Raw genomic sequence first — 106708 nt, 5'->3', positions numbered from 1 at the left:
TATATATATATATATATATATATATATATATATATATATATCCATCCATCCATCCATCCATCCATTTTCAATACCGCTTATCCTCATTAGGGTCGCGGGGGCGCTGGAGCCTATCATACACGCACACACACACACATTGGGTACCAAATAAATAAATATTATATATATATATATATATATATATATATATATATACACACACACACACACACACATTGGGTACCAAATAATAATAATATATATATATATATATAACATCAGATGTGTAAATCGTTTACATCTTCGATTCTTTCAAACAATTTTCTGTCAATTCTGTGGATCTCAACTGCGACTTATCAGCCATATTTTCAACATAATTATCCTCTCACTTAGAGATAAAGTTTTAGTTAAGTTAATTTTGTACATCGTAGTCATCCTCTCTCTTCCTACATTTTAAGTCAGCCGCTGACATACAGCATGTTTCCCATCTGTATTTTATTGTTTACATATATATATATATATATATATATATATATATATATATATATATATATATATATATTACACATACATATATATATTTCTTTTTTTATTGTTATGGTTATTTTATAGTTATTTCTTTCTTTTTTCTTTTAATTCCCTTTTAATTCCTAATTTTAGTCATTATTGTATCCTTCTTTTAATCATTAAATGTTATATTTATGTTTTAACCAACATAAACTAGTATTGCTTAATATTTTTGCTAAAACTGTTGATGTTTTACATCTGCTGATGTAAATCTAGCTTATTTGTCTGTCCAGTAAGTATGACATTTACTCTGATGAGACTATTCAGTCATGACAGGATGCTGCCCTCCAGTGGTAAATTGGTTCACAAACAGAGTTTTCTGTGGTCAGAATAAACATTGTGAAATAAATCATTTGTATTGGAATAGGAGTAATAGTACAGTCTCATTTCCAGATATTTCATATTTATTTTAATTTTACTGCATCAAAGATGATTCATATAAATTTTAAATTGTTCCCAATTTTTATCTTAGGAGGTAGGTTAGGTAATGTTTGTGTAATGTTGTGTTTTTTGGACGATCAACCATTAATGTCATTTTGTCATGCAAAATAAACAGTAAAATGCAAGATACATGCATCAGTATCAACAATATAATATGATATACAATAATATACAGAGACTGTAAATAGGGGGAGAAAGAGTGGTCCTTCCGCTACTTATTCCAAGTGGGATTTATTGCTGAATCAGCTCTATTTTTGCAACAAGTAATAATAATAATACATTTATTTATATAGCACCTTTAAAAACAGAGTTTACAAAGTGCTCTACATATAAGCAAGGTAAAAACAAAACATCAATACAAGTAAACATTTCAGAAAATACATGAGGCAATGAACACAATAGAGGAATAGAAAATTACAAATACAAAATAAAGCAGAACAGACAAACTAAAATAGGGGAAACAAGGGGAAACTGCATAAAAGGACGACATCACTTAAAAGCAGTTCTATAAAAATGGGTTTTAACAAGTGCAGTCAAGACCAAAACCTATATTAACCTGTAAAGCAGGGGTCAAGATAGTTTGGTTCTGGGAAAACCTTTTTTCCGAGCCAGTAGATGACAACATAATCAATGTCTAATTTAAGAAATTGATTTTTTTAAATGCAACCGGAAACTGAACAGTTCCAGAGTGTCTCATTGTACCTGCTCAATCAACTGCTCCCCCAGTGGTGGCATTGTGTAGGACACAGTCAGAAACAACAGTTGTGCTGCATTAAAGAATACCAGTAGTGACACAATCTCTTTGTCTCAGTTCTCAGTCCAAAAATCAGACACTTTATTTGAAAACCTTAACATAAGCTTGGAATGTAAAAACAAATCACATTTGGTACCTTGTGACTTTGGTCTACTTTTGAGCCACGTTGTATGTGTATTGGGTTAGGATCCCAGTTTAGGTCAAACTAAACATATGCCATTAATAAATCTATTTATTCATTCATTCTGCATATTTCACAAAAGATATTTTGACTGTTGATAATATCATCGGCTTCTTATGAAAAAGTCCTCGCGGGCCACATTTTATTGCAGCTTTAATGATCACTGCTTTAGAGTTATTTTTGAATGTCATGCCCCCGGGTTGCACCACCAGATGGAGCATGAGGAGTATGTGAAACTGCCCTCCCCCCCCCTTGGTGCAAACGTCAGCATAATTTGAGAACTCTAAAGTGACAACAGACAGTAGAGATAAGATGTCCTTTACTCCTGTGCCGAAGTAATAAATTGTCTCGCAGTACACGGTAATATAACGTATTACAGCTGATTTATACATAGTAATGAATATTATACATAACAATGAGTTAAACAAACCGTACATGCTTTGAAGAGGAAGACTAGTCCCTCATTTATGTGATATGTAGAATATCTTTAATATGTGATGACTGATGCTCTTTTCATTTGAGACTGGAAAGTGGAACCTGATAAGGACATGTGCCTCATGGTAGAATATAAGTGCGACAAAAATGCCTGGTATGTTTGGTTAAAAAAAAGAGGAAGAGTCTCAAGGAGGCCTAGTCATATCTTCGTCATTGGTAAAGCAGCTTCTTCAAATATGTGGATTTCATGGTCTGTAAATTCTAGTTTGCAACATATTCCATATTGTGATATAGAAGTAGAGTAGAGAAGAAAAGTGCACCCAGTAGAGTGCAGATCTTCGCCAGGTGTGTCTGCAACACCCACTGCTATAATCTGATACGCTCTCATTTGATTAAATGCAGCTGTCTGTGTCGGCTTCTTTATTGAGTTTACTTTGTTAATTTATCCTAATTTGTTTGAGGAAAACTAGATTTTAAAAAGTGGGAATCACAGCAACCATATGAGGTCCTTGGGGTGTGAGATTAGACCCATCTGGCAACCCAAGGGTGTGTAAAGTGAAGCCAATGCCGAAGTGCCTATAAACTTGCATTCTCTCTAATAGCCAGCAGGGGGCGACTCCTCTGGACGTAAAAAAAATGTCAGATTTCTCTGAGAAAATACCTACTTCACACATGATATATTACCACAGTAAACATTGTAAACATGAGTTTATGGTGCAAATCACTAGTTTCAAGTATCCTTGAAACTAGTTGCTACCACAGCGTTATCCGGTCTCTGTGTTTCCGTCTTAGAACTTGAACCCTTTTACAGCGTTTTTTCAGTTCATGGAAGTTAATTGTAACCGTTTTGAATGTCTAAAAAATTATTTTTCAGCATTTGGTTTTACTTTGCTCCACTTTCAAAAAGCAAAGATTGCAATGACCAAAACGTCGAACTCAAGGCTTTAAAATGGCAGTCCACAAACCAGTGGGTGACTTGACAGGGACTATGCCCACTTCTTCTATACAATCTATGAATTAGCCTGGGAGAGAGAGATGCACACACACACTTAGTCACACACGGACACAGTCACTCATGCACACACGACTGATCTCATTAGCTCCTGGCAGAGAACATTTAATGATCAGTGGAGAAATATAACGAATGCAGAAACTTTCACTAACACTACACATCATCATTACTTATGATTAGATTCCTTCAGAAATATTTTTTTGTTTTATCGTGTGACACTATTTTCAACTTTTAAATAAAATAAATGTAATCAGAAATTCATGATACATTGTCATGTTCCCGGTTATTCACTCAGTCCTGTTACCCTGACAGATTATCCCCCTTTAACAGGAAGTAGTATTAGTCTCCTGTGGTCCATGAGAAGAGTAAGTTTTCTCACTCTATTATCTTGTTGTTGTTTTTTTTATCATAGTGTAAGTATGACTGAGAATGTCAATTTCATTTTACAGTCCTGCAACCCAAATAATCCAAAGATGTTATTTTGTTGTTTTTTAAAGATCATTTTGGTTTACCATTTGAAGGTAGTGTTCAGCTTTGATGTTATTCTTTACTAGAAACTCCTGTTCCTTGTTATGGAAAAACAGTCCTTTAAATGCTACCGTTGTAAAGCTTGTCAGTTTTAGCTATTTTATGTGTTTATCTGTTCAACTTTATGGTAATTGTGGAGCCTGTAGTTTGTCATATTGCTGTTTCGTCTCAATCACATGCCAATGTCATGCCAATGTCATGCCAATGTCATGCCAATGTCATGTCAATGTAAATGACATTGGCAAAATATTAGAAATACCTCTCAATCTAATTATGTCTAATAAAACACCACCAAAAAAATACAGCTTCCAAATACACCGGTTTCACTAAAATCAAACTTTTTAAGCATTTAACAAGGCTTTTGCATGTCATTGCATCAGGCAGGTGTTTCTATATCAATGTATAAGAACAACTGATTATTAGATCAAGTGCACATGTAAATAAAACACACAGGGGAATATATACAGATTCACACACATACACAAACATGACTTCATATCATGTGGCAAGGCTACAAATAATCCCCACCCAGCACACCCAATAAAACATCTATATGTGACAGCTTAGCATGAAGAAACCAGTGTCTACAAAGGCATGTTTGAACCCGATCACCTTGTGCTGGAGTTTCCTATTCTACCCGCTGGAGAAGCTGATATTTTGGGTGCAGAATATGAGCTGAGTCAGACACCAACCTATATGTAAGTCCTGAAACAGACATAGATGGAGTAAAGGATCAGGTGTTGCATTCATACAGTGTGTTTCAAGTCGGTGAAAAGCTGATCGATTGCCTTACATCAGATATATCTGCATATCTAATAGCAAAATGATCAGTTTATGCCATGACACTCGGAATTATACAATAATGTATGAAAATAACGAAAGATGCCACTAAGAAACTAACCATAGTCTCTGTTAATTTACTAATCTTTGAATGAGGCTAAAATCAACAATTAATAACTGTGCACAAGCAGTGCAACGCATCACTAATAGCATCACCACATTTACATATGTATGCAAACCAGGAATCTAATAGACAAAATTACTTTAACAACTGTAACTATACTTTCTGGCCTTAACAGTTAGAGCGGCGGAGTCGGCCTATCTAAAATCCCTTTGATCCCCCTCACAGTTCTCCTGGTGGTTGCTTGCAGATTTAAAATGAGCTGGTGAAATATCATCAGAAACAAGCACAGACTTGTTTTCAGGGTTTGACAAGGTTGACCTGAAGAACTAGAGGATTTCTCCACAATGACAAACATCTTCTCAACTCAAAAATAGCACTCTGGAGGAGCAACAGGTGGTGGGTTGAGCTCTGGTTATGCTCATGTGATAATACATAACAAGTACAGTGTGTGTGCATGTGTGGGAGAACAGTGGCACATAAAGGCCACATTTCTTGCACATCACAGAACGTTGAAACTCTCACATCAGACTTTACTTAAACACAGACAGATACACAGTCAAATCTATATCATAACTGACCAACAATTAACCTTTACTATAGTGACAACTCTAACAAATAACTGCCCGAAACTGCAACCCAAAGTATGTTGCTGTCACAAAATGTGCCCTGTATCTGTTAACCCAGATCAGATAACCAGTGAAATCAGTTTGTGTACAGCAGGGAGGATCATCCAATGCTGGCATGACATTGCAGATGCCGAGTCATTCCAATGGTGATTAGTTTCCACTGCAGGGCTCACAAGCCAAAAATGTGTAGCCACATAACTCTTGATCTTCTTGTCACTACGACTGTGAACAGACATAAGAACGAGGATCACAATGTCCCTTTAATAAAATATTCTGAATTTCTTAGCAATTTCATTTGATGTGTGTGCGGCCTTCTTTCTCTGTTGCACAATGTTGCGAAAAGCTTTTCCACCCTCTACACAATTATGGGAATACCATAATTCATTCTTTAGAACATGGCTTTAGTACATAACTGGATAAAGTAATCTGTTCCTGCTCCTTTTAAACCCTTCCCACTTCCTGTGCAATGTGTACAGTTTTCCTATGCACAAATACTACCCGCTGTGTGATAATTTGATTAAACATGAATACATGTAGAAATATGCAAAACAGAAAACAACCAACTTTTGACAACTCTTCGAGAGAGGCCTTCACAGCAGGACCCACAGGATGTCAGAGGATATTGTGCTTTTTTGCATATTTCCAAATACATTTTCAATTAAATTAGCACATACCAGCTCACACATAGCAAACCTGGAGCCCCTTGCACCCTTTGGCCCTTTGACTTATTTTTCAACTGCTCTGTATAGTACATGTCGAGGAAAAGCTGACTTTGACTTTGACTATGCGTCTGATTCTGTGACTTCCTGTTCATAAATCAAAAAATCATGTTTCAGTTAATCAGCAAGAACTGTATTAAAGAGACACTGATGCAAACTGGCGGTTTGTCAAATTCCTCGTGCACCAAGTATGAAGTTATATTGAGTTTTATTGAGTTGTTTAACTGTGTGTCTTCCTCTGCGTGTGTGTATTTTAGGAGAACAGTGCTGCGGTTCTTCGGCACACGCGCGTCAACGGAATCCCGAAGTGCGTCATCCAGAGTCTATTCTCTCGAACGCGCGCTGTGATTGGACGGAGGCTGGAAATCTCCCCGCCCACCGCCCAGCCTTGTGTGGAAACCTCGCTAGCGTCATGGGTAGAATAGCGGATAGTATAAATGTGTTGCGGAGGGACTTGCTCGTCAGCTGGGAAACACTGAAGATGACTGACGGCTGTTTGTGGAGTACAGACAGTTCAAAACACTACTAGACGGTCCTAACAGGTAGGAAATGTGTTAATTTAAAAAAAAAATACATTATACATGAATGCGGAAACTCCTAATTTATTTTACATTTTACAAGTGACACATGGGCATTACAATTAGTATAAATCGAAGAGAAAGTAGCCGCCCCTTCTCCATGTTTTTCAGAAGAAAGCAAAGTGAAGTATTTACAGCTCACAGTGTTACACCCATTTGTCACAGTCCGCATCTACTTTGTACAAATATATTGGATTAACTTATGTCAATGTTTAGCACGCCCCTGCACAAAACCGTGCAGGTCTTTATTTCAAAACTTTTATTGTGCACATGTGTATAGTATGACATTGTACTGTGAATGTTATTTAAGTACTTTCTTTTTATTTTCTCACACTATTTTGTATTGCTATGGACACACCAAAACACCAAGGCAAATTCATGATATGTGAAAACTTCTTTGCAATAGACCAAGAAGTATCATATTCAAATTGGATCAACTTTATAGTCATTGCACACAGTACTGAGACAACTAAATGCAGTACGGCATCTAAACAGAAGTGGGAAAGCAGTAAAGTGCAGAGTGATATTTAGAATTAACAGTGAGGTATAGAATAACTACGGTATAAACAGTAAGAATAGAAATTAAAGAAATTAAAGTAAAGATATACAGTATGAACAGTGTAAAATCAATATGCAAATTCTAAGTTATACAAATTTGGAAACTAAACTGTTTTCCATGCATGTATCTAACAGTGAACCCCATTCTGAAAGTCAAACCCCCACTTTATGTATCTTGTAGTCATGTGCTGACTATATGATACAATGATTTACGACGGATGCTTTTTTAGACCAGAATACCCTCTTGGTTTTCTCTGCAACTCCACCAGGGTCCACACAAACCCAGGAGACCCCCACAGTCTCTGGTTGGAAATTGGATTATAGTAACCTAACTTAGCTTAAAGTAACATTTTAATAACATTTTTAAATTAAACTAAAATGGATAGAGCCTCTGTCTGTATGTATGCATGCATGTCTGTCCTTTGATTTTCTCGACAACTGTTCGTCCAATTGACTTCACTCTTTGTGGGTTTATTGCTCTGGACCCAAAGAGGGGCAGACTTGAGTGTGAGCTGTGACACATTTATTAGTAGTGGAAAATGAACACACTGTGTAGTGTATTGAGGGACCCCTATTAACTGTTACACACATACATAATGCACAAACTCTAGCATTGCTAGTGGTTTCCCAGTTAAAGATAAAGTTAAAAATCGGAAACAGTTTGTCTCTAACAGTTTTGATTACGTCTTTTTCAGTCATGCAACCATGACCTGCATACACCCCCAGCATGGATCTCAGCTTTATGAGAACAGCCTTGGCAGCTCGGAGCTTCAGAGCACAGACTTTATCTCCAGGCTGACTGTGAATATGAGCAGCCCACGAGACCGCCTCTCTGCTCCATCCCTGCCAAGCATCAGCTCCCTGGTGGACACTCAAAGGGGCGACTTTGATGCATATTCATGTCAGTTTACTGCAACCCCTGCCCATGTAACCCCATTGTCTGGCCAGGAGACCCCCTTGAAGCTGGATGACCTCCAGGTTTACGGTTGCTACCCTGGAGCGCTCACACTGAGTTACCAGGATGAAGCTGTGTCCCCTTGTGGGTCCGATTATTTTGGCAGCCCTACATCGACTTCGTCTCCTTCAACCCCCCGGTTCCAGAGTCAGCATGCGTCCAACTGGGATTCAGCCTTTGGGCCATACTCACCCAGTCCAGGATACTGGGTGGCAGGGAACACCTCAGTGCCACTAGAGTCCACTTTCTTCCCTTTTGGGTCTGAGGAGGACATGTCTCATTTGGGTCAACCACACTTACAAGAGCAGGATCCTTTCACTTTGACCCACCCTCAACCGTCAGCACTGAACTTCCCTGCCTTGGCGATGGAGCAAGCATGCATTCTCAATGGCACAGACCAGCTAAATGGGAGCTTATCACCCAAATTTCAAAATCCCAGTGGAAATGAGGGCTGCTGTGCTGTGTGTGGGGACAACGCCTCCTGTCAGCACTATGGGGTTCGCACCTGTGAGGGATGCAAAGGGTTTTTCAAGGTAATAAGATCGGACTTGTCAATGCATGCAGTCACCCTATTTCTATGGAAAGATGATTGCATGTATTGTGTCAGTCTCTGAGGTTAAGAGTATTTTTTCTTTTTATTTCACAGCGTACAGTACAAAAAAATTCCAAGTATGTTTGCCTCGCCAACAAAGACTGTCCCGTAGACAAGAGGAGGCGGAATCGATGTCAGTTCTGCCGTTTCCAAAAGTGTCTCGTTGTGGGCATGGTGAGGGAAGGTGAGTTCAGTAAAAACCCAGATGAATGGCCTAGAATTAGAATGGTGAAGATGAATGTTCTAACGTAATGTTGTTCGTTTGTTTACCATATTTCTATGTAAACTTTTATATTTTCTATTATTATTATTTTTAAATACGTCTCATATTATTACACTGTGTTTATTGTTAAGCACCATTCACCGAGCCACATTCCTTATATGTGTAACTTCTTACACTTGTATGTGTAACTACGATTCTGATTCTGAACTGAAAATAACAGTTGATGTCACCAATATTTGTAGTTGTGAGAACGGACAGCCTGAAAGGACGAAGAGGTCGCCTGCCTTCAAAGCCTAAAGTTGTCCAGGATGTGACAACCACTGTGTCTCCAGTGAGCATGATTGCTTCACTTGTGAGGGCCCACATCGACTCAAACCCTGGCATTGGGAAACTGGATTATTCCAAGGTAAAAAAATTAAAAAACAATAAACAATAAAAAACAAAATCCTTTTTTTATTATGCTTTGGAAATATTTATCACCCACTTAGGCATCGGTTTGAACTTCTCTGCTGTCTGCAATTTCAGTTTGGTGAGACCCAAATCAGTCTGGACCAGAAAGTTGACGTAAGTGACATCAAACAGTTTTACGACTTACTCACGTCCTCCATTGAGACCATAAGGAAGTGGGCGAAGAGCATCCCAGGGTTCTCTGAGTTCTGCTCAGAAGACCAGGAACTGCTGTTGGAATCTGCGTTTGTTGAACTCTTCATCTTGCGTCTTGCTTATCGGTGAGTGCAGCCCCCTATAAAAATGCCATCATGTTTATTATACAGCTTACGTGTAATTTATCTGATGCCTTGGATAAAAATCATGAAACTGTGTTGCTTTTTCTTTTTAAAGTTCCAATGCGGAAATGAACACGCTCATCTTCTGTAATGGGGCCGTGCTTCACAAAACGCAGTGCGTCCAAGGCTTTGGCGACTGGATTGACTCCATCTTGGAGTTTTCTCAAAGTCTCCATCGCATGAAGCTCGACATTTCCTCCTGCTCCTGTCTCACAGCCCTCGTCATTATTGCTGGTAAGAGCTTCAGTCATACTTTAACACAATTTTACACATCCACCGTTAGAAGTGTAGATTATCAGGCTTTTAACACACTCTTTTTTTCTCAGATTTATAGTTTCAGTTATTTGTATTCAACAAGAACAACAGTTTGCACAGGGTTTCATTGGTGGACAATACAAGGCTGTTGCACAACACAGGATTGGCACGACAGGTGTATATGACTGAATGTAACACAACATCATGTACTCTATAGTGCAGAGGATAAGTAATATATCAGAGCACACTAAACATAACCACAATGTAAGTTTACATGTAAAGCCAAGGGATTGTTTCACAGCAGCAGCATTAACACTTCTGACAACACCAGTGTGTGCCCGCTTTAGCAGTTAGTATTCCACTTATTAGTAGGTAATGTTTTATATAAAGATTTTCCAAAATCAGCCTGGGGTTGCAGTCTGATTCAAATCAAATGAGCAAAATGGAAAATGGAAAATATTAGATTAAAACCTGATAATAATTCTATTGATCAGATTTGTCACTTGTCTCTCAGACTCAAACCTGTGTCTTATTTTCTTCTGCAGACCGACATGGTCTCAAGGAGCCAAAACGTGTGGAGGACTTGCAGAACCAGCTCGTCACTTGCCTTAAAGATCACATCTCTGGAAGCGGCTCTGACTCGTTGCGGCCAAATTATTTGTCCAGAATTCTTGGGAAGCTGCCTGAGCTCAGGACTCTATGCACTCAAGGCTACCAGCGTATATTTTACCTTAAATTGGAAGATCTTGTTCCCCCGCCACAGATTGTGGAAAAAATCTTCATAGATACGCTTTCGTTTTGAGTGTGAGATGGGAGCTGTGATATAAATAATCTGGAGTTCATGTGAGAGCGAAAGAGAACAGACCGAGAATACGGAAGAAAAATAATCCTAAAGGATTATGCAGCTCTAGAGGAAAAGGCCTACATCTGAGTTATAAAGCGAATGAGTTGTAAAACTTGCAGAAGCAACATGTACGTGGAGCTATCACAAATTTCTCTTCTTAGTTTGTTTTTCCAGGAACTTGTCTACTCTGCAGACAGACCAGTTAATGGACCAAAATGTGACTGTTTACATATAAGAAGGTGCCCAAAAAAGCAGTTACAAACTGAATACAAACCATATATGCACCATCATTTCAAGGATAAAATCATCTTGCTTTTTTAATAAACATTTTTTGACTGTAAGTTGCACATAAAATATCGTGCAAAGCATTATTATATCTTCAGTTTACCGATTACGGTTATGATTAAATACTTCAGGTGCTCCAGGAAGTTTTCAATTTTTTTCACAGAACCACTCAAATACACTCAGCCTCCAAACTGATGTTTGGTAAGTCCACACATCAATATCGACAGCATGAGTCCCTGAGAGCTCCAGTTTGCTGTATATCTAATGCCACCATATGATTTGGTGATCGTACAGTAGGTTAAACCTACTGAATTATTTAGTGTTATAATTCATGTATCATGAATTGACATTGTGCAGCTAATAGACTGTCTATTGAACACTGGATATGTAGATTATTTTGAATCTGTTTTAAACCTGCTGGTGTTGTTGCCACATAAACTGTGGGTCAGTGGTTAACAGTGGTCCGTCTTTCAATCAGCGGATCAGCGGTTCGATCCCTGGCTCTGCTAGCCCTAGTCGATGTGTCCTTGAGCAAGACACTTAACCCTGAATTGCTCCCCGTAGCTGTGTCTCCGGTGTATGATTGTAAGTCGCTTTGGATAAAAGCGTCAGATAAATGCCATGTAATGCCATGTAATAAACTGTGTTCTGCAGTTTGGGGGGAATGTAATTTGTTTGGGGGTATTTTTACATACTTAGAAGTTATATTTTACTGCAAATAAACATGAAATAAAATTTAAGTTTGCATATTCCAACTGCTTTTGTCATCTTTAGTATCTGTCCCTATTTGCAAACAATATTTCTTACTTAATATTAAATAAGTTAGTCTCTTGTTTATTCTTCCATTGTGTGTATCAATTGTAAGTTGCTGTGCCAGCAGCTTGTAAGCCTGACTCAAGTATAAATGATTTAGTTGGCAACAGACCAGTTGCTGAACAAATTTACCCCCAGTCACCTCCCTCCTAGTTATGTGCTGGTCTCGATTTAGAATCTGGTTGAATTCCCAGTCCGGTCTCAAGTGACTCAGACTACTTCATCATTGTATAGTGTGTGTGTATGTGTGTGTATGTGTGTGTGTGTGTGTGTGTGTGTGTGTCATGAATGTGCATATTTTCTGCTCAATGTTGATACTAGATTATTTCATCACTAAAGTGCACCTGTTAATAACATGTACGATAATGGTCAAAAACAGGCAAACTTCCAACACCTGCCTTGAGTTCCTCACCCAGTGTCCGTTAGCTTTTAGTGCCTTGCCATTTTGCTACGACGTGAGGCTAAAATAGCTTACATTGTGAATCTGTTGGACTGAGATGCACCACCATAAATGTGAGGGAACACATTAACAGAGTGATTAATAAAGCCTAAAAAGGTTGCACTTATGACACCTGCTTTAACCTGTAAATATTGTACCTTTTACTTTTCAGATTAAGAATTTTCCTACAATAAAAATCAGCTGATAAAGTATAATTTGTTACTTTTTAAACAAACCGAACAATAACACAAAGCAGTAAACAATGTGCTTTCCATGTACAATCCAGTAATGTAATAATATAAAACTGACAGTTGTTGTGGTTGTTTATCATCTTCGATTTCATTGCCTTCCGTTAAAACCTTATTTTTGCATTGCCTTGTGGTTCTTTAATATGTTTTGAAGACCTTCTGTTGTAAATCCGAAAAGCATCTTCCACAATAGATTCTCAAGAGGAAATATCAGTGATAAACACCCACTGCCTTTAGAAATCGAAGAACATCTGAAGAGGTACAGTATGTATATAGCTGGCTTTTAGAAACACTTGTTACAGCTCTAATCACATTTATGTAATTTAAAATCAGTTCCTTCTCGCAGGTATGGCACATAGTTAGGTTTGGGTTCTCCAAAACACCAATTAACATTACTGATGTTTGTTCAGTGGGGAATACATGACAGAGTTCATAACTAAGACAAGCGTCCACATGTCTCAGACAGGTAACACAAATACAGTACGTCTAAGAGAAGGCAGTGCTTCCTCGATAGACGCAAGGGTGCTGTGCAGACCGAGGTCCTGCATATACTCTGCTCTGAGGAGCCATACTCATCCTTACATATAGTGACAGGGCAGCACAGAACACTTCTAATAATAGCTACAACTAAAATAGACAGTCATCACATGAAATCAATAATGCCCCTTAGATATGACAGAGTGCTCTGGCTGGCCGGCCTTGATTATCCTGACACTTGTCAGTCACACTGAGGTTACTCAGCTCTCACCTGGAAACATTTTCTCAAGACAAACTTTAATGTCAACTGCCCACTGGTGGAATGTAGGTAATCACACATGCAGTATTTAAGGACAAATGAGGTACTTTAACTTTACTTTCATGACACTTTCTCCTCCTTGATATTTCAGAGGGAGATTGTTATTTTTTGTTCTTCATTACTCTGAAAGTGTTAGTTACTTTATAAATGAAGATGTTTGCATATAAACCATGAATAGCTTATAAAGAGTCTTGCTATAAATTACCCAACAGTACAAGTAAAGTTAAAATAAATTTAGCTATTACTTTGACCATTTTTCATGCAAAAACATTGATTCCAACTTAACAAATCATTTGAAATATTTTAAAGTCGGGATGGTTCTTTCGACAAAAACAAAGCATTGTGAAGTTATCTCTTTGGGCCAAACCAAATTTCATAATGAACAAGTTAAAAAAAAAAAAATAGCCCAACCTCAAACTGCAAAAGATAAAACCCCTTTTTAAACTTATGCATGGATAGTATAACAGTCAGGGGACATTTTGCCACATTGAGTACATTTACGATTAATAGTACATTTTCCTGATACTTGCAGAATATTTTACAGTGCAGTATTAGTACTTTTACTTAAGTAGTTACCACAGGAGCAATTTATTCAAGGTGATAAACTAAAGGAATTAAGTTTCAAAAGGATAGTGACGAGCATTGCCATCCAGTGGTCATGTGACGACAGTGGTACCATGTTTACAAGGCTGCTCCCATGCTCAAAGACTAATGTAATTCATTGTGTTGAACACCAAATCAATTAGATATTTTGAAGCATGCCTATGTACGTTTTATTACCCATTTTTCTTCAGCTTTTCCCATTTTAGATTCTTTCATTTTGAAATATGGTCACAGAGACTAAATAGAATTTATCTTCCTTAATATATTGACAAACTAAGAACATTTTTAAACTGTGCAGATGCGATTGATTTAAGCAAACATTTTCATAATCAACCACACAATGATTTGAAACAAACGCCTTTAATATAAAAAGCACACGATATTCAACTAGGGCCATTTGTTACTGTAACAGCAGGGAAGGCAAACAAAGCCCAAAACAAATTAGGCGTTAGTTTTAAAGCGTGTACACTGTTACTATATTCTGTATTTAGAGTACTTGCCACACCAGGGCACTAATTAGAGTGCCGCAAATTAAAAGAAAATGCGTGTAGCATTTAGGGAGCTTTATTGACTTAAAGTTTCAATTGGTTGCAATCGGCAACCTTACCAGTAGATGCTCCAAGTTCTACACAATGCACCTTTAAAAACGTGTTGGAACAAACTTGATAAGAACAAACTTTAAAAGAAATATCTGTGCATAATTATATACACTATGGCTTATGTATCGCAGACCATGGGAGGGCATTAGGAGGTCTAAAAGTTGGACCAAAGTTGTTGGGCCTCGCCTCCAGTCTGCAGAAAAAGACAAAAGTTAAGTACAATGAAAATATGGACAAACAAGTCCTAAACAAGGGAGCAGACCACCTACTTTTGATTAAGGACCGTGTTTACACCCCACACAAATGGAGTAGCATCATCATCAGCCTCTGCAAGACAAAACTGTTACCTTAAGACAGATTCAATGTATACAAAGTATGCAGAGGGAGAAAAAGAATACCACATATTCAATAGTTCAAACAAGCACCAATTGTCCCTTTAAAAAGCATACAAATACGCTTTCTTGACGATAGTTGAAATAAGTCGAAAAATAGCCCTCATGTCTGTACGCTTAATATAAAGCAGGCAATGGTTAGCTTACAGAATTAAATAGCCTGACTCTTAGACAATCCACCTACCAGCAACTTCAAAGCTCACTAATTAAAAACACATTATAACATGTTTGTTCAGTCATACAAAAATCAAAGTTGTGGTCAATAATTATACCTGTGTCCCAATCCTCAGACATGTCCGGGTTTACCCAAGTACTGACTGGGACCTGCCATTTACAATGCCCATTTGTGCTTCCCTCTGTAAACATAAAAATAGAAATAGTGCAGTCAGGAACACTGTAAGCACATGTTGACTCTGCAGGGTAAAAGGGACAATATAGTAGTTGTATTACCAACTACAGTGTCCACGGATATCCTGTCCTCACAGGTTTCAGTGTGGTGTGCCAGCTCATGCTTGTGGACCAGGTGGCGTGCATTAAAAGGGCAGGTTTTTAGCTCACTAGCCAATTTCGGATGATTCTACATCCATGAGAGAAAAGGAGATTTAAAGTGCAACTATGCATGACAAAAATCCTTGCACTCTGTTAGTTAATCTACACTATTTGCCATACTTGCTGGTGTTGGCAATAAACAAGCACTTGACTCACCTTTCTGCACTTTATAAGATGGTAAGGGAAGCGGCAGCTCCGGATGAGGTGGTTCTTGTCAAAAGGGCACTGCAGAAGTTTTTCCGGGTCACAGTTTCCTTTTTCCTCTTAGATGTTGAAAATGTATAATGCTGCGTTTACACCAAGTAGATTACATACAAAGTCAATGTCAGTCTTGAATATTACCGGTTTCCACGACCAAGTGTGCTCTCTCGGCAGCTGCAGTGTTGCATGGAGAGCTAGTGGTTCCAAATCTGATGGTCGCCATCTCTAGCTGGGATTTACTGAAGATACACCAACTGGAAAAGTCAGATACAAAATGAAAAAAAACAATGTAGACAAAACAAACAAACACTTTTTTTTAAACTGCAGAACCTTTACAACCAATCAGATTGATTCATCTGCAGGATTATGTCCAACTCTCCAGGTGTGCCAAATAATTTCTCTCCGAAAGTGTTTTTTTTTTTTTTGCTGGTGTAGGCTTGTTTTCAATATTATACCAAAAGTCTTAAGCACATGTAGTTTTATTGCAACACAGGAATAGTAAGACAGGGTCATTGTGTAAACAGATAGTGTATTCATTAAAAAAATATATATTTAAAAAAAAACACAAAAAAACCCTAGCTACTAACTAATAGTTAGTTTCGTTCTTGCTAATCCCATTAGCCGCACGGGGAAACTGAATTTGAAGCAATTTATTCGCACCTGGAAGCCCAAATCTTTTAGTAAAAATGTAGAAGGCACTGGCTTTGATTTAACTTCCTAATGACTTTAGCACCAGATTATTTATTAGTTACTGGCTATTGGTTTTACTCTAAAAAGCGATCAATAGCGTCACAGGGCGGCTTTTTCAATCAGGCGCCTTTTAAAAATAGTTACAAATGCTGGTACATTTTAAGGACGTTTAGTTTCGTGCAACGGCGACAGATTTTCAAGAAAACATTCGCTGCACTGTAAATAGTTAGTTAATAGTAAAATATTGCCTTTTAACAGCGCATGTATGAAAACGTTGGCCAGTCACGTTCGCCAAGTTGGCTAGCAAAAACGTGGCAAGACGCCTCGTTAAAGTAGCTAGTCAAATAAACTCTAATTCAGATTCAAGTAATAAAAAAAGTGTAGTTCTTAACAGTGGGTTTGATTACAGTCTGTTGACAAATGTAATGTCCACGCATACCAGTATTATAAGGACCTTTGTTTCGCGTCTGCTTCCCTCCAGCTTGGGATCACTCGTACAGGTCGCGGCTAATTACGTCGCTCCGCCACGAACTTCTTTTAGCGAACCTCGTTAAGTCACGTGATTTCCGGTTCAGATCAAAACGGCTGTCCTGCTTAAAATCTGTCAAATAACTTAAGTGGAATTCAAAGATGTGAAATAAATGAGCAAGGACAGTTTATCTGCAGTTGCGGAAGACGTATTCAACACAGTAGCAGTACAACAATATGTAAGTAAAAGTAGAGCGGTATTAGTAAGAACATTTATTTGAAGCACCATAATACTAACTAATACATAAAAAGTACTAATAATCCGTCAGTTGTTTAGTGTTGTTATTATTCTTGATGATGTAATATGTAAGTGGTACTTTATTGTTGTCGTAGATTTGATCTGCTTCAACACTTATATGGTTAAGTAGAGTACTTGAATAATGTTAATTCCCCCCACTGGTCTTAAGTTACCATACCACTACCATATACAATAATACTACAATAGTAATTCCACAGATATATTCATATTTATTAGTAAATCCTTGAGTCCTCATGGACACAGCAGTAGTTACGGTAACTGAACTGCTTTTGGCGTTGCCATATTGGGCGTCATTACGGTGACGTACGCGGAACTTCAGTGTGTCAAACATGGCGCTGTTCAGCTCCAGCCTGTGTAGCAATTTGTCTTTGACCCGACTGTGTGGTCTCAGGACAAACACGATAACAAATGGCATTTACTTTCCGTATGTGTCAAGTCAGTCCAGGTATGTTTAAAATGCTGTATACTTAATTTGTCTACGATTTGTCACTTTGTCTTAGTCGCATATAACTTGAAGCCTTGCTAACTTAAGCTAGCTGCATATCACCACATGCTCAAACGTTTGTGTTTGATAAGACATATTTAAACGGATAAGCTAGCGTTATATGATGTAAAATGAGTTGTCCACTTTATATTTAAATCATAGTACTTTGCTGTGTCATTAGAAGCATAATAGTTACCTGTGACTGAGTGTGGAGGTTTTTTTGTGTTTCAAAAAGATGGATATAGAAAGCTTATGACTAAAATTAAATCACATTCTGACTTTTGACATTTCTTTTTTTATGGATAAATCAAGTTTGTCTATTTTGATGATTACTTTTTTTGTATAGCTACATATATTCATCGTAGCAAGTGGAGAAATAGAGCCCTCATTTATTTGGTGTATACTATAGGGTTATCCATGATTTAAAATATCTAGATTTGTCATCAAATAAAACAATGTACTGTAGTAAAATAGAAGGAACGATTTGTGGCGAAATATCTCGTTTCATATTTTTTTGGTTTATGTAAATTATTTGTGATGTCTTCCTTCCTCTTTGACATATACAATGTCATAAATTCCACTATTTTAATATTGTATTTTAATGTATTACTTTTATTTAAATAAATACAAAATATTGTTTGATATTATAATTCCTGCAAGATCTTGAATGCATGTTATTGTGTGCTCAATGAAGAAGAAAAAGAAGAGATTTATGGCATTTAATTGCTGGTCTTTTAGTATGATTTAATTGATCATGTTCACCTCTTCTTCTCGACAGGTTTCCCCTGTGCAGACACTACTCATCATCCAAAGTGAGACGCGGTATTGGTCAATATGTCGTCTCCAAGGTCCAGAGTGTAAATGCCAAATATGAAGAGTTCCTTAAAAGGCGATTTCCCCGCTTCTATCAGCTCTATCACACTTTTATGGAAGGTAGGATCATACGTTGACTCGCCTTTGGTATCTTGAATACTATATGTGTAGCTACATGTTTTTAACAGTAAGTAAAGTTCCAAAGTGGAACAAAATGAATGGAAAATTAATTGATTTAAGGTTGTTGAACACATTTTAGTTCATAAACAGGAACACAATGTCAAATTCACTTTGTGTAATCACTCTTCTTATATTTATACATTTCAAGTTTTTAACTCTTGTATAGTTGTCCTGTGTAATGCACTTCATGATTGTACCTAGTTTTGTTTGCATCTTATGTGGAGTCTGAATGTTGCATTGTTAATTCTTTTTTTGTTCACCAGGAGAAACACTGTTTTGTTTTATGTACTGTACTCTTCTAAATTCAGATAGTCCCAATCTAAATGTATATCTGTAGCACCACACGCTGAACATAAACTTAAAGTGTGTCCACATTTTTAAATGACTCTGGCGCAGCGGGGGCTTGGTGGTACAATTCTGGCCTCCACCTGTTCACATGTCTAAGTGTCCTTGAGGAAGACACGCAACTCCTTTTGTTCACAATGTCCAGGTCACCACCTTGCATAGCTTTTACACCGCCATCAGTTTCTTCCACATTTTAGTCATATACATATCATAAACATAATTTTGAATATAATATATCTTTCCACCAGGGAGGAAATGTGTCTTTGGCTTACCAAATACAAGAAACAACTACATAAATAGCAGTTAATATAAACAAAATGCACGGTCGTATTACATTAAAACAATTAATATTTGTGGATTAAATCCTCATGTCACTTTGCTGAGTTAAGAATATTATGGCACCTGGGATGAGGGATTTTTAAAATACATTGTTAGCTGCCAGAAGGACTGTATAATGCCTCCTGGTGCTCAAACTGGCTGCAGAGAGGATGGGAGCAATCTGACTGAAACTTTCTTTGTCATCCTTTCTGTAGAAAGTTGAGTCAAGGGCTTTTGGGGTTTGCCAACTATTTTGTCTGCCAATTCTTTGATCTACAGTTTAGGCGACTGTACCAGGCAGAAGGTGCAAGTTTAAACAGTCTATAGCTTTTTACAGTAGTTTCTAAAACAATAAAGTCACTGTAACGACTTCTTAAAAATATACTACGTATTTTGTAAAAGCTCACCTGGGGGTCCAGAACTGTACCAACATGATATTTTCATATCTTGTTTAGTGCACATAATTAATTTAGTTTGTCTTCGACACATTGATTTACAGCTGGCTAATGCAACATCATCTTTGAATGGCCTTAGTGTGGGCTCGCTTCAACCAGTGGTTTTGTTTTCCCTACGAAGGACATGCCATCAATATACTTAAACAATCTCTAAAATGTTTCTGATTGATTGTAAATTAGTTGGTAGAGAGGGAATGGAATAGCACTGTGGAAAGAACATGTCTGACATGCTCCCCCTGACGCAGTGCCTCGTTTATTTTTTTTTCATTGAATCATTCCAGGATTCAAGCTGCTGCTCCAAGATGCCAAAGATGTGCAGAGGATAAAAACAAAGATGTTTTCTGATGGAGTGCAGTTGAAGGATTTGCCTTACAGGGAGCTGGAGAAGCTCAGACAGGTGGGTCTCCTCCACCACCATTAATCATATCCAATTATTGTCACGTATTGTCAATGTATAAAAAGATTTTGAGTCAAACCATCGTGATACAGGGATTGTGATTTGATTGATTATTGATCATGTTTGTACACTTTTCTAAACAACTCAAGTGTCAAGTTGCAATTTAATGATACAAAAACAGCAGCATCTCCTGATGTGTGCATTGTAGTTAAATTTTACAGAAGGTCCCCTTGAGCTTTAAAAGACAGTTTCACAAGTCTTTTAAAGTAAAATGTAATTACGGAGACTGTTACTTTGGAAGATGCCAGCTGAAGATCTAAAAGAAGATTTTACAAATGGTTTTAGACAAATTATTGAAATGACAAAGTAATCAGATTAAATCTGAAGTTCAGCAGCAGTAATATAACTATGTAATATAATTATGTAATAATAATAATAATAGAATTATGTCCTGTATGTTATTTACTCACTCGTGTTGCCTTTATTGTTTAATTTCAGCTATGAAAATGTTTGTTATCTCACTGAAGTGTTACTCAATTTACATTTGTTTCACAGTTTCGCAGAGACATAATGAAGGCCATTCCGCTGGTGGCGATATCGATCCCTCCCTTTGCCAACTACCTGGTTTTTGTCTTGATGTAAGTTTAGTTTAAAATTACCATTGTTTCATTTAAATTGGCACTCTTTTGATTCATATTGAGCAAAGCAATTTGGAATTATTGATAGTGGTGTTAATTTATGTCCCTCAATATTAGTGTTGGAATTTCCTTCTCATCGTGTCCCAGTTGATCTATATTTTACCATCCTTCCATATGTCCCTCCTCTCTCTGCTACCATCCTGTCCTGTTCACTGCCAGGTACTTTTTCCCCCGGCAGCTCCTGGTCCCTTATTTCTGGACTCCGAAGCAGCAAGTAGAGTTTCGGGCATTGTACCATTCCAACAGGGTTCGGCAGCACAGGCCAGTGCTCAAAGGGCTCGAGAACACGAGCCAGCAGGTCAAAGACGGCCAGCTACAGAGTGGCCTGAAGGATCTGTGTGCTAAAGTAAGTGAACGCATCAGAGCGTTTTGGTGACAGGAATACTGTAGTGGGGTGTGGCAGTGTGCAGAAAAGATCAGATCTTCTCCTTTCACACAATTAAAGCACTCAAGGATTCCGTGTTTTTGTAAGCCTACCCTAAAAGTTCCCTCAACAAAAAGCAAATGCGATTTTTCTGTGTGATTTTGGATTACAGCCAAAAATAAGCTTTGTGGCAAGATGATCTTCACAAAGTAACACCACTTTTATGATTTTGGAACTGTAAATACAATCCCCCAGAAGTAAGAAGCACCACCATGAAGCTAAGCAGTCAGTCTTAGACGATCAGGGTGTTGATGTTTAGTCGTCTCATTAGTCACTTTTTAGCAACCATCTTTTTTTAAGACACTTAAAAGCTTTAAAAAAGGGGTTTTTGCTAGCACATTTTGCATCATGTGTTAACCCATACCCTATTTCAGGCAACAACAAAAAAACAATAAAAAATTTTAAAAAAAACACTGACTTTTAGACCAGGGAACCAGAAGTGTAAACTTACTAACTATTTCCTGGCTTAAGGACTTATTACTGCAGCACATTAGCCCATTTGCTTTCTTACCACCGGCTATAAATTACACTCTTCTGTTGAAAAAATGCCTGAGTATAATTATAGAGCATAAATTGATGCAGTAACTTTTTGTAAAAAAATTGTAAGTTACCTGACCCAGGGGTCTCATTTATCAACTAATTTATGTACTGTCTTGTGCTTAAACTATGCATACGCACCTTTTCAAGTATTATCATCTACGTGTATTTAAAGTATCAAAAGGTAAAGTGCCTCATTCCTCACCAAATGCCCCCTATAACTGATATAGTATTGTGTATTCCATTATAGGATTGTAATTTGTAGCATTTTATTGTTGTAGTGAATGAAGGTGGAACTAGTTTCCAGTTCTTTATATACAGTATATTGAATACTTTTGCATAATCTCTCGTCAAATTGTTATTTAGTATGACACCGTCTGTTAAATTTAGAGGAGAATAATTTTTTTTGTTGGAACTGGTAAAAAATGTATAGACATCTGAAATGACACAAAGGACCATAACCAGACCCTAATTATATTTTATAAACTCATCATATGTTTTAATGTTAATCTTAATCTGAAAGTAACTAATAACTTATAGCTGCCTGTAAACTGTAGTAAAGTTAAAAGAACAATATTTGCCACTGATATGCAGTGTTAGTTTAAGTATAGAATAGCATTAACCTAGAAATGCATAATAAAAGTATGCCAAAATTGTAAAGGAAAGTTTTTGAGTAAATGTACTTGCTTTCCACAAGGGCTGGGCAATATATCGATATTTAATCAAAATCGTGATATGAAACTAGTTATCGTCTTAGATTTTGGATAATCTAGCGGGGCATAGGGGTTGAATTGTCCTCGTTTTAAAAGTTACATTGCACTATCGTGATGGAATTTACTTACCCGACTCTTCTAACTGTTCTATTATTTGCCTTTACCCACCAAGTCGTTATATTCCACATTACTAATGTAATTATTTATACAAAATATAATCTGAGGTATTTGGTCAAAAATGTAATATATAAACAAGGTTGAACCTGTGTCCAGTATTCCACGAAAGTAGTATGAACTGACTTCTCTGCATTTTCAGGTGCAAAGAGGAGCAAATCCTAAAGTGTCTGAAATCCTCGCAGTCCGGACCCTGTTTTCTGGACCGCCTCTGGGTATAAACAGGATGAGTGTGGATCAGATGGTCAGTTACACCCCTCCACTCTTCACCAACGTCACACAACGTCTGCACAAACAAACACTCTTGCAGTTGATATGAAATGCTTGAGGCTCGATGAACCTGCACATCACTAGAATATCTCTCCTGTCTGTCTTCACGGCCCATCAGAGACACGTCAGCCCCCTGCTCTTCCTGACTCCTCGCCTCCCGGGTTTCCTGATGGGCCGGCGGCTGAACAGCCACACCATGGAGCTGCTCCTGCTGGACCGGGCCCTCAGCAGGATGGGCCCGCACCAGTTGAGCGACTCCGAACTCAGACAGGTCAGTCACTCCACACAACTTGAAACATTTCATATTGATTTACATGATGAACATTGAATATTCCTCATTTAAGCTGTGTTATAAATACACAATATGTGTCTCTCTTTCAGGCTTGTTATGTTCGGGGTCTCCATTCTAATAGTCTTGGCATTAATCAATGCCGCGAGTGGTTATCCCAATGGCTTCAGTTGTCCTCCTCACTGAAAGGTATTTTCTTTTGGATGTGCAGTATCTTTGTAATTTGGTGACATGTCTGTTGTATCTAATATTTAAAGTAAAAAGGAATTATGCTTATTGTCTTTTTTGCTGAGAATTAGATGGTTGAAACCACTCTCTGGAATCTTTAAATATGTCTGTACTTTAAATATGAATATGATGAGCTGAGCTTAACATGGAGAAACGGGAAAGCAGCTGGCCTTGTGTCCAAAGGAGGTGCAGTCACCAGCACCTCCAAAGCTCACTAATTCACATGGTATATCTTATTTGTTTAGTTGGTACAAAAAACAAGGTTTTGCAGTTTTATGTGCAAAATAATGTAGTTAGCCTCACGTTACTTATGATGGCTTGGCACAGAACTCGTTTCTCCTCTTTTGGAAAAAATGTATTGGCCAAATTTATTGAGCAATAAAAAAATACAGTAAGGGAAAAATAAGTTTGCATGATTTAACCTAATTTAAATAATTATTTTTGGTGCAATCGGCCTATATCTTTTATATATGTTTTCTGCTGCTACAAAGAAATCTATCTATCTTGCAAGTAGTTGTTTTCTGCTATGTTATTGCTCTGAATTAGAAATGTAGCATTCTTTTAAAAGAGTGTCGCAGATTTGGCATAGCACTCATTAAATTGTCAGACTCACAATGGACAGTTATGAAATCGATGCAGCAGAACCAGAGATATCGTTTTTATTCCATGCATTCTTTTTCCTTGTCAATACCTGACTCCTGCATTACCCACAATGTACTTGTAGTCTTCAGACCTGTCCAATGCTGACTTAATTGCCATCACTTGGGGCAATTTATCGACTTTTATGTGGAGTTCTCATGTAATTCATAGATATAAAATTGGTATTGATCTTCTCATCTAATTCTCGCTATGCCTAACTGGCGTACGTTTCCTTAAACCCTTCCTATAAACATGTGTCTATTCTAAAAGCTAATACTGTTTTTTATGTGTCTTGTTTTATTTTCTGCAGACTCCGAGGTGTCACTCCTCTTGCACTGCATTGTATTTCTCTCTGCCAACTACCCGAACGGGGCCAGCCGACACTGACAGGAAGCCAGCAACAATCTGCTTTTGTGATTAGGTTCTCTTTTGTGCACAGCTTCCTAAGAGTTGTCAACATCTCTCTTTTGCCCTGGAAGAAACATTCTTTTCTTGTTTTTGGCAAAAAGATTTGAGGTTGAATAAAAATATATATGTAAGCCCAAAACTTAAGGAACCTGGAAATTCTAGAAGGCTTTGCCAAATATATTCCCAGTAAACAGGATTTATTTGGGAGAACTATGATTAATCTATTGTCTTCATCAGGTGAGTGGTATGGGATTCTACTAAATGAGCACAAGACTCAAAAATGTAAAAATAAATCTTGCTTAGTGGTTCTTGTGTAATTCAGACCCTCAAAAGGGACTTCAAATTGATTTTGATGCACTGAACCATATTAAGTGGCGTTAAGGTGGGACCTGTCACTGTATCTCAAGCTTGTTAAGCTAAGGCTCGTCGTTTGTTTACTGCTAAGCTAACACGTTACACACCTACAGAGACAAAGAGGATATTGTTCAGTACAATTTCAGCAGCAATTTATGTGCTGTTAATATTTGACTTGTGGATCTGTAGAGTTGTTCAGTCTCATTCCTCATTATACAGGGAAAAGAAATCGCTTTTATGTGAGCATGTTAAATGTCTTCAATATACACATGTAGCTTCTCATGCATTTACCTCACTGTGCTCCACTGTTATTTCTTTACAAGTAGTAATGCTGGTCAGAGGGGAATTTAAAAACTTGCAATAGTTTTGAGGGAAGGAAATTATGTTGTCAAACACGGAACAAATGGTCGACATGAAAAATCAGTAGATTACACAAAGGCACCTTCTAAAAAGAAAAATTGTTGACGGATCCTTTATTGAGATTGAAAGAAAAGCCCAATTATTATGTTTGCAATTGCAAAAACATTTAGGCTTGTCTGTGTTTAGAAGCTGAACAACTTCTTGTAATTCTTGTAAGCTTTTCCTGGTTAAATAAAAGAAAAAAGAAAAAGAAGAAAAAATTCAAATTACTTTTTGTTGTGCAGCACAGCAGTCACAAGCTGTCTGGAAAAAAAGTAGTGATGGCACTTTCATTTAATTCAATTTATTTATACACTTCAGCACAGAATTTCAAGTGTTTGGTGTTAAGTGTAAAATAGGAAATATAATTTCCTTCCTGTGCCTTTTCGCAAGGTCTGGCACAATACATCTGAAATACGAGTTGCAAAAGTTCTTTTCTGTGTTTTTTATATATATATATATATATATATATATATATATATATATATATATATATATATATATATATAAAAATTTGCTCAACAGTTTTGAATGTTGTGTTGCTGTGCCAATTATATACATTGTGATGGAACTGAGTCTGAAATAAATAACTTTCATGATGCATTTATTTTCTACGTTTGTATTTACGCTTCAATTAATACAGAAATAATTTAAAAGTCTTTAAAGAAAACTGGAAAACAGCAAACCATAAAAACAGATCTTAAGTCTTCTCAACAGAACCAGTAAAAGTGTTAATATGCCTCACAATCAACAGAAACATAAAACGTATACACAGTATCAAAGTAGAGATATTGTTAACCTATAAAAATATGATCGAAAATCTATTGTTTTGTGCAATATATCTGAAATATAGGATGAACATATTAAAAGTTTCCAAATGAAGATCCCAATAAGCATAACTCGAACAGACAACTCCTACTCGGGTGTGAAGCTGAATCACATGACTTCGTAGCCGCTGCGGATGCCTCTTATCAACAAGCAGGAGAACACGATGCCCAAAATCTGGAATTTAAAACGATCACACACAAGAGGGAGAGGACAGATCGTTTTTTTTTCATCTGCTGGCAATAAACTTGTTTGACAGACTTAGAATAAAATCAATTCTGTAGCACTTTTAGAAGCAAAATAAAGTCCCAGCGACATTAAAAATTAATTAAATTACTACAAAAACACTAACACTATCTTTCATCTTTCATATGAAATATTAGAAGGTTAAATGTTGTAAACGTTTACTTGTTAGCATTAATGCACTACTTCCTTAGTGTCTGGACAGATTTTTTTTGTACTTCTATTGATGTTACGTACCTGCAGGCCAGCAATGACAAGAGCTACAACTATCACCCACAGGATGTTTTTCTTCAGAAAAGCCTCCAACGCATCATGACAACCCTAAAACAACAACAAACTAAAGTTAGATTCAATATGGAAATTTCCATGGTTGAGTTATTTGAGTTGCTTTATGGTAAAACGTTGACTTTGGCTTCACTTCCTCTCATAGTTCAAACACCCCCCAATGCTGTATGTGTAAAAATAACTTATTGCAAAATCAAACTATTTATTTTCCTTCAAATCTTTTTTCTTTTTTTGTGACCGTATTAACACCCTCAATAAGTATTTACCCCTCACTTTGCAAACAAAACTGGCTTTGCATATTGTATATAGGTGACAAAATATGGACATAAAAGTGTTCTTACACTAAATATTCTAGCTGTTACATGGGCGAGTCATATACCAATACATTCCTTAGTGTTTTCCAAAAAGTCAGCGAACATATTTTGAGGTCAGTTATACCACAGAGATGTCTAATTTACATGCACACAAACTTGTGTGTGTCTTTGCTATTGCTGACTAGACTGATAATGAGCTGAACGAGGATTAAAAGCAAAGTATAACTGCAATGTTGGTTGTAATTCTCTGCAGGTTTGCATAACCTTTCTCTTCTCACTTTAGCCCAACAAATAAATCAGCTGATGTGTTGAATAGCGCAGGTTTATATGTATTGGTCTGTATGTCTGCCGATAATTTCAAAGAAGAATTAAGATAGAGAGATGAAGATAGGTTTAACAGAAGCTTGAAACATGGCCACTATCGCATAGTTTATAGATAGCACTGACTAGTTTTTCATCTGTAAAAGTCTTTAAAAAATGTTTTTAAGGATTGTTATCAGAATGTTTTTAATGTAAAAAAAGAAAGTCCAACACTCAATGACCAATATTGATACAAGCAGTCATTTGTTTCTGTTATTTATAATTTGTCTGAGGCACTATATGCCTTTTATTTGATAGCAGACAGTAAACGATGTATGTGAACAGTTCACTGTCGGACAAATCACAACTGTATTAAGTTACTGCGAATACAAACCCTACATTTCCTGCTGCTTCGCATAAAGGTCTTTCAGCTGTGTGTTATACGTATTATCTGTGTAATTTTAACTATCTCATGTTCACTGACTTCAAAACAGTACATCAACTGGGGGGTTACCTTCTGGTGCACTATGGCAGCGTTCGTCATGGCATTGATTCCACAGTTGGTTGAGAGAGTCAAGCAGCATGAGTCAGGCACAGAGTTTCCATCAGCTCTAAAACTGCTCCAATCAGAGGAACTGTTTACACCACAGCATTTCAACTGCAAATGAGTCAAGCGGAAAACATTGAAATTGGACCGGCCAGCAATATACAGTAAAAGGACATAGCTTGTGTCAACAGATTGTGCAAAGAATAACAGTATCATGTCATGCAGCGCAGACCAACAGGATGCAGCAGTGTTATGTAAAGGTGTTGTCAGCAAACAGTGAATAGGAGAAGTTACAAACTCACATCCTCCTGCAGTTTATCCAAGGTGCTTCTGAATTCATCTGTGCCGTTCTTGTAACCAGAAATCATGTCAGTGAGACTATCCTGGACGATATTTGACAGCTACATGGGAGACACAACATGGAAGTTAACCTCACATTCTGCGTGTTCTTACATACACACACAAACAAAACTGTGAAATTCTACACTCACTTTGTTTCTGAAGACGTATCCAACGATTACTGCTGCAATCTCAACAACAATGATCAGGAAGAGAAGAATGGCAAACTGGGGAAAACAGAAATTAAAATGACTTACATCAACATAACTACTATTACTACTAAGCTACATAATACATGTTGTACACACATTATTCATTTGTACCGCAAAGTTAATTCAACCCTTTTTGCTGTCTGGTTTAACAGACACCACACAAGGTTAATTACCATGGTGATCATGCAGTTGCTCTCTTTCCAGGCACCACAGCAGCCAAAGAAGGCGATGAAGAAAATCACAACGCCGATTGCAATGATGACAACGGGAGCTGCTGAGGCCGACACATCGCGGATGATCAAGGTTTCGTGAAATCCCACTTGAACCAGGATTCCCACGACAATCAATGCTATGCCACATAGCTGCAGGAAAGAGAGGGTGGTTAAATTAAGTTGGAATTTCTGGGATCTCTTTTCATGTAATACAAAGGTTTTTTTAGCTGACAGATGATCTGGTAACACAATGGAAGTAAAGAGAGGCCGTAATCATTTTGAGTTTATTGGTAGCTGATTTTGAAATTGAAATGCTGCTAAATATTTAATGTAATGTTGAAATTGTATTTATAAAACTTAAATATCTGATTATGATGGACATTTGTGTGAATTCATATGCTTTGAACTCCCCTCTTGAAAATGTCTAGGAAAGATTTCTTTCCAGGTAAAAAAAAGAAAAAGAAGCCTTTTTTTGGGTGAAAAATCCCCTCAGGACCAAAAAACATTTTCCCCATTGACAACCTGTCATAGACATCTGTCAAATTTTTACTGGCATCTCCATCTATAAACACAGACAATTATTACTCTTTGTATTGTATATTTTAAGCCATGGGTTTTATTATGATATTTTAGTCTGGACCAAAGTGGGAGAATGAAAGACCAACATTGCCACTTATAAGGCCATACGGCTTAAAATACCTACCAGAAATAAAACCACACTAAATTTAGAGTGATGGTTAAGGGTCAAAGAAAAACATTTTCTAGTCTATAAGAGATATTTAAATTTCAACATTGGGAATTCAGTTGTGGCTAAATGTAAGAAAAAAATATTTACTTGCTTATAAGATTCAAACTTTGCTTCCATATGAAGACATCCCTCAAACAAAACGAGTAAGCCCTAATTCTAAAATGATGAGAGGAAGTTGCAACATTCTTCAGTTCCTGGAAGCAGACGTGAAATGATCAGATGATACATCGTGTTACTGTTTTGGGTGGGGTGAGAATAACTTATCTATATAATCTTTTACAAACAGTGAGTGGGCGAACTGTTTGACTGGGATCAGCTGGCTCTCAAACAAACCTCACGGTGAACTGACTGCGTGTTGTTTACTTTTACGGCAGGCTGTCCACTCAGGTCAGATACAAATGTGTCGTGGGATTCGATTTGAGGACAGGAAGGGATTTAACCAGTAGAGCAATGAGACAATAAATTGATCGAGTCAATCACCAGAAATATATGCATAATATCATTTATTAAATATTTTTGTAATGCCAAATGATTAATTAAGAAAGTAACAGGCTGATTAATCAATCAGGAAAATTGCAGCCCCTCAACTCTATTTATTTTATTGGACATTAAACAGACCTTCAAGTGCTAACTCAAACAGCAACTCATATGATGATAAAGCATCATCAAATTAGGGTGTCTGGAAGAGGACATCACTGGTCAAGTGATACATAAAGACAGAATAAGGAGAGGAAAAGGCTGACCGCAAGGCAAGAGGAGTGAATATATTAATCAGTTTGGAAAATCAAGTGACTGTGACTTTTGGCTCATTGTTTGTGAATTCCCTATAATGTTGCAATGAGCTTAACGAACTGAGCTCCAACTAACGTTGATGTTCACACGTGAAATGATCACATTATTTTATAATGCTTAAAAATATTACCGCATATCCCTGCTTGAAGGATTAACATTGCGGCCTATCAATATTATTTTGTTTGACTTAACAATTATTTTAGCTTGCTGATAAGTAATCAAGACATATGTATAACCTTGATAAGGCTGATGTTATCAATAATCAGACTTTTTTATGACTTGAAATATGAGTCATCACGCAAAAACAAAATCACCTCGGCAGGAAGCAGTACAGGATAAATAAATAATGCAGTTTATTGTTATTGTAGTTACTTTATTAACTGAGTCAATTCTCGATAGCAGTTTTTTCCTACCATCTTTTTAAAAGCAGCATAGTCGACTCGCTGTAAACAAATGAACAGAAACCCCAGGATCAATCAAACTCTTCCTGCTAACTAGTCTTACTACATACCTATGTCAAGAAGAAAAGTTCTTTGTTTGGTTTGTCTCTCTGTTTGTCCACAGGATTACAGAAAGAACCACTGGCCCCATTTTAATGAAACGTGGTGGAAGGGTGTAACATAGGCCAATGAAGATCCTGTTAGATTTAAAAGCGGATCCGAATCACGGGGCTTAGACACATTATTGTTCTTAAACACCACGAGATAGGGCATTTGGCCTTGGTGGAGGTCTTTGTTCGCAGAGTTCCCTTTATTATTCTTATTAGAAATGCTCTTATCAACATTATATATTTAGACTGAGAGTAGCCTTTATGTCAGATGATTTGTCTGTCAAGTTAGTTGTATGTTTTCCATGATAAGCCCTCGCTGCTGCTAAGGACCTCTCCTTAGTGCCAACACCAGTGTAAATATTTGAGCTTGAGTCAAATAAAGTGACTAATGTTTGACTTAGGAAAACATAAAAGAATAAAAAGATCAGGCAAACAGAGCAAAGACCCAATATAAAAATGAGAATACAATAGAATAGAGTGGGAAAAAAAGGTTATGTTTTTCATTAAGTTTGACTTTTATTTCTTGATGAAACATTTGTTGAATAATTGTTCAACATTTTATTGACTAATCTAATTGAGAAATAACCGCAAAATTAATCAAAGAGATAACAAGTTGCTTTAACCCCTCCTGCTTAACATTCATAAGCAGTATAAACATCTAACACATAATTTAAAAAACACACTATAATGTAGTTGTGAGTAGATCAAATATATCTTTGTATGTGTTTATTAACACAGTATTTGTCCCCAATTATAACTTATTTTATGAAATATTTCATATTATTACAATTTATATGTCGTGATTTTACAATGTCATGAACTGTTATATAATTAACTGTTGTATCATTAGCCTCCAGTATATTTGTATTCTACAAACACAGAAGTACACACTTATATCTGCTTACAACTACAATATAGTGTATTAAATTACTACTGCTGTTTTGGTTTTGTTGGTTTTTGGCATCTTCAAATGTCTTATTTTGTCTAACCAACAGTCTAAAGATACAAAAACACCACCAACAAGAAATAAGTTGTATACAACTGTTATCATCAGCAATGAAAGTATTTTTTGTTTAGACCTTATACATGTGCACAGAGTAAAGGAACTAAATAAACTGTTTGTCATTCTGTACTTCCTCCTGAGACGATTATCAAGAGTTTTGCTCAGTGCTACAGAGTTGACGATGTAACATTGCCAGTAGCAGCAAAGGAGCGGAGTAAAGTCACATGATGCCGTTCGTTCAACCTGGTCATAAGATTCACATTCCATCACCACCTCTCTCGCTGTAAAGCTCACAAACACAAAACGAGGAAACACTCAGCTTGATCCAGGATATTTGAGACAAATGCCCTCATGTTCATCTAATGTATATTAAACAATGATGTAAGCCAGTTAGTGTTCAGGTAGAATAAATCAAGAGAGGATGCCAAAGGTTGTGTGTTTGCTCATCAGCTGATTTTACAGATGAATATGTTACAGATAATTATGTCAAAGTATGGGTAACAAGACCAGAGTTCACGCTCAAAGTCACAAGGGCTGGAAAAAGGAGAAATGCCACACAACTAGTCTATATTACAGCTGAACAAAAAGATACGCTGGTGTATCTTGTTAACTCAAATCAACACCGGACATCACAAAGTGGCCATGTTTCCTGTTTGCTTCTTTGTGGCTTCAGTTTCAGCCAGCACAAGCTCCCTTCACTTCCCACTAACAATATGTTTAGGTGCCATCTGCATCCACTCTGCTGCCTTAGTTAGTAAACATTTAAAGAGGTGGTTAGCTGATACTCACCCAAAAAATGAAGTTGAAAAAGAAAAGCAGGAACTTGACACATTTCATTCCCCCCTCTACAGCCATGGCTGATACTGATCTGTTTCCTGGATGAAAACATAAACATATATTCAAACACACTTTGTCACATTCACTTTTTCCATGCAGTGTCATGAGCATTACATCTGCTGTAATATGTGCAGAAGCAGACTGGAAGATATGAGTCATTTGATTTTTCGTTGTATAGTTAATCTATAAAAGGCCTTAAATCGTGAACTTGACGGCTGTGACAAACTAGACACTTTAGTTTCTATGAAGCCAGACCAGTAGGTCAGTGAACCACACATCTTATAATTGTTTGACTGAATTTAATTACAACCAAGGCGATGGCACTCAGTAAACCAGCCCTTAAATATGGGCAGGGCTATCCTTTAATACTATTAAATGATATTGTAACCGAGCGTTCTGGGTTCGTGTGTGAGGTTCACTTATAACCGGTAATAAACGGAGTCGGGAGATCAGGCATGCCGTTCAGCCCACGGCTTCACTCTTAATTTTATTTGTCCCTCCCCAGTCCAGTTACTTTTCCTCTCTACGGCAACCCCGAAGGGGCATATCCTCTCCAATACCAAAACACATGAGACAGTCTGTTACAATATGTTCAGGCCTTTGAATGCAAGTGATTCAAAGTGCCGATTTGAGGAAGAAGCGCAGCCCCGTCGGTGCAGTCCAGCCCCGGACCGTTAATCACCGATACATGACCAACAATATCTGCTTTGTCACAGGCCAAAAACTTACATCATCCAGAGACAGTTTCTCTTATTGAATTTGTGGAGTTTGATAACTAAGTTAATCTTCCACAAACACAAACGATAGAAACGTATCATCCCCGACGGTGAAACTGAAAACGTCCTCTTTTTGACTAACGCACGTGTTTTGTTGAATAGTGTTAAAAACCGAAACGGTAACAACAGCGAATAAACCCATCTTACCTTAGAGAAGAAGTCTGTAAAACCCTGCGATGAGAGGCGAAGACGACGACCAAGTGTTGAAATGTTAACTCCTGCCGTTTATAGTCGCTCCTCCCTTGGCTCCTTCACTTCCCACCTCCTCTACTTCTCCATTTATTGACCACAACTCATTATGGTGCCTTCAAGGTCTCCTCGTTGAAGACACAACTTTCCCAAAATGTTAACTGCGTCTGCTCGCTGGTACTAGTGAAAAGAAGTCATTCGCAGTGGTGGAAGAAATATCCAGATATTTTACTAAAGTAAAAGTAACAAGCGTATTACACAGTAACTAAAAGTAAGAGTACATTTACTCAAGTAGTGTAACTCAAGTAGTATAGGCTACTTAATTTACAATTGTGAGGTATTTGCACTTAAGTAATTCACATTTCTGCTACTTTAACTACATTTCAGAGGTAAATATTGTATGATATTGTATTATTAATCAGAATCTGCAAAGGAACGATTAACTAAGGTTGTCACACAAATGGAGTGGAGTACGTATAATATTTTACACTGAAATGTATTGAAGAAAATACTGAAATTAAGTAACATTTTACTTAAGTAGGCCGACGAATAGGTTGTAACTTTCTACCACTGCGCAACACCTGTTCATTAACCTGTAAATGAAAATAAATAAATCAGTTAAGCTTATGCTCAGAACACATTTTTTTGTTGGCTGGATGTTTAGTCTTTCTCTTTAGTAATAACATAGGTATGTGTGTTTAATAGACACTATACACAACAGGAATGAAGGCATTGTGAAATATATGAATCAGGTGATCTCCCCAGTCTCTCATCTCCCAAAACAGAGACATTATTCATGGTGATTCAAATGCTGTTACAAAATTAAACAGTGTCACACTTGTCAAAGGCCTGTAAGAAACTGAGTTTTTCAAAGATTTCCTCTTCTACACATTGAGTAACATCCTCAGATTGATGAATAATGGTCTCCTTGAGTAATATACTCAAATACTTCAAATGTCACCCGACCAAATGCAGGGACCTTTCTAAAAGGGCTTTTAAATGGTCAATGTGCTCATTTTGACAAAGTAAGTATATCCTCATTTTGAATATGTTATGTTTAGACTGGACAAAGTGAACTCCACGCTCAAAGTTATGTTCATGTGGTAAAAATCAAAAGTCTTTGTGAATACTACAAAATAATTCAGTATTTAAAGCTCACATTGATATTGCTTGAATGCAACAATGTTCTATTTTAAACAAATGATCAAAAGAGAAAAGTATATATGAACTATTGAGTTACTGAATTTGCAGAGCTTTCTTTCTGATTCTTTGTGCTATGATTTATAATAGCAGTGGGGACATCTGACTCATGCTGCATTTCTTCTCACATTCATGCTGATAGGATAAATGCAGTGGACCGAATTGTTGACCAGTTGGTCTCCCTGTACCGTGTACGCTTATTGTACCACAAGTGTCAAAAACAAACACCTCAGTGGGCCACATCTCTGAGGAAACCATAATGGACCTATAATATCAGCTTACTGTAAATGTTCCCTGCATAGTTCAAGTCAAGCTCAGGAACTGAATTTTAAATAACATTTTAATTTGTCTGGTTTATGAAAAAGGACATAGCAGAAAGGTTCCGTTTAATCCTCCTGTAAGCTGTGGGACCACAATGATAACACAGCTAAAATGCAGTGTCATGTGGTTAAGCCATTAGTTCACCACGTAGGCCTGGAGCTCATGGGCAGTAGTGAAGTAACAAGAATAAGAGTCTGCAACCGGACTTGCAGCTTTGTGAGGCTGTATAGGCACAGTCGTACTTTGAGCTATAGGCTAACATGCTCACAATTACAATGATAAAATACTGATGTTGAGCATTCATTATGTTCAGCATGTTCCTCATCTTAGTTTAGCACATCAGCATCACAAAAGTTAGGGACCATAAGGAGTTTTTTTACCTGATTTTGAAGGTCAATCTATAGTTGTGGATGTTGTGGCTTTGTGTAAAGTTTATTTGCTCATCTTCATTGTTCAACCCTAGCCTTTGGCAATGTGCAGACAGTTTCGGCCTGTTTGGACATTTCAGTCACAGCACCCGAGGACACTGTATACACAGTGTATCTGGTCATGCATGGGCAATTTTTTGCTACTCTGGCAACCTTTGTGTTAGTGTGTTTGTGTGTTTGTTTCGCTTCTCTTATTTTACATTATTGTGTGTCGGTGGTGGTGGCTTCTGTGTAGGTGTTGCTTGTACATGTAGCCTATTAAAAGTTGAAAATAAAATTATATAAAACGTATGTTGGTTTGTCTCAATGTCCTCAAATTGATGGAATCTCCTCTGACTGTCCACAAGAGGGTAACACAGGGCTTATTTATGGTTGGGTGTTTTTTTACTTTGCTCTTAAATTATGTTTGGGAGAATCTGTCAAATGCAACATTTCATTATAATGCAGTAGACCCAGCTTTCGGCAATAAAATGTTTTAATTTGATTGAGTCAACATTTTGTAAATTGAAACTTGTTTTGATTGACCGTAAATCCCAGATTTTCAAATCTAACTATTTGACAAGCTCCAAACAATTCTGAACTGCATGTTATAAAGATTTATCTTGGTATGGCAGCTTTTCTTCATTATGTCGATGTGCATTTTAAACTATTTTCAACACACTTTTTCTTTATGAAATTTTGTTTTTTTACTCTGATATTGTTGGCCTTTGGTGCAGTGATGTTCATGATTCTTTTTTGATTGAGTGATTTCATTGTGTAGTGTGACCTGATTGATCTACATGGGTTCACCAACTTGTTTAAGACATGCTCTTCCACTGTTTTGTAAAGTAACCTAATGGGGGTCGATATACCAAAACATTGTCAATAAATATCTCTGAACACAAGTGTTAGTTAGGCTACGAAGCCTTGATTGGTGATGCACCATCATATCTTAAGGAGCTTGTAGTACCATATTGCCCCACTAGAGAGCTGCGCTCACTAAATGCGGGGCTACTTGTGGTTCCTAGAGTCCTAAAAAGTAGGATGGGAGCCATAGCCTTCAGTTATCAAGCTCCTCTTTTATGGAACCAGCTTCCACTTTCAGTCCGGGAGGCAGACACAGTCACCTCATTCAAGAATAGACTTAAGACGTTCCTGTTTGATAGCGCTTATAGTTAGGGCTGAATCAGGTTTGCCCTGGTCGAGCCCCTTGATATGCTGCTATAGGCTTATAGGCTGCTGGGGGATGTTTTAGGATACAATGAGCACCTATCTCCTCTTCTCTCTCTCCTTATGGATGAATTTACATCTCTCCATTGCACCTTATTAACTCCTCTCTACCTCCTTCTGTTTCATAGATTGGAGTTCCATTCATACATTGTCATATTCATGTAATGTGTTTATGTAACTTTGTAATGCTGTTCATTCTGTACACATGACATCTATTGCTTCTGTCCATCCGGGGAGAGGGATCCTCCTCTGTTGCTCTCCTGAAGGTTTCTTCCCTTTTTTCCCTGTCAAAGGTTATTTTTGGGGAGTTTTTCCTGATCCGATGTGAGGTCCTGGGACAGGGATGTCGTATGTGTACAGATTGTAAAGCCCTCTGAGGCAAATTTGTAATTTGTGATATTGGGCTATACAAAATAAACTGAATTGAATTGAATTGAATTGAAAAAGTGAAAAAGACAGTGTGCGGGACATATTTATTCTATATTGTCTGGCTTCAATTTTTAAACAAACAAAAAAATACCAACATATAAGCTAATTATACAAAATATAGTGTATAGACTGGTCTAGTCATAAGTTTATCTTGACAGTCCACTTGGAGAGACGTTGAACGCACAGCAACGATGACAGCATCTAGTGTGACTCTGTGATTGGCTCGACGGCCTGTAACTCAACCGAACGTCAGAGGCGGAAAGGGCGGGACAAAACAACGAGAAGGCTCATCATGGCGGGATGCATGAAAATGACAAACGGTTTCCCCTCCTTAAGTGCTAAATTACTGGTATTCATGGTGGTACTTCTCTGTTTACCTCAGACGTCAGGATACCAGGATACGGGTAAGAAGCAGCGATGGCAGCAATAACGGAGACCTCCATTAACGTGATACATATCTTAAACAAGTTACATCGGTCAGGCTAACTCATGTTAGCTTGTGTTGGGCTTTTTAGACGTAAGTGAAACTGTACAGAAGTGACTTAATGCTCAGCCTTTCTCTCTGATTCTGTGTCTGTGTAGGGGAGACGTTTAATCAGTTGGTATCATGTAAGTTATATGTTTTAATTTGGCTGTAAACAAATCTCTGAAACCTGAAATACTGCTGAGCCCGACCCGCTGTCACGCTAATTATAGAACCTGTGTGTCACTGAAAAGACATTCAGGTAACGTTAGTGAAAACATTGACGTATTAACAATTATATATTAACACCTGTCACGTTTGTGGTATGCGTTACTGTACTCTTTTAACCTTATAATATAGTATTGGGTGTTGATTTGACTGGATCGAGCTCGAAAAAGTATAATATCTCAGTTGACATGAAACGTTACTTATGTGCAGTTAAAAACAGACTGGCTGTTTTTAATATCTGTTTATTAGGATTGTACTAAATGTGTATATATATAACAATAATAAAAACACACAGGTGATAATGAAACCACTAGTTATACTTCACATAGTAGCTTCCCCAGTCTTGCTGCCTTTTTAAAAATGAAAGTATATATTTGTGACCCATATTTCAAAATTTAGTCTGAATTAGAATTGCAGGACATGGGGAAGACAGGGTAGGGAAGTCAGGACATATTGAGGGACAGACTTATTGACAATAACAAAAAAAATACACAACCCTTGAAAACAGTCATCTTTTAAATGTGTTGCCCATGTCACAGGTTACAGTAAACAGCCCAACTTATCAAGCAACATGTGATGCAATCTTAGTATTACATGCATGTCTCTTCTTATCAAACACAGGTAATAAACATCCCGTAACTGATCTCCAGGATGGAGAGCAGTACGTAATGTCAGGGTCCAACAGGTTCTGTTACGAAAACTTGGTGGTTCCGAGTTGGAGGCAAGCATGGACAAGAATTCAGGTAAGTTACACAAATGGGGGTTAGCCAAATTCAGAAATGTTTATTGTGTATTTAATGCACTTTCTCAATCATACAATAATTAGATAATGTTAAAACAAATGCTGTTATAAAAGTGTTCTCACCCTTAGTCTGGGTATCTTGGGGCCAAATGTTATGTGGTTTTAAAGTTAAATAATGCTGTGATCAGTGACATCAAGAAAAACGGGAAGCCTCTTCTGGGATATTGTGTAAACAGTAACCTACAAAGGTTATATCTTACAGCACTTTATATTAACAGTTAGTAATGGGGAAACTCAGTTGATTAGGTCCATAATAACTGAATATTTCTGATAGGTCAAAGTGTGGAGTTCAAACGTGTTCAAGGTGGAAACTGTGGTGGGTGAGGAGGAACTGCAGGAGTTGGATCGCTTCAGTGTCTGGGGCTGGTTTCAGAGCTTGTTACGTGAGCGGCACAATGAAACCACTATTAACATCAATCTGTTCAGCAAGAAGACGTGCTTCAAGATCGATCCTGCTGACAAAACCAAGTACACTGTCAAGCCCCTTCGTAGTAAGTGGAAAACAAATACACACTTAATTGGCTGGGTATTGACATATTAAATTTAACACAATATCCTTTTTTTCCTTTCAGAGTTTGATATCTATCTGTTTTTGGTTTTCCTCGCTGGAGCGTCTTTGTTTACCTTTGCAGGCTCACTCAGCAGGTAGTTTTCCCAACTCGTGTAACACTGTTAGGATTTTACAGCATTATATGTTTTTGACTACTTTTTCCTCGTTTTCAAATGAAGGAGTCAAGTTTTCTTCTACTCTGCTGGAATGAGCACTGGCATGATTGCCTCACTCATCATCATCTTTTTCATTTTGGCACGCTTTTTGCCAAAGGTAAGGAATTTCATTGCCCACAAATATCCATGGTTTTATGAGTTGAATAATTCTGGCCTCTTACTTAATTATTGTACTCTTTTGTGTTGGTTGTTGCTGCAGAAAAGCCCTTTTTATGTCTTGATTGTTGGTGGCTGGTCGTTTTCTTTGTACGCCATCCAACTTGTCTTCAGGAACCTCGGCGTAATTCTGCGAGAACACTGGAACGTGGCATTAGGTACCGACCCTTTTGTTCACATAAACGTTATAGATAGAAACATCAGACTAAAGCATGACTTAATATAGCATATTAAATAGCTATTTTTGGACCAGTGAGTATGTAAGATAAGCATTCACTATATTTGACACCTTGAAAATAACTTTTATAAGTCAAAGGGTTGAGACCTTTCAGTATAACTACTTTTGTTGGATGATTTATTGTCCCATAAGTAATTGTGATGAGCAATATTGTCATTTAAAGACCATTTATTGCAACGGATACAATGATAATATAATAGCATAACAATATGAGTGCAGCCTTTCAAAGAGCAATTCACTTTTAATTCTTAAGAATATAAGAATAAAAATATTAAGTAGTATATTTGTTTATCTTAATAAACAAAACTCTGGCCTCTTAAAGTGCTTTACACTACAACATTCATCCATTCACATAAGCGTTCACTGATGGCAGGTGCAAGATGTCACCTGGAGCCTGTTTTTAAAAAAGCAGGTTGCGCGTAAACTCTGAGTTAGTTAACCCTGAGATGAGGGAAATTCTGGGTTTTCAGTTTAAAAAAAGAAATGCAAGTTAAACTCTGGTTTTGTTACCTTGGTGACTGACTCTGAACCTAACCTCCCTACTGGCAGATTTTCTTTTAACAGGCCCTGAGTTTCTCTGTCTCCTCCGTCTTATTTGATTTGATTTATCTATGATGATCTGTAAAGTTTCTATATGTATATCTAATCATGTTGGGTTTGTTCTTCCTAAACACGGAAGTGTCAATATGTCTGTTTTTGTGTTTTTCTTAGGTTATGTGACAGTGGTGGGATTCATCACTTTTGCTGTGTGTTACCGTTACGGTCCTCTGGTGGATGCGAAGAGCATTAACATCTTGTCATGGACGCTGCAGCTATTTGGCCTACTTTTGATTTATTTTGGGATTCAAATTCAGCAAGTTGCATTCGCCATCATCGTGGCAGCTTTGTTCTCGAAACATCTGGAGTACCCAGTCTTTCTGACAGTTGCTGCATGGAGGTGGGTGTTCACAGTTCTGACAGAAGGTGGCATAAGAGTACCATAATATGAAACTCAAAATAAACTTTTAAAATATTGTGGTCCTGTTAGCGCATAAAGTGTAATGTAGATAATGGGTGTAAACAGAAGTATCACATTATTATAACCATTATTATATTAATAATAACACTTGTGTTTTTGATACTGTACAAAATCCCATGATAATCTACTATATTTCAAGAGTAATTTGTTGTTTATTTAAATTCTTTTTATTTTTTATTTACTGAGTTCTTGCTGTGTTGTGTAGGAAAGTCAAAGGGTATGTTCGTTGGAAGCCGGAACCACGTCGCCTGTTGACTGATGAAGAGTATCAAAAGCAGGGGGAAGAAGAGACTTTGCGTGCTCTGGAGATGCTGAGGAAGCAATGCAACAGCCCAGAGTTCAGCCCATGGAAGACAGTGTCCAGGCTTCAGTCACCGAAAAGGTGCCTATCATGATGTTCTGTTCCTAGAAGTTTATAATTTATTAAAACGCATCATATTAAGCTGCTTTAACCCAATTTGTCAACTTATGTTTGGGTCCGGCTATTACCATGAAGAGATACTGTGACTCTATACTAAGCTGATAAAAAGTATTCCCCCTGTTAAGTTAACAGGGGAAATAATTTAATTTAATTTATAGATGGCAAATTCACCTATTGGCTGAATCAATTGAAGCCCCATTACTACTACACAAAGGTTATTCAAAGGGAACATTTGCCACCTTTTATGTGAATCTCCAATCAGTGTTGATGGTAAATTTAGTAGATTAAAGCAATAGATTATCAGAGCGTGCTATATTTGACAGAGAAAGCTGAGTTTTCAGCTACACAATCTGTTCTTTCTGCATCCAGTGCTGTCACTTGACCAGGGACCCTGCAGATCCTTAAAAGGTCTTAAAACACCTTAAATTCAGTTGTGGATATTCAGGGTCTAAAATGTCTAATAGAAGAAGGCGAGGCCCACATGGGCGTGTTGTTTGGTGTCCTGGTTGTTCTCAACCCTGATAAGTTTGCACCCAAGTTGTCTCTACAGTGCAGTTGTATGTTTGATGGTGAATGCTGGGGGCATTGTTTCCTATTGAACTGGATCTACCACAATACCATTAAGTTTTGTTAATGAGAATGCAGTTATGTTAGCTATTGTACACTGAATATTTCTATCACTCAAATTCAAACTGTAGTCTAGTTTGTCGTTTGCTGCATGCCCACAGCATGGTATTTTTCTTTTTAGGTAGGTATTAAAGTCTTAAGTCATTCAATTTGTACTTTAAAAATGTGCAGAAACCCTGTTGACTGACGTTGTTGGATGGATGACAGAAAGAACTACAGGCTATTTCCACTTTTCTTCGATTTCTGTGTCGCCATTGCATTAGCTGTGCGAGAGGAAATGGACGGCAGGGACCCTCCAAGCATCAGAGTCTCTAGGGCAGTGCATCCTGGTACATGTAGGAACTGCCAGCACAGGTATTAAATGCCTCACTTCACTACTTTTACCTTCAACGCTGATTGGACATCATGTAAAAGGTTGGCAAAAGTTTCTCTTTTTGGAAGAATCTAAATTGGTTTGTATTTTGTAATTACTTAGATATCTGATTTCACCTCAAATCTATTTTGATTCAATATTGTAAACCATTAAAACTTCCAAAAGGGTTTCATATTTTGTATATGCACTATATTTTCTTGCCTAAATTGATACTTAGTCAGATATCACAATAATCTCACACAGATTTTTAAATTTGTAATTATTTTGCTTTATCATGCTTTTATATTACTTGGCAGTTTATAATGATCAGTGCAGTGAACATAGATGTATCAGCCTATTACTAATGTTGCACGTTTTCAGAAATATTTATACAAAAAATATAGTCACCGATAAGGATTAAACTGTTACTTAAACTAATTAAATTATGATGCATTGGTCAACAATTGCTGGATAAATTAAGTATTATTGCTTTGTAGGTATTGATTAATGAAGGTGAGAATTTGTGTTTTTATTGATTTAACTATCTCTATCATATCTTTTGATTAATGGTATATGAATCTATCTAAAATAACTCCTCCTTAGTCTTTCATTTAAACGTAGCCAAAAATCACCTTTTAGTTGTATGTGTAGTATGTAGGTACTCCTAAAGACCAGAACATGGTTTGTACACTAACGGATATTGTTGCTGTCCATTTACTCCACAGGTTTGCTGATTTCATTGAAGGGTCACCTCACTTGATGTCAAATGAGGTGTCTGTTCACGTGCAGGAATACGGCTTTGGAGGATCATTTTTTGAGGACGAGTTATTTGACACAGACGACGAAGACGACAATATTAAGCCAATGATGATACCAGAGTGAGACAGCGCTGTATTAAGAGATGTACAAAACAGAGACAATTATATCATTGCCTTTCGTAAAGGTGGCCGGAGAACGTCTCTCCATGGCTTCAATGCAAACGTCCAGACTAAGGGATTACTGTGGAGGCTGGATTAAGAACACTCTGGATTGTGACATCGGTCAGAAGAGCCACCTTGAGTCCAGGCTCTAAACAAAAAAACAGGCAGAACAGTGTGGTCAGATCTGTTATCAGCATAAAAAATATCAAAGTAATGTAGTTTCAAAGAATGTGCACTACAGCCAAATCTTTCTTTTTGGGGGGGGGGACAACGGCCTCTGTTAAAATCGAGGTTGCAAATATGGAGACGAGTTGCGATTAGGACCATTTTCAGAGGTCAAAAGCAATTTAACTTTTGACTGTGTTGGTAGTTTGTGTTGTCTTTATCTTAGAAAAGGATTTTAAGTTTTAGTTTTCGAAGCAAGTTGTGTTCACAGCCCTTATTCCTAAATGGATTCACCACAGCAATGAGGGCGTTCAGATTTCATGTACACCATGTGATATGTTCTCCACTTTTTGAACTGCTGCACGATACGGTGGTGGTTATTATTCTATCTTTCGGCTCAGGGAGGAAATGTTTGTTTGTATTTCAGTGTTTTCATTTTTAATGAACACAAATGAGTGTCCCCAAAGTATTTTGAATAAAAATATACTTTAACTCTGGTATGGAGGAATTAGCATATTTGTATACGATTATTAGAACTAAAAGTGGCAAGACGTTAATTGCATGAGCACATGGCTTTGGGTAAACCAATAAGCCTGGTTTTATTTTTTTATAGTGGGTGCAAAAATGATTTCTTCACTCAAGTACTGTACACTAAATTTCAGAGGGAAAAAGTTATTTTTACTCCGCTACATTTATCTGACAGCTGTAGTTACTTTGCAGATCAGGGTTTTACATACAAAATGAGATACATTTATAGAATATGATACATTTAATATTAAACTACCCAACAGTGGCTTTACTTTAATCAGCTGAAACATAAGATGCGATGCATCTACTTTATAATAATCAAAATCACTGTTGTGGGTCATTCTGCTGCTGAATTACTTTTTTTTTGTATACTGTTGCTACTTGTAAGTGCATTTTGCTGCAAGTACTACTTCTTCCACCACAAGATGTATTGATAGATTTTCATTAGAATAATTTAAGATATTTGAAGCATTACCAGATTCCTATTAACATCTATTCCATCTATACAATTTCAAAATGGTTGAAAGAGTTTTGTTCAAACAATCTTAATAAAAAGAAAGGAACCTGGACATTGGAACATCTTAGTTAAAAGAATGGCTAGTTATTCAGCGTACAATGAAATAAGAGAATCCTTGCATTTGAGAAGCTGAAAATGCACATTTGTTTGATTAATGACTTAACACATTGCCGTTACTGTTTTTGATCAATGTCCTATCATCTAATCAACCAGTCTAGATTGTACATAGCTTTAAAGAGATTGTTATTCATTCTGCTCTTGCAGATGCTTCATTTGATTAGAAATGACAGCAAACTGAATATGTGTCAGCATTATGAATGATATCTTTTGTCTTTCCGTCAGTAATCAAAAAATCCCCCCCTGATCCCATTAGTGATTTTTTTTGCATTTACCGTCTGTGTTACACATCTTCCGTTAAATATGACTGGATTTTAGGTCCCCAGAACAAAGTTAAAACTTCTGACCTTTCTCATATCTGCTGTTTATCTCTCCATGTAACTCTGTTTCCAGATGTTAAACGACAAAGTGATGACTGGCATTCACTCATAATGCATGAGTCACACTCGGAGTCCTGTGCACTAAAGTCTCTCACTTTTAAATAGACAGCATATTGAGTACCTCGAGCCAAGTTTTCTGAGTTCACATTGAATTGGAAGTGGAAGCAAAACTGGGATGACCAAGCTATGCTGTTCAAGCAAGATGGCAATATATCTTGCATCAGTTACATTTTAGTATATGTTGGCGCCAACAACTACACCACTGTATTCATAATTTTCTTTCCCACTGTCGAGTTCCAGTGAGCCATATCTAATGACATTTAGCCCAACTGCCCTCCGCATCCCACCACTGGCTTCTTTACACTAATGTGAATTTCCTCCCCGAATGTGAACACAGGGAACACCCCAATAACTGATTAGTCATGTATACAACAGCTGATTACGGATAGCACTATTTGCATGCGTTTCCCAGGATCAGATAGTCATACTCAACTGATGCTTTTCCAATGACTTCCCCAAAGAAATGCATCACCAACAGGGAAACCTCACTGCAAAGCAAACATGACCACATTGCATGCAAAAGGAGGAGGGAGAATCCCTTGGATACAAGCATATTATACATGCTGTGACAGCCCCCTCATGGTGTGGCATCATGTAAAGTGTCTGGAGTTCCCCACAGCTTACAAACTGGTCCACAATTGATGCTTACAAAAAGGAATTTGCTGTTTTTCCCTGGGGAGTAGAGATAAGACGACCACGCATTCACACCGTGTAGCTCTTACTGCTCATTTTATAAGTGCGAAACAACGTAAAGCTTTAGAAAACAGTAAATTACATGATCATGTGTGATAGCGTGTAAATGCATGCTGCATAGAAATCCTTCACAGTAAATCAAGATAAGGCATGAAAGAAAACAGAAACGTGCAAGTGTCATTCAGAACATAAACCACACTGCCGCAATGAATCCATTCACATTTATGGCAACAACCTGACAGTTTTACAGACGTGCAGCCAGTGCAGTTTGTAACAGAAATCATCTGAGACAGACGAGTAATGAATAAACATCACAATCGAAAGCGGTTCAAATTTGCGCCTTCTTGAAGCCAAAGTGTCAAATATACATCAGGAATGTCAGTAAAGAAAATAATTACTTTCATAACAGCAGCAGTGCATTTACTTTTTTTCAGGCTACAAGAGGCAGCTCAAACTGCAACTTCAATCATATATTACTCCACACAGTCTGTACAGTTGAGACAAATCCAACTGGTTCTCTTCCCCTTAACCTCTAAACATAAAAGTAGTTCAGCAGGACCAGAAAACTAGAAGTCCATTGTTGGTGGTTAACATCCAGTGTTCAGTCGGTACTGTCAGTATTTGTTGATCCCAAATATCCGTACTCCGTGAAACTGAGGCAACTTTGGGAGGAGGACACTAAGAAGGGAGCTTGTGTTGATGAGGAAATGCGTGGGATCATATTTTGTGTAGAAACTGGCGAGAATATACCTGCATAAAGAGAAGAATAGTGTGAATGTAGCATCAACATTTACATTGAAGCACCAAAAACATGCATGGCAAACAAGTCTCAAATTTGTAATAAAAATTTTTTAATCTCCAGCGTTCAAGCAACACCTTACAGGTTAATGTCTCATTCTGTATGATGGTTAAGCATAGTTTCAGTTTCTGTGACAGTTTGAAGAAGTTATTGAGTTTAAAAAGTACAGCAGAATGCAACAAACTAAAATATATGTTTACATTTTGTGTTTCTCAATTGTGTTTGGGTCAATCCTTGTCGTTAAACAAACGTGATGAATGCAACACACTTTAAAACCTGCATTGTTTACATCCTTGTTTAAAAGCTAGCACTCATCTTTCCCGCCTGTGATGGCACCGTGTTGCTATCTTTATTACTGCCACCCGTTGATCGGTAGAATAGTGTGAAACCATTGGTGTATCGTGTCACCCATGGCCAAAGGTTTTGAGAATGACAATCATTGGTTTTCACAAAGTTTGCTACGTCAGTGTTTTAAAATCTTTTTCTCCGATACTCTATGGTACACTGAAGTGTCAAAGGCTTTTATTGACAATTACATAAAGTTTATGCAAAGAGTCCATTTTTACAGTGTTGATCCTTCTTTTTCAAGACGTTTGCAATTTGCCGTGGCCTGCTGTCACTCAACTGTTGGGCCACATCCTGACAGATGGCAGCCCATTCCTGCATACTCAATGCTTGGAGTTTGTCAGAATGTGTGGGTTTTTGTTTGTGCCTCATGCCTCTTGAGGATTGACCAAAAGTTCCCAATGGGATTAAGGTCTGGGGAGTTTCCTGGTTATGGACCCAAAATGTCGATGTTTGTTCCCCGAGCCACTTCGTTATCACTTTGGCCTTATCGCAAGGTTCTCCATGATGCTGTAAAAGGCATTGTTGGTCACCAAACTGTTCTTGGATGGTTGGGAGAAGTTACTCTCAAGGATGTTTTGGTACAATTCTTTATTCGTGGCTGTGTTTTTCGGCAAAATTGTGAGTGAGACCATTCATGCTTGTACACATGAAAAAAGTCTTCGCCTCATTGTGCGTGCAGATGCACTCACACCTGTCTGCTGCCATTCCTGAGCGAGCTCTGCACTGGTGGTGCACCGATCCCGCTGCTGAATCTACTTTAGGAGACGGTCCTGGTGCTTGCTTGACTTTCTTGGGCGCCCTGAAGCCTTCTTCACAACATCTGAACCTTCTTGAAGTTCTTGATGCTCTGATAAATGGTTGATTTACTAGCAGCAATATCCTTGCCTGTGAAGCCCTTTTTGTGCAAAGCAATGATAATTGCACGTGTTTCCTTGCAGATAACACTGATTAACAGAGGAAGAACAATGATCTCAGGCACCACCCTCCTTTTAAAGCTTCCAGTCTTTTATTCTAACTCAATCAGCATGACATAATCTCCAGCCTCGTCCTCATCAACACTCTCACCTATGTTAAAAATGCAGTGGAAATGTGTTTTAGGGATTACGTTCATTTTCATTGCAAAGATGGACTTTGCAATTAATTGCAATTCATCTGATCACTCTTCATAACATTCTGGAGTATATGCAAATTGCCAACGTAAAAACTGAGGCAGCATACCTTGTGAAAATTAATATTTGTGTCACTCTCAAAACTTTTAGTCATGACTGTACATGGGTGACACGATACACCAATGGTTTCACACTATTCTATCGATCAACGGGTGGCAGTAATGCACAAAGATATCCAACACAGTGCCATCACACGCGGGAAAGAACAGTGCTAGCTTTTAAACAAGGGAGTCCACAGAAAATAAAACTGCTCCATAGTGCTACAATTATTTTTCTTGCATCAGTTTAAAGTCCCATTGAAACCAAAGTAAAAGCTATATATAAGTAAAGCTTATTGTTACAGTTTAAAATGTTTAGCTAACAGAGCAATATCAAGAGAGAGATATGAGGAGACGTGTGTTTGTATACTCATGGGCAGAAACCTGGTTTTCACTTCCAAATTAATTTGGGTTGAGGTCTAATTCAATCAAGGAAACCGTTGCAGACTTTCAACCGACATTTGACACAAAGCGACCAGCGTAGTTTTGCCAACTCGGGCACTGGTGGCGTGGAGGGAGGCCGGGCGCAATTCATCTCTATGTCCTGCCCGCACTGAAGTGACAGAGCCGGTTGAATATCTGCAACTTTTCCCTTTTCCTCCTCATAATAGAACAACAGGTGACGGAGGTGTGTGTGTCTTGTAAATGTGCAACCCTCAACTGTTTCATTTCACGGTGAAATACATCACAGTATAGAATCTGAAGACGCTCTAAATTCTGTTTCACTTGTACATTAAAAACTGCCTTTTAATCTCAAAGGTTTGAGTGATTGTTTCTGAGTTGCTTTGGTAGTGCACTGTAGGTGGAATATAAGGAGATGAAGCAAGTCTTCAGTCTGGAATGAGTCTGTACATTTAATTGTTTATACGATTACTGGCATTTATTTTATTCAGCAGTTCAACACAGTGAGACAATCAGATGTACTGCAACAAGAAGTGTTGTACAAGATGCACTAATGTTTACTCTCTGTCATCGTTATCATAATAAATTAGCTGTGTGAGAACAAAAAGCTAGACAGGTAAATTAGCTTTAAATTGTTCCCAGATAATCTCAAAACAAAGGCCAGAAGATTCCCAACAGCTTGAACAAGTGAGTGACAAAGGCTGATTTAGCAATCAGAATGGAAGAGACACCGCAGACTGTCCATCTCTGCAGAGGACCTTTCAAACATACTTACAGAACAATTGGTGAGATAGTGAGGAATTTGCGTGAAGATGTGAACTGGACACCGTAGTCCATCTGTTCCCAGTGTGTGAGGAGACGAGCTTTGCCTTGGTCTGGTGTCTCAAAGGGAGTGCCCTTCACTGTGTGAAGAAACAGGTACATCACCTGCAGAGGACCAACCACAAAGACAGACCGGTTTCCCTCCAGTTTGTAGTTTTCAAGAAGTAATGCTCAGACTGCATAGCTGATCATTTTCATTGCTTAGGGGGCAAGTATAACAAAGTGAAAGTAAATAGGGCTGTATGTAATAATAATATCATGATATATTGATATCATGATAGCCAAAACCACCAGACACAGGAACAGCTTCTTCCCTCTGGCCGTCACTCGGTTGAACAATTAATCACCTCCATCTGCACTACTTGCACTATCACCACTTTCTGCACTACATCCCCATTTCACTGCTGTTGTTTATATTGTACATACATGTTGCTATTGTTGTCTTTATATGTATCCTGTTATTTGTAATTTAAATATGTACGTACGAGGAGAGCGTACGTGAAACCGGAGTCAAATTCCATGTATGTGCACACATACATGGCCAATAAAGCTGATTATGATTATGATGGATTATAATAGCTAATTCAGAATGTTCATGACCTGATCAATCATATTGATTCAAAAATCATGTTAACATCTGAAATTAAAAGGAATAGTTTGATATTTTGGGAAATGTGCCTTCTTGCTGAGAGCTGAGTAGATCAATATCACTGCATATCTGTCCATTAAATATGAAGGTGGAGTTATGACACGGTTAGCTTAGCGAGAGAAAAGAAATATTAGTAACTGCTTCCGGCGAAGAAATAGTCAGCACATAATCCCTGTATTTAAAACTGAAATATATCTTAATAAACTTGCATTCTTTTTACAGATCAAACAAATCATATATACTGTGCTAATCAACGTGATTTTGAGGTGCTGGTTAAGTGGATATTCATGAACTCTTGGACAGATCCAGGCTAGCTCCTTACCCCTTTTCCTGTTTTGTGCTAAGCTAAGACACAAAAGTGAAGTGCTGATCAGTGTGAACTTCAATGCAAGTCCATCAAAATTAAAACTACAGCCTAATATTTAACAGCCAAATGTGAATGTTTATCGAACTTGTCTCGAAAGAAAGCGAATAACCGCATTTCCCAAAACGAAAAACTATTCCTTTAACTTATGGCAGTCGTGATCATTGCTTTTTTAAATTTTTCTAATGCCCAAAATGGTCTCACACAAACAGAGATACGACATAGAATAAATACAAAATATTTATTGTCACATATATTTCAGATGTGTAATAAATTCAATATATCTCTGTCTTTAACTGACCAGGTTGTGGATGACGTTAGTAAGAGTCCAGACGAGCGGTACAGTGAAGAAAGGAATGCTGAGCAAGACGATGTGCAACACGACGGTCAGCAGCAGGTAGGTGAGCCATATTCCTCTGCTGTTCATCACCCTCGTGTTGGGGTTCACCTCGCTGTGAGCCACGCCCACATTCATCTTAAATACAGAGGAGAGACATGTAAGAGTTCAGGATGCTAAAAACAAGCGGCACCAACAGACTTTTTAATCACCTGGGACCTTAGATACCAAACATGATGTTAGCAAGCAAGCTAAAGCTTAAACCTGATTGCCGAAAACAAATTAGTGCTAGTAGTGATGAGGTTGATCTGCTGAAATGTAGTTTATAAGTCATTCCATCACCAAACAATACAGATATAGGTATAGTTGCAATCATCCCACTCCAGTTAATTTTCATGTTTGTACTTATAATAATAATGTATGCATTTATTTATGAATATATGCAAAAGATCTATGCACTTCTTTAAAAGATGTCACATTCATTAGGACCATCAAGAGCCGCAACTAACAATTATTTATTTTGTATTGATTAATCTGACAATTGTTTTCTTGACTTCTTAAAAATCCTAGCATTGTCCAAAAAATAATAACGAAAAGATTTTTACAATGACATAAAACAATGAAAAGCTGCAAATTCTCCCATTGGAGGAATTTGCGCCAACTAAATATTATCTACATTGTAGAACAATCCACTTATTATCTTGATTCATCGTTTAGGCTATAACATTTACCAAAAATCACCCTCACAGTTTCCTAAAGCCCAAATGGATGTCATGAAATAACTCTCCAAAACCTAAAGATATTAAACGTATTATCACAAAAGAGAAAGTAAACGCAGCAAATCCTCACAGTTGTGAAGTTGGTGCTTCAAAACTGACTGCTGATTAGTAAATTACTTTGACAAAGGTAAGTCAGTTACTTAATTAAAAACTAATGTGCACTTAGACCTACTTTGCGACTGTTACTACTAACAACTGTATAACTTTTGTGGGCCAGGGGGGCTGAAACAATCAGTCGACATGCCTTCAAACAGAAAACTGAGCAATGTCTACAATAATTTAGTTATTCCAACATGTAACGTTACTAACCTAATTCAGCTTTTCAAATGCGGACATGTGTTTCCTTTATATCATTGCACATTGAATATGCTGGTGAGAGACATATTCTACTGTTTGATGGTGTAACGTCAAATGATTAAGCAAGAAACTATCGCATCTTAATTGTTACATCAACTCTGGGTGAAATACTCAAGAAGACTCCGCCCGACTGAATTATTATGTGTGACTAAACACGCGCTTCCTTCCGTTTAGGACTTCACGAACGTTACGTCACTCAGCTAGCGTTACAACTAACGTTAACCGCAGCATTCAGACAACAATCGGCACCCAAAAAAAACACTAAAAAGCGACGATAACGTTTCATTCTTAAATATTACACGAGCACATAACAGTAAATCCTTCACACAAAACTCAAATTGTAAACGTTCAGCTCAACAGTTCGCTTTAAATGACACAACGGGCTCATGCTAGCTGTTAAGCTAACAGTGTCGCTGCTGTCTACAGGGTGACGCGCTAACGTTCGATCAACGTGACGTTGGTCGGGATGTAACGGCTGCTCACCACATCACTACTGAAGGGGTTAAACGATCAACCCTGATCAATTAGCCTCTCCCATTCGGCATTTTGAGGTTTTAAACCATAACGTTTAAAAAAGAGAAAACTTTACCTTCCTGTGTTGTCGTAGCTCAACAGGAAATTCCTCGTTCTTTCTTTGACCCCGCCCTCCTCAGTTTTGGGCTGGTTCCGTTCTGCTGTGACAGCAGGACGGCTGACAAAACTCCCGCCTCTGTCCACCTGTCCTCATCGGCGTCAGGTGAGGGGACTGCGTACGTTTTTAGAAAAGAGTACTTGGTCTCCAATAAAGTCTCTGGATCCCGCAGTGAACGTGAGCAATAGCTTTGACGTCACTGTTAATTCCCAATCCCGGATAAATATTTTAGCACAACAACTCGATATAGACATGAGTGTTGATTGTGTATGTTTCTGATAAACTGAAGGATGAAGTGATCCTTTGGGTTGAGAAAATAAAGGACTTTTACTTAAGTAAATGATCTTGATACGTCCGCTGGCGATATTTGCTTTTGAGGTGCAGTTTATTAGAAAAAACCTATACAAGACAAATGACAAATGAATTACGTTTTAGAAAATAGTCTAAATGGAACCTTTAACCTTTGCAAAGCACACCATTTAACACTAGACAATAGTGCACCACAACCAATTCTAAACATGATCTCAACAGACTAGAGGTTTAGTGGTTCATGACTGATGCCATTCTGAAGTTGTTGTAGTCATGTACCATACTAATGTAATGTCAAAGCCTGCTATACATTTTCTATGTGCCAAAGAGCTCAATTGTTGTGCAGTTTATGAAATAAGATATATTTCATTACCCAACAGAACATGAAGTTAAAAAGAGCTTCACTTTGATCAGCATTAATACGTCAGTCAAAATAATATATAACATTCTGCAAAGGAGCATTCGGTACAATAAGTACTTTTACTTTTCATACTTTCAATACATTTTGCTGATATACTTTCTGCACTTTTAATTAATACAATTTTAAATGCAAGACTTGGGATTTCTACTTTTACTTAAATCTATATGAATGCTTCCACTATTGATTGTGACCTCATACAGTAATTAGTGATCGCTACTTTATTTGAATATTATCAGAGTAACTGTAAATGCAAAAGAACCAGTAAGGGAGTGTGCCATTTGTTTGTGCTCACTACTGAACATTTTAACATAATTGAATTACTTGACTGAATAGGGGTGGACGATATGGATAAAATCACTGTGAATTCATTTTATTTCATAATATTGATATAAATCTTGAGAACTTAATTGAGTAAGGAACCAGATGGGAGGGGTTGCTGTTGTTGGCGTATCTAGCAAAATAAGTACCTGACAAATCAAGATCACATTCATAAAACAATGTGATAAGTAATGCAGGGAGGTTCGCTGGGTTAACACTTCACATTCCGAGATTTAATGTTATATTTTGTGCACCAGCTTCTCACCTAAAATCTAATCAATCTACACTTTGAGCCACATGTTGCATTGAATGTCATTGTTGTGGAGCTCACAAACAAAAATGGATGCTCCATAAGCCTTTGAGCAAATATTTCCCAAAGTACCACTTGACAGGTTTGTCTTGTCTTAAAGTTGCCTTGCAATAGTTTAACTTTGCATCCAAAGAAAGAGTAGTAAAGTAAACTCTAATCATGGAAAAATTAATATTATATATATTATATATAATATTATTAATTTTAATACATGAGATATATAGCATGGAGGACTATTTTGGATGAGGGAAAATGACTAATTCAGGGGGGCAAAGGATAACAAAAACTCACAGGCTTTTACTGACACGCTGCATGAGCGGTGTGTAAAGTATATAATTAGGGAAGTGACGTCACAAATGACCCTTGGATTATAAGCGCGGGACGACCTGAGAAACTCTGGTTTGCTGAGTCGTCATATATTTAAGAATGTTTTTATATGGACATTTTATTTGTATATATAATAATGTGTGTTACAAAATTATAACCAGTTCATAATCTGCTATTCATGCTCACAACGTAATAAACTCTTCATTCTGACTTCTGGGCCACATTTACTTCATCGTGGCAATCAAAGATCAAAAACAAATGCTAGACCTCAATTGTTTGTTTTTCTTTAGGATGAGCATTACAGCTTCACACAGATGCTAGTGCGCCTTACTGTTCTTGTTATTTTATCATTTATTTTCTTTTGTCTGGGCAATTTATTTGAGCATATCATTATTCTATAAGAAAGGTACTAAATACCTAATTTGGGCTTTTACCTTCAGTTTTTACCATCAAAGACAGGATGAGAGGTTTGGTTGAATGATATTAAGTCAGTCGGAATGAAAACAAACTTCTTTGTTGAGCAATCTGGTACCTTTACGCTAAGCCCACTGCTACTTCCTCTTACCCCACCTTCCTGTTTTACCATTGAGTTACTACTAATACAGCATTACATCATACGAGTGAAGGAACTCCACTGAGCACTATAATAGAGGCACTGACTGGGAGGAAGTATGCAGGAAGCTGTGGATCTCCGGAGAGCAACAGGAGTGTTTTAGGAAAGCACAGCTTCCTCCTCGTCTCAGCATATTTGTCTGGGAGTTGTTTTGGGTATATTAGTTAACACAAAGTGCAGGAAACTTCCTTAGATTACTAAATGAGAAATTGTTTATCATAATTGTTTTCAGTGGAAGGAACAATCGGCATACACAAATACTGTGACATCATTTATGAACCACAACACATGATGAGGAAAGTCATATTGTCTGTTAGGAATATTTTATTTACTCTGCAAAAAAAGGACAACTGATTGGAATACATTTTAATAAATAAATAGAATAAATATGATTTGAATAAATATGTTAGATAATAATTCCATTGGAAATACTTTCCATGTATACATGGGAGAAACAAGAGTGGAACACTTTTGTAGATTCATCAGCCACTGAAAGGCTGTACTTGAGACTTGGATCAATGTGATCACATAAGAGATTCTTGTACATTATTATAACAGTTGCATGTCAGTAAACAATTCATGCACTACATGCATTTCTGAGCCGAGCCCTCTGTGTGATGAGCCGGATCTCCAACAGCAAAGACTCGAGCGCTGACGATGGAGAAGGAGAACAGTCTGTCCAGGATGTGGTGGCACATCAGCTCTTCTTCAAACTGTGTAATGGGGTGAGTCACTTCTTTACTGGTGTGGGACTCCTGTAGAATCAGAGAAGAAGAAAAAAAACATTAACAGTTTTGTCTGGTAGTATCTGAAAAAAGCTGCACAGATTTCTGGCTCTGATAAAAGCTGTCTCTCCCAATGAATATTGGGTTATTTTGGGAACATTTATTTATTTATTACCATAATGTGATTCATCCCGACTCTCGTCTTCACACATTTTGTCATGTCTTGGTGCAGTTTCTGCATCTTCGGCTTCACTTTGCTGGCCAACTCTGAGCAGCTTTGAAATCCAGCAACCGTCTCCACTGCAGAGATGTAGCTTGTTAGGACGTTGAGTATCTTCCCAAGACATGTCTGAGGAAGGACAGAGGAAGAAGAAGACTTAAAATCACATCACAATCAACAATTAACTTGTTGCTGTCACTGATAAACTGTTGCTTACCGCAGGCTTCACTTTGAGGTTCTCGGGGTCACACTTATCTTTCGCCTCTATCCAAAGGAGTTCAGGGGTGAAATCTGTCACATCTACGGATCCATTTTGTGCCTGTAAACCATTTCAAACAAACATGCTCAATAACAATGCTGCATTATATAAAAGTAGTAAACATGTCAATCAGTAAATGCCAGTATAAACTGCATATTTTAAGTCAACATGTTGTGTAAATGTGGTAACATTCATAGTGCTGTGTGCTGTTCAATACGTTATACTAAGTTGTATTTTGATGGTTGGATCAAGATGTTTAATTTAAAAAAAATGTATATAGTGCTGGTAACAAACATTTAAAAAAGTGTTTCCATTCATGCCTTAACATAAAACAATTTTGTTGAAAGCATTACATTCATACAAAACACATTATGAGGCTTTATCGAAATGTTATTGCCAATGTTTTGTAGCGTATTTGGCATTTTGCATTAATAATTCCAAAATATTTATTATATTATAAAAAAAAACGTACCTCTATTGAAACAGTGCGAGCAACGTGATTGAGCTCCAGAGAACTGCTCCGCACATCCCCGCATGCATCGTGCTGAGTGTGTCTGGGCGGAGCGCAAGATGCAGTCGCGAAAAGCAACACCAGAGCAGCAAAAGACGCGAAACAAAAATTCATGTTGTTTGGTGGTAGGTTTGTTTGGATGAGCTGTGTTCGGCCAGTGCCTTCTGCTGTGAGCTCGACCCTGTGGGTGATGTGATTATTGTGATGGAGTCGTGCTGCCTTTATAAGGGTGCAGTGTGGGGTTTTCTTCTCAGGTGAGTTCAAAGTCCAGTGCAAATTAACATAGCGATGATCGCACAATATGAGGTCAGCATAATTACATCATATGAGGTAATTGTCGGTTAACAGAAAAAGGGAAGAAGAGTAAAATATACAAGCCGTCGAATATCATTGTCTACTCTAAAATGACTCCATTGCAAGTAAATTCCCATGTTATCAGCTAAATATGTACTTAATATTGAAAGTAAAAGTACTCTTTATGCACAATTTATTATTTCAAGGTGTTATAGATTGTTATCCTGTTTCTATTGTACATGTTAGAGCATTTTCATATTGTAGCTCATCCATGTTTAGATACTTTGTAGCTACTACTGTATATTAGTAGTAATATACTATATGTCAGCATAGCATGTTCTTATATGTAAAAAGTAACTAAGTGTCAAATAAATGTAGTACAGTACATTTGCCTATATGAGATGGATTGGAGTCGAAGTATAAAGTAGCATAACACGGAAATACTTAGATAAAGTACAACGTTGTACAGAATTGTAAATAAACTATACTTTCCATCACTGAACAAGATGATGATTTTGTGTTGTAATCGGTAAAGTTAAATTAACGGTGGGCTATTATGAACAAAGTTATTTATATTTAAATATTCCTCTTTTTAATTGAATATATTTTCCTGATCTCAATTTAGGATTGATTTAACGACATATATTCAATATTCTTATTTGAAATTATTTACACCTGTGATACAACTCAAGTGTGTGTGATATAAAACACGAGTGTGACACACCAATTAACAGTAATCTGTCCTATAATCAGGTTTCACATCGATGTCTGTGTCGAGGAAGTGAGATTAACCTTTACAATTCAGGGCGATGATGAACTTAATTCTCCTGACAGATTGGACAAACTTTCCATCTGTGTCCACAATCTGCCCCTCTTGAGCACCAGAGAAAACCCTTTGCCTTTCAACTGAAATTTAGTTTTATAGAGAAAGGAAATTACATGGGAATGCTTAAGATATTTTTCTGCTTCCTTAATCCTCCCCATTTACGTCCTTTATTGTGGTAATATGTCTGTAACTGACTCAGTGCAATAAATGCAAACAAATTAATGAAGCATACTTTCTTGTTATTTATTTATTCATTTAAAATGTTGGTAAAGGTGGAAAGAGTACTGATAGCCTTCTAATCCTTCAATTAAAATGAACAAAGAATACATGTATGTAGCCTATGTTGCTCAATTGGTCACTTTTACGGTACAATCACCGAAATGTTGCGCATGGACTATCTTAATATTAAAGGTATTTGTAGTGTCAAGACCAGGACTGGATTCATCCGGTTTGCAACAGCAATACATCTCAGATCTCAAAGTCAGACGTCCACTCACTGCCTCAACCGCCACACATTTACTTCTTGCCTCACTACACAAAGTGAATATTTCTTCCTGTTGCGCTGAACGCATGGACATAAATTATTAGGCACAGAATCGCCCAAGATACTGAGCTGCATAACTCATATTCTTTATATTTTGCCCTGAGCCACACAAACCATCAAGCACCCGAGCACCTGAGTTTGGACTCATGGTTTAATGCACTTATTGTAAGTCGCTTTGGATAAAAGCGTCAGCTAAATGACATGTAATCTAATGTAATGTAATGTAATGCACCCCAGTGCCCCAATACCATCCTTGCTCATGTTTGTTTTGTGTCCGTTTATCTGTGGTAACAATACCAAGGTGTACAAAAATACTGCATTACAAGTAAAAGTCCCCCATTTAAAAAAAATTAATTGACAGCTAAATGTACTTATTTATTATTAATATTATTACATTTTTCGGATTAATGAAGCCGGCAAATACATTTATACATGAGATTAGCAGTTTTTAAATGATTTAATCTATTAAAAATAATGTTGTCAGATACATGTTGGGAGTAAACAGTAAACATTTAGTGCAGTGGATGTACAGATGATCAAAATGTGAAACATCACTTAATTGCACTGTACATTTAATTACCCGATTAAATGTACTTAGTTTCTGAACCCTCACAAAAACTGCGGCTGTTGAACGCACCCATGTTTGCTCCGGAAGTGTTTAGTTTTGTATTGTGTGTTGTTGTTGTGAATGAAGTGAGCATGGACTCCTGTCGTGTCACAAGGAGAGGTCGGTTTAAACTTTATATTGACCTATACAATTATTTTCGGTATTCATGAAAAATACCCTCTTCATTATTGAGTCTTGAAACGGACGAAATGTGCACGTGGCGTCAGTTTCTGTCTGGTTCGTGCTACCTTTAGCCAAGTTAGCAGCTAGCTAACTAGCGTTAGTTAACCGTCAACGCTCGCGGAGTAAATAACAGTCAGTTTATCTTTCTGTCACGTGGACACATTTAGGTAATAAATACTATCTTTGGCTTCGGGGACTGTTGTGAGCAGTTATCTATACCGATGGAAGCTAGCTACTGATAGCTAACGTTAAAACGAGCCTGAAGATGCAGATCGGTTCAATGAGAACACATAAGGAAATGAAACAGATGTAACCTATGGGATAGGGAGCTATTATTATTTATTTACACGAGTTGTTTTTCATCTGCAGGTTGATTTAACCTACTCATCATGAACTTTGACGGTCTCGACGCTGGGATGGGTGAGTACCCACCCAGCCTTCACGGGACTCTGGAGGCGGTGATGGAGCCCTCCATGGACCCCCACCTCAACCCCAGTTTATTGCAGGGGGTGGAGCTCGACCCAGAGGGACTCGCAGTGACCGTTCCCGAGGCTGTGCACCTCATGGAGGGGATGTTTTCCGAACTACACAGTGCAGTTTCAGAAGTTGGCATCCCAGTCACAGCAACACATTTTGATCTCCAGGAGGAAATGCTCTGGATGGGAAACCACAGAGTAAGATGATGTTGTGGTTATGATGGAAAATAGTGTCCAAGGACAATGTATGTGCATGTTTAAAAAATGACACAGTCTGCCTTATGATTAATGTCATTCCATCTTATTTCTTCATTCTTATTTTCAATCAATCTCTTTAGGGTCATGTAACCTCATTCTTTGGACCGACAATGGGCCGCCATTCTTCTTTCCAAGCGCATGCATCAGACGACATCCGACACATTCACAGTTTGGAAACAGGTGTCCTGTTCCTTTCGAAGTGCAACCTCAAATGCCACACTCGTGGGGGCCTTGTTATGTTTGATTACCCGTAAGTGTCACAAAGTATTGACAGGGACTACTGTTCTTGTGCTGAGAGTTTGTTGACAAACTGCAGTTGTAAAATATTGTATTTGCTCACATAATTAATTATTGTGTATGTGTACATTTCAGATTGGAGGAAGGAGCTGATATGCACAGTCTCCTCATGACTGATAACAACACCGTGCTCATGGGTGGATTGCAAAACTACGCAGTTGAACTTGACTTGAATACGGTTCAAGAAACCCAAAAGGTGAACAATTATTTTATTTAAAGTAAAATAAAGGCTGCATTTAAAACTGAAAGCTTTTGAAAAATGTAACTTAATTTTAGAGAAATTAATTTAACTGAATTGTCCTGCAGCTTTAAATTCAGTTTATTTGGGTGTCAAGCAATGTCAATCAAAAGAGCCAAGATATTATATTCTTGTCATGTAAAAAGAGAAATGTGTGTGCAGGGACTTTATCTGTGGTTATTGAACCACTTATTTTAGCTCATTTCTCCTCTACGTTGGGCAGTTAATTAATGTGTTAGGATTCTGATCATATTGGGCTCTTAGGTTTATTTCTCTGTGCCTTCATTTCGGATGCGAGTCGGAACGTTTGCTCAAAAGATCTGAGCTTTGTCCCGTAGTGGCGCTTCACATCGCTGCTTTTAATATCACTGAACATGAAACATAATGCTTTTGAACTGGTTGTGGGAATAATAAACACGAGTCTGTCCATTATTGTTTAAAGGCTCGGGTTAAGCTGTCCACATTTTTCTTTTTGGAGCGCCAAATAAAATCACTTCTTTGACTATCGGGTCTCTGTCGGTGAATATGGCACTCGAGTCGAGGGCGACATTTATCGGAATACACATATGTGATTGGCCGAGTAGGTTCACGTAAGATGATTTACAACGCGTGTTATTGGTTGGTGTGTTTCCTGGACCGCTGACCGAGAGCCGTAAAGGCTAGAACAGCTGTGTTGGTTAAATAGAACCGATCCAAGAAAATTTAATAATTCTCAATTATTTTTCGGTCTAGGGTCCAGAGACAACGGTGTCTGTGTCCGGACACGGACCGTGGTCTGCCTGTTAGTGACCCCTGCTATAGATCGAATAACATATAAGCAAGTGATTGACTGTTTATTTTCTTGTCCTGTGTTCTTGAAAGTTCACTGTTGATGTGCCCGGAGTGGCAATAATGCGCCAAACTGGTCGTTTCTTCTACTGTGGACACACTTCTGGCAAGGTAAGGACAACTTGATCAAATCTGTTTGTGAAAGATGTTTTTTTTATGACTTGCATAACACTCACATTCACTCTCCGCCTTATAAACAGATCACCCTTCGGGACTTGCGTAGCTTCAAAACGGAGCACGAGTTTGATGCATTCTCTGGCAGCCTTTCAGACTTTGACGTTCATGGAAACCTTCTGGCTGCGTGCGGATTCTCCAGTCGAGGAATGAATGGGTTGGCATGCGACCGATTCCTCATGGTGTATGACCTCCGTATGATGAGAGCAGTAACACCACTTCAGGTGCATGTGGACCCCCTGTTCTTGCGCTTCATTCCGACCTACACGTCACGCCTGGCGATCATCTCACAGACAGGTATCAGCCGGGGAATGTGGGGTCATCCTCATACAACTGTTCTGTAATCCGGTTCCCAAACTTTTTTTCTGGGAACTCACTTTTTGAATCGGGAGAAAAGCGAATTTGTGTGTAAATCCTGACCATTTTACTTGCCGTTTCTGCATCACCTTATATTATCTTGAATATGTAAATCAGCCACTTCCAAGATGTAGACATTTGATAAATTACAACTTTGTTATAATACAAAAATAATTATGAATGAGACCAAATACATTATTTTAGATTAAGTTAACATGCTCTTGTTTGTTCTTCTCACCAGTAAAACAAACAGTATGTATGCTTGCCTTGCATTTTAGATTCAGCTTTATAAGTAGGCTACAATTGTCCGAACATTACGAACATTCAGGCTCCTCCATGTGGCTCAAATGTGTACTGCAGATATAAATAATAAAAGACTAGGGAAGAAATTAGTTGGCAACTCTGATAAAATCCCCTGCACTGTGGGTCCTGACCCAGTCTTCGGGAATGACTGCTGTAGTTAATTTGTTTTTCGACCTTTTTCTCTTTGAGAGTTTGGTTAGTAAACGTGACGCATGCTCTTCATTGTGATAACATCAAGATTTGTATTTAACATCACACTCAAATAACTAAGGTACAACGGAAGTTTCCTGAATAGTGTTACCTGAGAAGGCTACATCTACCAGTATTTAGCTTTATTGAGTGAAAATGTTTCCTCAATACTGACACGCATAGCTTGAGAATAATGTTACACCTCCTGTTTCTTTGTCCAGGTCAATGCCAGTTCTGTGAGCCCACTGGTCTCGCCAATATGGCGGATATCTTTCACGTCAACACCGTGGGCCAGGTGCTCATGAGTTTTGACGTATCGTCCAGCAAACAAGCCTTGGCCTTCGGGGACTCTGGGGGATGTGTGCACCTGTGGTCTGATGCTCCAGAGGTTTCATTTAATGACTACTCCCGAGAGACAGAGTTTGCTCTGCCTTGCCTTGTTGACACGCTGCCTCAGCTGGACTGGAACCACGATCTGCTGCCCCTCTCGATTATCCCCACGCCACTGACCAGCACAGAGCATCTGCTGTCGGACTGGTCCCCAGCAAAGGCTACACCCAGCCCCAGGTAACAGTCACAAGTACTATGTCGTTACCCCAGCTGTAAAGTAATAACCACTAATGGCAACAACACTAACAGTATTCCTCTGCAGAATAGAGATCTATTGTTGTCCACAAACTTTTAAAAAACGCATACAATTTGCGGCAGAAAATTGTTCCCAGCAAATACACCATTTACTCCAAGCTGTTTTAGGAAATACATTTATTCTCTGTTAAAAAGGTTACCAATATTTGTGAGAAGTTTTTAAAGATTGATGTCTTCAGTGGGAACCCATCAACTTGGGACTGAGTGCCACAGACAAGACAGGGAAGTTGGAAAGTACTGAGAGACAGACGAAGGTACCTTGGATTGTGGTGTTTCCATGGGATTTGTCGACAATAGCAGAAATAAACAACATCACTAGTTTTATTAAAATATAAATCTAGGATGTATAATTTTACAGCGCACTGTCACCGTTAGGAACTTATTCCTTTCCCTTTTCTGCAGTCATGGTTGGCCAATTCTCCTGAAGTGATGTCAGTGTTACTTTGTCACATCTGAAACTATGTGAAACACAATGTGAGCTGCCAGACTGAGACACATCACATATAACATCAAAAAAATGATAAAATCTGACATGAAATTAGTTTTCTATGATTAAATAAAATTATTCGATTTTGGCAAATGTGCCGGAAATTGTAATGTTACGATACTAACATTGCAAATTATAACCTCTTTAAAGTGTCTTATTACTCAGCGCTGTCATATGGTACTCATTCTTTTAGTGTAACAAAAAAGCTAGGAGTGTATGTAACTTACAGCATTTACCTAGTGTCTCTTGTTTTCTGCTGAAATACTCCCATTTATTAAAGGATACTTTACTTACTTTAGTGTTATACAATAACATCAAAGTCCAATTCAAATAGATAGCCTTTGGCTATATGAATACATTTACAATTATATTAGTCTTTGATTCTAATTGCAGTGTCAAACTGTAATTTATTTTCACTTGAAACTGCTTCAAATTAACAAAGCATACAATTCATTAGTGAACTTTGGCTTGGATGACTGCAGACTAATTGCACATGACCCGTAAACTGTGTTCTCGTACCTCAGAGAAAATTGAAAAAGTAAGAAAATTGGTGAATCCATCTCCTATATCACTCATTCAAGCCACAAATTATGAACAAATCTGTTTGTTCTTTCCAACAGACGAGCTCCTCCCGTGGACCCAGAAATCCTGCGCGCCATGAAAACTGTTGGGTTCATTGGCTATGCAGCAAATCCTCGTACCCGCCCTCGGAACCAGGCATGTCAAAAACACACAATGTAGCCTTTCGTTGTTTTAAAGCAACAAAACACATGTGAACGACCTTAGTGTTGTCATTTCCATTATATTCAGGTTTAAAAAACAAAATGTTTTTCTGTGTTGAGTGTCACATTCATATATATATATATTTCAATGATCTAATATCTATATCCTGTCTTATTTCAGGTTCCCTACAAAATTAAAGATGTGGAGCTTGATTATGATAATTACAACCAGGTCCCTGAATCACCAATTGGACGTGATGAAGAGCCACACCTTTACATGGTGCCCAAAAAGTACAGAAAGGTTGGACTCTGCATATTTATCATAGTTTTCATTCAATTCAGTTTATTTTGTATAGCCCAAAATCACAAATGACAAATTTGCCTCAGAGGGCTTTATAATCTGTACACATACGACATTCCTGTCCCAGGACCTCACATCGGATCAGGAAAAACTCCCCAAAAAATAGAAAAAACCCTTTCACAGGGAAAACACCTTCAGGAGAGCAACAGAGGATGGTCAGAAGCAATAGATGTCATGTGTACAGATGAACAGCGTTTACAGAGTTACAACACATTTAATGAATATGACAGAAATGTGGGGCTGCACGGTGGTGTAGTGGCTAGCACTGTCGCCTCACAGCAAGAGGGCCGCGGGTTCAATTCCCGGTCGGAGCGGTCCTTCTGTGTGGAGTTTGCATGTTCTCCCCGTGGCAGCGTGGGTTCTCTCTCTTCCTCCCACAGTCCAAAGACATGCTGCAGGTTAATTGATCTCTAAATTGCCCATAGGTGTGAATGTGAGAGTGAATGGTTGTATGTCCCTACATGTGCCCTCGATGGACTGGCGGCCTGTCCAGGGTGTCCCCTGCCTTCGCCCTATGTCAGCTGGGATAGGCTCCAGCGCCCCCGCGACCCTAATGAGGATAAGCGGTATTGAAAATGGATGGATGGATGGATGACAGAAATGTATGAATAATTAGTAGTAGGCATGGACCACGATCCAGATTTCCACAATCCATGAAACATAAAAAGGAAGAGATGAGAAGGGGGGTGTGAAAGAGGCCAGACCAATGAGGTCAGGCCTTTTTGAGGCAGGAGGCACAGAGAAGGAAGCAGGGCCATTGGGAAGGAGGCCAGGTCTAGGCCAGAGGCTGGATGCAGGAAGCAGGGGCAAGGACCAGCTTCAGACACAGCCAGGTCCGATGGACCCTATGACACGTGAAGTCACAAAGACTCCGGGAGGAAGTAGAGTTAGTAATGTGTAATGGAGAGATGTAAATTCATCCATAAGTAGAGAGAGAAGAGGAGATAGGTGCTCAGTGTATCCTAAAACATCCCACAGCAGCCTATAGCAGCATATCTAGGGGCTGGACCAGGGCAAACCTGATTCAGCCCTAACTATAAGCGTTATTAAAGAGGAAAGTCTTAAGTATACTCTTGAATCAGGTGACTGTGTCTGCCTCCCAGACTGAAAGTGGAAGCTGGTTCCATAAAAGAGAAGCTTGATAACTGAAGGCTATGGCTCCCATCCAACTTTTTAGGACTCTAGGAACCACGAGTAGCCCCGCATTTAGTGAGTGCAGCTCTCTAGTGGGGCAATATGGTACTACAAGCTCCTTAAGATATGATGGTACATCACCAATCAAGGCTTTGTAGGTGAGGAGAAGAATTTTCTTAAATGTGATTCTTGATTTTACAGGGAGCCAGTGCAGAGCAGATAATACAGGAGTAATGTGATCTCTTTGCCATGTAAAGGGCTGTTGGAAAAAAATAATCATCTCTACTGTGTATACAAATATGTTTAATCTTTGTGCTGGATCAGGTCACAATTAAATACTCTAAACTTGGACTGGAGGACTTTGACTTCAAACATTACAACAGAACCTTGTTTGCTGGTCTGGAGCCTCACATCCCAAATGCCTACTGCAACTGCATGATCCAGGTGAGAAACTAGGAAGGTTTCTAGTGAATTTGATTTTGAGAGATTATTTAAAAGTTGTTTTTCTTTGACCAATGCTCAGTTGTTGTTCTCCTGTTTCTGTGTTGGTCCATTAGGTGCTATATTTCCTGGAGCCAATCCGGTATCTAGTGCAAAATCATTTGTGCCAGAAGGAGTTTTGTTTGGCCTGTGAGCTTGGCTTCCTCTTCCACATGTTGGATTTGTCACGAGGAGATCCATGTCAGGTAGCTGTTTGTTAACGTTTCTCTAAACATATGTGATACATTTATTGTATCATGTGTAGATTTCCTAATCCGACCTCTCCAACTCCTCAAGGCCAGTAACTTCCTCCGAGCGTTTCGTACCATCCCAGAAGCCTCAGCGCTGGGTCTAATCCTCGCAGACTCAGACGAGCAAACAGGGAAGGCCAGACTCGGTCGCTTAATCCAGAGCTGGAACCGCTTCATCCTCACCCAGCTCCACCAGGAGACGCAGGAGCAGGAGGGCCCACAGGCCTACAGGGGAGCCAGCAGCAGGTCAGAGCAGCCAACAGAAATACAAAACAGAGTCTGGCGGTATTCTAGGTACAGTTTAGAGAAGATGTGAAGATGATCACTGATGTGTCTGGCACATTTATGCAGTTCTCTGGGTTCTTCTGGTGAGTCCGCCATCGGAAAACTATTTGGATGTGAAGTTGAGAACAGCAGCCTGTGTCGCTGTGGCAAGGAGACGGTCCGCTCCTCCCTCTCGCTGCTCTTTACCATGCATTACCCTGAACAGAACTCTCAAGGTGAGTTCAACGTACTCTTTCACTGTTATAAAATAGTCTTGTGCAGCTATCATGTTCCTCAAGCTCGGCTCTGAAAGACAAGTGTATGGATAACCTGTGGCCAATTAAAACTAACAAATAATAGTTAACTGTTGACAATGTACTCATCGCACTTTGACTCGTCAGAAAAAACTATAAAAGAATACGACTTTTCTGAGATCTTGAAGAAAAGCATCTGTCTGGAGCAGAGCACTCAGGCGTGGTGTGAAAACTGTGAGAAGTATCAACCCACAGTGAGTTACATTCAGGCACATCATTAACTCACAATACTTTTGTAGTCTTATTTAAGTCTTTTCTGCATCACAATTGTTTCTGTGTGCCACTTTAGGTCCAGACACGCAACATTAGATGTCTCCCAGATGTTCTGGTCATCAACTGTGAGGTAAACAGTGCTAAAGAGGCTGAATTCTGGAAGGTTCAGGCGGAGGTAAATGACACTCATTTTGGTTTTATTTCCATCCCGACTTTTTCAAATACACGTTATTTAATTCATAACATGGTTGTCGTTATATATAAATACATTACGTAATTGTTTGTTTTTCTCCACAGTACGCCTTCAATAAGGCCATGCAGAAAGAAAAAATGGAACCTGCTAAACCTAAAGAACCCCCCCCACCTATGCCCACCGAGTGGTGCTTGGAGTAGGATCTCTTTTGATATAATATAAGAAATTGTTTTGCATCGTTAATTATTTCTGTTCAATTCATGGTTTTGATTAATGATAGAATGAACGGTTTCATCTATAAAACATCAGAAAATATATATATATTTGTTTTAATGCCCATCGCAATTTCCCCAAACGTCTTTAAAAGTCCAAAATTATATAAAAGAGAGAGAGAAGCAACACTTATATTTGATAAGCTCACATGTTTGGCAAAAATGGATTTGAACAATTAATACTTATTTAATACAATTAATACTCGTTTTCATGAATTGACTTATTGACTTTAATGTCACTGTACATCCCATGCAGCGGGGAGGGCACATGCAATATGGAGGGCATCACCTTTGACACGCGGGCGGAGGATCTGCGACACGTCTGGATCCCTCCGAGTCTCAAGATGTCCATCAGCAAAAGTCAGGGACTGGAGATCGGCAGCTGGCCGGAAGGAGAGGAGGTGAAGGAGAAAGATCTTCATTAAACAAAGATTTTTAATCTTGGATTTAGCTTGTGTGTGTGTAAAGATTGGCATGCAACTAACAACTTGTTACATGGTTTCCTATCAGTTAAGTACTGAGGAAGAGGAGGAGGGCGCTTCGGTCTACGACTTGGTGGTCACGGTGCCTCACATCCTGGATGCTCGCACAGGTGGAAACTTGGTTGCACACATCAAAGTAGGAGAGACCTACCATCAAAGAAAAGAGGTGAGAAAATACAGTCGAACAGATAACTGCTTCTGCAATGTTCAGACAAAGTGACGTTGAGGTTCTACTCTGGATCAAACCTGTGTCTGTTTCAGGGAGTCACACATCAGCAGTGGTACCTCTTCAATGATTTCTTAATTGAGCCAATTGACAAGGTAAATATTTGATTTAATTTATTCTAATGAGATGACATGTTTCCAGTCATGTTAAAGTATTATGTTTTTGTTTGTCAAAGACTGAAGCTGCCCAGTTTGATGTGAGCTGGAAAGTGCCAGGCATTCTGTATTATGCCAAGAGGAACTACCACACCAAATACGACCTCCGCAGTAAGTTTTAGGACAACAAATCTGGTTAATTTACTTGTTTGTTTTTTTTGCATTAATTAATTTGCGTGCTCATGCTTTGAGGTTTGTCTCAGTTAAAAATCCCATAGATGCCAGCGTGCTGCTGACTGAGGCCTCGTTGGCTCGGAAGCAGAGGAAGAGTCATGCCACTTTCATCCCCCTCATGGTCAGCGAGATGCCACAGGCTGGTGAATTGGTGGGGTTGGACGCTGAGTTTGTCACACTCAACCAGGTGTGTCTGCATTATGATGCCACTGTCTGTTTACCTCACTCTGTCTGTCACACAGCATGTTTACCAGAAACCAGGTTACTCAGGTTACACAGGTAGAACATGTTAAGAGGCTGTAGTAACCTGGATCCTGTAAAGCTGCGGATAATCAATGAATCATTTAGATGTCTTTGTTTGTGTTTGTCAGAAGGTGACTCAGACATGAACATACTGATAGTCCAAAAAAAGAGAAATATTGTCCTGACATTGTGAGAAAAAAAAGATAAGTCTTACGAGGTTTAGCTCAATGGAAACAATGCTTAGAGTATTATTATTTTTGTAATCTAACTATCTCTATATTGAACAGTGTGATAATGCTCGTACTGATACTGTTTGTTATTGTCAAGTAATCTTAATGTGGTAAGTAACCTTGAATAAACGTCATGTCTGTGTGTTTGCAGGAAGAGGCAGAGCTTCGCAGTGACGGCACCAAGTCGACCATCAAGCCCAGTCAGATGTCTGTGGCCAGGATCACCTGTGTGAGGGGTCAGGGCCCCAACGAGGGGGTTCCCTTCATTGATGACTACATATCGACTCAGGAGCAGGTGAGTGTAAAACAGCGGGGGAGGGGGAAACTCCATTAACGTAACCGAAGTGTTGAATGTCGTAGAAACATGATGCACCTGACAAATAAACTATTACCCAGGGATGACACTCTCGATCACGCCCTCTATCGTGTTGCCTTGATTGTCATTAAACAGTGTGTCCTTTTATAAGTAATGATAATACACTCGTACACAATGGAGGATCATCTGTTACAAGTTCATTCAAGAAGAAGATAGTTGGTCAGACTGCAGATCAAGCGATTCTGGAAAGTTTTGCTTTTCATCAACAGAGGTTGAACTGTTTCTTTTGTCTACTTTTCGATTCCTGATGCACAAGAAGTAAGCGTCACAGAAAATGTCCTGATCTTTAATTGTGCTTAGATATTGATGATTGATCACTCGTCCCTTGTTAGACAAGCAGCTATACTGAGTACTGTCTTCTAACTTGATAGGAAAGACTATTTGTTAGTTGTGATGAAAGCTGCAAAGTGAAACATTAACCCTGTGAAACAGCCACTCTTGCTATAGACCCCTAACACTTCTGAATGTCTCTTCTTCCAGGTGGTCGACTATTTGACACAATATTCCGGCATCAAACCAGGAGACCTGGATGCAAAGATTTCTTCAAAGCATTTGACCACACTGAAGTCCACTTACTTAAAGCTGCGCTTCCTCATTGACACAGGAGTTCGTTTTGTTGGTCACGGTTTACAGAAGGACTTTCGGGTTATTAATTTACTGGTATGTTATTTCACACACTTAAAGTCTGGTAGTGCATACATAAAATGACTCAACGAAACACAGGTTACTTAAGTCTGTTTCTTTGCTGTTTTTAAGGTTCTGAAAGACCAAGTCGTCGACACGGTCTACCTGTTCCATTTACCCCGCAAAAGGATGATTTCGCTGAGATTTCTCGCCTGGTACTTTCTAGGTAAGTTAAGATGGCTATGATCGGTATTCTGCCATAATTAACAGATCACACGACTACATGTAATGCGAAAGGGTTGGTAAATCAGAGAATTATCAGCCAACTACAGTTCCTTCAACTCTATGGAGCTTTGAAGCATCTTTCACCACATCGTTTAGTTTTTCTGGCCGGCAACTTCACTGTTTCGTTTAATTCTCGCCGCACTAATAGTATCGTGGGTTTGATTAAGCTGGTGAACGTAGTGGAGCATTTAGCAGCTGTAGAGTTGGTAGACCACAAACTGAGCTGAAAAGAGAGAACATTGGTTATACATTCATCAGGTGGACAGACATGTGACTCCAAATAAATGCTAATATTAGAATGTGATAGTGTTTTGTTTTCAGCTTGTTTCTGCTGTCGCAAAGTGATCAAGAAAATCTGTAGTTGTACCTTTTTTAATGGCGAAGACAAAAAAAACTGACCAACACAGATGCAGGGCCGAAGCAAGTGAGCACATGCACGACTGCTCCCAATGATTAATTTATCTGATTTTTCTGTGGACAGGCGGGTAGCTTAAACCTCAGTTGGTCAATTGCAGTTAAGATAAGAAGATACTATATTATTGTACTGCATGGTAGCTAAGTTCCAGTGCAAAGAAAGAGAGACATTAAAAAGCAAACGGACACAATAAATAATTACAACAGCACGCACACACAAAAAGAAACGTGTGAATTAAAAAATATATATTTACAGTGAAAATGTATGACATGCACGATATGAGCTTTGTAAAGTGACAGGTCATTGTTGAGATGCAGCCTGAATGTCCTTTCTCTTTGTGGCTCCTAGAACTCAACATCCAGGGGGAAACCCACGACAGCATTGAGGATGCACGCACCGCTCTGCAGCTGTACAGGAAGCACCTGGAGCTGAGTCGCGCAGGGGGGAATGACGAAGTGAGGAAGGTCCTGAAGGGACTCTACGAAAAAGGTCGCCAGCTGGACTGGAAAGTCCCGGAATCGGAAACAGGAGATGGTCAAGGTAGCCCAAAAAGTACGACGCAACATTGAATTAAATGCTGATGTTAATAATGTAATAATGAGTTCATGAGAAACTTCTGAGTGGATTGAAAGCACTCTCCTTCCTTCAACAGGTGCTGCTGTGTTTCCCTCTGTGATGGGGCTGTAAGCTGCACTGTGACATTCGTCGCTGTGGAGAGTTTTGATTGACATCTGCTAGTTCAGTTAGTGCCATATTTTGTACTTTTTTGCAATGCGTACATTGTACATGAAGGTCTTTGTTGCCTGTACAGTCCACTTCAGCGAGGTGACGAAGCAGTTTTAATCATGTCAACATTTTTACTTTTTGTCCAGGAAAAGTTTTTGGAAAAAGGACATTTGTATCCTAATGTTTTTGCCCTTTTTTAATAAAAAACTGAATGCAACTTGCTTTTTTGGTGCATGTAAATAAATAAACTTATGAGCACAAGAAGATGCATTGTTTCATAGTGGAAAATACACTTTACATTAACATGCTATTTCTGAAAAGTCTATTCAAATTGAACAGTTAATTTGATTTGTCTGCTTTGCAGTAGCGCCGTCCTCAAGCTAAGAAATTCCTAGTCACCTAACACTCAAACGATATGGCTGACTAATTAATTAGGGAAGTTCAATTAGGATCTCCTATGAACAATCGTAGTCGTCTATCCAGCCTCAAATTCCCCTCCTGGATCTTTCTGTTTGCAGCCACTCATGTGAACAGACATCCTCCTCAACACGACCTCTGTATGTCAACTTGTTGCAACTTAAATCTAAACAATTTAATGTAAAGGGAAAAGGTCAGATGCTTTGAAATAACCCTACAGCAGTGAAACTGATACAATATTGTACTTTTTACTCAACTACATTTGAGTTATAGTTACTTAGAGTAAAATGCTGCTCATGTCACTATTAGACAAGGTAATTTATGATAATTGGTTAGGCCGATGGAGACATTTTTAGTATTTTAACTTTTGATACTTTATAATTCTAAAGGAAAAAAGTATTTCAATGTAGGACTTTTACTTCCGAGTACAAATAAACATACACCATTAAATTGTATTATTGTTAGTTATTTGTGGAAGAGATCTTAACAGTTCTTCCACTACTGAGGTCGTCTTCCACCAAACCTCCCTAAAGCTGCCCTCTGCTGGCTGTGTTGGTGTTTCATGACGCACTCTGTAAAAGAATGAATGAGTGGTGTTGAAGCGTTTGCATGGTCAGAAGACTAGAAAAGCACAAGTCCTTTTACCTAAAGTCATAGTATTGCATGTCATTAAACTGACAGTCTTGTATAGTATGTCATAAAACAAACGTAAATGAACAGTAAAGTGTCAAAATCTGCCATAGTAGAATTTGCATCAATCAACACTACCAAGTCAAAGTTGTGTCTAGTATGTCAAAAAATATTGAATAATGCAATAGGTGGTCATAAAAATGTAATTCTATAGTATGTCATAGAAATTAAAGTTAGTAAAGTATGTGATAACAGTTGATGTCATGACATGGGTAATGGTATCGTCTAAATACACCATATTATGTAAAAGTGATGATGTAGGTCATGAAAAGCCATACAAAAGTTATAGTATGTCATAAAATGTCACGAGTATAGTGTAAAAATATAAAATAGAATTATAGTACCATGAAAATCATTAAAGGTCACTCCAGTATAAAAAAGTCATCGTCTTAAGTAAATATGGTATGTCTTAAATCACAACATAGTATATTATGTGTCGATAAACATTGAAAAGTCTTTATCTAGTATGTCTTAAAGAAATCTCAGAAAATGGTATACTATATAGTTTGTCATGAAAAAGTAAATGTACTTGGTGACCTCATAGTTACTTCTGCTTCAGCTCATGGGCTGCTTACCCCACTATTACATACCAGTACAGTTAGAAAACACACAGTCAGTCAGTATTGCAAACTGTTTATTCGTAGTAAATGAAAAGTGTGCAATTCATTCAGTGAGTGGGGAGAAAGAGAGGACGGGGGGGGAGGGGTCGGGACAGTCGATGTCTTTGGTCCATACTCTGGTGGAGGAGATGTCAATGAATTGGTGGGAGACAAGGAAAAGGCACTTGAGTTTACAGTTGTCTCAGAAAAGTTGTCTGGAGGAGGACACATGGTCTACTGAAAGAATGAATGAACTAGATGTTTAACCTCCATTATGCCTACGATGAATATCGTATACAAAATGCCCCATGTGAGCACAACATTATATAGCTACATAAATGTATATACGGTAAGGAATCAGAAAATAAAGTAGGGTGGGATCAAGAAGAAAGAAGAAAACGTGATTCATCCCTTTGGAATTCTTGACAGGCTGAGGGGGAAAACAAAAAAGGCAGCAACTTTAAAACAGGACATAATTATCTTTGGCGAAAACCTAATATTACTACAGTTTGGAATGTAAAACAAAAGAAAAGTGGATAAAGTGAGGCAGACTAACTCTACTCTCTGTGAGTCTTGATTGAACGAATCCAGCACCTCCAGGGCACACTGGAGATATGTGGAATAAAAGCTGATGTGTTTATCTGTCCTACAGCTTTCAATTCAAACTGCAGCCCCCAAAACACCAGTCAATAAAAGTCTTCATCACCTCTGAAAGCATATTAAGAAAAGTTTTTTTTGCTTGTCGAAGTAAGTTTTCTAGTCGAATTGGCTCACTACTAAAGGAACTGAGTGTATATCACAAAATATACTTTTGCTTTTAGTCAAAACATATGTATGTCATTACAGCACATATTTACCAAAGACCGAAAAACAAAGTTAATGCCACAACATTAACCCGCATAATTACTAAAGTAAAAAAGTAATCTCAAATATGAAGAAAAATCTCCCTTTGATCAGAAAACCACAAAGCAACTTAAAAAAAAAAGGGGGGGGGGGGAGAAACAATTTTCTTCCAAAAGACTGCTCGAAGGAAGACGACACATGAAGTAAATGCAGCAACCAGTCTTAGACTACAGCCTTGCAGCTCCACATACTGCATGTACACAACTACAAGATGATAAGAGGTGAGAGCTCACCAGGGGTCCCTGTCCCTTGAATAAGAGCCCACTGCGAGAAAAAACTAACTGAAAACAGGCCGTGTCAAAACATCAGCATTGAGGTATTCACCAGCTGTGGCCACTACGATGAGACTTCACCTCAACAAACAGCCTCAAAGCATCTTGGCAGCCATAGAAAGAAAAGAAAAAAGAAGTGAAGTCAATACAACCTTCCAATGCACTCATCAGTTTGATCAGTTTCTATGTTCACATAGGGGATAAAGTGAAAATATAAAAAAAGGGGAAGATCATCTTATTCTCACGCATATATTTATAGACCGCACGCCCGCTCTACAAGTACCATCTCTAGAAAGGCAAACGTGAAGTCTCTCTGTGACTAAAGGCAAGCGTGTCATTAATATGCCATCCAAGTGCATAGAACAAGAAGAAGAAACGGTGCGCGTGGAAGAAAATTCATCTGAAATGTCAAGGACTAAATATAGAACGGCAAGTGAACAGTTTCCTTTGTTGTGATATTCGTCATCAATAGGTAATGAGCTCTCGTTACAAAATAAGACAGCAAGCCAACAACAGCACACACAATAACCCTGTTGGCCAATGGGAGGGCGATACATTGCCATCTTAGCCAGTATTTAAAAAAGGAAAAACTATTTTTTTTGGGAAATGTGCATATTCATTTTCTTGCAGAGAGTTGGATGATAAGTTTGATCCCACCCTCATGTCAGTACGGCAACAGCTAGCTTTTCTCTGCCTGGCACATAAACCAGAACTACATTTTTACACTGAAGTTATTGTACAAAATAAGCAAATTTGGATTGTGTGACATTAGGCCTGTCGTTTCCAGCTGCTTTTGTGCTAAGCTCACTGTGCGCTGGTGACGGTTTCAAATTAGTCTTCAAATACGAAACTGCTATCCATCTTTTTAAATCAAACTCTTGGCAAGAAATCAAATGAGTCATTTCTCAAATGTCAAACTATTGCTTTCAGAGGGCCCCCTTTGTGTTCAGAGTTACTCTCAAACACATTGACGTCCTAGTGTTAACAAGTTCCCTATGGTTTATAGCAGCCATACAAAAAGCTCTGGATAGCAGTTTGATGGGTTGAATTCTTCTTCCCTTGTAAAGATTAAAAATAGTCTGTAGTGTCGATTGCATGTCTACTAGATCTGTTACTGCTAGAACTACTTTTGCACTTTCACTACACTTTCCATTGTGAAGGCATTGAAATGATTCTGGGTGACAACACAAGAAAAGAGGTGCAAATCAGTGAGCTGACATAAGCAATGCAAAAACAGAAATAGTACTACGAGTTTAACTTCAATAGTGCACAAATTGTTGCATGTAATCACGTCAGTCTCTGGCAGATAGCTTACCTGCAAAAAAGTTCTGTGACAGAGACTGACAATAGCATAGCAATGAGATCTCTCAGAGAGGGCTAAAGATAGAAAGTGTTACCATAACCAGAAAGGGAGGAATGCAAAAGGAAGTATGAATATAGAACAGTGAGAAGGATGAATGGATAGATTTTAGAGAGGTGGCATTACAGCTTAACTGACGGAAATATGTAAACTTGTATTCTATTCTTCATTGAAAGGAGTTAGTAGAGGGGAGACTGTTGAGGGTATGGGGAGGTCATGGGAAGGGGAGTGCAAGGGTTAGTAGGTGGGTTTGATTAAGCACAGGATTTCCAATGTCAAGGGCAGTGCGTCCGCGGAGGCCTTTGGGGCAGCCCGTTATTAGAGGGTCGGTCTTGGTTGTTGGAGGTGGTAGAGGAATGGTGGGGACCTCTTGAGCTGTGCGAGTGCTGGGAAGGACCAGAAGGACCACCGTCACTCTGGTAGCGGTGGTTAGCACGACCAACGTTTCTCTCATTGTAGGAACCGCCGTTATACCTCTGACCGCCCGAGTAATACCCTTGTCCCTGGAAAGTACGCCTGTTGCCCTGGAAAATCTGAGAATTGGATAATCAAAATTCAGAATTAATTACATTGCTAAAGTCAACATCTTTATTTGTCTGAATGAAAACACAACTGCTTTCTCAGCTGACCTGTTTGTTTGGTGGAGGGCGGTTTTCACTTGGCGGGCTTTGGGTCTGGGTGGGAGGAGGAGTTTCCAGCAGGCTTGGGCCGGCGACAGAAGAGGACGTGGAGCTACAACGGGACCGATTTGAGTAACTTGTACGCGGATGGTAAACTGTAAAAGAAACCACACAGTAGTCAGTACAACATGGGACCTGTCTCATGAAGGAAGATTCCTCATTTAATTTGTTGCTACCGTGAGGCACACATATTGGCCAATTATGATATATAATTGATTTATTGGCCACCGTGAGTGTACTTCCAGTCTGCTGACAAACAGCTGTAATTATGGATATGACCTTATAAAAATACTGAAACTTTGAACACAAAAGGAAAAAAATGATACCGCACCTGATCCGAACCCGGAGATGCTGGTCTTCAGCGGTTCAAGATCAAACGTAAATCTCACAGCTCTCCCGAGGTCTTCATCATATTTACGCTCGCTCACAAAGTGCTGAGGGAAAAATTAGAGACAGATTATATTCATCATCAACATGCTGCACAATGCAAAATGTATTTTGTATCATTTAAATGCATTTTTTTTTTTAATTTAAATTATTAGTTTGGACAACAAATGAGCTTTTTAAGTTTGCTTTCAACAGGAGCTCAACAATTAACTCCCATTAGACACGATGAGGCTGTGTACTAAGAAAGAGCCAAGAGAGGCCAAACTGGAGCAGCTGCATTGTTTAAGCACCTTGATGTCTGCACGCAGTTCAGTTAACTGCTCCTCAGACATGGATGCCGACTGGTCCGTCAACCTTCTGAGCTCCTCCGCTTTTTTCTGCCGGGCGTTCAAAATTGACACTGAAACAAAACCAATGTGATCTTTACCAGATATGATACATTTCTTTTGCCCAAGATAGTCCAAAACCTGAAGGTATTCACTTTTATTCAAAATCAGCAAACTGAGAAGCATTTGGTATTGTGCTTGAAAGGTGATTTAAAGGATTAAATCGATTGTCATTATAGCTGCAGATTATTAAAATTATATAATCATTATAATGTTAAAGTTCTCAAAGTCTGTTTCTATAGAACAGATATTCCCAGCAGTCCCAGTAAGTTTCAGTTTTCTATAAGAACTCAGCTGTAATTTGATATGACAAGTACAAAGTACAGCTGACTCAGCATCTAAAAGATAAACAAGGGTCAGAGATAAAGCCATTTTTAAAGCAAGATACTGTGTACACTGCTATTTAAACACCTGGAATCTCTTGGCACAAAAGCTTCATTGGGTCCAGTCAGATGTCAGAGGACTACTCTGGAGGTTTGAATGGCCTGTCATGCTTAGGTTGTAGAAAGTCCTCTTTACAAATAGATGTTATTCTGTATGAAGGGTTTGTTTTTTTACATGGAGAACAACAAACTGTGAAATGGTTCAACTAGACTGAAATGGCAGAAAGAGACAAATGTACCTCTGAGCAGCAGTTCAATAGGAATAGAATAAAACAACATTCATTGGTTACAGAAGCTGGAAGCGTGACATCAAAATGTTCGCAAATTTGAATCGGAACAGCTTCCTGTTTCAGTGTCAAATGCACAACAATCTAGTCGACAGCAAGATGGAATTATCATGTTTCTTCAGCAAAGCTCTTCTTCCAGCTTCACAGTGGAAATAAAGGGTTTGTGTACGGTTAGCACTACTGGAATATCAGCTCGACTACAGACTGACAAATCAGTTTAAACCTCACCAATGTTTTTCTGGCCTGGAAAACAAAATGAAAAGCAGAATCCAAGTTCCAACAGTATTATCACTTTAGTGTTGTTTATCTAAAATTACCAAATGTCTGGTTCCAGCTTCTTTAATTTGAGAATTTTACATTTTATATGATTGTAAACCGAATATGTTTTGGTCTGTTACTCTTACTAAAGGTCATGATAGACATTTCTTTTTTCTATGAAAGGCATTTATAGAGCAATCGATTACCTGGAGTAACAGATTCCTCGATTAGAGCTGATGATCGGTAAGTTGTTAAAATCTTTTCTTCAAAAGAAATATATATTTTGGGTCTTGAATTGTAAGCCGTACAAAAAAATGTGAAGACGTCTTCTTGCTCTTAAGTCAGTGTTGGCAGATGAACTCTGATATTTTGCTAAAGTAAACATAGCAATACTACAATGTAGAAATACTCAAAATAATGTATATATAGTGAATTATAATTATTGATGCATTACTGTGTTCACAACTTTAATGTAATGCTGGAAACGGTGGGGCTAATTTAAATAACCTACTGCTGAGTAGCTGGACAATTTCCCTGTGAATCGTTTAAGTCTTCTCTAAACCTACAATAATACAACATTTGTTTGTCGACGATATGTTGTAATATTATTAACAAGCAGATGTACTCATAAAGTTGTCAAATAAATGTCGTCAAAAGGACAATATTTGTAAGTATAAAACAGCAACAAAATAAAAGCACTGCAGTGCTTGAGTGAATGCATTACTTTTCACCACTAAAGGAAGTTGTTCTGGAAACATTTTCCCTTTTTTCTGACACTATATTGACTAAACAATTAATTGAGAAACTAATTGGGAGATTAATCGATAATTACAAGAAATCAATTTAGCTGCAGCCCTTAAAAATCTGTAGTAGCTACTGGTACTTGGTAACAAGTATTTCCACCATGGATCAATAAGGACTGAACTGTCCTCTTAAATACATATTTTGGGGGATTTAATTGTTGCCGATTGTATGACATAGATCTGAGGTTATACAGGAAAACCTATCAGTTAAACACAAGAATGAGATTATTAGAAGGCACATTGAGGAAACCTGGCTTTTGTAATGTCGAAGAAATACTAGTTTCTTTGCTTTCCTCTCAATCCCCAAATCACCTTGCACAAAGACAGCATTGAGTCTCTGGACACCTGACACTATTCACTTTTTCCAGGCTTGAAACACACAACACTGAGAGGCCAGAATAAGAGAGAATGGCCTACTTGTACAAATATGCAGTCTTGCTCTGTCAACACACACTTTTTTTTTTTTAAAGATTCTCCAGGCCCTTGAATGAGGTGATCATTATATGTGAAGAATACTAACAGCTCCCGGGTAGTATGTAAGAAGCAGGGCTTTAGTTCAGTCTACATACTTGAGAAGATATACAGTACTTACTGGCCTCTGCTTTCACTTTGTCCATTTCTCCCATTAGAGTCACTTCTCTATCCATTAAACTAGAAAAAAAAAGAGAGAATGAGGAGGGGTTAACTTTCTTTCCTTATACTTTACTAAAGAGAGGAACCAAGATTATTAATTAATTCTAATAACATTCAAAATAGAGGCAGCTGCACACTTGGAGATCAGAAATACAGCATCGTCCGAATGATAATGCAAAACAGCAAATGCAATACAATTGAGCAGTTGAGAATTAATACATGAAAGGGGGTTCTACACAGTGTCATTATCAAATGGTGCTTTTTATTATTTTTTATTGTACCACAATTTAATTTCTCCACAAAAGCTGAAGGAGAAAGTTGATTTAAATAAGGCAAAGAAACTAGTGTGGACAATTCTTGATTTTAGGATGCATCGCTATGTGGACATGAAGATTCTGCATCAATGTAAATATATAGTTTGAGTCTTGTTTTGCTGTGATTTACTGCAGCGCTCCTTACTCTCCGTTCTTCATCGAGGGCGGAGCTTACACTGTTAAACATGTCGGGTTAACTGAAACCAAGTAAGAGTAGAAGAACTAGGAGTACGTAAAGGTCCACTGGAGCAGCTCACACTGTAATAGAGGCTCATAATGTAATAATCAGCACATGTCGCATAAAGTAACAGTTTTGTGCATAAAATAATAGGTTTATACAAGATGAGAAAAAAAAAGAGTGCATAGTTTAAAACTTAAAAACAAGAAAATTACTCTTCATAGGAAGGCTTCTGGTTTTTCATGACAGAAGGAGAGTCCTTATGGGTCAAATCTTGTCAAAAAGGGAGATTTCCATGTTTTTATTATAGGGTCAAACATAACAGGTCAAAGAGCAATATAAAACACTGTGCAAGTATTACAACGTAACCCGTATTAAGATAATGTTGCCTTGAAACAAGCCGTCAGGATTTCTATACAATACTTAGACTATTTGACAGTTGTAAATGTAAACAGGATCAGCTGACAGGAAGTAAACAAGAAATGTGCTGAAATGGAGCATTTCAGACATGGGGTGAATAAAGGTATATTCAGACAGACAGTATAATGAAAATTAAGAGTTTTTGAAGATGAAAGCAAGTATTTGGGGTTTCTAGAACATGTTTACAAGTACAAACCTGAACATTAGCATAATATGTCTCCTTTAATGTCAGCAGCTGGATGACATAACAAGCTGTCACTCTACTTTCAGTACAGATTCAAACTTGTTCAGAGAGTTTTCCTTGCTATTTTTGCCTAACATTTCTATTCAAGATTCTTGAGCTGACAATTTGCAGCTTGAGCAAGACGAACACAGCTGCATGAAGTAGCTGGACGCACTTGTGGCCTTTCCCTCTACATCAAGCAGTTTTTGGCCAAGATACCATGGATGAGGGCATGGATTGTGATTGGACGCGTATCATTTAATGGTTCCAAGTAAAAGACATATTAATACTCCATTTTTTCAGTTTTTACGTTATTGTGATCCTCTTACTGAAAAGGCCTATAATCAAGGTTTGAAGAGAAGAAAAGTAGATTTAAATCATTAGTAGAATGTAACTAAGCACACTGACGCTTCTTTCTACTCCACATTTCAAAGGGAAATATTGTATTTGCAACTTCCCTACATAGAACTATCATGAGTATATGTTACACATCGTATTGTTATTAAGTCAATTAAAAAAATCTATATCATCTAAATTTTAAGATTTGTAACAGAAGGAGGCTATGACAGCAGGCTTTTCACCCCACCTTGAGTGTGGCAATCAGGAACACACAAACCACGGATGTATTATGAGAACTGGTACGGGTGCTGGTAATGCTACCCCATTCTGCTTCTACAGACCATACAAGCTGACTGAGGAAATGTTATGGATCAAATTCTGGATAATACGAATATGATAATAAACTCAGGAACTTGGAAGTCCCTTCTACGCATTTCTGTTTGCGTTTTCAGTAATCAGGACCCCCCGCGATTAAGGTTTCTGCACCATTGGAAAATACCACCCCTGAAGAAGGAACTTTTTTTAGCTACTTGATCCATCATACAATAACTAACATTCTTTAAAAAGGTTTTTGGTACCCTGGAAAAGCTCCTGCAATGGAAAATTAGCCCTCACAGGGTTTTGTTACACCTCACTTTGCAACATGCTCAAATATCCCATTACATTAAGATTCAACTACAGCCATGAACAGAGGCAGATTTTAGAAGAAACATGCTCACCAGCTCAGGAGCTCAGCAAACGTCTGCTTCATCTTCTTGATTGAGGAGTCCATCTCCTCCTTCACCACTATCCTGTAGCGAGTCAGTGATGCGGTGCATCTCTGCAGGTCCTTCACAGAGCGGTCAATGTTGGGAGCTGAGAGGGAAACGTTATCTTGATTTAGGCACACGTTGAAGAAGAGCTACAAGACATTTTGTCCCAGATTGGGTTTTACCTGTGTCTTGGTAACAGCACGCCATACCGTATTAATCCATGATGTTCAAAAATAGTACATGCAAGACAAGAACATTTAAGAGGTATTTGGTGTCTAACCCATCTTCTTGACTCCCGATGATCCTTGCTCATCAGTGGTTGGTGGAAATGAGGAAGTGGTTGGATTGGAATTTGTGTCTAGCCTGTGTCGGTTTCTGTTGCCTCTAGGACCCTGGTGATTCCTCCCTCCTTGCTTTAAGGGGGGGCTTGGCGCGCTACTTTGACTTTCTGCTTCTGCACCTGTGAGAAGACGGATGGCTTTACAACACGTAAAGTACGTATTTCCAAACTAACTTCCCCCAAAAAACCTGCTTAAGATAGAGATGAGTCAAATTAGTCCACAAGTTGGCCAGAGTAATTGGCTCTTTATAAAGAAGTGCAAGAAAAGTCACCAAAAATATTGTTGACAATTTAAAAAGAGGAGAAAGTGGTGAGATTTGATAGGATAATTTCTAGAAATAAATTGTTAATAAGAAATGATTCAGCCATTCCTATTTTTGCCTTTCTCATTTATAAGAGCTGTGATTACCGGTGGTTTCGGATGTAGCGGGTTCAGAGTCCAGCTCAGCTGCATCCAGGGAGGCAGAGTCCAACTGTTCACTTAGAGAATCAAGCGACTCTCCAATCCATGACTGATCCGTTGTTATGAAAGCCGTTCACCCTCGTCCTTGCCCTCGTCAAGTGGTGTGGCCTCAGGTGGAGCAGGCTCTGCTGAAGCCTCTGGCTGAGGCTTGGGCTTTCTTTTTCTTCTTGGGCTGAACAAGGAGATATCAATGTCAAACCTCATTGTTGAAATTCTCTTTGCTTATGATCTCTATCTTAAATCGGAGTTGTGAGTCAGAACAATTTCAGGGCACACAGGGAAAAGAAAGATAAGCTGAAAATGAATTAATGAAGAGCACTTTGAACACACAGCCATTTCTTTTAGATAGAGCGGCCATGATTACGCTCACATCAACAAAGACACGCTCAAGATGCAGCTTTCAGGTTCTCACCTTCTTTTTGCCGGTAACATTCCACTCCTTCAGGATCTCAACTGCACTGCCTGTGGTGTAAAGCAAACAACATTTATATCGACGGTGCTTGAGTGACTTATATCTGAATACACTGAGGTTGTATTAATAAGGAACAAAGCAGTGTGACAACATTCTTGTTCTGTAATTACACCTGCAAAACTAAGAGGCGTGCAAATGACGCTCAGCCTTCTGTATGCAAAGCACGGCATGCATGAAAAACTCTCAAGGTCTTGTTAAGCACAAGCAATGTGGGCGGCATGCCAGGTCTGACTTCAATTCAGTAAACCAACAAGGTAGTGGTGTAAATATACAAGTATAATTTTTATTTTTTCTTCATGTAGTATAGTTATCACGATTTTCAAGACCTAATAATTGTTTTAACTGTTGTACTGTGAAACAAATATATTTTATCCTCTGTGTGTTAGGATGCTGCACCTGATAGGTAGAGTGGTGAATAGGTATCTAATAATGTCAAGGTGTTCAGTTGCTGATGCTTTTAGTTTAGTTGTAAGTGGATCTATCGGTTTAATGGGGAAGTAATTATTTATAAAAAGGCATAGAGGCCCATAATTCACATTCTTGAGATCCAACGGTGACATCTTCATACCTTCTAAGAACGCTTGAACGGCCTTGTCAACACAGTTCTCAAAATGCTGCAAAACCAGTACAATCTCATTGTTACTTTTGTTGGGCACCACAGCCCTGACGGCACTGATCTGTAACAGAAGAAAAAGCACAAAGGTATTAAACAAACAGATTTTAATCTTAAAAAAAAAGTCAAGCAACAGCACCAACCGGAGGATGCTTACCCTCCTACTTTGAATGGGTGAGCTTGTCATCGCTCAATCTGACAGCAAGAAAGACGATTCATCGGAGTCAATACGCCTGATGATAAAACTCACCCAGAATCACAAATGGGCTTTTCGGTCTGCGTAATGATGTCGGTATGACATAATGCTCAGAATCAATAGTCACAGCCAAAACAAGCTTCCCCCTACATTTCTGACAGAGGTCACCAGTGCTTCTCTGAAAAGGTCAGAGATTTTCAACAAGGAGCAGTTGCAAACAAAAAAGGCGTAGGGCTCAGGAAAAGATGCTGGGTGCAGCACCTTTTCTCTGGGTGGCTGCATCCCTCTCTCCTCATTAAGAACAATTGAAAAAGATGCTACTGCTCAGAGAAAAAATAAACGCTTTATGGACACAGGCCGTTTGTAGTTTATGTGCATTATATTTTTGAAGCTCCCTGACAAAAGCCAGAGAACAGAGAAAAATCGTCACCGCTTAGCACTTGGGTGCCACTGGCACATTCCAGATATCTAGCAGGGTAACTATCTGGACCTATTGGTGAGTCTTTAAGAGAGTGTAAGAGCCATGTTATATTGTCTAAAATTGTAAATTTGACTTTTATTGCAAAAGTAATGCGTGTTATGCCCTTTAAATTGTTTAAATATATTTTAGTTTTCATGGAATAAACTACTTTTAATGCAACTACGAGCCTCTTCATTTGTCTAAAACTATGCATTTTTCATTTAGCGATACTATAACTGCTGCTCTTCTTCCGACAACTTCCCTCTTGGGTTTATGGTTGCCAAAACTGCTGTGCAGAGGGCAGAACTAATAAAACTAAATATCGAGGCTGAGGGGCGAATCCACCAACACAGAATGGAAATGGTTGACTTTTTGGAAGAGATTAGAATCCATTCATATTTTAATTTTGGACCAAAAAATGTACCTTTTACAAAAAAAAGTTCCAGTAATGCGCACCGTGTATACTTCTTACCTTCTCCTTCATCCTCTCAGTTGTTCCTCCCTGGGACATGGCCATGTTTGACCGAGTGTCAAATACCACACCCGATGTGTCTGGAACAAAATCACAAACTCCATTGTCTGTTCAGGCCTTGAATCCTATTTGCAATTCATTGTCGATTATAATTTACAAAACAAACAACCACCAGGAATCTTAAAAAATTTCCTGGAAAGAGTCGTCAGAGACCGTTTATTATAAATGTGTGCTTGGGGGGCTATTTGTCTTAAAAAGCAAGTAAAAAGTTGAAACTTGCAATGCCATTTTTATCTACTTGTAATTAATTAATCTATTAATTTGTAACATAAGTCAATCAATCAATCAAATTGACTTATCACATTAGTAGAACATTGATTTTTGATTTGTTTAATGTAGGCATAATTGGTCCAACTTTGGTTACCAGTAAAAGCAGCATGCACAAGTGAAAATAAAAAGAAACTCTTCTGTGCCTGAAATGTCTTTCAAGTTTCTTTCATCAAGTATAATAAGCGTAAATAATAAATAAATATATATTTCCAACAGAGGTCTGAGGACAATTTTTTTTAAACTACTAAACAAAAGCGGACAGCGGAGTATGAAAAGTCAGGGGAAAGTCCAAAGTTAATCTATGGCCATTTAAAAACGAGGGAAAAAATGCTGGCAGAGCATTCTGGGGAAAAAAAGCCACGTAAAAGTTGTTTTCCCGGTGTATGAAAGTAGGTTAATGTTACTGTAAATCTCCACAGCATTATCAGCACCCGATGCTGATATTGAGCCGATAGGAACTGAAATAGCTGGATCGGATATTGTGACAATGGGGACGATATATTCAATACAATGTTTATATACTATATAAATGATATACTGTACAAGTACTGTAGTCTGTTAGACTACACTTGTAATTTTAGGACTAAATTAATGATCAATTATGCATTAGTTTATTCATTATTTTATCTTAAACTATAATTTAAACTTAAACATTCTTCAACTAAATGCTGCAGCCATTTATACAACAAATTACATATTTCATGTGTGTGATTGTACTCTAAACATATTTAATAACATATACATTTTTATTTTGCTAATGTCTTTAAAAAAGTTAATACATACCCTTCTGGTTTTTCTTTGCCATGTTGTCTCAGGCCACACTTGGTTAGGTACTTCCTCAAGACTGTAATGACACTTCAAATATGCTTAAGATGGTGTTCAAATAAAGGCTCCAAGAGTTGTCAATATCACTTTGTTTTTCTTGTAAGACAAGACGCCAATAAGGCTCACAACTTTTCTCCACCAAGTTGATCCGAATCTGTGGGGGGAGGGGCAGAGAGAGAAACAAAACTGAAAACGATTTTTCCCCATGAACTAGAAAGTAGAAAAGAAACAAGTCCCAAAAAATTAAAAAGTAACTGTCACAATCCTGAATGAACCAGAAATGCAGATACCAAAAATCCACTTTTGTAACATCTGAACATATGAAAGCAAATGAAATCAATTTCCTCTATAAATGAAAAACAGGTTTTCAATAAGTTATTGTCTGTCTGGCAGAGCATTCTTGAAAAAAAAAATCTGTAGTTAATATTGTCCTTGGCTGAAAAGCAGCATTTAGTTTGGGGGAGGGGAGGATGTTAGCAGGACTTTAGAGAAACACATCTTTGAATGGTAGTTCCCTTTTCTCAGTTCTCTGCAGGAGTGGTGGGTGATAATGCTGTAAGGGCTACACATAGCAGGGTAAATAATATAAACCATTGCCTTTTCTGGAGACGATGATGGAAGTGAGCATTCTTATATGGGCTTGTATTGTTATTTTACCACTGTGCAGCACTTTGGTCAACTTTTGTTGATTAAAACATACACTTGAGCCATTTCGCCTCCTTGTCATCTCTGTTGAGAGTTGCACAAGCACAGTAACAATCGGTACCCACTATGTTCAGTGCAATTTGCTTAAAAATACCTCAACCAGACCTCCGACAATCTGGACTCAATTGTTGATAGGTCAGCTGTTTACCAACTGTTAGGTTTTGCTTTCTGACACAGGTTTTCTAAAAAGTGAAACTTACAAACTATACAAACCCACACCCTGCTGATTAGGACTTGGCATGTCACACAGTCCTGGTTACACAACAACCTCTACATACGTCAAACTAAGTAGAAGCACAATCAACACGACACTGCAGCAGGGGCTCATGCAAAACACTAGGATGCATTATGTGTATCAAGAGGGATGGTGCATGAGTCTTGAAGAGGGTGCCAGGTGCACTTGTGATGCAGCTCAGAAGTGCTCACTCAGCACTGAAATAAACTGGGGACTGAAAAGTTTGAGGTTGGCAAATAAGGTGGATGTGTGAAAACCTAGAGGGTCTTCTGTCCAGTTGGAGACGCAACAATTAGTTGACCAACTGTCTGAAAAATATTCCTCAATTATTATTACAATCGATTAATCATTATAGTCAATTAATGCCAAAATGACAGAAAATGCTGTTTTTCTGCTTTCCGCTGTTTTACATAATATTAATGTGAAGATCTTTGGGTTTTGGACTGACAAAACAGGAAATTTAAAAAGACATCAGCTTGGACTTTGAAACTGGGATGGACATTGTTCTTAATTGTCTGACATTTTATAGACCAAACAATTCATCCGGAAAATAGTCTCTAGTCATAGTAACATAAGTCAATCTCAAATAAGTCTTCAGTTTTCATTGAAGGTCCAATATGCATATATATATATATATATATATATATATATATATATATATATATATATATATATATATATATATATATATATATATATATATATATATATATATATATATATATATATATATTTTTTTTTTTTTTTTTAAATCACCAGAGCCAAATCATTTCTTCTGACAAACAGGAATAAACCAGGTACATCTGTATCCAAAGTCGTAGTACTTAAAAATGGAGCACTTCTTAATCCAGGCCATTAAACTAACATTAAACATCCTAATTAAAACAGTTAACGTTAAAGTTAAAGCTAATCAGATTGTGATCCCTGTCATTACTCGTCGCAGTTAAGCTACCATCTTAAAAAATATAACGTAACGTTAATTCAAAGTCCGTGCAATTCGTCAAAGCCTCAGGGTGGCTGTAAAAAACATTTCAGATATCCATGGTTTCCTGCAATCACAGCAACAACACACACACAATCCAACCAATAGCCAACTTAATGTTAACGTTAACTAATAATGTTACACATCCTTGTGAAACAGGACTTATTCAAACAGCACATATTTCGCAGCCTTCCAGCTGAGCGTCGCACGAGAGGGTTCACGTAACGTTATTAGGCTGAAGTCCGGAGGTTACGTTCACGTTAGCTTGCTAACATCCCCTCACGTCTGTGTGATTAGCTGGTGTCTGCGCTACTAACCTCAGTGATGTCCCATTACATCCTCAACACCAACAATGACTAAATGAACCGTAAACGTCTATTCTATGCACGCAGCCGTAGCTAGCACGCAGCTAGCGGACAGCTTTTATTTGTCAACGCTCTGTTGTCACTCACATTGAAGCTAACCAAACCTCAACGTTAGCTGCTCAACTTTAACGTTAAACAGCGACGCTACGAATAAAGCTGCGCGCATTAGATCCGTGATTAGCTCAATGTGTTATGTATATACATATTACTGAATACGTACGTGGTGTTGTCAAGAAAACTGAACAGTCAATTCTGCAAACAGGCTCCCACTGACTCCACCGCCAGCCGTCTATAATGCCAAGTAGTCTGCTGTGGGCAATGGTTTACTCGACTAGACTCCATCGGGGTTGCCAGGTTAGGTTCAAACAACCTCCCTTTTTAACAAGCAGTTTTGAAAACTCGAGGGTTTCCCAGTCCATTGATATACAAAAGCTCTGCATATGAAAACACCAAGACAATAATTGATCAAATGTAGATACAAATAACTAATTAATTGGTGTGTTGTCTGTATTAATGGTGACCTTGCAACATATGGCCCATCTAGGATAGTAGACGTTACTTTACCCTCCAGTACAATAGTCTTACTTAATTGCACAAAGGGTACACGTCTTTCTTTGTGTATGACTCGTGAAAAACTTGGTGACAAACAACTATGTTGTGGCGTTATTTAAGTGGCGTTAGTTGTTCCCTGATTTTAGAACTAGGACAGAGAAACTGGGTTCACAGATTGATACTTCTGTGTCTCAGGTCTCAGACATAGTTTCCAGCACGATCATTATCAGGCTTATTTGGTAAAGTTGCAGAAAATGATGTGTGGTCACAAGTTTATATCCCCAGTGCAGCCGGAAGCTCACGTTTAAATGGCCAGTGCAATAGTTTAGTATTGTACATATAACCCCATGCAAGAAATGTTCCTGAACATTTCAGGGATAAACTGCATGTGTTATAGGGACTTAAGAGATGAAGAACAATAAGAATGGTCTAAATCAATACAGCAGACACCAGAATATTCTGGGTGACTTTCAATCCACATAATGGGTCAGTAGACAAATATAGGTTTGTATATAAAGGTACATATGCTATCATATATTATATCATTAGATTATTATTACTCATGTGTTAATGTAAACGCATAATTCTACTTGTGTAATTGGCTAGAGTGGAGTTTAATTATAATTTTTTAATATAAGATTTCAACAAATTCATTATTTTCATTGATTGATTGTTCTGTTTGTAAAACATACTTAAAATGGCGAGAAGAACAATCAACATTATCCAAAGCCCCAAGTGACACCTCTACAAGGTTGTTTTTTTGCGTGTCCGCTGAATAATCGATTGTGCCAGCAGTACTTTTATATTCTTGCTGGGTAGTTTAATTAATTAAAGCATCATGTTTTTGAAGCTCTTTGTGTCTAATTGCAAAATAACTAAAACTAAGATGCACGATATTCTCCTGCGAAATATAGTAGAAAATACGTCACATTAAAGTACATTCCAGGGCGATGCCCGCTTCAACAAGCATTGTGCACAAACCTGGCAACCCATCCATGTCGTCATTTCCGAAGTTGAAGAAAAGGGTTCGCACGTTTTGCTTCCTCTTAGCGCCCGATTACACTTACACACACAGTGACACGCACACACAGTTGTTTAGGCGCCTCTTTAGCTGCTCATCGTTTACATTGTGATATACGTCAGTTGAAGCTGCAAATGACACATTTGACCTCGAGGGAAGCACGAGTTGATACATTTGCGTTGATTCGCAGTCATTAGGGATCAAAGTGAGCGAGGGGCTACGTTTGGTGGACACCGTCACCAGCCGACCGACTGGAAGAGCGGGGCAACACGTTAACGTTACACCAAAATGGCAACCCCCTATGTCACAGATAAATCCGGTAAGGGCTGATGCATGTGTCCGACCGTTTGACTGACTGAAACAGAGCCCACTTCGTTAAACAAAGCGACTACAATCACGCCTTTATGTCTATTTGCGGCTTTTTGAAGCACCGGCATGCTTTACGGTGTTTTCCTTTCGGACGTTTTGTTTAGCCGCTAGCGTACGCTAGCTGAGACGGTTAGCTAGCTAGCGCACTTCATCAGCTAACGTTAGATGTACTTACTGTGATATATATATATATATATATATATATATATATAATATTATGCGGGGGGAAAGTTTAATGTGTTACTTATGTGTTACTTGTTAATATTTAGAGCTCCAGGGGATACAATCTGCCGCGTTATCTTGTGTATCACAACCTGACACACGAGCTAGCTAACCTGAGCTACTTGGTCCTTTCTGCTGTAATAGTCAGTGGCCAGTGAGTTTATGTTGCGATCACGATGTGTCATTCACAGCACCAGTATTAACGCGCAACTTTTTTAGATGTGTGAGAAAACAATTCTATATATTATACATATTATTGTAACGTTAGGTCTATTGAGAAGAATGGTAAAACAAGTATTTACAAGCTAGAACAGTAATATGTGTTCAGAATACTGTAACAGACAACTATTACTGACTGCATTAATTTAGACCGAACACTAGTACATACGTTTTTAGATCATACTATTGATATTCATCGATTGAGAAGCATTTAATGTTTTATGTCATTTATCAAAGCAGGATAACCCCATTCACATTAAAGATCTCCTGCACAAGGCGCCATGCTGAAGATTGCAGTGTACATTGAAAACGCATACACATTTCACTTAAAAGATAACATAATTAATACAAACTATAAAATCCATTCCATGTTAGGACAAGTACATTCAGACCTCAAATCGTAATTATACATCTTAATAATACAAGGAATAAAAGGAAAATCTAATAAAGTTTTGACAAACTTCCAAATTAATCAGTTGAGCACTGAGATACTTTGTCATAACAGTCAAAGCTAGCCCCCAGCTGACAGGATGAATTAATGGTCTGCTGGCTTAAAATATTCATTTTTTCCATGCAACTATATTGGCACTCTCTAAAAGTGATTCCCAAAGACTGGGTTGGGAGCTTTAGCATGAACTTCTTCCATAGTCTTATATCTAACATTTATATCTGCAGTACACAGTTGAGTCACATGAGGGAGCCTGAATGTCTTTAATGTCTGTTTAACTGTATTCTACTTATAACATTGAATCTAATATTAAAGGCTACCGTACATTCTGTTTGTTTTACCGATGAGAGTAAATTAAAAGGCTGTGATGGACCGTTAACTCCGCCTAAATGCATTTATTTTGTTTCATTTATGATGTATGTAAATAACGTATGTCTTCGAAATGGCTGATTGATCTTTTCAAGATGGTGTGTAAATTGCTGAAGAGATGGTCAAGAATGTTCATTAACCCAAAATTTGCTCTTCTCACAATTTATAGATGAGGCCTTTTGTGAATTAGGTAACGATGGTTTTTCATTTAAAAAAAAAAAAAAAGAATCTCAGAAAAAAAGGTGTGGGGAAACACTGTTCTAAAATGTTGTACCTGTTGCTCTTCAGGGAAATACATTGCTGCTACTCAGCGAGCTGATGGAACATGGAGGAAGCCGAGGCGGGTGAAGGATGGTTATACTCCACAGGAAGAAGTACCAGTGTAAGTGTAGCTCTTCCTTCCCTACACATGTACATTTAGATCAGAATCTCATTGTGACAGTAGTAAGGGGTGGAACAAACAGGGATGCTGTAGGGATGTAAAAAAAAATTGAGTAAATTGTACTTGTCAGAGTAGTTTTAATGCAGCATATTTTTACTCTTACTTGAAGTTATTTTGATGCCTACTTTGCCTCTACATAAGTACTTGTTTGTACAAAAGTACTGTTACTTTTACTTGAGTAGTAGTATTTTTTTGGCTACCTCCATCACGGACCCTAATAGACTTTGTATGTGTGGATATTCGTAAGAAATGGCAAAGTGAAGACATTTTTAATTCTTTCAACTAATTTTTTTTAAGCTTGTTTCTTGCCGTTTCAGCTATGAAAACAAATTTGTGAAGTTTTTCAAGAGCAAATCAGACCTGCCACCTGGGATGAATCCGTCCGACGGGGCTCCGACAAAGCAGCAGCAAGAGATTCTCGGTTCCGGGGACAATGATGGGGCTGGTCCTCTCAAAGTCTGCCAACGCAACATGAAACGTAAAGAAAAACGAAAACATCAACAGCACGAGGACGGGGATGTGGACTCGGTGAGCAACGCCGTAGAGAAAGTGTCTATTTCACAGAGCGCAAGTCTTTCAACCAAGACGGCGGTGCCGGTTTCTGTCTCGTCTCCCGATGATTCCTCAGCAGAAAGCAGACGAAAAGGCCAAGAAGATAAAAAACCTAAAAAAGAAGCTGCGGCAAGTTGAGGAATTGCAGGCAGAAAATGGACTCAGGGGAAATAACAGAGCCAACAAAGGATCAGTTGGAAAAGCTGCTTCGGGTTAAGGCCTTACAGGATGAGTTACAGCAGCTTGAGCGTGATTCTTGAAGCAATAAAGGGAAGCAGAAGAGTCGGACAGACTAAACGTACAAACTACATACTGAGAGACAGGGAAGGGACCGTTGCAGCTTTGTGATCATGGCTTCCATTAAACATTATTCTACCGATTTGATATTCATCATGAACTCTGGAAGTGAACACAGTCCCAGCGCCTTTCAAGTCGAGAAGGGACAGGAAGTCCTCGTAGTAGGCACCACATCTTCAATACTGATGAGCCTGTTTTCGAATTTCAGATCTCCATAACAATATCACTCCTGCTCATACATTTATTAATATCTTTTTAAGACTTCATTGTAAATAGCTTTGTGCGTCTGTCCTTTTCCTTTTTGTACCTTCATAGCGTCAGTTATTACTGACGCATACAATATCTTTTGTGAAAGAGAATATAGTTGTTTGTTTTTTCTTGTCTGATTGGATGGCCTCTTGTAGTGGCACTAATGTTGAGCCACTCTACACAGTCATTACATTAAAACTTCAAGCTGTTTTGAATGTTTATCTCTTATTGTTTTTAGTGGTGGCGTGAACAGCAACTCTTATTTTGGAAGGCAGGATGTAAAACAAATCTATATTTTGGTGTCAATGATACACTTAAAGGATAATGCTGGTAATATTGTATATTTTTGTTCTATTCTCAACAAATCCCATAAAATGAGTTGATTAATGAATTGATCCAACAAGTATTGTCTCTGGCCAAAGCCTGATGGAGTTTATTCCTCTGTGCCATAGAGCTCCATTGTTAAAAATGCAATAAAATACATCAATGAGCCACACTGTTGCACTTGGTGACATGTTCCTTTATTATGATGAACATGGACACTAGTTACTTTGTGTTGATCCCGCATATACCAATGTGCTTCCGTATATACTTTAAGCACCAAATTTGTATTAATCTGCGTCTGAAAATAATCTCCAATAAATACACTATTAACTGAGGTGAAAGCTAAAGCTACAGTTCCCAGCTGTTTTAGAAAATGAGTGACGTGACCAGATCTTTCTTTTAAATAAAAATGATAACCACCTCCTTTTTGTTGGTCTACATTGCATTGTAAACATATTTAAAAAGCATAGTTGTCACTTTTTCAGTGTGAACACATTACAAATGAGAACAATGAATTACTAAAAACATTTCAAGTTTGAGTTCCGCTCCATCAATTATTCAATTGTTGAGTTTAAGTTGGCAAAAATAGTAGGGTGTGCCTAACCAGGCTTTAACACAAAGATGCCTCTGTGATGAGAAATCAGGATTGTCCAGTGTTTTTAGCATTAAAATTGAATCTGTTGTTAAATTAAGAAACTGTTATTGTTTTACACATGTCTGAGTCTCTTTCTCATCCACTCTCTATTTCTGCTCTGCATCTCTGTTCAAAGAGGCGTTCTTTTATTGATAATTAGCTGTTGCCTCAGAGGAACTGTGGTTATTTGTTTTCCTCATAGAGCTGCAACCATGAAGTGAAAAATGTCAAGATTAATGTGGAATATTACTAACATAAAGCTGTATTTCTGGTACATCCTTCACACTAATTCATGTCGCCTGGAAAAAGTATTGCAGCTTAATTTCACCACCGTGATGTAAGTGGTATAAGTAATCTCCTTCCATAGATAGTGGGTAGATAATAGGTATTTTAGAGTTAATACTCGTCTACATATGTTTGCTTAGATTGACATTAACAAAATTACTTTTAAAACAAACTGGCTCTAAATGATGGTGTGAGAAATGCTTGCTCATGCTGTTAGTGTCTGAAATATGTATTGGTTTCTGTTTTCCATGCTGGAGTTAATGGTGCTTCTTGTTCTGCTAACGACAGCTTCATCCTTCGCCCTCAGCAGAGAAGAATTTACAGCTGCGGTGGTCAAATAAAAAAGTGAAAATAGTTTGTCCTACAAAACTGCAAAATCTAAATATCTATTTCTAAGTGGTTCTTGGTAGCAGTACATATGTCCATGATTTTGAGTCTTGCAACTGAGAATCTTTTGCAGTTTTTAAGCTGCCTTTAATATTAATAGTGATACTATTATAATTAAATTATATTGTGCAATCTAAATGAAACTAACCCATTTTTGCAGTATATTATTCATTAATTGTTTTTTCAAAAAGATGACAACATGTTTTTAAGTTGTAAAACATTAAAATCATTGTGACATTACTTTTTTAATTCAACACCATTAAACTATCTTGGGATCATTTTGGCTAGAATTACTTATGGTGTTCAGCAATAGTTTGAGTAAATTAGATAAGTTGTGGTTGTGGTGACACCAACCATTTGCTATGCTGATATCAATGCTATTATTGTTATTGATAAAAGTTAGCATCTTGGAAAACAATTTCATTGTAGAAGAGTTGGTGTCTTGAGAAGATGTCATCAATCGTTTCCACATTCCTACACTCAGTTCTCGGATTTAGTTCAAGGCCTGTTTAGTTAGTTACTTTGCAGAGTAAAGTTTTACAGACAAAACACATGATATTAAAAATACTTCTATTGCTGTAGCTTTAACCAGCGTTATAAAGTAGTTACAATAAGCTCCACCTTAACCAGTTACACCATTAATGCACTGCTTACATATCAAATACATGACAATACTAATACATACACCATCCAGCTAGGAATACTAAATTATACAATAATAATGAATAGAAAGCGACAAAGCTGATCTGGTAACTATTTACTATTTTAGCTTGGAACTATTTTAGTTCCTATAACACAATACTGCTCACATTTAGGTCTGTGTATTATATTGACTATCCGGGTCATGATATCTGTAAAAAGATTTTTCTGTTGAGTTTCAAAAAATTATAATGTATGGCGCTCAAAGCACTGGCTCCAAAACTGGTATCTGAAACAGAAATCTATATATATCTTTTTTAATTTTGGGGGGAACTGCCCCTTTACAAGTACAATTTGGAATGCTGCTGTACTTGGATTATGGAAACTTATTATATTTTTGGTATTGGTACTATATATATATTATATATATATATATATATATATATATATATATATATATATATATATATATCCTGCCACTATTACAATTATTATCTTTCTTTAGGTGTATTTAAGGAAGTACGGCTATCTGCACACCCCACTAGATGGTAAAGGCCCAAATCATCCACCTGAGGAGATAGTGGAAGGCCTAAGCTGACCATATTTCTTCAATTTTAACAATGTAATCAATATGTTTCCCTCTGTCGTTGTGGTTTTTGTAATCGTTTTTTTTACCTTTCCCCAGATTTGTTCGTTATTTATTTTCCTTGAATGTCAGAATCTTTGTAGCAACTCTGCCGATGATGAACACACCTTGTTGTGGCAGACATCAAAATCTCCTTTCACAAAAAAGACAAGCCGTGTCCCTTTAATGGACGAGGTGGGAGCCCTGGATGTCGTTTTGGAATCTCATCTTTCACGTTTGTTAAATTGATGAACTTTTCCTGTAAGATGACAATAATTTGAAGAATTCTTCCTTTATCTGTAGGTTATGTTTTAGCCCACGCTGACGCCCCTGAGTCAGGCATTGTGCATTTTGACTAAGATGAAGTGTGGACAAAGGGGAAGACCTAGGGCTCCAACCTGAGGATTGTTGCAACCCACGAGATTGGCCACGCTCTCGGCCTGGGCCACTCACAACACTACCTGTTTACAGCGGATATCGCTCAGACTTCAAGCTACATCCGGATGACATTCAAGGTTATCCAGGCTTTATACGGTAACGACATTCATGTATTCAGTGTTGTTCCTTTTCAGAAAAGCCAGAAAGCCAAGTCAGATGGTACCAGGTGTTATTCCAGATCCTTGCAAGGCCACTGTGGATGCAGTAATGTCGGGTAGATTATGCTGTCTCACTGTACTCAAATATAGTTAAAAAAAACATTAAACATGTCTGTACTTTGTCTAAGAACAGATATTCGTTGAAATCTACTTACAGCTAGGTTTTCTCCTGCATTTCGCCCCTGCAGGCCCTCTGCGAAAGACCTATGTCTCCAGTGGTCAGTACGTGTAGACGGTGTTCAGTCTCAGCGGACCGGCAAGTCCTATCTTCTGAGAGGTGGATTAATTTATTTGCTGAAATACCAAATAACATTTTAAAATGACAGTGTTGAAAGAATAACTTACTTGTCTCCCCATGTTCTCATAGAGGACAAAGTATGGAGATACTCGGGTTTCAAACTTGACCACGGTTTCCCCAACCGCTTGGCCAACATCCCTGCTAATATTGACTCAGCCTTTTACTTCAATAAGAGCAAAAAAAGTACAAAACACAATATTTCCTTCAATCTATTTTGAGACTTTTTGTTGAAAGTTTCTTTTTCATTTTCCAGTGACTCATGTCTTTGTTTTTTCAGGGCTCTGGATACTGGCAGTGGGATGAAGTTGGCCCGACAGACTTCAGTTCATATCCCAAACCTATTGGGCAACTCTCCCACGGGGCACCCAGCAACACTAATGCTGCATTCACTTGAACAAACGGACATATACTTTTTTTTAAAGGCTCCCAGTACTGGCGCGTAAACCAGCACCACAGAGCAGTGGAGAAGGCCTACCACCCTCTGAGTGCCGCCTCACACCGGATGAAGTGGGACAACTGAGCCACCAGAGGCCAACAGGAACTCAGCACAAACCTTTACCTGCACAATGTCAGTATAAAATCAGAGAAAGATGCTTATTTATTTGGACCCTGTATCTCGTGTGTGAGAAGTTTTTAATGACAGAGTTTGCTGAAATCAACAACAAAAAAGATATTTGTATCTTCGGATTTATTTTTTATTTTTTATAATGTTATTTTAAAATAAGTTATTAACTTACATGCAGTGTCATAAGATACGCTAAGACTTGTGATTGGACCTATTACGACATAGTATTCTATCAACAGGCCTTTTTTCTCAGCATACATTTTGAGTGGGTTTTACTAATGACATTTAGGATGGCATTGTTCCGTACGAATATCCCAGTTATTTGACATGTGACATTATACTTTCACATGAATCAAATTAAATTATTAGCGATTCTTAAACTAGGAAAATGCATCAACACCAAAATAAATCTTTGTCTTGTTTTACATACATAAGACTCAGAGATTACATACAAGAAGATAGTTTTATAACCAAAGAAAAAGAAGCTGATGTTGTGATTCACTACTGATTCGGCTTATTAATATCTAATATATAATCAAACATGTGAATATTTTTTTACAAGTTGGGTTTCACGACTAAAATGTTGTAGTCTATCTGTTGTTTCCCTGCATACATTTATTCTTACATTTATTTGAGTGAGGATTGTAGATAATTGCCAGGTGTTGTATTGGGGGAATAATATTGGTGGATTTATTATGTTGTTTATATTAATTGCCTTTTTGACATCTGGTCAGGGACAATAGACATAAATTAGCCATTTTGGCTACCTCCGGCTAATTCCCAGTTCTTTTCAAATAACGTAATCAAATATGAATACTTGTTTTACCTCTGTCCGACTTCAACCTCAGTCAAAGTAAGTGGAAACAGCTGTTTGGGTGTGACAGCTAATGCTAGCTTATGTTAGCAAACTGGGTATTGTTGAGTAACTACCATTATCTACTCTTCTCTACTTTTGCGCAATATTTTTATTATTATTTGACATTCACCATTATCCGGAAAAGGCTAATTGCCACTTTTGGCACAGTGGCTGTTATGTTGGCTGTTGTTTTATTCCTTACATATTTTTGCTTTAACAGACATTTATTTAAGACAATACACCAAAACAGAGTACAATCAACCTGTCCATTTCCTTTCAAATAACTAGTTAATTGGTTGTTTGTCCAAACATTGCCCATTTTTCAGATGTAATTGAATTGCATACATAAATCCGTTGTTTATAACTGTAATACTTTAACTTAAACTTACAACACAATCATATATGAAGTCATGGCACATAGTATTTGAAGAATAAAATATGTTTTATTCGATCCTGTGAAAGAAAACAGCTTAACTGTAAAACACAAAGTGTCGGTGAGATAAAACTCTTCAAAGGAAGCGATGATCACGAGTCTGATAACTGTGCATGTTGTGTTGTGTCATCATTCTGGGATCTGAAATCTCACCATATGCATGTTGATGATTATCTGAAGAAGCTGGTTAAAGTGGATTCAAATTGGCAGTCGAAAAAAGGTTTAATTGTTTCTGTATTAAGTGCAGATTTCAATGAAATATATAATTATCGGCAACACATAATGGTTTCATCAAATAGGTGCCGGTTACAAACATCTGATGCTGTGTTCCTTCAGACTATATAGACAGGCGAGGCAGTCAGAGGCACCATTGAGCCCGTCTCAAAGTCAAAGTCAATTAAAGTATGTGTGATGGTGCTGACGCTGCTGCTGGAGGAGCCCGTTTCCATCTGGCGCTCCTGAAGGCTCTGGAGATAACTCTGAAAGCCAGATAGGAGAATGACATGTTACATGATATTGTACTGACCAGCTACTGTTATTTTACACGATGAGGCTTTTTCTCTTGCAATCAGAAGGAACTGAAAACATTTGACCTCATGCAAAAACATTTTTGTATTTCTCTTAATTGTTTTCATGAGGTGGGCTTGTACGAGTGTGCCACTTTGGATTCACCAAACGCTCCTAACATCAGATAACTGATGAACATGATGAATGCCACCTGTGCGTAAATGAGCATGTGTTCGTCATACATGTATAACAGCATAATTAACACCATAATTAACTAATTTGTCTCAAATTCAAGTTCTGCTTTCAAAGATCCATAAGGGAAAGTTTATAAACTTCAACAGTGTCCGCAGCAGATTTATGGTCCTGCTAAACCCGAGGAATGGGGAAAAATAAAGAGTGCTGTTAATGCCATGTCACCTGAGGGTCGTACCCTCAGGTGACATGGCACTGAAATAAAGAAGAAATGGTTCGATATGAAAAACGTCTCGCCACAGCAAGGTGAATGATGACTGCAACGGGAGGCGGTCAAATCATTTGAGTTGTTTTCCCGTTTGATATGTTTATATTGATATTATAGTGTTATACAATAGCATCAATAGCCAATTTAAATGCATGGTGATATTGTTAGGCTATATGAAGAAATGTTTAATTATATTAGCTTATAATTCCAATTGCCGAGTCAAACAGGATAAAGTTAACATAATTATAAAGTGTCATTTCTATTACTTTCAAACTCAAAATTGCTCGAAAGTAATGAAATATACAATCCATTAGTGAAACATGTAGGCTGGGATAACAGCAGACTAGTTGTACATGACTCCTACCACAGGATGGACAAATAGGAGAAGATTTGTGAATGCACCACTTGTTGTGCGTGTGAATCTTGCATGAGGCCCATTGATTGTCAGGGTGAGAATGTACCTCTTTGAAAAAAGTGAAAGCTGAACGTTTCATTTGAATCTCAGTCACTTACAGGCGCCAGGACGTCCCCAGCGTAGCGTTTCAGCGGTGGAGGCCTGCGCCGACGATGTGGTTGAGGTCTTCTCCTTGACTCTCTATATCTGTGCTTCTTAACATGTATCTTGTGTTTTTTGTATGCAACTGGGAAGCATCCAAAGGGGAGTAAAAAGGTGAAGGAAATCATGAGTATTTCACAGAAGGAGGTTTTGAGCTCATATTCAACAAGAACACTACCTTGAATGCATCAGTAAGTGCAGATTGAATTAAATTCACCTTCTGTGTGTGATACTCCTTTGGCAGTAAACCCCCACTGCACCAACACACCTATCGGACCCATAATAAGCCAGATTCCAGCGATCGTCCAGTTAAACCAGCAGAGTGGACGTGGGGCAACTTGGCAAAACATATCATACACCTGATCTGGCAGCGTAAACGTCCCCACCAGGTAATCCACACACAGCATCACGGCGGTGGCTCCAAACACAGATGTGTAGATGATGGTGAACAGTTTCTGCCACAGGAGAGTAAAGAGAGCAGCGACGATGCTGGCAGCCAGCACAACAACGAGAGGCACCCACACTGGTGGAAGGCTGTGAAACTGTCCGATGACCACCAGGATGGCGAGGGAGAGCAGGCTCCCCAGCTGCAGCCCGCTGAGGAGGAGTCCCATTGTGGACACCAGCATGGTCATCAGCCCGCAGAGCACACCCACGCCCAGGCCAATCCCTGCCTTTGTCTCTGACCCCACCTGGATGTCCAACCTGGGCTCCTTGTGGTACAACAAGGGAATGGTGGTCGCGCCAAACATGAAGCCAGAGAAGAACATGACCATCTTGAAGCAGCGGTATCCTGAAAAGTGAAATAAAAACAAGGTTGATTTTAAGACAAGTGCTGCATCATCTACCAAACAGCGCCAAACCGACTTGTTAAAGGCCGCCAAATCCTTCACACTGCACCTTTAATTCTTGCTTTTCAACACAAAATATTGTCTTCACTTCATTGAATCAATAGCAATATTTATGTAGCTTACTGTATTTTAATTGATTCATAAATGATTGAAATACCAAAGGTTTGTTGACATCAATAATCATTATTGTGTGAATGACAATCAGCCTTAAGACTACATCATCTATATTTATACAGAAAATTCAAAGAAATAAATGACTCTAGATCGTTTAACACACTGACTTATGCACATATCAAATATTTTTCTGTCATAGCTTTTGAATAATTGTTAAGGGAATTAGAATGCAAACACAAATTGTATTAGAAGAAGTTACTTTTTAGTTGTAGTGTTTCATTTTAACCACAATGATTAAAATGCAGTGACAAACGGTGTGAGGATGTTTATGAAATTTTGAGGCCAACATTTGTAATATAGCCTTTTGCACCTTGCTGCTCTTGTAACAATTGAGCCAAAGCAATTTTAAAACAGAAGCAAATTGAGGAAAGTACAGCCTGCTTTTATTTTGGATAATGCATTTTAGTAAAACTTTTAGTGTTCGACATGGAAATGCTCAAACATTGAGGAATAGTACTTTCACTGGTTTCTTCACTTGAGCTTCTAATTGAAATCTCTTTGAGCTTCTTGGAAGACCCTGCCGATGTTGATGGGTCACATATTGCAGAAATAGAGTTTGAAAGTGAATTTCTTACAGTATTCATGCCCATATGGGAGGGATTTAATGGGAGAAACATCAGTTTGACATCGGGCTCTTGCCTTCCCCTGCACTACTGAAACTGCTGTTTTTCTCCAAATTATTAATTATCATGTTTGTCATAAAACATCCTTACAGGCAACACTGTAATAGTAACTGGGAACACCGACTTTGGCATCATATGTGTTTGCATAAGCATCACATGTTTTAGGTCCATAGGACAAATTTCTCCTAATCAGTTTGTTCACATATTTTTTCAGTGAAAAAGCTATATGGAACTCTTTTCTTTTTTGGTCGTGGTGGTGGTTAAATCTCCCTCGCAGCATGTGTGCTTACATTCAGTGTTACAAACTGCCCTCATCTGGAGAAAAAAAAAATACAACATCAGAACTAACACTGAGATGTCGAACAGTACAACAGGTGGCACTTTATCAGGACTACCCATCTGTCTCCTCCAGCTTTGTGCTTATCCACCCTTAAAACCCAGCTTTCAGACACCTACGAATGTAGGTGTAAGCCATCGGGTGAGCTAATGAAGCATTTAGAGTACGAACACAGTGACAACAGGGACATGTTGAATTTTAAGTCTTGCATGCATGTGTGCACATTCACATTTAATATTATTTCTGGGTTCATGAATACATACCGAAAAAGGTGAAGATGAGGCCGAATGAAAGGCAAACAGAGCAGACAACTGATGAGATGACTTCATACTTGATATTAATCTCAAGGGTGCATATGTTCACCTCAACCATGCCAGCTCCTGGCTCCTCAGTATTATAGAATGAAGAGACAGCCATCTTGGAGGATTATCACTTCTATTGCTTTGTGCAGGTTGGTCTTTGTTCATTACAGGAGGAAAACCAGAACATCCTGCATGTGGTATTCATTGAAAGAGGAAGCTCCTGAACGAAGAACATGTACTGAACTGCTTCCTGTTGTGCACCTGCAAAAAGAAGAGAGTGTTTTTCAAACTTCCATGGCAACATGGGGTCAGCTCTTTTCCGTTTATTTTCCAGGCTGCTAACTTGAGTGTTATTATCTTCAAGTCTTATGAACATCCTGGGGATGTAATCCTTCAAAATATTACCATTATTCAATTTGAGTTATTTAATGTGAAAGGACATTGCTCTTTCTCGTGTGCCAATTTCCTGTTCAGGGACCAGAGAAGGAAAGCGGGGATCCCCTCTGAGTTTAACTCCTCTCTGTCCTAGTTCTTTTGTTAAAGAACAGGATGCAGATGAGGAAATTACCTTGTGACCTGATGCATACAGGTTTATGGATCTAAGCATGTGGTTAGGTACTTGTTTACTGAACAAAATAACAAAAACAAAATAGCTCAAGGATAACGCAAGATATTCTAAGACCCAATAAAGAAAATAAGTGGTGGAAGAAGTACTCAGATCTACTAGCAACTTTAATCTGCATGTGCAAAGTTAACTGGAGATACAATATTTGCCTCTCAATTGTACGGGAATAGAAGTATAAAGTAGCAGAAGATGAAAATATGTTAAGTACTTTAACATTTAGTTACTTTCCACGACTGGTAACAGCTTTGCATCAATTGTAATTTATATTTGAACTGAAGGAGACGAATAGCTGTTCATATGTACACACTGCTCTTATGGTAACGGCTGTCTATCTACAGTGTTTAATACTGTAAGGACATTATCAGCTGTTCAGGCAGATCTCCTGGTTAGCAAATGGAATTAGAGGAGCTTTAGCAGACAAGGGCTCCTCCTGTCTGCTTATGTCAACTCTGTATCCTCTCGTAAAGGTGAGTGTGAAACGCCAAAACACTTGCACTGTCTAACAGGTTCCTGATTAAACTATTGACTGCTCTCTGGAGGATGAAAAGCTATTTAAATAATTCCTTTTTTATTTGTTTGTGATATTCTACTCTTTTTTCTGCAATAAGAGACTGTAATTATCTACAAGATCAAAGAATTTCTAACAAAGTATGTGCTAAAAAAAATTTTTAAAAGATAAAAGCATGAAATGAAGAAATTATATCTCAGTGGCCTACCTGGATTGAGTCATATCTTCACAGAGTAAATGAAGAAACAAAAAGTTTCTTCAGTGGTAGTTTGTCAAATTCATGTAAGCCCAACTTGGAGCGAGCGGCCAGGAGTCTGTGTCGGTCCCTGAGCTGTGAGCCTTCGCTCCGACCTGCGCTCGTGTGAAGAGCTGACACCTGACTAAGAGGGGGACCATCTGCTCCAGCGACAGTGGGCGGCTGCTTCCAATTCCATGGCCGAGTCCAGCTCTCACTAACCATGATCCTAGTGCAGCCTCGACTTTGCATCATCACGTAAGAGCTTTAATTAATTAATTCCATTACAATTAACTTTTAATTCAAGTTGGCTTGAGGTAAAGGGATTTGGTTTTGCCCCTAAAATTTAAATTTTTTCTGCTTGGACATTCCTAAAAAAATCTTATTTAACCCCCTTGTTTTTGGTTAGTTTATATATAAGCTCATTTGGATTCTGATGACTTATTCAGCCTCAAGTTACAGCTTAAGATCTCACAAAAGTTGAGGCTACTTTCTGCCCGAGATGATAACACATTTGTCCGGCCCAAAACAAATATTCACAATTTGTATTTCTATGAACTCAATGGGGCTAAAGGTTTTTAAATGCAAAGGGGGCTATGGTGCCTATCACCTTAAAGTGTGTAATGAAGTGAGTACTGTAGAAAAGACTACCTGGGCTGGCCAATTAATCGCCAGCCCAGGTAGGCTCCAGGTGTGCCATGCAGCAAAGGCAGCAGTGGCATACTTACGTCTGGGAGACAGAGAGAGAGAAGCAGGCTGCAGTGCACTGGGAGCCAGTTTTACTCACAGTTATCCGACAGCTCAGCTGGTATAATGAGCTTAATAGCCAGAATGTTATGGGTTCAAATCACACTTGAACTTTTTCCTTTTTCTCAAAATTTTTAGCTCATCAGAAATGTGTCAGAGCTGCAGAGGAGTTTTAACCTGTCAGCATTGAGCTCACAGTGATGATGTTAAACTTACTCAAAGATCTTTTGGACAATAAGCAGAATAATATTATGAACACATATTTACACCACATTTAACAAACATTAAATCATTCTGATAATTCATTACAGTAAGTCTCACCAGTGCAGCAGATCTCACAGTCGGTCACAGTGAGACTAACTAGATAAACCTCACCTGTCTAGGTAAACCTCACCTGTTAGACGTAGATGACAGAAAGTAAGTGGGCTGTTCAGTTAACTGTTGCATGGTACCCTAACCCTAAAGGACGTTTGTGATTTTAAACAGAGCATGAAGAAGGCTTCGATTAACAGTGACTATATGAGCTAGAGTGGTGGAGATTTATTAAAGTACCATAAGTACAATTTAGATTACACATTACCTGTACATTTCCAAGCTTATTTATAAAACTATTCCAATACATTCCACCACTTTACTAGAAGTATTACCACAGCGTACAGTCCTAATGTTAAGATCCTTTACTTCAATTACCACTGATGGACAATGATTAGGTGACAATAATAGATAAAGTCCAAAAGATTTGTTGGTTCAAACCATGAAAGATTATCACAACTGTGTGTGTCAGTGTCCTACTTGAAGAACCCAGATGTGCAATGATGTATAATAACTGCAGCTTTCGTTCCAGATGCCAAAATCGAATTTGAACCACTAGGGGGCAGTAAGATCCCAAAACAAAGTCACAGTATGATGCTTTGAGGTTCCTAGACATTTTATATAAACCAGTATTAAATTGTGTCATTAGAGAGATTTCAGCAATGTTATATTACATTTCCATAAAGTTATTGGACCTGTGAGATGGAATAAAGATTAGTGCAGAGTTTGAGATATCCAGAGTTTTAGTCCTTCATGTGGGCCCACATCTTTCAAACTCAAAATCTGTCTACTTATTCTCTTCTAACTTTCTTCTACTTCATTATTTCACAATATGCTGGGATAAAAATGTGTGCATATTGACGGATAATGAATTAATGTTATATGTACCATTTTGAGATAAGAAATTAAAGATGAATTTAACACCAGGTTGAAAAGCAGAATTTATAGTCTGTATCATAGTAGGGTATGGGTCAAACATGTGCTATAATGCACCTGTAACCACGTCTAACAGTGATGTCACAAGGTACTCCATCATAATAGTACAATTCTATGTAGAATAATAAGTGGATGCATTTTGCTTGATAGACATATCACTGGCTGCATCTCATGTTCAATGCACAGAAAAGAATCTCCAAGAATAGCAATAGCAAACCATAGATAGAGAAGTAGGACGTGTGGTGGTGTGATTCTACAAAGGATCATCCTCCTTCATTTTCTGCAAGGACTTAATTTCATGTTACGCATTGACAAATGGGATATTCTATGCTGTTACCTTGGAAACAGGCATGTATCTGGTCCCTGTGTTGGGAAGCAGCTGAAACATCTTTCTTTATGTGCATTGTAATGGCAGAAAAGCAGCATGACTCTAATGTGTCTGTTCTGTTTCACTGCATAGGGGATTCTCAGTGGAGACGAGCATAAAGCCTCAAACTGAATCAGTAAAGCACCTGTTCATGTGCTGGTGATGATTCAGAGGAGCCCCCAGCACTCAAGGATTTAGCAGTGACTGTGCAGAAGTCTTAATGGGTTCGACAACGGATGTAGTATCACTTCATTACCTCCGTCACTGTTGTTGCCTGCCAAGCAGAATTATCGAGCACACTTCTTATAATTGTTTACGATCTCTGAGGCCTTGTTGACGATTGCTCGCTGCGGATTCTCGACCAAAGAAATGCCCCGTTGAGATCACTTCCTCCTGCACATATCCACTGGGGGCAGACCAAGCAATTTGAGATGTTCTATACGTAAACCTGTGAAATGTGGTCTCTCTGTAAATTTAAATCATTGTTGCAGAAACAGTATTGACTTCCCTGATGTTTTGACAATGTGTTATTCTCATCAATTTAAGTTTTAGATATAATATCTCAACAACTTTGAGATGGATTGCTTTGAATTCAAAGGGGATCCCTCAAATCTTCCTTTAGTGCAATTGTAAAGTTCAAATATGTGGTTTTAAATTAAATGAATTGACAACTCTTTGCATTTGGTTCAGAAATTCTTGATCCCCACATGATTTTAATTGCAATCACTTTGTTGATCCTTCATTTTTATCTTAACACCATTTCCAAATCAAAAGAATAGTACATTACTTTATGACCAAATACCACGAAAAACATTCCCTTCAACCTCAGCTGTACTTTGTCTTTATTGCTAATTAGC

The 106708-nt window shown here is 38.2% G+C and overlaps 10 protein-coding genes and 1 pseudogene across 15 annotated transcripts; 6 read left to right on the top strand and 5 right to left on the bottom strand.

Moving 5' to 3' along the window:
- Window positions 1-6578: 6578 nt before the first annotated feature.
- Window positions 6579-11677, top strand: nr4a1 (nuclear receptor subfamily 4, group A, member 1). Its single transcript, XM_034537445.1, has 7 exons — window positions 6579-6688; window positions 7978-8770; window positions 8884-9013; window positions 9295-9458; window positions 9578-9780; window positions 9893-10071; window positions 10638-11677. Exons 2-7 carry the CDS (start codon window positions 7988-7990, stop codon window positions 10892-10894), a joined length of 1716 nt encoding a protein of 571 aa, XP_034393336.1. The 5' UTR covers window positions 6579-6688; window positions 7978-7987; the 3' UTR covers window positions 10895-11677.
- Window positions 11678-14467: 2790 nt separating this feature from the next.
- zgc:56699 (uncharacterized protein LOC405758 homolog) lies at window positions 14468-17678 on the bottom strand. 2 transcript variants are annotated; one of them, XM_034536211.1, is made up of 7 exons: window positions 16991-17678; window positions 16003-16115; window positions 15817-15923; window positions 15562-15688; window positions 15384-15467; window positions 14989-15046; window positions 14468-14912 (listed from the first exon to the last, which is right to left on the bottom strand). In XM_034536211.1, the coding sequence occupies exons 2-7, from the start codon at window positions 16082-16084 to the stop codon at window positions 14831-14833; spliced, it is 540 nt and encodes a 179-aa protein (XP_034392102.1). In that variant the 5' UTR covers window positions 16085-16115; window positions 16991-17678; the 3' UTR covers window positions 14468-14830. The 2 variants fall into 2 exon arrangements, with proteins under 2 accessions (XP_034392102.1, XP_034392103.1); XM_034536212.1 differs by having other exon boundaries at window positions 17006-17678.
- Window positions 17651-25878, top strand: letmd1 (LETM1 domain containing 1). The gene is made up of 9 exons (XM_034536209.1): window positions 17651-17783; window positions 18601-18755; window positions 20215-20330; window positions 20886-20968; window positions 21188-21374; window positions 23019-23120; window positions 23265-23417; window positions 23528-23624; window positions 24613-25878. The coding sequence occupies exons 1-9, from the start codon at window positions 17668-17670 to the stop codon at window positions 24687-24689; spliced, it is 1086 nt and encodes a 361-aa protein (XP_034392100.1). The 5' UTR covers window positions 17651-17667; the 3' UTR covers window positions 24690-25878.
- A 172-nt stretch (window positions 25879-26050) lies between these two features.
- Window positions 26051-33726, bottom strand: cd63 (CD63 molecule). The gene is made up of 8 exons (XM_034536210.1): window positions 33594-33726; window positions 32623-32708; window positions 28702-28890; window positions 28469-28543; window positions 28280-28378; window positions 27945-28088; window positions 26769-26852; window positions 26051-26465 (listed from the first exon to the last, which is right to left on the bottom strand). The coding sequence occupies exons 2-8, from the start codon at window positions 32686-32688 to the stop codon at window positions 26400-26402; spliced, it is 723 nt and encodes a 240-aa protein (XP_034392101.1). The 5' UTR covers window positions 32689-32708; window positions 33594-33726; the 3' UTR covers window positions 26051-26399.
- A 3752-nt stretch (window positions 33727-37478) lies between these two features.
- nemp1 (nuclear envelope integral membrane protein 1) lies at window positions 37479-43835 on the top strand. Of its 3 annotated transcripts, XM_034536722.1 has the most exons (10): window positions 37479-37626; window positions 38535-38656; window positions 38990-39206; window positions 39288-39360; window positions 39445-39538; window positions 39641-39755; window positions 40547-40772; window positions 41059-41235; window positions 42165-42255; window positions 42979-43088. In XM_034536722.1, the coding sequence occupies exons 1-9, from the start codon at window positions 37515-37517 to the stop codon at window positions 42214-42216; spliced, it is 1188 nt and encodes a 395-aa protein (XP_034392613.1). In that variant the 5' UTR covers window positions 37479-37514; the 3' UTR covers window positions 42217-42255; window positions 42979-43088. The 3 variants fall into 3 exon arrangements, with proteins under 3 accessions (XP_034392613.1, XP_034392612.1, XP_034392614.1); XM_034536721.1 differs by lacking the exon at window positions 42165-42255 and having other exon boundaries at window positions 42979-43835; XM_034536723.1 differs by lacking the exon at window positions 42979-43088 and having other exon boundaries at window positions 42073-42184.
- A 1817-nt stretch (window positions 43836-45652) lies between these two features.
- On the bottom strand, window positions 45653-52451 carry ormdl2 (ORMDL sphingolipid biosynthesis regulator 2). 2 transcript variants are annotated; one of them, XM_034536724.1, is made up of 4 exons: window positions 52287-52451; window positions 50526-50699; window positions 49165-49316; window positions 45653-46383 (listed from the first exon to the last, which is right to left on the bottom strand). In XM_034536724.1, the coding sequence occupies exons 2-4, from the start codon at window positions 50697-50699 to the stop codon at window positions 46248-46250; spliced, it is 462 nt and encodes a 153-aa protein (XP_034392615.1). In that variant the 5' UTR covers window positions 52287-52451; the 3' UTR covers window positions 45653-46247. The 2 variants fall into 2 exon arrangements, with proteins under 2 accessions (XP_034392615.1, XP_034392616.1); XM_034536725.1 differs by having other exon boundaries at window positions 52181-52292.
- A 6176-nt stretch (window positions 52452-58627) lies between these two features.
- pan2 (poly(A) specific ribonuclease subunit PAN2) lies at window positions 58628-71404 on the top strand. Of its 2 annotated transcripts, none has more exons than XM_034538418.1 (26): window positions 58628-58732; window positions 59165-59469; window positions 59610-59779; window positions 59902-60022; window positions 60926-61003; window positions 61093-61363; window positions 62137-62482; window positions 63668-63764; window positions 63951-64070; window positions 65589-65708; window positions 65822-65950; window positions 66042-66241; window positions 66347-66495; window positions 66661-66767; window positions 66863-66961; window positions 67084-67175; window positions 67508-67652; window positions 67762-67899; window positions 67995-68054; window positions 68135-68225; window positions 68318-68475; window positions 68913-69056; window positions 69618-69797; window positions 69894-69987; window positions 70810-71001; window positions 71114-71404. In XM_034538418.1, exons 2-26 carry the CDS (start codon window positions 59185-59187, stop codon window positions 71146-71148), a joined length of 3621 nt encoding a protein of 1206 aa, XP_034394309.1. In that variant the 5' UTR covers window positions 58628-58732; window positions 59165-59184; the 3' UTR covers window positions 71149-71404. The 2 variants fall into 2 exon arrangements, with proteins under 2 accessions (XP_034394309.1, XP_034394307.1); XM_034538416.1 differs by having other exon boundaries at window positions 70810-71013.
- A 1507-nt stretch (window positions 71405-72911) lies between these two features.
- spats2 (spermatogenesis associated serine rich 2) lies at window positions 72912-88262 on the bottom strand. The gene is given in 15 exon segments (XM_034538419.1): window positions 72912-75961; window positions 76058-76203; window positions 76440-76542; window positions 76786-76895; window positions 79205-79263; window positions 81439-81574; window positions 81752-81931; window positions 82221-82314; window positions 82316-82351; window positions 82353-82445; window positions 82687-82736; window positions 83315-83423; window positions 84488-84567; window positions 85601-85796; window positions 88150-88262. Coding segments are annotated over 14 exon segments (1476 nt in total). The 5' UTR covers window positions 85623-85796; window positions 88150-88262; the 3' UTR covers window positions 72912-75703.
- A 1227-nt stretch (window positions 88263-89489) lies between these two features.
- On the top strand, window positions 89490-93170 carry pym1 (PYM homolog 1, exon junction complex associated factor). Its single transcript, XM_034537768.1, is given in 6 exon segments — window positions 89490-89821; window positions 91299-91319; window positions 91418-91511; window positions 91889-92210; window positions 92212-92271; window positions 92273-93170. Coding segments are annotated over 6 exon segments (639 nt in total). The 5' UTR covers window positions 89490-89790; the 3' UTR covers window positions 92384-93170.
- Window positions 93171-94124: 954 nt separating this feature from the next.
- LOC117733859 lies at window positions 94125-96977 on the top strand (annotated as a pseudogene).
- Window positions 96978-98643: 1666 nt separating this feature from the next.
- On the bottom strand, window positions 98644-102275 carry LOC117733804 (transmembrane protein 198-like). The gene is made up of 4 exons (XM_034537697.1): window positions 102083-102275; window positions 100052-100627; window positions 99792-99919; window positions 98644-98790 (listed from the first exon to the last, which is right to left on the bottom strand). The coding sequence occupies exons 1-4, from the start codon at window positions 102234-102236 to the stop codon at window positions 98644-98646; spliced, it is 1005 nt and encodes a 334-aa protein (XP_034393588.1). The 5' UTR covers window positions 102237-102275.
- Window positions 102276-106708: the final 4433 nt, after the last annotated feature.

The sequence above is a fragment of the Cyclopterus lumpus genome, chromosome 7 (genome assembly GCF_009769545.1).
Source record: "Cyclopterus lumpus isolate fCycLum1 chromosome 7, fCycLum1.pri, whole genome shotgun sequence".
NCBI lineage: Eukaryota > Metazoa > Chordata > Actinopteri > Perciformes > Cyclopteridae > Cyclopterus > Cyclopterus lumpus.
This window is presented reverse-complemented; position numbering and strand designations above follow the sequence as displayed.

What these genes read in the sequence shown, in the direction of transcription:
- pan2 (XM_034538416.1), top strand. Translation starts at nt 59,185, where the DNA reads ATGAACTTTGACGGTCTCGACGCTGGGATGGGTGAGTACCCACCCAGC. An exon ending in CTTGTTATGTTTGATTACCC is followed by an intron (nt 59,780 to 59,901) that starts GTAAGTGTCACA and finishes TGTACATTTCAG; the next exon opens with ATTGGAGGAAGGAGCTGATA. An exon ending in GTGGACACACTTCTGGCAAG is followed by an intron (nt 61,004 to 61,092) that starts GTAAGGACAACT and finishes CCTTATAAACAG; the next exon opens with ATCACCCTTCGGGACTTGCG.
- LOC117733804 (XM_034537697.1), bottom strand. Translation starts at nt 102,236, where the DNA reads ATGGCTGTCTCTTCATTCTATAATACTGAGGAGCCAGGAGCTGGCATG. An exon ending in AGGAGTATCACACACAGAAG is followed by an intron (nt 99,920 to 100,051) that starts GTGAATTTAATT and finishes GATGCTTCCCAG; the next exon opens with TTGCATACAAAAAACACAAG. An exon ending in CTGGGGACGTCCTGGCGCCT is followed by an intron (nt 98,791 to 99,791) that starts GTAAGTGACTGA and finishes TCTGGCTTTCAG; the next exon opens with AGTTATCTCCAGAGCCTTCA.
- zgc:56699 (XM_034536211.1), bottom strand. Translation starts at nt 16,084, where the DNA reads ATGGCGACCATCAGATTTGGAACCACTAGCTCTCCATGCAACACTGCA. An exon ending in ATCTTATAAAGTGCAGAAAG is followed by an intron (nt 15,689 to 15,816) that starts GTGAGTCAAGTG and finishes TCATGGATGTAG; the next exon opens with AATCATCCGAAATTGGCTAG. An exon ending in ATCCGTGGACACTGTAGTTG is followed by an intron (nt 15,468 to 15,561) that starts GTAATACAACTA and finishes TTATGTTTACAG; the next exon opens with AGGGAAGCACAAATGGGCAT.
- letmd1 (XM_034536209.1), top strand. Translation starts at nt 17,668, where the DNA reads ATGGCGCTGTTCAGCTCCAGCCTGTGTAGCAATTTGTCTTTGACCCGA. An exon ending in TATGTGTCAAGTCAGTCCAG is followed by an intron (nt 17,784 to 18,600) that starts GTATGTTTAAAA and finishes TCTTCTCGACAG; the next exon opens with GTTTCCCCTGTGCAGACACT. An exon ending in CTATCACACTTTTATGGAAG is followed by an intron (nt 18,756 to 20,214) that starts GTAGGATCATAC and finishes GAATCATTCCAG; the next exon opens with GATTCAAGCTGCTGCTCCAA.
- nr4a1 (XM_034537445.1), top strand. Translation starts at nt 7,988, where the DNA reads ATGACCTGCATACACCCCCAGCATGGATCTCAGCTTTATGAGAACAGC. An exon ending in GGAAACTGGATTATTCCAAG is followed by an intron (nt 9,459 to 9,577) that starts GTAAAAAAATTA and finishes CTGCAATTTCAG; the next exon opens with TTTGGTGAGACCCAAATCAG. An exon ending in AGCCCTCGTCATTATTGCTG is followed by an intron (nt 10,072 to 10,637) that starts GTAAGAGCTTCA and finishes TTTCTTCTGCAG; the next exon opens with ACCGACATGGTCTCAAGGAG.
- cd63 (XM_034536210.1), bottom strand. Translation starts at nt 32,688, where the DNA reads ATGGCTGTAGAGGGGGGAATGAAATGTGTCAAGTTCCTGCTTTTCTTT. An exon ending in GATACGTCTTCAGAAACAAA is followed by an intron (nt 28,379 to 28,468) that starts GTGAGTGTAGAA and finishes TCTCCCATGTAG; the next exon opens with CTGTCAAATATCGTCCAGGA. An exon ending in CTGCCATAGTGCACCAGAAG is followed by an intron (nt 26,853 to 27,944) that starts GTAACCCCCCAG and finishes TTGTTGTTTTAG; the next exon opens with GGTTGTCATGATGCGTTGGA.
- ormdl2 (XM_034536724.1), bottom strand. Translation starts at nt 50,699, where the DNA reads ATGAATGTGGGCGTGGCTCACAGCGAGGTGAACCCCAACACGAGGGTG. An exon ending in CTAACGTCATCCACAACCTG is followed by an intron (nt 49,317 to 50,525) that starts GTCAGTTAAAGA and finishes GGTCCTCTGCAG; the next exon opens with GTGATGTACCTGTTTCTTCA. An exon ending in ACTATCTCACCAATTGTTCT is followed by an intron (nt 46,384 to 49,164) that starts GTAAGTATGTTT and finishes CTCTTTATGCAG; the next exon opens with GTATATTCTCGCCAGTTTCT.
- nemp1 (XM_034536721.1), top strand. Translation starts at nt 37,515, where the DNA reads ATGGCGGGATGCATGAAAATGACAAACGGTTTCCCCTCCTTAAGTGCT. An exon ending in TTTGCAGGCTCACTCAGCAG is followed by an intron (nt 39,361 to 39,444) that starts GTAGTTTTCCCA and finishes TTTCAAATGAAG; the next exon opens with GAGTCAAGTTTTCTTCTACT. An exon ending in AGGCTTCAGTCACCGAAAAG is followed by an intron (nt 41,236 to 42,978) that starts GTGCCTATCATG and finishes TTTACTCCACAG; the next exon opens with GTTTGCTGATTTCATTGAAG.